General features: G+C 43.8%; 1 protein-coding gene across 1 annotated transcript; it reads right to left on the bottom strand.

Annotated features, from left to right (window-relative positions):
* Window positions 1–65132: 65132 nt before the first annotated feature.
* Window positions 65133–115778, bottom strand: LOC127906867 (transmembrane protein 132C-like). The gene is made up of 2 exons (XM_052460677.1): window positions 115285–115778; window positions 65133–66055 (listed from the first exon to the last, which is right to left on the bottom strand). Exons 1-2 carry the CDS (start codon window positions 115331–115333, stop codon window positions 65133–65135), a joined length of 972 nt encoding a protein of 323 aa, XP_052316637.1. The 5' UTR covers window positions 115334–115778.
* Window positions 115779–144179: the final 28401 nt, after the last annotated feature.

The following is a 144179-nucleotide window of genomic DNA, read 5'->3' as shown; positions in this document are numbered from 1 at the left end:
AATTCTAAAAACCTGTTTTTGCTTCATCGTTATGGGATATTGTCTGTAGATTGATGAGGGGAAAAATGATTTAATCAATTTTAGAATAAGGCTATAACATAACAAAGTGGAAAAAGTCAAGGGGTCTGGATACTTTCCGAATTAACTGTATTTCACAATCCTTTTAAACTATCACCCTTCCATTCCAATGCTTATCTGTGTGAGCGCTAATGCATGGGTGACACTCTACTTACTGATATTAAGAGGGATTTGCAAGGCAGGCGGAGGAGCGTTGCGATCGTTAGAAAGATCCCGGGCATCGATCACGCATTATTTAATTTGCGTGAGTGGCGTATGAATCCTGGTCGCTTCGCGTGGGCTTCGCGTGGTCATGAAATCATAAAGGCCCCATAATGCAGGTGGCCTAAGCCGATGGGATCATCATTTTTTTTTTTACGCTGATTTATTTACGGGGACCTGTCATCAATAATGAAAATTCTCAAAATGGCCGTCCAAAGTGAATGTAATTAAATGTATTTAATCTCCCTCTGTGATTTATACTGCCAGCTCCAACTCAGAATCTCCCCTGCCTCTTCACCCCTCTCTCATATCATATCTAAGACATCACATTAAAGATGTAGGATCTTAATTTGAGCCAGTTTGCTACAGCAGGAAAATAATCATGCAGCAACAGGAAATGTGACTTATTATGTGGATTCTAATTAATGTATAGTTGAAAAGGTACTCCCACTCAAAACCATGAATAGGAATAACCCAAGGAGGCAGAGAAGCAAAGATAATATACTAATATACAAAAGAATACAAAAAGTGAAAGTGCAAGGTACTATGAAAAATGTAACAAAAATGGAGCATACATTTCAGCCTCATGCCTTAATTAAGACATGTACTTAAGGAGACACACCTGCTATGTGTAAAAGGCACAACAGGTGCAAACAGACAGTTGATTAGATACTGGCGAATAGTGAGTCAATGCATGTTAACAGGGAATATGGAGAACATGAGAAATTGTCGATTCTCAAATGTCACATAAAATTGAAAAAGACAATGGTCTAGGCTACATAACAATATCAGAAGCAATAGATATGAATGAAATACTCAAGTAGGCTAAAAAAGGGGGCATGGCGGGGTTTTACTGGTGCGTGTAGACACAATATTAAGAAACATGCAAGGTCCAATTACTCATTAAGCCCTGATTTCAGGTCATTTCTTCTGATGGCAATGCGGTGCTCATTGATGCGTATCTGTAGTTGTCTGCGTGTAATGCCAGTGTATTGCAAGACACATGGACAAGACAGTAGATAGAATACATTGCTACAGCAGATCCACAGGTAATGAATCTATTGATAGTGTATTCCTTATTTGTGACGAAAGATCTGAAGGTATTGCACTTTTGAACACCTGTACAGGCAGGGAAGAAACCACGGGGATCATCCAGACATTCCTTAGGTGATTTCGATGAGTCATAAGTGTCTGCACGCACCAGAATTTCGCTGAGGCTGCGGGACCTGGAGTGAGTGAACAGGGGAAGGTCATGAAACACATCAGAGCACACATTGGGCTGACACAATCAGGAGGTTTTTGCCTAAGAAGGCTTCTTTGGACCTAACTGTCCTCGTCATTTACCTCAAACAGAATGAACTCAGTATTCAGACAGACATTGATGAACAAGAACAGAAACTGAAATCCTCATTAAGAAGATTTAAGGAGGATTTGAAGTCCCTAATGGAGGAATACCTACAAGAAATCAGAAAAAAACTGAACATTCAAGGACACTGTCGACTACAGAGATGGTAAGGTTTATCTCTGGCTCACTAAAACCTCCCTATCTAAACGGCTCCCTTTTGGAGATGACGTTTTCAAACGTTTTCTGGCCTAGCCAGTCTCCAGTGTGTGAAAACCTTGAAGACTTACAGAAAACATTTGACCTCTGTCATTGCCAACAAAAGGTATATAACAAAGTATTGAGATAAACTTTTGTTATTGACCAAATACTTATTTTCCACCATAATTTGCAAATTAATTCATTAAAAATCCAACAATGTGATTTTCTGGATGATTTTTTTTCTCTCATTTTGTCTGCCATAGTTGAAGTGTACCTATGATGAAAATTACAGGCCTCTCTCATCTTTTTAAGTTGGAGAACTTGCACAATTGGTGGCTGACGAAATACTTTTTTGCCCCACTGTATGCTAGTATTTTTTACTGATACAAACGTGTCTTGTGTGACTTAGTCATAAATCTGAGCGTACAGATGTATGAGCTGTTTAGGTGGGACCCTCATGTGTTTACAATCGGCAGGAATTTAGCTATGTGGGAATTGCAGGGAGGAACAGAGAATGGTGGCGATAGCTGATATCTTGATCTGCACAGATGAGCTAAATTACTTTTTACAACTTTGTTCCCCGGCCCTGTTTCCACACACCTGCTAAACTGCCACGTAGACAAGAGGTTGTACTTTCGATAAAAGCTGAAAGCCAACTCTGTTCTTTGGGCTTTTCAACTCTGAACTATTTGAATGATTATTGATTGTTCCATTTTTGCTAATCCTATTATAAAGTTGTTGTTTGAAGAATCTACAGTCTCTCTTCCTATAGAATTTCCACTACAGCAGTTACGCTTACGGCAATAAATTAATCAAACCTAAAGCATACCTTGACTTGGAAGAGTTCCATTGTTGGATAGCCATAGCCAGCTAGTTAATATAGTATTATTTTCTGTTTGAGCCGGGTGATGGAGTAGGCTAAACTAGCTAGCTGCATTCTCTAGCTAAATGAAAGTGAACGTTTAAAAAAAATACAACCAAATATCTGAGTCAGCTACTATTTTATACATTTCAGTGCTAGCTAGCTGTAGCTGATGCTTTCCATACTAGATTCATCCACTGATCTTTTTTTCTCTTTTGTTTCTCCCCAATTGGTAGTTACAGTCTTGTCTCATCGCTGCAACAACTCCAATACAGACTCAGGAGAGGCAAAGGTCAAGAGCCATGAGTCTTCTGAAACACAACCCTGTCAAGCCACACTGCTTCTTGACACACTGCTGGCTTAATCTGGAAGCTAGCCACACCAATGTGTCTAAGGAAACACTATACAACTGGTGACCGAAGTCACCAGGGATCAAACCCAGGTCTGTAGTGACGCCTCAAGCACTACAATGGAGTGCCTTAGACCAATGTGCCACTCAGGAGGCCATTCTCTGATCATTTGATTGGGTGGACAACATGTCAGTTCATGCTGCAAGAGCTCTAAAGAGCTCAGAAGCTAGCTGTCCTCCAGCTACAACATGGTGTGCTGAGGGTACTGTAGACCTTCATTGCAAAACGGTGTGTTTTTATAAATTATTTGGTAACGTGAATATTTTTAGTATAGTTTTATCTAGGATCACTTTTTTTATGTTTAACTATTTCACTGAGGAGAATGATCCCCCCTTCCTCCTCTGAGGAGCCTCCACTGTTGTACACCAACATTCCCCACAACAGGCACATCGATGGGCACTACCTTCGCCCATGATAATACCAACCTTTTTATATGCATCATTGAAGATAAATATATCTATTCTAAAAATAGTTTTTCTTATAATGTTGTGTTCTACAAATGCTGCCGTATATTGATGACATTTTTATAATATGGAAAAGCACCAAAATGAAACTTGGCTCGTTCCATCAATATGACAATGGCTTAGTTGACCCCAAATCACCTCAGTTTGGAATGTGACCCTGCCAAAATACATTTTCTAGACATTTATTCTACACTACCCTCGATGTCAAAAGAATGGACAAAAACATGGCCTTCTGCATGCATCAAGCTACCACCCTGACTCTTTGAAGAGGTGCTTGCAGTACAGCCAATTCTTACTCAGACACATCTGCATTCGAAATGAGAATTTTATCATTGAATTGAATTTCCACAGAGGTTACTCCACAGAAATTTTGGACTTCCGAAAAAGGCCGGGCTATGGACAGATGTGATGCATTACAAGGCAAACGTCACAAAAAATAAATAATTTTCTGTGGTGTACTGTACCGCATACACTCCTTACAGCTCTGACATTAAAACATTATTGGACAACACTGGCATGTATTTGCAAACTGTGGGCTTTGATGCCTTTCATAATCTTCCCCTGTTCACTCACTCCAGGTCCGCAGCCTTAGGGACATGCTGGTGCACGCAGACACTTATGATGCATCGAAATCTCCTAAGGAACGTCTGGATGATGCCCATGGTTTCTTCCCCTGCTGCAATTGTGCGGCCTGTGCAGGTATTGAAAAGTGAAACACCTTCAGAGCTTTCGTCACAAATAAGGAATACACTATCAACAGATGAATTACCTGTGGATCACTATATACATTGTCTTGTCCATGTTGCTTGCAATACACTGGCATTGCAGGTAGCCTAGCGGGCCAGTAACCAAAATGTTGCTGGATTGATTCCCTGAGCGGACAAGGTAAAAATCTGTCATTCTGCATCTGAGCAAGGCAGTTAATCCACTGTTCCATAGGCCCCCGAAAACGTGGATGTCGATTATGGCAGCCCCATGCACCTCTCTGTTTCAGAGGAGTTGGGTTAAATGCGGAAGACACATTTCAGTTGAATGCATTCAGTTGTACAACTGACTAGGTATCCCCCTTTCCCATTACCTTCAGTCAACTACGGTTACCCATCAATGAGCATCACAGTGATGCATCAACGAGCATCAGAAGAAATGACCTGAAATCACCAGGTGCTAGACATTTTCTTATGTGCCATTGACAGGTTTTTTTCTTCCTATTTGCCAGTATCTAAGCAACTATCTGGTTGCACCTGTTACACACAGCAGGTGTGTCTCCTTAATAAATCTTCTCACCTAAAATAATGTACCCAAATCTCACTGCCTGTAGCTCAAACCTGAAGCAAGGACATGCATATTCTTGGTACCATTTGAAAGAAATCACTTTGAAGTTTGTGTAAATGTGAATTGAATGTAGGAGAACATAACAGGATGGATTTGTTGGAAGAAAATACAAAGAAAAAACAAGCAAAACAATTCTACCACCGTCTTTGAAATGCAACAAAAAGGTCCCAGTTCGAGGCATCACTCTGGTTGTTTTTCCGATGGTGTCAACAAGATGGCAGCACTGTATATGCAAAGCTGAATAACTTGAAGTATGAGCGAACTGCATGACATTTAGTGTGATGTCACCCAGGTACATTTGGGCAAATTGTGAAGGAGACATTTGCATTCATATTACATTTTTCTGCAAGAATATCATCAAATCTGTATACTTGGACTTTGATTTAGCTTTTTCAGTATTAGTAGCCATATTATAAGTTAAGCATTTGCAAAACAACCAGTTTTCATAACTTAACTCTGAATATTCTTGTCCAAAAGGAAAAGGCATGCTGTTGTACACGGTTAGTAGCTACATTTTACGACAGACACAGTGTTTCCGGATACTAGCTAGCTTTGTTTGACCCCGATTTGTGCTTATTTGTTCAAGTGGAGACCGCCCGCTTCATCAGCGTGCCATGAAGGCGTCGCTCTCTGAGCAAATATGATGTCCTATAGGATATACTACACCCTTAATGATATATTGAAGTCTGGTTACATTCTAGGATCTCTGAGGAATACATGTGAAAGTGATTTGACTGGTTGAAACAACGTTTCGGGTTAGATCTTCACATATTCTTTTCTTTGCAAATTGATCGATTGGAAATACAAAATCCATCGTGCATGCTATTTGGACCTTTTTAGGACATGAAAAATGATTTTATCTAACAAAATGACGCTTCATGTTAACTCTGGGACCCTTTGGATGATAAATCAGAGCTAGACTTCAGAATGTAAGTACACAATTCACCTTCAGAGGTGAATTTATCAAACCTATCCCAGTGAAAGTGTTTTGTTGTTAGGAGCTTTCCTCAAACAATAGCATGGCTTACTGTAAATTGGATAGTGCAGTGATATTAACAAGAATTTAAGCTTTCAGCCGATATAAGACACTTATTTGTACCGACATTTGTTGTTTTTCTCAAATCTGTGATCATCTGCGCTGCATAATTTACAACTGTCCCATTGACGGGACGCCTATCTGTTTACAACTGTTGCACCTATTACACATTCTCTAGGGTAGGGGACAGCATTGGGAATTTTGGATGAAAAGCGTGCCCAAATTAAACTGCCTGCTACTCAGCCATAGAAGCTAGAATATGCATATAATTTGTAGATTTGGATGGAAAACACTTGTATGGAAAACTGTTTGAACGATGTCTGTGAGTATAACAGAACTCATACGGCAGGCAGAAACCTGAGAAAAAATCCAATCCGGAAGTGGGAAATCTGTGGTTTGTAGTTTTTCAACTCTTGGCCTATTGAACACAGTGTCTATGGGGTCATGTTGCACTTCCTAAGGGTTCCACTAGATGTCAACAGTCATTAGAACCTTGTTTGATGCTTCTACTGTGACGTGGGGGCGAATGAGAGGGGAATAAGTCAGAGGTCTGCCAGAGAGGCACGAGCTGGTGGCAGGCGTTCATGTGTTGTGAGAGTTAGCTTGCATTCCACTGCAATTCTGAAGACAAATGAATTCTCCGGTTGGAACATGATTGATGATTTATGTTAAAAACACCCTAAAGATTGATTCTATACATCATTTGACATGTTTCTACAGACTAACAGAACTTTTTTACTTTTCGTCTGCTCCTAATGATCACACGTCATGAATTTAGAATAGAACAGGGATTCCTGGGAGTGCATTCATGAAGATCATCAAAGGTAAGTGAATATTTATAATATTATTTCTGACTTCTGTTGACTCCAACATAGAAAACACGACTATGCATATAATTGGCAGCTTTGGAAAGAAAACACTCTGATGTTTCCAAAACTGCGAAGATATTGCCTGCGAGTGCCACAGAACTGATGTTACAGAAAAAACCCAGATAAAGATCCAATCAGGAAGTGCTGCATTTTTAGAAACCGACTCATGGCAATGACTCCTTATATGGCTGTGGAGGAGCTAGGAGTCAGCTTACGTTTTCCATGTTTTCCCCAAGGTGTCTGCAGCATTGTGACGTATTTGTAGGCATATCATTGGAAGATTGACCACAAGAGACTACATCTACCAGGTGGTCGCTTGGTGTCCTCCGTCGCAATTATTGCGTAATCTCCAGCTGCAGTATTTTTCTGTTTGCCTCTGATGAGAAACCGACTGCCACGAATGATTTTTCATCGAATAGAATTGTGAAAAACACCTTGAGGATTGATTCTAAACAACATTTTCCATGTTTCTGTCGATATTATGGATCTAATTTGGAAAAAAGTTTGGTGTTGAAGTGACTGCATTTTCGTTTTTTTTTTTTCTTTGCCAAACGCGATGAACAAGACGAAGAAGCTATTTCTCTTACACAAATAATATTTTTGGAAAAAATGAACATTTGCTATCTAACTGAGAGTCTCGTCATTGAAAACATCCAAAGTTCTTCAAAGGTAAATTATTTTATTTCAATGCTTTTCTTGTTCTTGTGAAAATGTTGCCGGCTGAATGCTAGGCTTACTGCTATGCTAGGCTATCAATACTCTTACACAAATGCTTGTGTAGCTTTGGTTGAAAAGCATATTTTGAAAATCTGAGATGACAGTGTTGTTAACAAAAGGCTAAGCTTGTGTTTCAATATATTTATTTCATTTCATTTGCGATTTTCATGAATATGAAACGTTGCGTTATGGTAATGAGCTTGAGGCTATGATTACGCTCCCGGATACGGGTTTGGAGTCGCAAGAAGTTAAGGAGAAGTGGATATAAAATTCCATGCGTAACACTTGTATCTTTTAGCAATGTTTATTATGAGTATTTCTATAAAATGATGTGTCTCTCTGATTTTTGGATATAAATATGAACTTTACCGAACAAAACATACATGTGTTGTGTAACATGAAGTCCTATGAGTGTCATCTGATGAAGATCATCAAAATTTTCATTCATTTTATCTATATTTGTGCTTTTTGTGACTCCTCTCTTTGGCTGGAAAAATGGCTGTGTTTTTCTGTGACTTTGCTCTGACCTAACATAATTGTTTGGTGTGCTTTTGTCGTAAAGCCTTTTTGAAATCGGACACTGTGGCTGGATTTACAACAAGTGTGTCTTTAAAATGGTGTAGAATACATGTATGTTTGAGGAATTTTAATTATGGGATTTCTGTTGTTTTTTAAATTGGCGACCTGCAGTTTCACTGGCAGTTGACGAGTTGGGAAGCTAGCGGTTTTAAGTATGTGTCTTCTTCATTTGTTCGTACAGCACTGATGAAGCCATAAGGCTGAAATGTATACTCCGTTTTAGTTAAATGTTATATTAACTTGCACTTTCACATTTTGTATTCTTTTGAGCATGAATTAAATTAAAACCTGTTGCGACTCTAGGGGCAGTATTTACATTTTTGGAAAAGAAATGTTCCCGTTTTAAACCGGATATTTTGTCAGGACAAGATGCTAGAATATGCATATAATTGACAGCTTTGGATAGAAAACACTCAAACGTTTCCAAAACTGTAAAGATATTTTCTGTGAGTATAACAGAACTGATGTTGCAGGCGAAAGGCTGAGAAAAATCCAATCCGGAAGTGCCCGATATTTTGTAAGCGTTGCGTTCCAATGAGTCCCTGTTGAGCTGTGAATGTGCTATCAACCAGCTTACGCTTTCTACGTATTCCCCAAGGTGTCTACAGCATTGTGACGTAGTTTTACGCATTTATGTTGAAGAATAGCCGTAGGCGGCTACATTGCATAAGTGGTCACCTGATGGCTCCCAGGGTGACTCTCGCGTAAAATACAGAGGTAGCCATTACTCCAATCGGTCCTACTGAAAAAGTGAATTGTCCCGACGGATATATTATTGAATAGATATTTGAAAAACACCTTGACGATTGATTATAAACAACTTTTGCCATGTTTCTGTCGATATTATGAAGCTAATTTGGAATATTTTTTGCCGTTTTCGTAACTGCAATTTCCGGGCGATTTCTCAGCCAAACGTGAAGAACAAACGGAGCGATTTCGCCTACAAAAATAATCTTTTGGGAAAAAAATGAACTTTGGCTATCTACCTGGGAGTCTCGTGAGTGGAAACATCCTAAGATCATCAAAGGTAAACGATTTAATTTGATTGCTTTTTTGATTTTCGTGACAAGGTTGCCTGCTGCTAGCAAGGCATAATGCTATGCTAGTCTATCGATAAACTTACACAAATGCTTGTCTAGCTTTGGCTGTAAAGCATATTTTGAAAATCTGAGATGACAGGGTGATTAACAAAAGGCTAAGGTGTGTTCCAATATATTTCACTTGTGATTTTCATGAATAGGAAGATTTTCTAGGAAGATGTATGTCCGTTGCATTACGCTCCCGGACCCGGGATGGGGAGTCACAAAGTTTTTAAGTATATTTTTTGCATCTTGGCCTCTTTGGCTTATTCCTATTCATGGTTTTGAGTACCTTTTGAAAAACAATTATCCTAGACACCTTCCTTTCTAGCCTGATTGCAAACTGTCATACTGACTTTCTATGATTACGATTAATAGACATTTTCATAGGATCAACACATTTTTTGTAAGGGAAAGTCAATTGACATTTCAAACTGGAAATTACAAACTTCAGAAGCCTTTTTAAACCTTAAATACACCACAAGTTTTATATGTCCTGTATTGCAGGAAAGTTGCCCTGCAACCGAGTGATCAATTTGAGGTCCTACATCTGTAGATCATCTACATGGATAGCATCTCCTCCTTACATCCAGCCTTGACTTGTATCTCTCCCCTATATCTGCATGTTGAAAGGACATGCACTCTAATAGCTATTTGGACTGGCGACCTTGGCAGTGTCCCAAATGGCACCCTATTTCTTACACTCCCCTCCATATGTGTTTGGATAGTGATGCATGTTTTTAATTATTTGGCTTAAAACTCCAGCTCCTATGGGCCCTGGTCAAAAGTAATGCACTATATAGGGAATATGGTGCCATTTTGGACACAGACGGGGAGGGGTTGAAAAAATGGTTCCGGGAGGGGGGGTCCCGCATCCTTGGCAGATTAATGAGGTGGAGAAGCAGAAGTAAGAGTGTAGGTAACCACATGGTCACCCAGGGGTCAGCTGCCTCATTAACTCTGTCCAGACAGTCCAGTTTAATGGACTACACCAACAGGAATGGCATGGGGGGTAGGGGGTACTCAGAGTAAGCAAGTGCAAATAAGCATTTGGAGTGCTGATGCTAATGTTTTTTTGTGACGGTGCATGTAAAAGCAGAGTGAGTTAATGCTGTGTCGTGGACATTCTACACAAGTAGCCTAGTGGTTAGAGCGTTGGGCCAGTAACCGAAAGGATGCTGGATCGAATACCTGAGCTGACAAGGTAAAAATCTGTCATTCTGCCTCTGAGCAAGGTAGTTAACCCACTGTTCTCCGGGCACCCTGGATGTTGATTAAGGCAGCCCCCCGCACCTCTCTGGTTCAGAGGGGTTGGGTTAAATGTGGGAGACACATTTCAGTTGAACGCATTCAGTTGTACAACTGACTAGGTATCCCCTTTTCTTTCTTTCAATCTTAAATGAATGATTCTTTAGTATCAACATGCTGGAGAGGTTCCAACTAACTCAATACACCGAGTACACATGTCGATTCAGGAGCTCTATCAAGGCAGTCCCGTTAGTTCTTATATACAGACAAGTTATTTGCATGATTTAGCTTAGTCATCATTCATAATTAATTCATCATTATCGTTTGCTTCATTCATGTGACAGACCAATACCTCATGAGGCTTCTTCTCTCGAAGCTGAGACCTTGACACTGAGATATCCTTTTCAAAACAAGGGTCCGGGCGTACTGCCAAACCTATCTTCACTGATAGTGAAGATTCGTTCAATCAGTCACTTGTATGAACACAGAAATGGGTTATTAGAAAAGCACACGAAGAGAACGCACAAACAATAAAATGTTCCATCACACTAGAACTTGACTGAGAATGACACAGACTGAGAATGCTATAAAGGATTGGGCTCTCAGTTTTCTATAGACAGTATAGGATTCCCACAGGATGTAAGATGGAAACATTCCGTCTATCAAATACACTACAAACGTAAGGTATTCTAAAGGTTTTCTCCTGTAAAAGAGTTCCACTTCTAACTACAGAGTATGGCTGAAAAGGGTCTGGTAGTCTATCCAAACCCAACACTTTAAATAGGCTGAAAAGACTGCAGTGATGTGCTCTATTTCTTTAAGAGACCTTTTAGGGAACTCACAGAAAATGTAAGAAATGTACACATAGGGATAAAGGATTGGTGAGATTGTGCTCGGTTTCTTTAAGAGAGTATAGGGGCCTATGAGAAATAGAAGAAATGGGGTAGGCACAGGTGATTACATGGCACATTTCCTCTGGTCCCACAAGGTAATGAAACATTTGGAGATGGATCGACTGCGGGAGAGAGAGACAGAAATTCCGAAAATGACAAGGGAAGGAAAAAAGAGAGGCAGAAAGAAAGCCCAAGAGAGAAAAGGACAACAGTAGGATAGAAGTCAAACCTGTCTTTAGACCAGACAAAATCATGTCTAAAGGTGACATTTAAGGTACACGTTATCTGCATTTGTGAGGCCGGTTGGATTTAATGCCAAATTCTCTAAAATGACATTGAAAGCGGCTTAAGGTAGAGAAATTCAATGCTGTTTAAATGATAAGGATATCTCTAACAAATACACTCACAGATATACTATCATTTGCACATCCTGTCAAAATCCCTTTGACATTCTTACACTTACATGTGAGAATCAATTGGTTATGAGAATCAAATAATCCACAAAATATGGGATTTTAGTACGAGAAGGGAGCTGTACTCTTTACTCTATCTATACTGAGTGTACAAAACATTAGGAACACCTTCCTACCATTGAGTTGCATCCACTTTTGCCCTCAGAAGAGCCTCAATTCGTCAGGGCATGGACTTCACATGGCGTCAAAAGCATTCCACATGGATGCTGGCCCATGTTGACTCCAATACTTCCCACAGTTGTGTCAAGTTAGCTGGATGTCCTTTGGGTGGTGGACCATTCTTGATACACATGGGAAACTGTTGAGTGTGGAAAAACCCAGCAGTGTTGCAGCTCTTGACACACTCAAACCAGTACGCACCTACTACCATACCTCGTTCAGAGTCACTTAAATGTTTTTTCATCAAATCAAAGTTCATTTGTCACGTGCACCGAATACAATAGGTGTAGGTAGACCTTACAGTGAAATGCTTACTTACAGGCTCTAACCAATAGTGTAAAAAAGGTATTAGGTGAACAATAGGTAGGTAAAGAAATAAAACAACAGTAAAAATACAAGCTATATACAGTAGCGAGGCTACATACAGACACCAGTTAGTCAGGCGGATTGAGGTAGTAGATATGGTTAAAGTGACTACGCATATATGATGAACAGAGAGTAGCAGTAGCGTAAAAGAGGGGTTGGTGGGTGGTGGGACACAATGCAGATAGCCCGGTTAGCCAATGTGCAGGAGCACTGGTTGGTCGGCCCAATTGAGGTAGTATGTACATGAATGTATAGTTAAAGTGACTATGCATATATGATAAACTGAGAGTAGCAGCAGCATAAAGAAAAGGGGGTTGGGGGGGTTTGGGGGGGCACACAATGCAAATAGTCCAGGTAGCCATTTGATTACCTGTTCAGGAGTCTTATGGCTTGGGGGTAAAAAACTGTTGAGAAGCCTTTTTGTCCTAGACTTGGCAATCCGGTACCGCTTGCCATGTGGTAGTAGAGAGAACAGTCTATGACTGGGGAGGCTGGGGTCTTTGACCATTTTTAGGGCCTTACTCTGACATCGCCTGGTGTAGAGGTCGTGGATGGCAGGCAGTGTTGCCCCAGTGATGTACTGGGCTGTACACACTACCCTCTGTAGTGCCTTGCGGTCAGAGGCCGAGCAATTGCCGTACCAGGCAGTGATGCAACCAACATGCTCTCGATGGTGCAGCTGTAGAACCTTTTGAGGATCTCAGGACCCATGCCAAATCTTTTTAGTTTCCAAAGGGGGAATAGGCTTTGTCGTGCCCTCTTGACGACTGTCTTCGTGTGTTTGGACCATTCTTGTTCTATCTTGTCCATTCACCCTCTGAATGACACAAATACCCAATCCATGTCTAAAAAAAAATATTTATTTAACCAGTCTCCTCCCCGTTATGTACACTGATTGAAGTGGATTTAACAGATGATATCAATAGGGGATCATAGCTTTCACCTGCATTCACCTGGTCAGTTTATGTCATGGAAAAACATGTTCCTAATGTTTTGTACTCTGTGTATTTTCCTGAAATAACAGTATTTTCCTTGGCTGCTCTTTGTGGATTGACTGGTTGTGTGATGAGGGTGTGGGTGGGATGTGTGGTGTAAAGAGGGAGGCCTGTGATTGGTGGAGGATTGTGTGGAGACACAGTAGCTTCCTTCTTTCATTTCACACAGTTTGAGAGTAATAGGAAAAAACACCACAGAGAAGAATGAGATACAGCAGGAGAGAAAGACAGAAAATGGAGAGAGGAAAGGAAGAAAGGGGTGTGACAAACTTATATGAGGAAGGAGAGAGAGGTAGAGCGAGACACAGGTAGAAATAGCAACAAAACAAGAGGGAGAGGGCGCATTTTGGGGACCCCACAGAGACACTGAACAAAAAGCAATTTACAGTAGACTGGAATATTCTGGTCCTTTTTCTCCTGACACATCTCCGCTAACAGAGATGATGATAGTTCCTGGGGGAAATCTTTACAGCACATACATTGGTTAGTCTTCTTTTCATCTGCCTCCTGACATGGTTTAATTTTATGATCTCTTTCATTATGTGTCTGTTATATGTCGATGTTTATCGATCCATAAATATATTCATTATGCTTCAGCTCAGGTTGAACAGACAAATTGAGGATGCGGGGGATTTCTCATGACACTATCTAGTCCTGATCATAAGTGAGAGATGTTTTATACATTCACACTTCCATCAGTATAATAAAGCAGTAAACCTTCAGTACGCTGTCCACGGACCTGAAATGTACATTAGACCTACTCTTTCATCTCTCCCGCTCTCCCTCTCTCACATACACACAGGCACACGTTGGCACAACCTTACTCCTTCTGACCGTAGAACCCAATCACCACCATACTGCCTCTTACACCAACCATGGGAGGAAAAGGAGTACGGTAGCAGAGAAATCTGGTAATCTGCAGTACAAGTTAAAATGTTGGTTTCTTAGGGATCTCAGTGTCAGGTGGGTGAAAATACAGACATTACAGCTGAAACATGGCAACTTTTTAGAGAGGCTGTCTCCTCTCCTGGAAAGCTACAGCACCAAGCAGACCATTAGTACACGGCTACCCATTTAATTGTAGAGGTACAGGACACCTGATGAATTCCAGGGCCTTGGTTTTACCAGTCTGAATTGTATTCTCTTTTCTTCACAGGTTTATTTTGATAGGGAGTCATGATGAGACCAAGGTCTATATTACAGGTTTATTTTGACAGGTAGTCATGCTGAGACCAAGGTCTATTTTACAGGTTTATTTTGATAGGGAGTCATGATGAGACCAAGGTCTGTTTTACAGGTTTATTTTGATAGGGAGTCATGATGAGACCAAGGTCTATATTACAGGTTTATTTTGTTAGGGAGTCATGATGAGACTAAGGTATATTTTACAGGTTTATTTTGACAGGGAGTCATGATGAGACCAAGGTCTATTTTACAGGTTTATTTTGATAGGGAGTCATGCTGAGACCAAGGTCTGTTTTACAGGTTTATTTTGATAGGGAGTCATGCTGAGACCAAGGTATATTTTACAGGTTTATTTTGACAGGGAGTCATGATGAGACCAAGGTATATTTTACAGGTTTATTTTGACAGGGAGTCATGCTGAGACCAAGGTCTATATTACAGGTTTATTTTGACAGGGAGTCATGATGAGACCAAGGTATATTTTACAGGTTTATTTTGACAGGGAGTCATGATGAGACCAAGGTCTGTTTTACAGGTTTATTTTGATAGGGAGTCATGATGAGACCAAGGTCTGTTTTACAGGTTTATTTTGATAGGGAGTCATGATGAGACCAAGGTCTATATTACAGGTTTATTTTGACAGGGAGTCATGCTGAGACCAAGGTCTATTTTACAGGTTTATTTTGATAGGGAGTCATGATGAGACCAAGGTCTATATTACAGGTTTATTTTGACAGGGAGTCATGCTGAGACCAAGGTATATTTTACAGGTTTATTTTGATAGGGAGTCATGATGAGACCAAGGTCTATTTTACAGGTTTATTTTGATAGGGAGTCATGATGAGACCAAGGTCTATTTTACAGGTTTATTTTGATAGGGAGTCATGATGAGACCAAGGTCTATTTTACAGGTTTATTTTGATAGGGAGTCATGATGAGACCAAGGTCTATTTTACAGGTTTATTTTGGTAGGGAGTCATGAGCCCTGTAATTACAAAAATATACCATATCAATGCAAAATAGAAAACAAACACATTCTTCATTAAAAAAAGGATCTCAATCAGCTGTCTGAAATGCAGAGGCACCAATTCATCCAACTTTAGAGAGTTTTGGAGATTAACCCTGGTTTACTTAACTCTGTAGAAACTCTGTAGAAACAAAATGCATTTCTAGAGTTAGCCATCCATGAGACTGGGTATGGTAACTCATATGTCTAAAGGTTATGAATGATGTTAGGTACAGCAAGAGTTTTTTTTTAAGGGATAGTTCTGAATTTATTGGAGGGGGGGGATCATTACAAAAAAATTAATCACCCTCCCAACGTTGAAAAGATTTCTACATGACCCTCCCCTTGTACTGTACAAAAAATGTGCACGCCCTCCCCCTCATAAAAGTACATCTAAAAAGGTATTACCACCACAAATAATAATAACTATAGCAACCCTGTATTTATAAAATGTGGATATCGACTTGACTACTTCCGCATGGTGTTGGGTCATATTTGATGCCACACATGGCTACGGGCCAGAAGTGTGAGGGGTGGGCGACCACCACGAACGAACTCACTCTCCCCTGCCCGTCTCATTACACGGGGATCAGAGGGGTCGGAGACCACCACGGACGAGCTCACTCTCCCTGCCCGTCTCATTACACGGGGATCAGAGGGGTCGGAGACCACCACGGACGAGCTCACTCTCCCCTGCCCGTCTCATTACACGGGGATCAGAGGGGTCGGAGACCACCACGGACGAGCTCACTCTCCCCTGCCCGTCTCATTACACGGGGATCAGAGGGGTCGGAGACCACCACGGACGAGCTCACTCTCCCTGCCCGTCTCATTACACGGGGATCAGAGGGGTCGGAGACCACCACGGACGAGCTCACTCTCCCTGCCCGTCTCATTACACTGGGATCAGAGGGGTCGGCGACCACCACGGACGAGCTCACTCTCCCCTGCCCGTCTCATTACACTGGGATCAGAGGGGTCGGCGACCACCAAGGACGAGCTCACTCTCCCTGCCTGTCTCATTACACTGGGATCAGAGGGGTCGGCGACCACCACGGACGAGCTCACTCTCCCTGCCTGTCTCATTACACTGGCGTCATAGTCGGCTGCAGACAATGATCAACTAGAGGGAAAACTGACTTTCCACATTTTGATGCCATATTCATAATTATATAAAATATATGCAACAATTTCCCTCCAACAACTATCTATGCCAAATGCATTCTGATTACCGACTTCGAGCACTTCATCATGGTTTATGTTTTCAACACCACAATCAAATAGAGTATATTAATCTCGACAAACAGAAAATACATCCCTCTCTACTCAATATCGAAGGCTTGTCTTGACAATCTCGAAATGTCATTAAACGTTTGTGTTTTGTAACAGACTTCTCTTTCCATTCATCGAATGGCCGTTGTGCAGTTTATATGCTGGAATTATATTAGAGTGGAGTGGATGAACGTGCGGACTTAAACTACAGGAGACTTTTGAAGTAGCCTAATCAGATTAAAACATTGTGACTGGTTGTGTTTATGCCACACATAAAAAGTAATACATTTGAACATTTAAATGACAAATATTTTGGCTATATTGAAGAGTTCTAGGTTCTAGGTTGAGGAATAGCCGTTCGGATTGGATGCAGAATGGTGTTAAGCTTTCCTGAATAGCTGGGACTGCTGGGAGCATAGGCCTATGTGGCTACTTGGGAGAATGATGAACAGCAACAGACAGGGCATCAGTATCACAAGTAAAAATACAGTCAGACTGTCCTGTACTATGCCTTTCTAAAACGTATAATCTGACGAGAGTAGATCCACAACCAATCCAAATGGAATGAAACATTCAAATAACAGGACTTTTGCAGCATGATTCAACTTCAACATTTTTACTGCAGTTTACAACCTAGAGTAGATTTGTATTCAATTGCACTCACTTGAAAATATTAATGAAAATATGTATTGCATTGTGGTGTTGTAAACTCATCTAGGTAGGATAATTGTATTGTCCCTAAGGCCATAAACATGTAATTAAATGTATAATGGATAATTGTTTTGGAAAAGTTAATAACATTTATAGACAGTACAAGTCAGACATTTTGACAGACGTACTCATTCAAGGGTTTTCCTTTATTTTACTATTTTCTATATTGTAGAATAATAGTGAAGATATCAAAACATATGGAATCATGCAGTAACCAATAAAGCGTTAAACACATCAAAATATATTTTATATTTGAGATTCTTCCATGTCGCCACCCTTTGCCTTGATGACAGCTTTGCACACTCTTGGCATTCTCTCAACCAGCTTCATGAGCTAGTCAACTGGAATGCATTTCAATTAACAGGTGTGCCATGTTTGAAAGTTAATTTGTGGAATTTCTTTCCTTCTTAATGTGTTTGAGACAATCAATTGTGTTGTGTAGCGGGGGGGTATACAGAAAATAGCCCTATTTGGTAAAAGACCAAGTCCATATTATGGCAAGAACATCTCAAATAAGCAAAGAGAAATGACAGTCCATCATTACTTTAAGACATGAAGGTCAGTCAATCTGGAACATTTCAGGAACTTTGAACATTTCCTCAAGTGCAGTCGCAAAAACCATCAAGTGCTATGATGAAACCGGCTCTCATGAGGTCCAACACAGGAAAGGAAGACCTCTGCTACCTCTGCTTCAGAGGATAAGTTAATAGGGGTGGCAGGGTAGCCTAGTGGTTAGAGCGTTGGACTAGTAACCGGAAGGTTGCAAGTTCAAACCCCCAAGCTGTCAAGGTACAAATCTGTCGTTCTGCCCCTGAACAGGCAGTTAACCCACTGTTCCTAGGCCGTCATTGAAAATAAAGGTAAAAATTAAATTTGAGATACCAGCCTCAAATTGCAGCCCAAATAAATGCTTCACAGAGTTAAATTAACAGACACATCTCAACATCAACTGTTCAGAGGAGACTGTGTTAACCTCTTGAACCTATGGGCCTGTTTTAAGCGCAATATTTTGTCATAAAAAGATGCTCGACTATGCATATAATTGACAGCTTTGGAAAGAAAACACTCTGACGTTTCCAAAACTGCAAAGATATTATCTGTGAGTGCCCCAGAACTGATGCTACAGGCGAAACCAAGATGAAACTTCAAACAGGAAATGAGCAGGATTTTTGAGGCTCTGTTTTCCAATGTTATATGGCTGTGAATGTGCCAGGAATGAGCTTGCCCTTTCTATCGTTTCCCCAAGGTGTCTGCAGCATTGTGACGTATTTGTAGGCATATCATTGGAAGATTGGCCATAAGAGACAACATTTACCAGGTGTCCGCCCAGTGTCCTTTGTTGAAATTGCTGCGTAATCTACAAGCTGCATGCAGTCATTCAGTGATTGAGAGGAGAGAGGAGACTTCCACGAACGATATATCATGAAGAGATATGTGAAAAACACCTTGAGGATTGATTCTAAACAACGTTTACCATGTTCCAGTCAATATTATGGAGTTCATTTGGAAAAAAGTTTAGCGTTTTGATGACTGAATTTTCTGGGTTTTTTGGTAGCCAAACATGACGCAGAAAACGGAGCGATTTCTCCTGCACAAATAATCTTTCAGGAAAAACTGAACATTTGCTATCTAACTGAGTCTCCTCATTGAAAACATTTGAAGTTCTTCAAAGGTAAATTATTTTATTTTAATGCTTTTCTGGTTTTTGTGAAAATGTTGCCTGCTGAATGCTAACGCTAAATGCTACGCTAGCTATCAATAGCTATCAATACTGTTACACAAATGCTTGTTTTGCTATGGTTGAGAAGCATATTTTTGAAAATCTGAGATGACAGTGCTGTTAACAAAAGGCTAAGCTTGAGAGATAGCATATTGATTTCATTTCTGTTGCGATTTTCATGAATAGTTAACGTTGCGTATTGATTTCATTTCATTTGCGATTTTCATGAATAGTTAACGCTGCGTTATGGTAATGGGCTTGAGGCCCATTACCGATCCCGGATCCGGGATGGCTCGACGCAAGAAGTTAATCAGGCTTTCATGGTCAAATTGCTGCAAAAAATTAACTACTAAAGGACACCAGTAAGAAGAAGAGACTTGCTTGGGCCAAGAAACATGAGCAATGGACATTAGACCAGTGGAAATCTGTCTTTTGGGATTTGAGTTATTTGGTTCCATCCACTGTGTCTTTGTGAGCTACAGAGTAGGTGAACGTATGATCTCAGCATGTGTGGTTCACACCGTGAAGCATGGAGGAGGAGGTGTGATGGTGCTTTTCAAGGCACACTTAACCAGCATGGCTACCAAAACATTCTGCAGTGATATGCCATCCCATCTTGTTTGGGCGTAGTGGGACTATCATTTATTTCTCAACAGGACTATGATCCAACACACATCCAGGCTGTATAAGGGCTATTTGACCAAGAAGGAGAATGATAGAGTGCTGCATTAGATCACCTGGCCTACTCAATCACCCGAAACCTCAACCCAATTGAGACGGTTTCAAATCAAATCAAAATGTATTTGTCACGTGCCCTGAATACAACAGGTGTAGTAGACCTTACAGTGAAATGCTTACTTACAGGATCTAACCAATAGTGCAAAAAAATATATTAGGTGAACAATAGGTAGGTAAAGAAATAAAACAGTACAAAGACAGGCTAGAAACAGTAGTGAGGCTATGAAAGTAGCGAGGCTACATACAGACACGGGTTAGTCAGGCTGTGTCACGAATGTGTGTAGAGACGGACCAAGGCGCAGCGGATGTTGAGTTCCACATATTTCATATAAAGTGAAACTTAGCAAGAACAAAACAAATAAATCAATAAACTAACAACAAAATGTGACTACGTGGTGCACATGCACAAAACACAAAATAATATCCGACAAACACAGTTGGGAAAAACAGCTACTTAAATGTGATCCCCAATTAGAGGCAACGATTACCAGCTGCCTCTAGTTGGGAACTAAACCAAAACACCAACATAGACAGTTTAAACTAGAACACCCCCTCGTCACGCCCTGACCTACTACACCATAGAGAAACAAGGGCTCTCTATGGTCAGGGTGTGACAGTATCCCCCCTCAAAGGTGCAGCCTCCGGCTGCAAAACCTGAAACCAAATGAGAGGGTTAGGGGGTGAGACTAGTGTCGGTGGCGGCTCCGGTGTGGGTCGTATCCCAACCTACCCCCAGACCCCAGATCCGCCCATTGCGCCGGGCTGAACGACGTGCCCAGAATGGGCACCGGCGCTGAGGAAGGCTCTGGCCTAGGAGCGGGACTGGACGCCATGTCTGGACTGGACACCGGCGGAGAGGAGGGCTCCTGCCATGGAGCTGGACTGGACACCGTGCTTGGACTGGACACCGGCGCAGAGGAAGGCTCCTGCCCTGCAGCAGGACTGGACGCCCTGCCTGGAAACTGAGGACCGTCGCTGGAGGTTCCGGACCGTTGACCGTCGCTGGAGGTTCCGGACCGTGGACCGACGCTGGAGGTTCCGGACTGGGAACCGTCGCCAGAAGCTCTGGAATGTGAATGCGCACTGGAGGCCTTGTGCGTGGAGCCGGTACAGGTGGCACCAGACTGGTGACACGCACTTCAGGGCGAGTGCGGGGAGCAGGCACAGGACATACCGAACTGGGGAGGCGCACTGGAGGCCTGATGCGTGGGGCCGGCACAGGTGGCACCGGACTGGTGACACACACTTCAGGGCAAGTGCGGGGAGGAGGCACAGGATGTACCGGACTGGGGAGGCGTCTTGGAGGCCTGATGCGTGGGGCCGGTACAGGTGGCACCGGACTGGTGACCCGCACTTCAGGGCGAGTGCGGGGAGGAGGCACAGGACGTACCGGACTGGGGAAGCCCACTGAAGGCCAGAAGCGTGGAGCCGGTACAGGTTGCACCAGCCTGCTAACCGGATCCTCTGGTCGGATGTTGAGCAGAACACACTTGCACAACATCTTTCTCATCTCTTTCTCTCCCAACTTCTACATTGCCTCCTTAACCGTCTCTGGCTCTTCCCGCGGCTCAGCCGCCAGCTCCCCCTCCCCTAAAAAAAAATCTTGGGGTTTCTGTGGCCGTGGTCTGACGACACGCTCCTCCAGATTTTGCCATTCGGGTTCTGGCACTCTCCTCTGCTCGACCGGCCACCCTTTGTGCCCCTACCCCCATAGACCGCAGAGTGAAGGAAAAGTGCTCAGCAAATGTGCGAACTAAAGCATTCGAGGTGAAGCTGGTAGAGAGAATGCCAAGAGTGTGCAAAGATGTATCAAGGCAAAGAGTGGCTACTTTGAAAAATCTAAAATATATTTTGAGATGTTTAACACTTTTTTGGTTACTACAGGATTCCATATGTGTTATGTCATAGCTTTGACGTCTTCACTATTATTCTACAACGTAAAAAAAATAGTTTGACTGGGACTGTACATACAGTTGAAGTCGGAAGTTTAAATACACCTTAGGCAAACACATTTAAACAAATGTTTTCACAATTCCTGACATTAAGTCCTAGTAAAAGTTTATTTTACAAATGTGAAATGTTTTTATTTCTTTCATCACATCCCAGTGGGTCAGAATATTGCATACACGCAATTAGTATTTGGTAGCAGTGGCTTCTTCCTTGCTGAGTGGCCTTTCAGGTTATGTCGATATAGGACTCGTTTTACTGTGGATATGATACTTTTGTAACCGTTTCCTCAAACATCTTCACAAGGTCCTTTGCTGTTGTTCTGGGATTGATTTGCACTTTTCGCACCATAGTACGTTCACCTCTAGGAGACAGAACGCATCTCCTTCCTCAGTGGTATGACGACTGCATGATCCACTGGTGTTTATACTTGCGTACTATTTTTTGTAAAGATGAACGTGGTACCTTCAGGTGTTTGGAAATTGCTCCCAAGGATGAACCAGACTTGTGGAGGTCTACAATTATTCTTCTGAGGTCTTGGCTGATTTCTTTTGATTTTCTAATGATGTCAATTAAAGAGGAACTGAGTTTGAAGCTAGGCCTTGAAATACATCCACAGGTACACCTCCAATTGTCTCAAATTATGTCAATTAGCCTATCAGAAGATTAGTGTATGTAAACTTCTGACCCACTGGAATTGTGATACAGTGAATTACAAGTGAATTAATCTGTCTGTAAACAATTGTTGGAAAAATGACTTGTGTCATGCACAAAGTAGAAGTCCTAAATGACTTGCCAAAACTATAGTTTGTCAACAAGAAATGTGTGGAGTGGTTGAAAAATAAGTTTTAACGACTCCAACCTAAATGTTTGTAAACTTCAGAGTTCAACTGTATATAGCGACATCACCAATAGATTTGAGCCTTTTGGTATTGTAGCGAACGGCGTGAAAGACAAATCCTATGCATTGTGCCAATAGGGATAACCCACTTGCTGGGAATTGTAATGTGGCTCATATAGCAAGGTTTGCTACACTGTCCCCTTTCTACTTGAAGACACGTCCCTGTGCTTCAACTACTCAGCCCACTAGCACGTCCGAGTCATGCGTTCCGATTACTGTACAACGCCTCTCCCCTATTTGACCTTGATAGTTTGTGTGCATGTATTGAAATGTAGCTATGTGCGCCTTTTGTAAAACAAAATATTAAAAAGTATATATTTATTTATGTAGTTCTGTCCTTGAGATGTTGTTTATTAATGTTCTGTGTTATGTAATGTTTAATGTTTTGTGTGGACCCCAAAAGAGTAGCTGCTGCTTTTGCAACAGCTAATGGGGATCCTAATAATATACCAATACCAATTCCACTTGTGACACCAAATTAGCAAATAGCAAGACAAGGATGTGAAACCGGGTAACTGGCGTGAAAGGAAAACACCCTTTGCATCTTGCCATTAGGGTAAACCGACTTGGTAATAATAGCATTATTACATTTTAGTCATTTAGCAGACGCTCTTATCCAGAGCGACTTACAGGAGCAATTAGGGTTAAGTGCCTTGCTCAAAGGCACATCAACAGATATTTCCCCTAGTCGGCATGGGGATTCAAACCATTGACCTTTCAGTTACTGGCCTCCAGACTTTCTGCCGCTCTCATCGTGGCTCATATAGCGAGAAATGTGACAGTATAATGGTTTTGGAATGACAGGCACACTGACCAGTGTTTGAGTCCCAGTCAGGGAATCAAACCCTAATCCACTATATACATTTGAAGTCTGTAGTTTACATACATTTACGTTGGAGTCATTTCAAAAGTATCTATATCCACAGTAAAACAAGTCCTACTTCGACATAACCTGAAAGGCCGCTCAGCAAGGAAGAAGCCACTGCTCCAAAACCACCATAAAAAAGCCAGACTACAGTTTCCAACTGCAAATGGAGACAAAGATCGTACTTTTTGGAGAAATGTCCTCTGGTCTGATGAAACAAAAATAATAATAATAACTATTTGGCCATAATGACCACCGTTATGTTTGGAGGAAAAAGGGGGAGGCTTGCAAGCCAAAGATCACCATCCCAACCATGAAGCACTGGCTGGCAGCATCATGTTGTGGGGGTGCTTTGCTGCAGGAGGGACAGGTGAACTTCACAAAATAGATGGCATCAAATTATGTAGAAATATTGAAGCAAAATCTCAAGACACCAGTCAGTTAAACCTTGGTCACAAATGGGTCTTCCAAATGGACAATGACCCCAAGCATACGTCCAAAGTTGTGGCAACAAAGTCAAGGTATTGGAGTGGCCATCACAAAGCCCTGACCTCAATTCTATAGAACATTTGTGGGCAGAACTGATAAAGCTTGTGTGAACAAGGCCTACAAACCTGATTCAGTTACACCAGCTCTGTCAGGAGGAATGGGCCAAAATTCACCCAACTTATTGTGGGAAGCTTGTGGAAGGCTACCTGAAACGTTTGACCCAAGTTAAACAATTTAAAGCCAATGGTACCAAATACTAATTGAGTGTATGTAAACCTCTGACCCACTGGGAATGTGATGAAAGAAATAAAAGCTGAAGTAAATCACTCTATTATTCTGACATTTCACATTCTTAAAATAAGTGGTGATCCTAACTGACCTAAGACAGGGAATGTTTACTAAGATTTAATGTCGGGAATTGGGAATAACTGAGTTAAAATGTATTTGGCTAAGGTGTATGTAAACTTCCAACTGTAGGTGTCAGGTGTTGGAGAGCGCCATTGAAAGCATGTCTGTCACGCCTTGGTCATAGTGTTTTGTGTTTTCGTCATATATTTGGTCAGGCCAGGGTGTGACATGGGTTTATATGTTGTGTTTTGGTTTTGGGGTTGGGGTTTTGTAGGCATTGGGATTGTATAGGTTTTCACGTTTCGTTTTGTTGTTTTGTATATTTATTAAGTTATTTAATGTATCGCTCTTCTACATTAAAGACATGAGTAACCACCACGCTGCATTTCGGTCCGACTCTCTTTCGACAAATGAACGGCGTTACAGAATCACCCACCACACACGGACCGAGTGGCGTGGTAACAGGCATCGACAGCAGGAGCAGCAAAAGGAGGATGAATTGTTTGGAGAAGGACCCTGGGATCAGCCGGGAGAATATCACCGCCACAAAGAAGAATTGGAGGCGGCAAGAGCTGAGAGACGCTGGTATGAGGAGAAACAACAGCGGCAGCAGGAGCTACAATATCGGGACTATACGACGTGGGAAGAAATAGACAGGTGGGCGGTCGACCCAGAGAAAGTGCCGGAGCCCGCCTGGGATTCGCTGGAGCAGTGCGAAGAGGGTTATAGGAGAATGGAGTTAGAGAGGCAATCACGACGGCGCAGAGGAAAGCCTGTGAGTCAGCCCCAAAAAATGTATTGGGGGAGGGGGGCTCAGAGGGAGAGTGGCAGAGTCAGGAGACAGACCTGTGCCAACTCTCCTTGTTAATCGTGAGGAGCCAAGGAGGAGACCAGAACCAGAGCCGGTGTTAGAGGTGAGTGAAGCAGAGACTGTGAAGGAGTTAATGGGGAAAGTGGAGTGGAGAGTAATGAGGGAGTTGCTAGCTTGGTGCTTTAGGTACAAGATTCGTCCGACGGAGCATGTCGGGGATTTGATGGCACCTGGGTCAGCGCTCCATACTCGTCCTGAGGTGCGTGTTTGTCGGCTGGTGAAAAATGTGCCAGCCTCACGCACTAGGCCTCCTGTGTACCTACCTAGCCTTGCACGTCCTGTGCCAGTCCTGCTCTCAGGCTCTCCAGTACACCTTCACGGTCCAGTCCATCCTGTGCCACCTTCACATACCAGTCCTCCGGTGGCAGCTCCCCGCACTAGGCTTCCTGTGCGTGTCCTAGGCCCAGTACCACCAGTGCCAGCACCACGCATCAGGCCTACAGTGCGCCTCGCCTCTCCTGCGCTACCGGAGTCTCCCGCCTGTTCAGCGCTTCTAGAGCCTTCCTCCTCTACAGCGCTGCCGGAGCCTCCTGCCTGTTCGGAGCAGCCTGAGCTGTCAGTCTGCATGAAGCAGCCAGAGCTGTCAGTCTGCAAGGAGCTGTCAGTCTGCAAGGAGCTGCCAGTCTGCAATAAGCTGCCAGTCTGCAAGGAGCTGTCAGTCTGCAAGGAGCTGTCAGCCTGCATGGAGCAGCCAGAGCTGTCAGTCTGCAAGGAGCTGCCAGTCTGCAAGGTGCTGCCAGTATGCATGGAGCAGCCAGAGCTGTCAGTCTGCATGGAGCAGCCTGAGCTGTCAGTCTGCATGGAGCAGCCTGAGCTGTCAGTCTGCATGGAGCAGCCTGAGCAGTCCGTCTGCATGGAGCAGCCTGTGCTGTCAGTCTGCATGGAGCAGCCTGGGCTGTCAATCTGCATGGAACAGCCAGAGCTGCCAGTCTGCATAGAGCAGCTAGATCCGCCAGTCAGCCATGATCTTATAGATCTGCCAGTCAACCAGATTCTTCCAGATCTGCCAGTCAACCAGAATCTTCCAGATCCGCCAGCCAGCCAGGATCTACCGGAGCCTACTACCTGCCTGAGCTTCATCTCAGTACTGGGCTTCCCCTCAGTACTGGGCTTCCCCTCAGTACTGGGCTTCCCCTCAGTCCCGGGCTTCCACCTCAGTCCCGGACTTCCCCTCAGTCCCGGGCTTCCCCTCAGTCACGAGCTGCCCCTCAGTTCAGTGGGGTTCTGGGTGAGGACTATTAGACCATGGTCGGCGGCGAGGGTGGATTATCCCAGGACGCGAAGGGGAGGAACTATGACATTAATGGAGTGGGGTCCACGTCCCGAGCCGGCGCCGCCACCATGGACAGACGCCCACCCGGACCCTCCCTATGGTTGTGAGGTGCGTCCGGGAGTCCGCACCTTAGGCGGGGGGTTCTGTCACGCCTTGGTCATAGTGTTTTGTGTTTTCGTTATATATTTGGTCAGGCCAGGGTGTGACATGGGTTTATATGTTGTGTTTCGTATTGGGGTTTTGTAGGCATTGGGATTGCGGCTGAGTAGGGGTGTAGCTTCGGTTGGCTGCCTGAGGCAGTTCTCAATCAGAGTCAGGTGATTCTCGTTGTCTCTGATTGGGAACCATATTTAGGTAGCCGGGGTTTCACTGTGTATTTCGTGGGTGATTGTTCCTGTCTCCGTGTTAGTGTTCACCAGACAGGCTGTATAGGTTTTCACGTTTCGTTTTGTTGTTTTGTATATTTATTAAGTTATTTCATGTATCGCTCTTCCCGTTACAATGTCCCAGCTGAGTTTCAGTCACATTACATTTGTGTTAGTTTTTCTGTCAGGTTTCTGTACTACTCATGTGATGGCAGAGTATGCAAAACAAATGTGCACCCGATTGATACAAATCATCATGAGCGTTCTGACTGGTAGGCCTATTTTGCAGTCAACATTTAATTTGGAAGGTTTTTGTGGAAAACCGTTAGCATAACTGATTTTATAGAGCCAATAGGCTACATATCTTGCCTTTAGAAGTGTTAACTTCAGGCTACTAGGATCTATTGAGTCGCAGTGTCCCATACATTAAATGTCCAAATCAATTTAAAGTATATACAAAATGAGTTTTGAAGCGACACAATTCTAAAGGAAGGCTACAGCTACACTCTTTCCTTTTACTGTTTGTGATTCATACATTATTATTGCGATGTACATGATTCGATTCACTGCGATTTAACCGAACACCAACTACTACAATAGCAAAGCACATCATTCACTTCATTAAAAATATTAGTTTCATATGAATTAAATGAATCACAATTTTTTTTTTTTTTACTATTTTGAGAAATCTGAAGAGGGGCACCCATTATATAGTAAATACCATTTTTATGGCCTCAACAAGATCAATGGGGAGCTTTTTCAGCTGCGTGTCTTGACTCTTTCATGCACAATGGCGCACCTATCATCTCTGCTGCCTATCAGCTATTCCTCCATGCTCTTGTAACGGGAGTCATCATCTGAAGAAGAGGAATTGGACCAAAGTGCAGCATGCTAAGTGTTTATGCTTTTTATTGAAACTGACCACTATAACAAAATAACAAAGAGAATAAACAAAACCGAAACAGTTCTGTCAGGTGCAGAAAACACTAAACAGAAAATAACTACCCACAAAGCATAGGTGGGAAAAAGCTACCTAAGTATGGTTGCCAATCAGAGACGATAGTCAGCTGTCCCTGATTGAGAACCATACCCGGCCAACCTAGAAATAACAAAACTAGAAAAAGGAACGTAGAATGCCCACCCAAATCACACCCTGACCAAACCAAAATAGAGACATAAAAATACATTAAAAGCTCTGTAAGGTCAAGGCGTGACCGTTCTTGTGGATTTATATAGAAAGTTGTTTCAGATTTGAATTATTTAATGTGTGGTATGATTGCGAGTTAACCTATTGCAGATATGAACAAATGATCCACCTATCACTATTGTCATTACGGATAGAGGGCAGGATAAAGTTGACTGTATCCCAAAACACTTTGATAGGGGAGGCGCATGCAAGAATATGAGGAAATTTGGCTATATGGAAGAAATTATACAGTAAAATCTGCAAAATAGGGAATTTAAACCACTGAAAAAAGATAGACAACCTCCCCTCTTTTGGACCAGTCACCCCGCCCCAGTAAATTTCAAACTGTCCCTAAAAGAGCTTTATAAACAAAAAGAAAGCAATGCATCGATCTATGAGACTTCAAAGAGGGCCAACATACTTTCTGATACAGAACGCAGTGATGTGGACTGAACCTGTCGCCCGTAATAAAGCGTAGTGCTCTGTGATAAATGTCACCGCTGATTATGTTAGAGGCTTATGGACACAATGTGACCTTTCTGTGTCTTTATATACTCTGAGAGGCAGGGTCATGTGACACACGCACACGTATTACTACATTACTGTGTAATGTGTATACACATTGCTGTGTGTTTGGTTTCAGGTTGGCTGTAATAAACAATAATATCCTCTTGGTGAACTTTGGAAAACCTAATAGCTTTACAAAGTCTCAGAGAGATATGCTTCAGGTCTAAACATTTCTTTACCCATTCGACTGTAACTTAGGAGTAATTGGCAGCGCCCAAACAGAATCACTTATGTTGCTCGACACGAAATGTAACTATGAAAACACAGTAAACACAACAAATATATATCTTCTTTAGACATCTCCCTGTACGACCTGAATTTCAAGGAAGAGAGGGAAAAAGCAATCTAATAACAGTACAGTACTTGAATAGAATTTGTAAAGAGGTCCACAAGCAAGGAGTCAAAATTGGTCTGTTAATGTTTCCTCTCCTCGAGCACAAGAAAGCCTCACCACCATGAATTCTTGACATCTCCGTCCGTAACGCTTCTCCAACTCCCTCGCTACTTTCAGGTTGATGTTTACCAGCTGAAAAGTCAAAATTGGCTATATCGTAGAAATTCATGAAAATATCTTTATTTAAGGCTAGGGTTAGTCATTAGGGTTTGCTGTGTGGTTAAGGTTAGGGTTAAAGCTGCCATCACTTTTTGGGTGACCGATCTAAATCACATAGAAATACGAGTTATAGATCTGTCATTTTCATTGAAAGGAAGTCTAAGAAGCGGTGGATCTGTTCTATGTGCTATTTCTATGCTTCCTGTTTAAATGTTTTTGTGTCTTCTACTTTCGGTTTTGCACACCAGCTTCAAACAGCTGAAAATACAATATTTTTGGTTATTGAAAATATATTTCACAGTGGTTTTATTTATACATAAACTGAAATTAGGCAAACTATTATAATTTTAGAAACCAGGAAATGGTGGAGGGATTTATGCATATTGTGCCTTTAAGGGTTGGGTTTAACATCAGATTTCATGACTTTGTGGCTGCACCAGCTAGTGACCACTCTGCAGAGGTGCCTCCAGTACATGAGTCATCCCAAAAAATGCCAGCCTGCTCACTACTTCCTTATCTCTAAACTGACACGTCATCGCTGAGGAAGTTTCTCACACAGATTTCTATAATTAATGTTTGATAGAAAAAAATCACAAATAAACTGAATTAACATTGGAAAGTGTTGCCGTTGTTTTTAGCCACTAACTGGGGACTGACTCATACTGACTCATACTGACTCATACTGACTCATACTGATAGTATTCATGAGATGAATGTAAGTTATGTAAATGCCACCAGGGGGTAGACCATAGGGACAGAGAGTATGCTAAGGAGCAGTGAATGTGGCTGTCAATCATCACAGCACTAGGCTGACCAGTAATCCCACACCACTGCAGGGGAGAGGGCTGGTAATATGAGACACATAAGGGACAGTTCGAAATTTGGTCATACTCGAGGTGTCATAAAAAAATGTACCCCCCTCTTCAACGTTTAAAATATTTCCACATGACCCTCCCCTTGCAATGTAAAACAAATTGCACAACCTCCCCCCTTAATCATAATGATTACCAACACAAATAACAATAACTGTAGGAAACTTTGTTTATAAACAGGATACTGAGTATGCGCGCAGAAAAGTGTAGTGCATAAAGGAAGTACCAAAGCACCTTAATAGAGGAGGTGCATGCAACCAGATTAGGATATTTGGCTATATGGAAGACATTATATAGTAAAACCTGTAAAATGGGGAAAAGCCATGTGCCCAATAAAATAAAAAAAATCACACAACCCTCCCCAAAGCAAAACAAATTAGTTAGACAACCTTCCCCACTGTATCAATTGAAACAGAGTTCAATGGGAGACAAGTGCACTAAAGTTTAGCTCAGAATTTCAGTTGCTCAGTAGTGAAATTGTTATTATTAATGAGTTGTCTCTTTGGGAGGGGGCTGTTCGGGGTTCTAACAACATTATTGTTATTATTAATGAGTTGTCTCTTTGGGAGGGGGTTGTTCAGGGTTCTAACAACATTATTGTTATTATTAATGAGTTGTCTCTTTGGGAGGGGGTTGTTCGGGGTTCTAACAACATTATTGTTATTATTAATGAGTTGTCTCTTTGGGAGGGGGTTGTTCAGGGTTCTAACAACACTATTGTTATTATTAATGAGTTGTCTCTTTGGGAGGGGGTTGTTCAGGGTTCTAACAACATTATTGTTATTATTAATGAGTTGTCTCTTTGGGAGGGGGCTGTTCGGGGTTCTAACAACATTATTTTTATTATTAATGAGTTGTCTCTTTGGGAGGGGTTGTTCAGGGTTCTAACAACATTATTGTTATTATTAATGAGTTGTCTCTTTGGGACGGGGTTGTTCAGGGTTCTAACAACATTATTGTTATTATTAATGAGTTGTCTCTTTGGGAGGGGGTTGTTCGGGGTTCTAACAACATTATTGTTATTATTAATGAGTTGTCTCTTTGGGAGGGGGTTGTTCAGGGTTCTAACAACACTATTGTTATTATTAATGAGTTGTCTCTTTGGGAGGGGGTTGTTCAGGGTTCTAACAACATTATTGTTATTATTAATGAGTTGTCTCTTTGGGAGGGGGCTGTTCGGGGTTCTAACAACATTATTGTTATTATTAATGAGTTGTCTCTTTGGGAGGGGGTTGTTCAGGGTTCTAACAACATTATTGTTATTATTAATGAGTTGTCTCTTTGGGACGGGGTTGTTCAGGGTTCTAACAACATTATTGTTATTATTAATGAGTTGTCTCTTTGGGAGGGGGTTGTTCAGGGTTCTAACAACACTATTGTTATTATTAATGAGTTGTCTCTTTGGGAGGGGGTTGTTCAGGGTTCAAACAACATTATTGTTATTATTAATGAGTTGTCTCTTTGGGAGGGGGTTGTTCGGGGTTCAAACAACATTATTGTTATTATTAATGAGTTGTCTCTTTGGGAGGGGGTTGTTCGGGGTTCAAAGAACATTATTGTTATTATTAATGAGTTGTCTCTTTGGGACGGGGTTGTTCAGGGTTCTAACAACATTATTGTTATTATTAATGAGTTGTCTCTTTGGGAGGGGGTTGTTCAGGGTTCTAACAACACTATTGTTATTATTAATGAGTTGTCTCTTTGGGAGGGGGTTGTTCAGGGTTCAAACAACATTATTGTTATTATTAATGAGTTGTCTCTTTGGGAGGGGGTTGTTCGGGGTTCAAACAACATTATTGTTATTATTAATGAGTTGTCTCTTTGGGAGGGGGTTGTTCGGGGTTCAAACAACATTATTGTTATTATTAATGAGTTGTCTCTTTGGGAGGGGGTTGTTCGGGGTTCAAACAACATTATTGTTATTATTAATGAGTTGTCTCTTTGGGAGGGGGTTGTTCGGGGTTCAAACAACATTATTGTTATTATTAATGAGTTGTCTCTTTGGGAGGGGGTTGTTCGGGGTTCAAAGAACATTATTGTTATTATTAATGAGTTGTCTCTTTGGGAGGGGGTTGTTCGGGGTTCAAAGAACATTATTGTTATTATTAATGAGTTGTCTCTTTGGGAGGGGGTTGTTCGGGGTTCTAACAACACTATTGTTATTATTAATGAGTTGTCTCTTTGGGACGGGGTTGTTCGGGGTTCTAACAACATTATTGTTATTATTAATGAGTTGTCTCTTTGGGAGGGGGCTGTTCGGGGTTCTAACAACATTATTGTTATTATTAATGAGTTGTCTCTTTGGGACGGGGTTGTTCGGGGTTCTAACAACATTATTGTTATTATTAATGAGTTGTCTCTTTGGGAGGGGGTTGTTCGGGGTTCTAACAACACTATTGTTATTATTAATGAGTTGTCTCTTTGGGACGGGGTTGTTCGGGGTTCTAACAACATTATTGTTATTATTAATGAGTTGTCTCTTTGGGAGGGGGCTGTTCGGGGTTCAAACAACATTATTGTTATTATTAATGAGTTGTCTCTTTGGGAGGGGGTTGTTCGGGGTTCAAAGAACATTATTGTTATTATTAATGAGTTGTCTCTTTGGGAGGGGGTTGTTCGGGGTTCTAACAACACTATTGTTATTATTAATGAGTTGTCTCTTTGGGACGGGGTTGTTCGGGGTTCTAACAACATTATTGTTATTATTAATGAGTTGTCTCTTTGGGAGGGGCTGTTCGGGGTTCTAACAACATTATTGTTATTATTAATGAGTTGTCTCTTTGGGACGGGGTTGTTCGGGGTTCTAACAACATTATTGTTATTATTAATGAGTTGTCTCTTTGGGAGGGGGTTGTTCGGGGTTCTAACAACACTATTGTTATTATTAATGAGTTGTCTCTTTGGGACGGGGTTGTTCGGGGTTCTAACAACATTATTGTTATTATTAATGAGTTGTCTCTTTGGGAGGGGGCTGTTCGGGGTTCAAACAACATTATTGTTATTATTAATGAGTTGTCTCTTTGGGAGGGGGCTGTTCGGGGTTCAAACAACATGATTGTTATTATTAATGAGTTGTCTCTTTGGGAGGGGGTTGTTCGGGGTTCTAACAAAGTTATTGTTATTATTAATGAGTTGTCTCTTTGGGAGTGGGTTGTTCGGGGTTCTAACAACATTATTGTTATTATTAATGAGTTGTCTCTTTGGGAGGGGGTTGTTCGGGGTTCTAACAACATTATTGTTATTATTAATGAGTTGTCTCTTTGGGAGGGGGTTGTTCGGGGTTCAAACAACATTATTGTTATTATTAATGAGTTGTCTCTTTGGGAGGGGGTTGTTCAGGGTTCTAACAACATTATTGTTATTATTAATGAGTTGTCTCTTTGGGAGGGGGTTGTTCAGGGTTCTAACAACATTATTGTTATTATTAATGAGTTGTCTCTTTGGGAGGGGGTTGTTCGGGGTTCTAACAACATTATTGTTATTATTAATGAGTTGTCTCTTTGGGAGGGGGTTGTTCGGGGTTCTAACAACATTATTGTTATTATTAATGAGTTGTCTCTTTGGGAGGGGGTTGTTCGGGGTTCAAACAACATTATTGTTATTATTAATGTGTTGTCTCTTTGGGACGGGGTTGTTCGGGGTTCTAACAACATTATTGTTATTATTAATGAGTTGTCTCTTTGGGAGGGGGCTGTTCGGGGTTCAAACAACATTATTGTTATTATTAATGAGTTGTCTCTTTGGGAGGGGGCTGTTCGGGGTTCAAACAACATGATTGTTATTATTAATGAGTTGTCTCTTTGGGAGGGGGTTGTTCGGGGTTCTAACAAAGTTATTGTTATTATTAATGAGTTGTCTCTTTGGGAGGGGGTTGTTCGGGGTTCTAACAACATTATTGTTATTATTAATGAGTTGTCTCTTTGGGAGGGGGTTGTTCGGGGTTCTAACAACATTATTGTTATTATTAATGAGTTGTCTCTTTGGGAGGGGGTTGTTCGGGGTTCAAACAACATTATTGTTATTATTAATGAGTTGTCTCTTTGGGAGGGGGTTGTTCAGGGTTCTAACAACATTATTGTTATTATTAATGAGTTGTCTCTTTGGGAGGGGGTTGTTCAGGGTTCTAACAACATTATTGTTATTATTAATGAGTTGTCTCTTTGGGAGGGGGTTGTTCGGGGTTCTAAAAACATTATTGTTATTATTAATGAGTTGTCTCTTTGTGAGGGGGTTGTTCGGGGTTCTAACAACATTATTGTTATTATTAATGAGTTGTCTCTTTGGGAGGGGGTTGTTCGGGGTTCTAACAACACTATTGTTATTATTAATGAGTTGTCTCTTTGGGAGGGGGTTGTTCGGGGTTCTAACAACATTATTGTTATTATTAATGAGTTGTCTCTTTGGGAGGGGGTTGTTCAGGGTTCTAACAACATTATTGTTATTATTAATGAGTTGTCTCTTTGGGAGGGGGTTGTTCGGGGTTCAAACAACATTATTGTTATTCATGAACATCGTTGAACTGAGTCTGCTGAGTAAGCAGCACACCATGATAGTTGCTTTAGCCCATAATACATCATTAGGGCCCATTTTCCCATAATCCATCAAATCTGCTATTACAGTGTGTTGAATCGTAATCCACAAGAACCAGGTGCCACTGACCTCTGACCGAAGGTGTTCTCCTTGCGGTGACAGTGAAGGGTGATGACCCTGTGTCCCTCGCTCCTCACATCCTGACTCACTGTCCACAGGACTGGGTCACTGGCCCTCGCCCCCAGGAATGCCACGCCATCCTTCGACTTCACTCTGGAGGAGAGAGAGGGAAGATGTCAGACAACAACATTAAATGGGACTGATTACTATGTCTGCATCCTAAATGGTCCTGGTCAAAAGTAGTGCACTATATAGGAAAAAGGGTGCCATGGCTTCAATGTGATGTCACTGGTCTAGCATACTTGGCTATGTGTATGCACTGTGTTGTACATACAGTAGATTGATTCAGGTCCATTCTGATCCAGATCCAGATTACATACAATGTATATTGAACAGACGTTTCCGCAGTCATACAGAAAGTTCGCAGTTCACCATGGGAGAGTTGGCTATAAAAATAAATGAAAAACAAGCCTCACAGCCTGCTGTTTTCTTGTCTAGGATGAAATTCATGTAATTTTCAGCCTACAAATTCTGGCATAAAGACAACAGATGGCTTGTTGGCTGTTTAAAACAATAAGGATGTTGGATTGACTTTGAATTAACCTTCGAAGAACACATTGTGGAACTATAATTAGGAGGTTCACAACAAGCCAGGAACACTACTTACATCCAAGACAGGTTATAAAACCTATAACGGGAAGTTAACAGCCTGTGTCCATGCTGACTCACTCTACAGCTGGAAACAGGTGATGCAGTCTTCTATTTTATTTCATCCACGCCTGTGGTTTAAAAGAGTATTCAGACAAGAGCTGTACACTCTAATTTGATCTATGCCATTATTCATGGTTACAGCTAGCTGGAGAGAAGCCAGTAACTCTCTAACCTGCTCCTATTCTCCATTCTAACACATGCTAATCTCCATTCTCTGCCTTGTCATAGGATATTGCACTGATGTGCCTAAGTGGCTGTCCCTACCTTTTTCTATCATGAAAAATTGCACTGCTTCAAGCCTGTGACACTAAAGAATCAGTCTTTGAAGAAAACATTTTAAAATAGGAAGGATAGATACAGTAGGAAGAAAGTCAGGCAACAGAAAACAGAACAGTGAAAAATCACTGTTGACTGGGAAGAAACATGGTAGATGGGAGAATCCCCCCCCCCCCGCGCACACAATTTTTTGTTGTTTTTGATTGTCCTCGTTGCACTACTGAAAATGGGGAAGGACTTCTAACGAGCTGAGGAAGTTGTGACATTACGGCAGATGAATACATGACAAACTGTGTTCGGGCCAAAGGGAGAGCGGCGGCACACATCTCCCAACTCAGCCCGGCTTCTCCTTTGATCTTATCAGGGAGCTGCAGCTAGCAGTAATAACTGACCTGTGTTCAGCGTGGAGCTCCTGACCAGCCCAGATAAAGGCCAGCTAGAGCCAACACTGCTGCCTATTCCGGTTCTCACAGACCTGTATTAACTGCACCTGTTTGAACTCATTACCTGTATAAAAGGCACCTGTCCACACACTCAATCAAACATACTCCAACCTCTCCACAATGGCCAAGACCAGAGAGCTGTGTAAGGACATCAGGGATAAAATTGTAGACCTGCACAAGGCTGGGATGGACTACAGGACAATAGGCAAGCAGCTTGGTGAGAAGGCAACAACTGTTGGCGCAATTATTCGAAAATGGAAGAAGTTCAAGATGACGGTCAATCACCCTCGGTCTGGGGCTCCATGCAAGATCTCAACTCGGGGGCATCAATGATCATGAGGAAGGTGAGGGATCAGTCCAGAACTACACAGCATGATCTGGTCAATGACCTGAAGAGAGATGGGCCCACAGAAAGTAAAGAAAACCATTAGTAACGCACTACGGTGTCATGGATTAAAATCCTGCAACGCACGCAAGGTCCCCCTGCTCAAGCCAGCGCATGTCCAGGCCCGTCTGAAGTTTGCCAATGACCATCTGGATGATCCAGAGGAGGAATAGGAGAAGGTCATGTGGTCTGATGAGACAAAAATAGAGCTTTTTGGTCTAAACTCCACTCGCCGTGTTTGGAGGAAGAAGAAGGATGAGTACAACCCCAAGAACATCATCCCAACCGTGAAGCATGGAGGTGGAAAACCCAATAGAAAATCTTTGGAGGGAGCTGAAGGTCCGTATTGCCCAGCGACAGCCCCAAAACCTGAAGGATCTGGAGAAGGTCTGTATGGAGGAGTGGGCCAAAATCCCTGCTGCAGTGTGTGCAAACCTGGTCAAGAACTACAGGAAACGTATGATCTCTGTAATTGCAAACAAAGGTTTCTGTACCAAATATTAAGTTCTGCTTTTCTGATGTATCAAATACTTATGTCATGCAATAATAGGCAAATTAATTACTTAAAAATCATACAACGTGATTTTCTGGATTTTTGTTTCAGATTCCGTCTCTGACAGTTGAAGTGTACCTATGATAAAAAATTACAGACCTACATGCTTTGTAAGTAGGAAAACCTCCAAAATCGGCAGTGTATCAAATACTTGTTCTCCCCACTGTATGTGAAAACGGCGCATTTCTAAAAAATATAAAGTGAAAAATGTATACCGGATGACATCATCAAACTTTACAACCCTTTAAAAACAGTGCTTGTCAAACATTATGAGATTCATGCTGATGTGGGGAGCAAGAAAATACCCTCCCCCTGGTAAGAAACTCATAGATATTACAGAGAAGCATTTGAATAGGAACTTTCTTCTATCTTTTTTACCACAGATCATAGAAACGTGCTGTTTTCACATATGTAGACACTGGTTTGGTGCTGGAGATAAGGAATATCAAGTTGAAAAGTGGCAGTATTGTCCTTTAAACATGAGCACTATGAAAGGGGCAGGGTTAGGACTGGTGAGAGTGATGCACTGCTGTGTATAAATCATTTGGGAAAGCTATGTATATGTTCTACATACATGGATATAGCCTACACTACAAATTAAATACATACACATACACACAGCACACGCATACACGCGCATGCACAGGCACAAACATACAGCTGCATTAACCAGTACCAGCCGCGGGGTCAGATTACCCCAGCTCTCACATAATGGCTTTTAATTGGTGGAAAATACTGAGCTGGGGTATATAGAGTATGAGTTCACAATCATCTACAAAAAAAGGACAATATGAATGGGAGAAAATATCCCTTAAATCTGTCAGACCAGTCTTTTCAGGTGACAATTACACCATGTTTCATTATACTGAAACATTATATTACCATCATAAAAGTCATACAAGGTCTGGCTTCAAATAATACAGTTATACCAAATGAATAGACACTGACACATAAAAATACAGATTTATGCCAGATTTCCAAAAGCACACTTTTGGTTCCCATGGTAATGAGTGGAGAGGAGAGCTGGCTGAGACAAAGACTTAGCAGTTGAGAGGTAAGAGGGCCAGAGAGCACGGTGCAGGTGGTGATTGGCCTAGCTGGGAGTTCAACGAGCTGTATAGGGCCATCAACAAACAAGAAAACGCTCATCCAGAGGCGGCGCTCCTAGTGGCCGGTGATTTTAATGCAGGAAAACTAAAATCTGTTTTACCTCATTTCTATTCGGCATGTCACCTGTGCAACTAGAGGGATAACAACTCTAGATTACATTTAATCCGTACACAGAAACACATACAAAGCTGTCCCCCGCTCTCCATTTGGCCAATCGGACCATAACTTTATCCTCCTGATTCCTGCTTACAAGCAAAAACTCAGGACATACCAGTGACACGCTCAAGATAGAAGTGGACCGAGGAAGCAGGACTGTTTGCCTATCACAGACTGGAATATGTTCTGGGATTCATCTGGATGCAATTGAGGAGTTTACCACATCAGTCACCTGCTTCATTAATAAGACCATACGTACATATCCCAACCAGAACCCATGGATTACAGGCAACATCCGCAATGAGCTAAAGGCGGACACTAATCTGGACACTTATAATAAATCCCTCTACATCCTCCGACAAACCATCAAACATGCAAAGCGGCAATAAAGGACCAAGATCAAATCCTACTACACTGGCTCTGACTCTCGTCAGATGTGGCAGGGCTTGCAAACTATCACGTATTACAAAGGGAAGCCCAGCTGAGAGCTGCCCATTGATGCAACCCTACCAGACAAGCTAAATGCCTTATATGCTCAACTCGAGGCAAGCAACACTGAACCATGTGTGAGAGCACCAGCTTTTCCGGACGACTGTATGATCATGCTCTCCTTAGCCGATGTGAGTAAGACTTTTAAACAGGTTAACATTCAAAAGTCCACAGGGCCAGACGGATTGTGCTGACAAGTGTCTTCACTGACATGTTCAACCTCTCTCTGACCCAGTCTGTAATACCTACATGTTTCAAGCATACCACCATGCTTTGTGTGCCTAAGAACGCCAAGGTAAACTTGAATATGTGGCTACCAACTGTAGCACTCACATCTGTAGCCAGAGACTGGTCATGTCTTACATCAACACCATCATCCCAAAAACCCTGGACCCAATTCATATACCACCCCAACAGATCCACAGATGATGCGATCTCTAATTGCACTCCACACTTCCCTTCCCCATCTGGACAAAAGGACCGCTGACATGAGAATGCTGTTCATTGACTACAGCTCAGTGTTCAACACCAAAATGTTCTACAAACTCATCACTAAGCTAAGGACCCTGGGACTGAACATCTCCCTCTGGATCCTGGACTTCCTGATGGGCCACCCTCAGGTGGATAGGGTAGGCAACAACACATCCGCCACATTGACCCTCAACACAGGGGTGTGTGCTCAGTCCCCTCCTGTGCTCCCTATTCACCCACAACCACGTGGCCACGCATGACTCCAACATCATCATTGAGATTGCCGATGACACAACTGTGGTAGGCCTGATCACTGGCGACGATGATGCAGCATATAGGGAGGAGGTCAGAGACCTGGCAGTGTGTTACCAGGACTACAAAATGTCCTTCAACGTGGGCACGACAAAGGAGGGAAACGGAGGGCTGAACACGCCCCCATTCACATCGGTGGGGCTCAAGAGCTTCAGGTTTCCTCGTTGGCCACATCACTAAGGCCCTACCATGGTCCAAAGACACCAACACAGTCATGAAGAGGACACAATAACACCTTTTCCCCCTCAGTAGGCTGAAAAGATTTGGCATGTGCCCAGATCCTCAAAATGTTCTACAGCTGCACCATGAAGAGAATCTTGATTGGCTACATCACCACTTGGTATGACCGCAAGGTGCTACAGAAGGTAATGCGTACAGCCCAGTACATCACTGGGACCGAACTCCCTGCCATCCAAAACCTCTATACCAGGCTGTGTCAGAGGAAGGCCCTAAAAAGACTCCAACCACCCAAGTCATAGACTGTTCTCTCTGCTACCACACAGTAATCAATACCGGAGTGCCAAGTCTGTGACCAAAAGGCACCTGAACAGCTTCTATCCCCAAGCCATAAGATTACTGAACAGTTTATCAAATGGCTACCCAGACAATTTACATAATTTCTTTATCTTAATTGTTTTGAACTGACTCCCTTGCACTGACTCTATGCACACTCACTAGACGCTACCCACACACTCACACATACTACACTGATACTCCAACATATACACACACACACACTTCATATGCTCACACACACACACACACACACACACACACACACACACACACACACACACACACACACACACACACACACACACACACACACACACACACACACACACACACACACACACACACACACACACACACACACACACACACACTTTCGCTGCTCTGTTAATTATATATATATCCTGATTTCCTAGTCACTTTTACCCCTACCTACATGTACATACTGTATTACCTCAATTACCTCAATTACCTCGTACCGCTGCACATTGACTTGGTACCGGTACTCCTTGTATATCGCCTCATTATTGTTTGAATTGTGTTACGATTTCCTTTTTTATTTAGCAAATATTTGTCTTACTTTTTAACTCTGCACTCTTGGGAGTGGCTCGAAAGTAAGCATTTCACTGTGACGTCTATGGCGCATGTACACAATAACAATTGATTTGATTTGAACCTTGTATAAAGATTTTGGTGGTGAGGGCTGGGCAGGGACGACGGCTTGATATAAAGGCAGTGTGAGTGGAAGAGAAGGTACGGGGGCTGTCTGCACCAGGCTAGTTTTATTGGTGAAGACAGGACCTATCTGTGGTTAGAGTGTTAGTGACTGTGAGGGCCTGGGAGGTCAGAGACAGTTGGCTGGATTTACTGGAGGGCCCCTCTATCCGTACTCCATCACACATCACAACATAGAAATGACATGTGTCATCTAGAACATAGAGTTGAAGTCAGAAGTTTACATACACCTTAGCCAAATACATTTAAACCTAGTTTTTCACAATTCCTCACATTTAGTCCTAGTAAAAATTCCCTGTCTTAGGTCAGTTAGGATCACCACTTAGTAGTAGAGAGAGTTATTTATTTCAGCCTTTATTTCTTTCATCACATTCCCAGAGGGTTAGAAGTTTACATGCACTCAATTAGTATTTGGTAGCATTGCCTTTAAAATGTTTAACTTTGGTCAAACGTTTCGGGTAGCCTTCTACAAGCTTCCCACAATAAGTTTGGTGAATTTTGGCCCATTCCACCTGACAGAGCTGGTGTAACTGAGTCAGGTTTGTAGGCCTCCTTGCTCACACACGCTTTTTCAGTTCTGCCCGCAAATTTCTATAGGATTGAGGTCAGCGCTTTGTGATGGCCACTCCAATACTTTGACTTTGTTGTCCTTAAGCCATTTGGCCACAACTTTGCTATGCTTGGGGTCATTGTCCATTTGGACGACCCATTTGTGACCAAGCTTTAACTTCCTGACTGATGTCTTGAGATGTTTCTGTGTAAGTGTATGTAAACTTCTGACTTCAAATGTAGCTATATGCCATCTATGGAGTTTACTGTATCAAACCATCCCTAAGTGTCTGTGTAACTGAATGACAGGGATTCACAGGCACTGAGGGACTAGCCAGTAGACCACTCATACAACCACAGCTAATCCCTCTTGGCCACAGTGGAGTGGATGAAGTATTGTGGAGATGCCTTGAAACGAAAAAAGAAAGAAGAGAAAACGGACCTTAATAGGACTATAAACTGATCATTGCTCTGGAGAGAAGAATGGTGGCTTTGGGATTGCGGGGGCACTACACACACACGCACATGCGCGGGTGCATACACAGAGACACACACATAGTCACACACTCACACACCCTTGCCTATCTGATAGGGCCAGCATACTGGGGGAATGTGCCCTGGGACACGGCTGACCTTCAGGGAAGATCAATTAAAGTGAGAACCCTAGCTCCTACTGATATCAGTCAGTACAAGGACGCCACGCTTCTTACGTCACACACTATAAAAAAAAGCAAAAGGACTGTCCGAAAGATACATTTGGAACACGGCTGTACCCCTGCCTCCAGAGATCCCCTCCTGTGGAATAACCGCAATGATCAACCCCTGAGATCTTAGCAATGGTGATTCTGATCAACCCCTGAGATCTTAGCAATGGTGATTCTTCAGCCTAACCCTCAAAGGATTCAACTCAACTTACTCCATAGAAGTGGATGATAAATTGATTCAATATTGGATACATGAAATACCACAACCAACAAGCCTCCGGGACCAACATATTCTCTTAATTTATAAAAAAAAAAACTAGATACACTATAAAATTTACACAAAATTTGGAAATTGCATTACACCGGCGAACTTGGGCGCACACCATAATTTCCCAGCACCGAGCAGCTGAAACCCATTACCGGCTAAACATTGTCACCGATTCTCCTCTCCTTCTCCCATTTATAGCTGGAGCAAATTCCCTCCCCTCCTTACCTACTCCATAGCCCTCTGTTCTGCAGCTCTCCACAGCACTGAATAACCTCCATTACCCGTGGGCAAAACTGAATTAGACAATAACCAACGACAGCCGAGCGCAGCCTCCTCTTTTCAGATAAATAAGGTGAAACAGTGTGTGTGCTGACTTCTCCAGAGTTAATGAAATCCTCAGAGCCATAGGCTAGTCACCTAACTAGTAGAGGGAGTGTGGAGGAGTAGACACGGTCAGATGTTAGGTTAAGGGGAGCTAATTTAATTAATGAGTTGGATGCTGTTCTTTTCATTAACAAGCCTAGTTAAACGTACTGGGGCATGACAACACGACAACTGGGAAAGGAGATTAACACAGATTCACAGTCCTCGCCAGACTAAAAAAATCTCCAGCTAAGCGTAATTCTTGCTGTCTCTGTTCTTTCTCTCGCTCTCTCCCACTCTCTCCCAGTGCCAGGCTTCCTTCATTCCAATCTATTTCTATTTTGTCTCTCTCGTTTATGCCTCTTACTCTACCTCTTTCCTTCCTAATGTATTTCTCTTTTTATCTTCCCTCTCACCCTCAACCACTCTCCCTCTCTCTCTCCTCCCTCTTTCTTTCCCCTTTAACTTTTATCTCTGCTAAAACATAGAGCAGTGAGCAGTGCTGATCTGAGAGAGAAAGTGATATGAGATTGCATACAATCCAAACCAACTAGGCCATCCCAGGCCATAGCTGGGCCAGTCAAGCTATACTAAGAGATTTCACAGACAAGGCGTAGCTGGGTATATATTAGTGTGTAGTGTCGTGCTGCATGAATATGACAACTCCTCATTCCACTGATCACCTGATCTACTGCACTAAATATGGTTAGAACTGTATATCTAGGAGATGGAGGGTTGTGAGGGTTAAAAAAAAACATTTTACTACTGCTGAGGGGAGGAGGATCAAGTTGAGTATTACTTAGTATTTTAACTTTGAGTGGATGGTATTGAGTGGTCCTTATTGGAGGAGATGCTGAGTGTCACCAATTCCCCTCAATCCCCCCTACAATCAGCTTGACTTACCCAAGGGACTGCATCGTATTACTGCACAGTACTTTACTGTAAGCCTATGACAAACATAGTCTACCTATCCCTATGCTGGTTATAGATGGCAACATCTTCAAGAGAATTTGGGTAATTGAAAAGCGCTACATAAGTCCTGCGTATTATTATTGTTATTGTTAATAACAACATATCCTGATCTCTTTTTCAAGCAGGTTTGTATTGCACTAAAAGCAGTGGAAACATGTCGATGGCTATACTGATTACATGGGGGTGTAAAAGGCGGGGAGGGGGCAGAAGTGAAGAAGGAGAGAGCAGAGGGAAGAAGTGAGATGAGAGGGGTTTCTGTGATTGCCTGAAGCCCATCTCTCCCTCCATCCAGCCAGAGAAGACAGAGACAGGAGAGATAGCTGCCTCATCTCAATGTTCTCTTATCCAGCCCTCTCTCTCCACTTCTTTCTTTTCATTTCTTCTTTCACCCCTGCCTTTATTCAATTCTAAAGCAGGCTGAAGACTGACAGAGATTGGCAGCAGCACCATAGATGAACACCAGCATAAAAAAAACTCAGAAGAGCGCTGGGGGGCTTCAAATGAGAGGAGAGGAGGCTCAAACTGGGAATGGTCCATGGCCTCACAACCTTACTGCAGATCAAGAGTAGTCGTACAAGCTGGAGCTCAGAGCTTGAAGGCCAATGAAGGAGACAACTGTCTGGACAGTCAATGAAAGACAGACAGGATGGACTGACAAGCTTCACTGAGCTCTACGGTCTGTTATTGGGAAGACTGAATTTTCACCTTGTATGGTGTCGAAGAAATTAACTGTGACTTCGGAGTGGCACATACTGTAGATTAGCCATGTGACTCACTAGCGCCTGCGGAAGCCTGGAGAAAGCAATGTGGTGGAGAAAGCAATGTGTTTTTAGAAGGTCTAAAAAGAAAAAGGTAAAAGAAAGGAAATTATAGTATCTCAATAAGATGAATCACATGGATAGAATAGCATCATGGCATTTCAGGGTAGGATATCAAATGCCACGGTGTCATAAGTGGTGGCAGGTTTAAAAAGCTCAGCGGTGTGGATGATCAAAGACTCGAGCTCAGTGGAGCAAAACATGTGAACAAACCAAGACATTTTGCCTGCTTCAAGGGGAGCTGACAACAATGAAAAGTATATGTCAGCTATTCAATCAAATTGAGTTTTTAAATGTATCACCCATGTGAGGTTCTCAAAGTCAAGAGCAGGTGTCACGACTTCTGCCAAAATTGGTCCCTCTCCTTGCTCGGGCGGTGTTCGGCGGTCGAAGTCACCGACCTTCTATCCATCGCTGATCCTCTTTTCATTTTCCATTGGTTTTGTCTTGTCTTCCATCACACCTGGTTCCAATCCAATCAATTACATGTTGTGTATTTACCCCTCTGTTCCCCCTCATGTCCTTGTAGGTGATTGTTTATTGTAAGTGTATGTGTATGTCTGTACTGGTGTGTATTTAACCCTCTGTTCCCCCTCCTGTCCTTGTTGGTGATTGTTTATTGTAAGTGTATGTGTATGTCTGTACTGGTGTGTATTTAACCCTCTGTTCCCCCTCCTGTCCTTGTCGGTGATTGTTTATTGTAAGTGTATGTGTATGTCTGTACTGGTGTGTATTTAACCCTCTGTTCCCCCATGTCCTGTTCCCCCTCCCCCCCTGTCCTTGTTGGTGATTGTTTATTGTAAGTGTATGTGTATGTCTGTACTGGTGTGTATTTAATGTCCCTCTGTCTTACTGGTGTGTATTTAACCCCTGTTCCCCCCATGTCCTTGTTGGTGATTGTTTATTGTAAGTGTATGTTATGTCTGTACTGGTGTGTATTTAACCCTCTGTTCCCCCTCATGTCCTTGTTGGTGATTGTTTATTGTAAGTGTATGTGTATGTCTGTACTGGTGTGTATTTAACCCTCTGTTCCCCTCATGTCCTTGTTGGTGATTGTTTATTGTAAGTGTATGTGTGTCTGTACTGGTGTGTATTTAACCCTCTGTTCCCCCTCATGTCCTTGTTGGTGATTGTTTATTGTAAGTGTATGTGTACGTCTGTACTGGTGTGTATTTAACCCTCTGTTCCCCCTCATGTCCTTGTCTTACTGGTGATTGTTTATGTCCTTTGTGAAGTGTGTATGTGTACGTCTGTACTGGTGTGTATTTACCCCTCTGTTCCCCCTCATGTCCTTGTTGGTGATTGTTTATTGTAAGTGTATGTGTACGTCTGTACTGGTGTGTATTTAACCCTCTGTTCCCCCTCATGTCCTTGTCGGTGATTGTTTATTGTAAGTGCTTGTACCCATTATTTGTTTTTTCTGTTTTCCAGTGGGTTATTTGTTATTAAACTGAGCCGTTTGGAAACACAGTTTTTGCTCTCCTGCATCTGACTTCTCTGCCGCCAGTATGCACCCCTTACAGCAGGGCTCTTGCTGCGTCCAACTTCAGTGTTGCATCTCACATGACTACACATGCTGCCAGGTTTGGATGGGCTCTTCAAATTAGCTGAAACTGCACTTGTGAAAGTACAATAAACACTGACAAAAATGGAAACTGGCAAGTGATTGGCTATGAGAAAATTGATTCCATAGAAGTGGAGTAAGTAATTAAATGAAGAAGGACAGGGAAGTGAGCATCTGCTCTTGTGAACATGAAAACACGTGGCTAACCTCTATACTCTACATTGTAAGCTTATAAAATGCCATTGTAAAAAATAAGAAAAAAAACAATTTGTGCTGTTTTAACAATTGATTTTCCCATCATCAAGTGTAATGAATCATGTCCTTTTTGTTAGAGCCAACCAACTGTTGCAGAGGACAAAATGTTCTTGAAAACTTTCAGAGAAACTATTTTATCCAAATATGCTAAGTCTCTCAGCCAATTGGACACAAATCATCATCCAAAGACTAATTCAAAAATATATTTCTGTCAGCAGTAATCATTGAGCTACGTACAGTGGGGCAAAAAAGGATTTAGTCAGCCACCAATTGTGCAAGTTCTCCCACTTAAAAAGATGAGAGAGGCTTGTAATTTTAATCATAGGTACACTTCAACTATGACAGACAAAATGAGAGAGAAAGAATCACATTGTAGGATTTTTAATGAATATATTTGCAAATTATGGTGGAAAATAAGTATTTGGTCACCTACAAACAAGCAAGATTTCTGGCTCTCACAGACCTGTAACTTCTTTAAGAGGCTCCTCTGTCCTCCACTCGTTACCTGTATTAATGGCACCTGTTTGAACTTGTTATCAGTATTAAAGACACCTGTCCACAACCTCAAACAGTCACACTCCAAACTCCACTATGGCCAAGACCAAAGAGCAAAATTGTAGACCTGCACCAGGCTGGGAAGACTGAATCTGCAATAGGTAAGCAGCTTGGTTTGAAGAAATCAACTGTGAGAGCAATTATTAGGAAATGGACGACATATAAGACCACTGATATTCTCCCTCGATCTGGGGCTCCACGCAAGATCTCACCCCATGGGGTCAAAATGATCACAAGAACGGTGAGCAAAAATCCCAGAACCACACGGGGGGACCTAGTGAATGACCTGCAGAGAGCTGGGACCAAAGTAACAAAGCCTACCATCAGTAACACACTACGCCGCCAGGGACTCAAATCCTGCAGTGCCAGACGTGTCCCCCTGCTTAAGCCAGTACATGTCCAGGCCCGTCTGAAGTTTGCTAGAGAGCATTTGGATAATCCAGAAGAACATTAGGAGAATGTCATATGGTCAGATGAAACCAAAATATAACCTTTTGGTAAAAACTCAACTCGTCGCGTTTGGAGGACAAAGAATGCTGAGTTGCATCCAAAGAACACCATACCTACTGTGAAGCATGGAGGTGGAAATATCATGCTTTGAGGCTGTTTTTTTGCCCCACTGTATTAATGAACTGGAAACCCATTCTAGGGAGAGAGTTTTTTTAAATGTTACCCGCAATGTTACCTTGATGTTTGATTGTCCAGTTCTCCTTCAGGGGGACATTCTATCTATGTTAGCAAAAACATTCAGGTAACTTTTTTTGCATGTTTTGCTGTTAAAGTTACGAGAACATTCCGTTAATGTCTAGCCAAACTTATCTAGAACGTGGTTAGTGCTTTCACAGTGCTTTCAAACACATTGCTAAGAATGTGAGAGTAGGGTGACTCCCCTAGCAGTGAACCTAGGCCATCTGCACCAATGACAAGAACCCTACCCACTGTCCCAATAAGGGATATCTCTAGGACAAGTGCTTATTGGCTCAGTATAGTTAGATTAAAACACACTGTTTAGCAATGAAGGTCTACAGTACCCTCAACAGCCCTATGTAGGGTAGCACCATGGTGTAGGTGGAGGACAGGTAGCTTCTGTCATCCTATGGGTACATTAACTTCAATACAAAACCTAGGAGGCTCATGGTTTTCACCCCCTTCCATAGACTTACACAGTAATTATGACAACTTCTGGAGGGCGTCCTCCAACCTATCAGAGCTCTTGCAGCACGAACTGACATGTTGTCCAACCAATCAAAGGACCAGAGTATGAATCTAGGACTGAAAGCATAAACTACAGCTAGCTAGTACTGCAGTGCATACAATGTGGTGAGTAGTTGACTCAAAGAGAGAGAAAGACAATAGTTAAACCGTTTTGAAAACGCTGTACTGCATGATTGTAGCGGGTTTCGTAACATGTTAATTCTATTTAGGCTTAGAATTTTTTTTTCCCGCATGGTCACAAACATCTGACGTGTTGTGCATTGAAGTCCACAAACAAAGGGAAAAGGTGAGAGAAGGAGAGCACGTAGGTGTGAGGAGGAATACAATGTGGCTGCTATGAAAGTGAACTGTGTTTACATGTGTTCACGCAAACGGAACGAAACGAAGCTAAATATACCTGAATTTGTCCAATAGAAACTCTCGTTTGCAACTGTTGGACTACTGATTGCACCCTAGATCAGCTAGATGCAGTCAAGAGTGTGCAATTAAGGTGGTGTTGAATGTGTCACTGTCTATCCATGTGTCACTGTCTGTCACCTCAAATGTTTTTACGACCTGTGTGCACCTATTTTGTAAACTTTCATTCATAGGCTAGGATGTAGCAACCTTATGATGGATAAAGGCAAAATTTGAGTAGTATATTATCATATTATCACATCATCCAGTAACATGACATATATTGGATTAATATAAAATTGTAATATCTTCTGCCGTGTGATGGGGAAAAAATGTGGCCTTGAAGAAAATTACTTGAATAATTCAATGGATATTTTTGGCACAAATGTGATAACCAAAGTATCTTTTTAGGAATGTTCTAATTGGACTTCTCTATGGGGCTATCTATGGGAACTGTCTTTTTTGGCTCGACATCAGCTAGACTGCAATACCGAAAGTGTCCTCTGAGCACAGTGGGAAGTGTTCTTCTAAACCGGAACCCTGTGGTATTAATGGTTAACTTTGCATGACGTTCACAGAGAAGGAGAGATTAGAATAACTGGAAACTCTCAACAAAGACATGGGTGAGGAAATCAGACAGGGAGGTGACCGAGAGAATGTATGATTTTGGTAAAAAATAAATATAGTGTGTGCGAGGAAAAGAGGCTGCAAATATGAAATAAAGTCAATAAGATGATGACACTAAGGGTTGGGCCAGTGCAACACAGCTCAGTGACTCTCCACTACAGTATAACCCAACAGGCCCCTTAGCCATGGGATGAGTGCTACTAGCTAAGTCTGTATGTTAGAGGGAAAACAGTCTTGTAACCTGCATGTAACATTCTGATCCCCACTGAAGTTAGAGTTAGGATACATGTACATCAATACACAAACAACACTGATTTTAAAATGTGTGTCAATGTGGTATTTTTTCGCTTAGGATCACCAAACCATATTTGTGCAACTGTATGCCAATGGACTAAAAACTTCCCATGTTCATGCGCTTACAGGGTTTTAAAGCCTATAGGCCAGCAAATCACCCAAATTAAGGACGTCCTATCATATCCTGGCAGCCAGATGCAGGATCCCTATGGTCGCTAGTTGCACATCCCCTTCGTCTTTTAAACCAGAGGATGGGGAAAAACACACCATGCAGACGGCTCTGTTCCCATAAGTCCTCCCTGACCTGACGGTGGGTCCAGGGGGACCAGAATTAGTGATCATATGGAATCTGCTGGGCTAGGACGGATCATCCCAGAGTGATGCGATATTTGGACGGGAGCTGGAGGGGGACTAGTGGGATTATCACAAGATGTGCCCGGCCAGATTAGGGAGAGGACGTAAACCTGATGGAGAACGGGTTACAGATTAACACTGCTGGTCAGTCAGTCTAGACTCAACCGCAACTCCAATAGGCTACAGAGAATAATAACACCTCTACTGTATACAATAGATTAGATACATCATACACTCTCAGATTAGATCCTTCTAACTGTCCTAGTCTCAATAAATACTATAGATGAATAAATTCCACTAACATGAGGATGAGGTTGTATGTTTCTACTAGAGCCACATAAAACAAAGAAGAAATAAATATGCAGTGAAATGAGTTGTTTTACAACAGTCACCATAATGTGAAGGTGATGGATCACTTTGATCTGACTTTGACAAATGTAATATTTGATTTAGACATAACGCTACTGTTGATAATGCTAGACATACAGTACATGACACGTTCACACATGCATGCATGCACTCAAGCACACACAAACACAAACATGCACATTCATTATTGAAACATACCGCATGACATAAACATCTATGTTGGAACATCAGTCATACACTGAATCTGAATGCACTGCTTTATCGATTCTTTACCGAAACATCAGATTTTTCTGCCAGAACTTTAATTGAAAACTTGTGTCAAATGGAAAATGTACAACACTGTCAAGAGCTAAACGAACAGCACACATGTCAACGAGGTAGAACAAAACAATCAGAATTACCATACATATGCAAAACAATAATAATAATAATGTCATTTTTGCAACAATTAATCTTTGGCAATCACTGAAACAGTTAAATCAGAATCATTACAAATGGTTGATTATTCATTATGTCCTGTAATTAGATCATAAATGTTATGGATATACTAGGTGAGGCTTTTGAAGGAGATCACACGCTGGGGACAAATAGAAAAGCCAGCTAAGGACGGATGACGATTAAATATGAGTTTTTTAAATCGCAAAGAAGGGACCAGGGCCTGATGGGGATATGTATTCCTCTGCCAGGTCTCTATAGAGAGAAATTCATCTGATTGATCCATTGTTGCATTTTACACATGTACAAGTGTGTATTAATACGGATATGTGAATTGGAAATGTGTGTTTTGCCCATTAGTTAAATGATTTGTGACGCTGATGTCTTATGTGGGTGTGAGTGAGTGAGAATTCCATGGGCATAACTCCTAATGCTGCTATGATCACAACTTTATCTTAGTTATTTTTTTACCATTTCTGATAGGGCTGAAGATGAAAGTTTAGGAACAAGTAGATGGAGATAACAATGGCAGAACCAGGGAAGTACCGGCTCAACGCACTTCAAAGTTCTCCACTTCTGTCCATATCCACCCACCCCTACTCTTCTCTGTCTGCCTTGGGGGACAGAGTAATGACCAAGCTGACTTGCTGAGGTAGGCTAGTCATGCTGCATGTGTTCATAATTTCTGCTCTGCTCTCCTCACCTCTGTTATTAGTTAATGCCTTAGTGGGACGTCAGGTAAATCAATTGGGGGCTGATCTTTAAAAGCTGACAGGTAAGCGAGCACATTATTCCTATTTGCACTTCATTGCGTGCACCGCTGGGCAGTGTTGGACACTCACAATCAGCAGACAGCACAGGACAGAGTCCCAGTCACAACATACACAGGTTCAGATGTACTGTAGGACAGGGACAAGCGAAAGAGGAGAATGGGGAGAGTAGGGGGAGAGGGAAAGAGGGAGAGAGTGGAGAGTGGAGGAAGACGGAGGGATGATTCAGAGGTTGAATAATTTACTTTGACAAAGGCCCAAAGGAAACCTGCGGGTGAGGTCTGATGGGTAATCTGCTTGACTTTGGAAAAATAGAGACGAGCACAAAATAAATTGCCAAACACATCCTTTTCTGGTTTTTTAAATAATTTCTTCCTACAAAATTGCTCATGGGATTTTGCACCCATGGCACTTATGTTCGTTCCTTAAATTGCTCTGATTAGTTTGTGAAGGGGACCTTTTTTTTATGAAAAAATATGAAATCAGATTGCATTGCGGAGCATGCAATCTACAAAATGTTACAGATGCTCCCTGCTTCCCTGCTGTATATCTCATTCCTTCCATCTATCCCTCTGCTTGTGATTTTTACTCTCTCTCTCGCCACTCTCCCTCCCTCCATCTCTCTCTAGCTCTCTCTCGCCACTCTCCCTCCCTCCATCTCTCTCTAGCTCTCTCTCGCCACTCTCCCTCCATCCCTCTGCTTGCCACTCTCCCTCCATTTTTCCCTCCATCTCTCTCTAGCCTCTCTCGCCCTCTCCCTCCATCTCTCTCTAGCTCTCTCTCGCCACTCTCCCTCCATCCTCCAGCTCTCTCTCTACTCTCCCTCCTCTCTCTAGCCACTCTCCCTCCATCTCTCTCTAGCCACTCTCCCTCCCTCCATCTCTCCTAGCTCTCCCTCCACTCTCCCTCCTCTCTCGCCACTCTCCCTCCCTCCATCCTCTCTCTAGCTCTCTCTCGCCACTCTCCCTCCATCTCTCTCTAGCTCTCTCTCGCCACTCTCCCTCCATCTCTCTCTAGCTCTCTCTCTAGCCACTCTCCCTCCATCTCTCTCTAGCTCTCTCTCGCTCCACTCTCCCTCCCTCCATCTCTCTCTAGCTCTCCCTCCATCTCTCTCAGCTCTCTCCCTCCCTCCATCTCTCTCTAGCTCTCTCTCGCCACTCTCCCTCCATCTCTCTCTAGCTCTCTCTATGCCACTCTCCCTCCATCTCTCTCTAGCTCTCTCTCGCCACTCTTCCTCCCTCCATCTCTCTCTAGCTCCTCCCTCCATCTCAGCTCTCTCGCCACTCTCCCACCATCTCTCTAGCTCTCTTGCCACTCTCCCTCCATCTCTCTCTAGCTCCGCCACTCTCCCTCCCTCCATCTCTCTCTAGCTCTCTCGCCACTCTCCCTCCATCTCTCTCTAGCTCTCTCTCGCCACTCTCCCTCCCTCCATCTCTCTCTAGCTCTCTCTCGCCACTCTCCCTCCATCTCTCTCTAGCTCCCTCTCGCCACTCTCCCTCCATCTCTCTCTAGCTCTCTCTCGCCACTCTCCCTCCATCTCTCTCTAGCTCTCTCGCCACTCTCCCTCCCTCCATCTCTCTCTAGCTCTCTCTCGCCACTCTCCCTCCATCTCTCTCTAGCTCTCTCTCACCACTCTCCCTCCATCTCTCTCTAGCTCTCTCTCGCCACTCTCCCTCCCTCCATCTCTCTCTAGCTCTCTCTCGCCACTCTCCCTCCATCTCTCTCTAGCTCTCTCTCGCCACTTTCCATCCATCTCTCTCTAGCTCTCTCTCGCCACTTTCCATCCATCTCTCTCTCTCTTCCTCTGCTCTCCCTCCAGCTCTCCTCATCCGAGGCCCAATTCTACCACGCAAAACCGAATTTAATGATAACATCCCTAACAGTGAGTTAACTTCATTAATAAGCTTTTGATAAACCCAACACCTTTTACTGTCGGTTGAGTTAATAAACCACCATATCTATTTGATACGTAGCCTACTCTATCAAAAATGTGATGATGTTTAGGAGGTAAATCTGCTTAGAGCAATAACCATCACATTTGACTTGAAGAGGTATGGGTGTGAGTTTGAGTTATTGCTGAAGGTACATTAACAAACACATGCTGTACATGCAAATTGCACACAAATACAAAGGTTAGTTGTGTCATTCCACCTATTGGGTACTTTTTGAGTAGTCCAACTTGGTAAAAGGGGAGGCAAGTAGCCTGGCGGTTAAGAGTGTTGGGCCAATAACTGAAAGGTTGCTGGTTCAAATCCCCGAGCTTACTAGGTGAAAAATAATTCAATGTCCATTGAGCAAGGCACTTAACCCTAATTGTTCCAGTAAAATGTTTTTTAAGTAGTTACACCTAATTTTAACATTCTATCATAATGAGCACATGTTCAACTTAATAAAATAAAAAATGCTTTCCCATGTTAAAAAATACTACATTAAGTGCCAAACAAAGTAACATGGTTGACTGTAACAGGGTTGATGATTCATCTTAAATCAGCCATAGATCCCCTTGTGACAGGGGGAATGGAAGCTTGTTGGGTACAACAGGGAGGGGCAATTGAAAGTCATTTTTAAAACACATTTTTTAATTATTAAACATTTCTGTCTATACATGGGTAACAGGGTTGACGTGTTCTACTTGACCCACTCAGTCTTCCACCACAAAACACCAGAAAATGGCCAAAAAGATTAGAAGTGGCTCAACAGCTTTTACACTAGTTTGACTATAAGATGTTCAATGTTCAATTTGAAAACAAATATTTAAAATGGAAAAGTTTCAGCATAATATGCTATTAGGGTAAAGCGAGAGTTCAGGTCACGCAACAGGGTTGACATTAAAATTAGGGACAAAAATGAATCACTAATTACATTAAATAAATAATCATCCTCAGAAATGACTTTGTCAAAGCAACATAATAACTAGGGCTTTACAATGATGGTGAAAACCTGGAGAAATGTTGGGGTTAAGTGGGTTAATATTTTCCTAGAAGTCACAGAGGGACATGTCAAAATGATGAATTTTGCCATTTTAGCAAGTCTTTATACAAATATACAAAATCTGATTTATTGAATTTTCCATGTGGTCTATATTAAAGAGCACTTCATTTAATATAATATACTTATTGGTGCAATATTGGTGCCCAATTGTACTTAAAATATTATAGGGATGCAAAAGGCACTCATTTTGTGGATCGACCCAGTTCTGTTTACACACACAAACATACACACACACACACACACACACACAGCTCAAGACCCCAGCTCACCCATCCCCATGCAGGTCCTTACCTCTCTACAGTGGATTAGATGGCAGAAATATGGCATCCTGGGGGCGAATGGGCTGAATGTTTTAACGAGGCTGCAGCCCACTTTATTCCCTCCCATGTAGCAGTTATCTATCAGCTACTATGGCCATGCGGCCCTGAGCACAGCTTACACTTCACAGGTTATCCTCCTCTGCCACTAGATATTTACACTGATCCCTACGTTTACATTCCAGGTCCCCTAGGGCCATAATACAGGAGCACTGGGACAGGCCTTGCTATGTCTAATCCCTATGGTCCAGAATCAAACACTCGCCTCACAATGTTTGGACTGAGGGAGTTGGGAGTAAGAGTAGTGAGAACGCACACGCACACACACGCACACAAACACCCACAGACAAGTCCACAATGAATACACACACAGGTACCTTGCATGCGTGTGCGCGCGCACACACACACACACACACACACACACACACACACACACACACACACACACACACACTGTGTCATAAGCCCTGCTCAGTTTGAGGTGTGCTCACAGGAGGGCCTCACAACTACAGAGCTAGGTGTCTGAGTAGAACCCAGGGGAGACACTGTCAGAGAAACAGACAGTGTTCCTACAGTTCCTAGACATGAGAACCACTACAAAGACTCCGTTTTGGCATTTCCCTGTAAAAAGCCCCATGAGCACTAACATATGAAGTTCATAGGAGCACATCAAATTTGGTGTCAAATGAAAGTGTATATTTTTTTTTAATTTAAGGCATTTATAAATGTTTCAACCATTTTCCACCCTAAAAATGCAAAGGCAATGACAGACATAAAAGGGGTCTAAGAAAACATTCAGCATAGAACATCTATAACAGGAATTCAAAGTAATCACAAATCACAGTTGGTTCACATGCTACTGTTCTCCCTTCCACTGGCATGCTGTTATGTTCAGCTCAATGTTCTCTTTCTCTCACGTGGTAGTCAAAGCAAGAGTGTGAAAACACTCTGGACGAGCCCTCTCTCTCCCCATCTCTCTTCTTACTCTTCATTTAGTGTCACCTCTCCCAGCGATTGCTGAAACATACCCATGAGGCCCCTATTTCCATTTCCGGTCCGCACCAACCAAATTTGGTCTTGTTTGGGGCGGAGCTCATTAGAATAATAGCCAAACATGCAAAGGAGGATATCAAATGTTCTATCTTTGTGTGCCTATTCAGCATATATCACCATGAAGAGAATGACATTCATAATTATGCATTTCTCTATAGTACAGATCAGGGACTCATGATGTCATTCTGTTACCATCACTCTGTTACTGGGTGTAAATCCATTTACTCCAGTTCAATAACCAAAAGATATTTTTTTCTACCTAAAGGTGTCATATCATAGCTGATAGCCCATTGTTTTCTACAGATATCTTTGAATCTTAATTCATAGATATTTAACAAGGTTTTTGAAAAATGTGGTCAGGGAGATTTTACCGACATTCTTTTACCAAACTTTACATCTGCACTGTTCATCGAGTAAATGTGTTTTTGTTAATGTTTCTGTGGAAATTGTTCAAAGTAGTCCATGTGCATAGAGTTGTACGGATTGTTTAACTTTGCAATCAATGTATTTTATTTGGCATACTTTTAAAGTGAAAAATATGCATCATTCTGTTACCATGGAATTGCCCAATTATAAAACCTGCCTTCCAGTGTATCCACTCTAGAGAAAGGCCTGGTTATACGCCTGAAAGGCCCAATATGGAGTTGGGTAGTGGGTAGATGGCTGGTGTGTGTTGGGTGTAGATTGTAGTGTGTGTAGCTCATATGTAGTAACTTAGTCCTGGGATGCTCTGTGTAGTTCTAAGCAGCTACTCCTGTGTTAGTTCTGTTTGATGATAAGGTTTCAGAAAGGGAATACTTGATTTTTCTCCCTCACGGGTACCCAACGGGTGACTGTGTGTGTGACCATGCCAAGTTCTTGGCATTATCCCTGGATTGGGGGGCTGGTGTGTGTGATAAAGGAGTTTGAGAGGGCTATATGAGGGCTGCTTTCTGAAGTTTCTGGTCGTGTGTCTTTTTGCGCAATGTGCACGTTTACAATGTGATTGTGTTTGTTCACGTGTGTCTTGTGTGTTATATGCATGTGTGTGTGTGTGTGTGTGTGTGTGTGTGTGTGTGTGTGTGTGTGTGTGTGTGTGTGTGTGTGTGTGTGTGTGTGTGTGTGTGTGTGTGTGTGTGTGTGTGTGTGTGTGTGTGTGTGTGTGTGTGTGTGTTTATGTACAGTGTTGTTGACAAACAGGATCTGTGTTAAGGGATCCTGTGTATAGTGGGTAACACTTCATCATCATCATCATCATCTATTCATGGGCCCAGGGGCAACTCTCAACCCTCTCCTCCTCTACAGTTAGGCCTCTTAGGGCAGGTACTTTTACTGCATATGCTCCCGTCGAAATGCATCTGTGGGACTGGACTTGATCCATGGGCGTATGGTAATGCAGCAGCATCCTGGATGGTAATTCATGTTCTAGTCATTATTTAAACTATGATATACTGTATTTCATACTTGACTCTCATATCATTAAGTAGATGAAATGCGAATGTGATGTTTGCCATCAAATAAAAGACATGCCTTATATTACAGATGGACAGCGGCCCACGGCCCCCCTTTTGTAGGCCCGCATATCAATTTCCAAAACAAAACAAAAATGTATTGTCTATATATTTTTTTTGTGAATGGGGGGTTAGAATAGTATAACTTTAGTTGTGCATCAGCAGTTTTTCTCTTGTTATATCAGTCACTGACAGTCACTCAATTAGCCATGTCAGATTGGAAAATTATTCTAGCTAGCTATCTATGCAAAATATTCTCTCTGCCCCAAAATGTGTAGAATTGCAGAAAACTAGCTTTAAAACTGCAAAAATGTCTCTTCGCCCAATGACAAAATGTGTAGAATTGCAGAAAACTTGCTTTAAAACTGCAAAAATGTCTCTGCGCCCCATGACAAAATGTGTAGAATTGCAGGAAAATAACACATTGGTTATGGAACCTTTTCTGAAAGCAGTTATTCATTGTATTTATGTGTAGTTAGCTGTGTTTTCTGTGCATACATTCAGAATGATCACAAGTTACATGTATAATGTGAACAAGTGCAATGTGAAAGTAGATCAAAAGAAATGTAAACGATTACCTTGTATTCCTCATTTATTGAAGAGGGATATCTGGCCATTTCCTGGTTGGAGGTTTCACAAGCAAACTTTTTTATTTATTCTGTTCTATTACCTTTTCTTTTTTTTACTTGACTGTGATAAGGTCTCGGGAAAAAAGAGCGTCCTGTCTGTTAAATTAAAACAAGGCTTTGCCACTGCACAGCCATAGGCTTCTACAAGCAAGCGCCACTGCTGTGGTTACAGCCTTTTTAAAGATTGTGTTCCACAATATAAAATAACCAGTTGATATTACGGATTAAAAAAATACATCTTAAATGGCACAATTCATTTACTGAATATACAGTATATGAGGCAATTTAGAAGTTATCTGTAATGGTTATGATAAATGAGGCATTGTTGCACACAGTTGGCTTATAGTCCTAGATAAATGTGCACATATTTTTCTGGTCCTTGTGTCCTCAAGTTCAATATAATTTATTGTGGCAGAATCTAAGAAAAATATGTGTTCTATTGATAAATATTGAAATCCCCTGTGAAGAGACTTGCAGCAAATGGAATTGCAGCAAATGGTTTTAAAATCATTTGTAAATGTTTAATCATTTTTTTTAAATGTGCCCCTACTTCCAGACAAAGTCAGGTGCCCACACACACACACACACACACACACACACACACACACACACACACACACACACACACACACACACACACACACACACACACACACATACACACTCCTATGTTTGCTAATCATTAAGACCATACAGATCATTTAAGACTACTGTAAATTCATGATCTGCTTGTCAGGCTAAAGCTTCCCAGTGGAATCGACTCATTGCCTCATTAGCAATCTAGAGTGGCTGCCATTGAAATAGGATTTGCATCCTATTCATAATGCAAATGAAAAACAATTTCCTCGAGAACAAATTAACACCATTTTCAAAAGATAAATAGCCCCAGCTGTTTTATAATTTTTACAAAACAATCATATTCATTTCCACAGGTTCCCCAAGGGACATATATTAATGCATGCTAATGAGCATGCATTAGGTTATCAAAGGTAACTAGGAAATTCTTACACACCGGGGCATCGGATCCAGATAGTGTGTTGTTTTATAGTTAAATATGTATATTTTGCTGGCAAAGAATATTCTATCAGGCAGTTTTCAATTCAACAAGACATGTTATGCTATCCATAACAATTCATATTAGGGGTTAGGCTGATCTTTAACACTGGTCAGAGTAACACGTAATGTGTCTGTACAGTTGGATATAGGCCAGCGGATGGCTGAGAGATCACAGAGGAGAGAAAAGGTTGGAGTAAAGATGTTTTATCCTCCGTGTATTATTGTTAAAGGTCACTAAGATAGGCTTTGCCTCCATTTTTCATACTTATTGTATCTAGGTATTTTTTTTACTCTCCCTCTCCCCCTCTCTCTCCCCTTCTCTCCTTCCCTCCCTCCCTCTTCCCTTTCTGTTGTGCATATCTCCCTCCATGTATTGAAATGAAGCGGAACCATGTGATGGAGGCATTATAGACCCCTAAACCTGATAAGCTGCCATCTCAGTTTACTCCATTCTTCCTCTGGAGCTGATGAATACAAGAGCCTGAAATAACAGTTTATCCACTGTGTGTCACTTCCTGCCTCCCTCTCCTCTTTCGTGAAGACTTCCTGTTTACTCCCACTCCACCACTTCTCTTCTGTGAACACTCCTACTGTGATGTGGTTCAAGGGCATTGTTGAGCCCACACTCCATAGAGGGTCCATCTAGTGTGATAGTGTGATGATGACACAGAGACAAGTGCCTCTTAGGCTACAGTACCAGTCACATGCTAGGGTCAGACTCTTTTCACCAGGCCCTTTAAACTTGTGAATTGCCTTGCAGACTTGGCTTGGAGGCTACTGAGACACAGAGTTGAAGAACCAAGTTTGACGTTCACCAGACTTTGAAACCCTCTGGTCTCAGTGAAGAGTTGGTGTTGAGTGCTGAATTCATATCTGCTTCCTAGATCTGACTTTCTCTAGTGTGTTAGGTTTTGTATTTAATAATGTGTTTTTCTAAGAGACTGGTTGTACGGTAGACTGTTATGCAGTTAACAATAAACAGTCATTATGCACATTTCAGGGTTCAGTCTTCATCGGCACACTGAAAATCCTTGGTTTCTCAAATGATTGCATCGCCTGGTTCACCAACTACTTCTCTGATAGAGTTCAGTGTGTCAAATCGGAGGGCCTGTTGTCCGGGCCTCTGGCAGTCTCTATGGGGGTGCCACAGGGTTCAATTATTGGGCCGACTCTCTTCTCTGTATACATCAATGATGTCGCTCTTGCTGCTGGTGAGTCTCAGATCTACCTCTACGCAGATGACACCATTCTGTATACTTCTGGCCCTTCTTTGGACACTGTGTTAACAACCCTCCAAACGAGCTTCAATGCCATACAACTCTCCTTCCGTGGCCTCCAACTGCTCTTAAATACAAATAAAACTAAATGCATGCTCTTCAACCGATCACTGCCTGCACCTGCCCTCCTGTCCAGCATCACTACTCTGGACGGTTCTGACTTAGAATATGTGGAAAACTACAAATACCTAGGTGTCTGGTTAGACTGTAAACTCTCCTTCCAGACTCACATCAAACATCTCCAATCCAAAGTTCAATCTAGAATTGGCTTCCTATTTCACAACAAAGCATCCTTCACTCATGCTGCCAAACATACCCTCGTAAAAATGACCATCCTACCGATCCTCGACTTCGGCGATGTCATTTACAAAATAGCCTCCAATACCCTACTCAATAAATTGGATGCAGTCTATCACAGTGCATCCGTTTTGTCACCAAAGCCCCATATACTACCCACCACTGCGACCTGTACGCTCTCGTTGGCTGGCCCTCGCTTCATACTCGTTGCCAAACCCACTGGCTCCAGGTCATCTACAAGACCCTCCTAGGTAAAGTCGCCCCTTATCTCAGCTCACTGGTCACCATAGCAGCACCCACATGTAGCACACGCTCCAGCAGGTATATCTCTCTGGTCACCCCCAAAACCAATTCCTCATTTGGCCGCCTTTCCTTCCAGTTCTCTGCTGCCAATGACTGGAACAAACTACAAAAATCTCTGAAACTGGAAACACTTATCTCCCTCACTAGTTTTAAGCACCAGCTGTCAGAGCAGCTCACAGATTACTGCATCTGTACATAGCCCATCTATAATTTAGCCCAAACAACTACCTCTTCCCCTACTGTATTTATTTATTTATTTTTCTCCTTTGCACCCCATTATTTCTATCACTACTTTGCACATTCTTACATTTACATTTACATTTAAGTCATTTAGCAGACGCTCTTATCCAGAGCGACTTACAACTGCAAATCTACCATTCCAGTGTTTTACTTGCTATATTGTATTTACTTCGCCACCATGGCCTTTTTTTGCCTGTACCTCTCATCTCACCTCATTTGCTCACATTGTATATATACTTATTTTTCTACAATATAATAATATAATTCCAACAATATAGTCTGAACCAGAAACCAACAATATAGTCTGAACCAGAAACCAACAATACTGTCTACCAGAAACAACCCGCCAAAGACTCATTGAAAAGGAAACCTCATCCCGTCGCTATCTCCCTTTGAAACACTGAACAGCATGAGTGGAGGTGCACACGGAAGATTGGGAAAATGTTCCGCAACACTTGGAGGACAATGGAAGAGGAGTTTATATGCTAAATGACATATTTTAAAATCAACACTTTTCACTATCCTGGAATAGAAGCACTACAATATTCACTGTATTATTCAGGTAGTTCTCCATCTTTAGCCCTGGCCTGTGTGTCTCTGAGGTCTGAGCTGGTCAGTGTGGTCCGGCCTGATTGGTGGTCAGACATTGATCTGCTATGATAAGCGTATGGTTTGGAGTGAAGCCCTCGTCAGCTTCTGGAGCTGCTGCCCCTGGGTGGCTAAGCCTTGATCTGCCAAGGGGTGTGTGTATGCATATTTGTTCATGTGCATTTGCACATATTAGGTGTGTGTGTGTGCATGTGTGCGGTGTGTATGTGTATGTGTGCCAAACCCATGTGTGTGTGTAAGTTGGGATCCTTGTCGTGTCCAATAATCCCAGAATCCTCTGATAACAGGAGTCCTCCCCTAGCAACCCTTCCCCCTTGCCTGTTCTCTAACCCCATCGCCTGCACATTGATGATTGTGTGGTCCGATCACGCAGCTCATAAACAGTTTAATCCTGTTAGTCTGAATTTGAGGAGCAGATAAGCCCTGGCTGAGAAACACATGTCCAAAGAACCTGCCTAGACAAACCGTACACTGGCTGACACACACACCGTACACTGGCTGACACACACACCGTACACTGGCTGAGAGGAACTCACTGTATAGTAGGCTAAATGGAACACCGACAGCACCAACTGAACTGCTGATTAGTGAGTTTTGGACTTAAGTTCATATCTAGCAAACTCCCTGTCGGAATCATTATTCAAAACATATAACCTTGGAAAATATGAGCAGCATGACTGTAAAAAAGTTGAAGGAAAAACATGATTCACATTCCCTTGCTCTCCCTCACACACAAAGCACACACTGACAAGTCTATTAAAACAGGGATTCTCAAAGTGGGGTACTGAGGGGGCCAGTGGCCAGATCTAAAAATATTTCTATATTTTTTATGAATATTACTAACAACAGATTAAAGAAATTTTGGCAAAGGGATCTGTGGAATAAGTTTAAAGGGTTTATGTAATACAATACAATACAATGTAATATTATTCATCTACAATGTTTGTTCTTAACCCTGGACAGCATGGGCTTGGCATGCTCACAGGGATATTGGTATTTACAGTACTCCAACAATTATCAATTTTTCAACTTTAACTTGTTTTTTTTACATAAGTGCAATGTAATTTATGATACAACTGCAAAGTTTTCTCTCTGCCTCATGGCAAAATTGGTAAAATTGCAGGATATTAGATGGAAAACTGAAACATTTTCTCTCCGATGCTAAGATGCGAGCCTTCCCAGGGCCTGAGACTTGGTTCGTCTGACCATGCACTGCCAAACTCCAGTTGTGTTCTGATTATGAGGGGGTCCCTGATGAATTTGCTATCAGAAAAGGGATCTTTGGCCCCAAAGGGTTTGAGAACCCCTGTATTAAAACACACACAGAGCAGATACTCTGGAAGTTCATTATATGTTGGGTGAGGAAAAGCAATGAGGCTTCTTGGCAGATTTCCTGTTCACCCAGGTTGACAAATTGGTATGGGCCTTTTGTCAGAGCTCCACCTTGAGCTCACTAGCGATTTTTTTCTGCTGTGATTACAATTTCAGGCATGAAAGTACACTATTGGAAATGCATATTTTCTTAAATCTCTATTTGCATGGCCCGTGGGATGTCTTCAGTCGCTTTGTCACTTTCTAATTAACGCTCAAAGCCCAATGAATCAATAACGAGCTTCCCTCTACTGCAGCACACTCAGTTCAAATGAACTATTCCTCAGCGTTGAACTGTTTTGATGTTAGGCACATAAAACATGTCTTAATGAACACAGCAATAAATGGATGTGAATTGTTCAATATGTTTATTTGTGCAATCTAAATCATTTACACTGAGTGTACAAAACATTACAAACACCTGCTTTTCCATGACATAGACTTACCAGCTGAATCCAGGTGAAAGCTATGATCCCTTATCAATGTCACCTGTTAAGTCCAGGGGAGAGACACGTTAAAGAAGGATTTTTACGCCTTGAGACAATTGAGACATGGATTGTGTATGTGTGCCATTCAGAGGGTGAATGGGTGAGACAACAGATTTAACGTCTCTTTGAACAGGGTATGGTAGTAGTGCTAGGCGCACCGGTTTGAGTGTGTCAAGAACCACAATGCTGCTGGGTTTTTCAGGCTCAACAGTTTCCTGTGTGTATTAAGAATGATCCACCACCTTGGAGTCAACATAGGCCAGCATTCCTGTGGAACGCTTTTGACACCTTATAGTTCATACCCGAAAAATGTAGGCTGTTCTGAGGGCAAAAGGGGTTCAATCAGTATTAATGTATTATACACTCAGTGTATATTTTTTGTACAATTCTTAATGTTTAAACATGTTGTAATTATAAGAATGACTAGTATCTAGCTGTATCTATATAAAGCACATACATTTTCAGATGATCAAATTTATTTAAAATACTTGGTATGAGAAGGAGCAATGATTTCAGCAGCTGTGTTGCAGTATGTTCGACTATTTCCAATCACAAAGCAGATTAGTTGGGAGTAAAGAACCTCTGTAAGATTATCAGCCAGTGAATATCTTGCACAAGCATGACATTTAAAAACCAAAGAGTGTGAACTGTGAACATATTTGATGAATCACCATGAAACTCCATGGAGACGACAGACGAGAAAAAGCTCTCTGAGCCTTCTGGTTTCCAAGCAAACCCAAAGTAAGACAGCATATATAATATTGTTCCAATATTGTATATTCTGTATGATGTCCATGTGGACTTGTGTCTGTATTCTGTTTGTATATTGTCTATTGCTAACAGCACCTTCTCACTAAGGCAAATTCTGGGTTTGTGTAAATGTCCTTGGCGAGCAAAAGTCTGATTCTGATAAAATGTCCTTGTAATTGTAATGGAGAAAAGAAATGTTTTTGAATTGAATGGAACAGTACAGTTTATGCCTGATCTCCCTTGTAAAAGAGGTCTTCTGACCTTAAAGGATTGGTGGGTCCCCTGCGGGACGTTTGAGCTAATGTAGGCTAATGCGATTAGCATGAGGTTGTAAGTAACAAGAACATTTCCCAGGACATAGACATATCTGATATTAGCAGAAAGCTTAAATTCTTGTCATTTTAACTGCACTGTCCAATTTACAGTAGCTATTTTACAGTAGCTAATAATATCATGCTATTGTTTGAGGAGAGTGCACAGTTTTGAACATGAAAGTTATTACAAATTAGGCACATTTGGGTTGGTTTTTTCTTTGCATGATCTTTTACCAGATCTAATGTGTTATATTCTCCTACATTCATTTCACATTTCCACAAACTTCAAAGTGTTTCCTTTCAAATGGTACCAAGAAAATGCATATCCTTCCTTCAGGGCCTGAGCTACAGGCAGTTTAGGCAAACATTTTAAAAAGGGGGCCGATCCTTAAGAGGTTTTTAATGGTACTTCCTGGATAAAGGTTAAATCAAAATGCTTCACTGTGACTTAAGGAGGCCCACTCACCTGAGGGTGAAGATCTGTACAGGTGACAGGATGGAGAGAGCCAGGAAGGTGGAGACTATCTCCCTCTGTCTGATTGGTCTAGAGGGCACCATCACCACAAAGTTACTGTCCAGCCTCAGCTCCGGCATGGGCTGGAACAGACGCACGCTCCCAATGCGCTGCATGGGTGTGGGACCCGAGAAGTACCCCATGGGCCCCTGGTGCTCTGTGTGCATGGAACTGCCTTTCCTTGAGTCCTCTGAGCTGCACTCCCCAGTCTCCGTGGACTGTACCATGTAGTAGAGCTCCACGGGGGTGCCCTGGGGCTGCTCCGGAGATCTCTGCCTCCCTGGCCTCACGGTGGGGGGACTGAACCAGCTAGCCAGGGGCTCCAGTTCTGCCACACACATTCCCAGCTCCCCCTTCAGACGACACGTGCCCCGCACCTCCTGGGTCTCGTGGAAGGCAAACATCCTGACACAGGGCAGCCTGTGGATGGTGGTATAGTCATCCCAGTCCCTGCCTCCCACATAGAACAACACTTGCACCTTTGGCCAACTGGGGTGAATCCTCTCACTGATGATGAAGGTATGGACCTTCCAGTTGTAGGTGAAAAGGGATGGAGAAGAGGAGGAGGAGGATGACAGGGAGGTAAAAGAGGGTCCGTTGAAGGGTCCGGGGCTCTGTAGGAGCTCCAGGGGGATGGGTTGCTGGGCAGACATGGGTCCGTAGCTGGCGTTGATGAAGGGCATCTGGCGGGCCTCCTGGATGAAGAAGGGCTCAGTCCTGGCCTGCAGGCTGGAGTTCCTCATTAGGTCCTGGTTGGCCTCCTTTAGGAAGAAGGCTGCCTTAGCATTGAGTACCTGGTAGCTGACAGGCAGGTAGCCGGGCATGGGGCCGTACCTCTGTAGACCATCAAGAATCACCCTGCTGTCTGCCACTGAAGGAGAGAGGAGAGGAAAGGGGAGAGGTTAGCTATCTACCTGTTAACCTCTATAACAAAGGGCAAAGCAGAGAGACGGGAAAGTGATTGAAAAGGGGGATTTTTTATGGGAGTAGCAATTCAGGACCATGGACAGCGTACTAAACACTGAACATTGTGAACATACAGTCTCTTTATCGCTATGCTTTTCTAGTCATACACATTGCTATTCCAATGTCTTAATAACAAATGATTTGCTACAACATGTTCATATGACATCTCCTTCATGCATTATTGCGCTCATTTTATGGAGGCGCATGTAAAATAACTTGCAGTTAAACAAAGAGACTAAAAGACCATGGATTAGGAATCAAATCTGATCTACATTGATAGACTGTTTCTACTGATAGACACGGTTCCTTGTTGAATCCTACTTACTCACTCACTTAGTCAGTCAACTCAGTCGCTCAGTCATTCAGTCAGTCACTCACTCTCCTCTTCTCTATCTGAACAGCTTGGTTCACATTCTCCACACACTACTCCTGTCTGGAGTTTGAACCAGACCCTGTTATCAACCCCGACACACCCAGCAGGGCCTCAACCCCCCCACCACCCCAACTCCTCCACCTCATCTACACCTTCCCACTTCTGTCTCTCCCACTGATGTATGAAGAGCTGGAGACTGCTGAGACTGAAAACCGTTGTTTTCAAGGTAATCTGCTCACGTTCACATATGCCGATTCATGGACCGTCTATATCCGGGTCACATCCTGTTTACACAGACCAACATCACATGCACAATAGCACTCAGTGTGCACAGGGAGCAGCGCTAGCGGCGACTACTTTCTCACGTCATCCAAAAGACTGGATGAATATAAAATTGGGTCTGAGCGATAATTATTTGAATAATTCAATGTTTTGTGCATAAAGTTAATGACTAAAGTGTCTTATTAGGAATTCTCTAATCTGACTTCTCTTTGTGGCCGTCTATGGAAATTGTCTTTCTGGGCCGGGCATTAATAAACTGCAGTACCGAAGCAAGACTGTAGGAGCAGTCGAAAATTGGCTTCCAGACCGGAACCCTGGCCCCCAGACTGGAACCCTGGCCCCTTGGTCTCTCCCTTCACCATCAAGCTCCAGATATTTGGTCTGATGGAAGATTCTGAGAGAGGCCATTGATTTCCCGTTGTAGCCGAGCCGTGCGGCGGGAGCTGGGAGACACGGCAGTGATTTGTGACAGCCCATGGCAGCCTGGCAAAGTCCAGCCTGGAGGACCGGGCACCACAAGCTGTGGTCGGAATACTGAGGGCCATAAAGCACTGTCTGTCTGTCTGTCTGTCTGTCTGTCTGTCTGTCTGTCTGTCTGTCTGTCTGTCTGTCTGTCAGTCAGAGTGGAACAGAGAGACTACAGGGATATGAATGATGGTTGATACTCGTGTTTCAGTACATAAAAGTAGGCTACGACTACTGTGTGATGTTACACAAAGGCTGAGTATAGAGGGAGAGCAGGCAGATGCTTAGCCATGATGTAGTATGCCTCACAGAGAGATAGAGAGGTGTATCTGTCTCTCTCAGGGAGAGTTGGCTTACTGTTCTAGTTTTCACATACAGTTGTCCCGTGATAGAGACAGAGAATCTACTTTACAATCAAAGTGCTGTAATCATTTCCTAAATGTCAGCATGTTTTTCTTCATCTTCCAACGCTGACGTCCATAAATGCAATAAGTAAAAGCTCCCCATTCACCTTGGGTTGGCACATACGTACATTTCCAGATTTTTTAATACAGTTTCTTCTAATGAAAACAGAGATGATTTGTGCAGACACTTGACCTTCTTGCCAAATCCTGCCTACTGTAAACAGCCCAGTGATCCGTGAATACAAGTTAATCCCAGAGGAAAGGGACTGAAGAGTCTTTTTACATATTAAACAGGGAACTCTGCTTCACCAGCACTGGACATATGGGAAATGTTATCCATGCATGATTTAGGAGCCAAAACCCACAAGACTCAGTGACTCATGAATAATGAGTCCATACTGTACATATGCCATGGGATTCTCACTGACTGTTGGTATATACATTAGGCTTCAAACAGCAATTTATCAATCACCATAATCTCACTACTATAGAAAACATACAGTATTATGCATGATTATCATGGTTGTTCAACGCTGCATCATACATACATATCATTACAGGTAATACCACACAAAAGTAGAAACAGTTAAATGTGTCTTCCGACATAGCGAAAAGCTACCACACAAAAGTAGAAACAGTTAAATGTGTCTTCCGACATAGCGAAAAGCTGCCACAACACTGCAAAATGTCAGTGGGTTAGGTTAAATGTGAGTGTGTTATATAGGCTAATTCCGTCTAAGTGCCCTAGCATGCCCAAGTATGATTCAGTGTAGTCTGACTGAGCAGGAGGCCTACATTTTACCGTAGGTTGAGTAAAGGCACCGAATGTGGATATCGTGTTTGTCTGACGATTGTTCATCGTACTGGGTTTTAGGGACCGCCCAGTACTGGGTTTTAGGGACCGCCTGCTGTAGACATCTGACTGATGACATTTTTCACGCGATTCTACATGTAAAAAGGGCGCGCGCTCAGTTCGCAAATTACATTGAGATGCTAAGTACCCTGGGCCAGCGAATGCTATTGGTGTGTCTGAGCTCTACAGGACCGTAAAGGAGAGTAATCCTTGCTCCCTGTGTGGCTAATCTAGCTGTGCCTCTGCTGCGCCTCCACAGTCAAAGAGAGATGCCACAGCAGGATGGGGTGGAAAAGAGTGAGGAGAAAGGTGGAGCATGGATGAGAGGGAGAAAGACCATAATGCATTGCAATCTGTAGACAGGGAAAGACTGTGAAATAACATCCTCAGCTCCCTCAGGGTCAGTAAATGAAAGTACATGGACTAGTTTATATAGTCACCAATAATCAATTACACAGGAATAGCCAAACCCATGGCCGTAATCGTATGATCAGTAGACCCCAACCCCAGCATCTGTTGTATTTGTTTTATATATGGCCTGACCTTACAAATAATTCATCAAACAAAATCCTCCTCGAAGTTGGGGAGGGGGGAGGGGTTATGAAGTTGGTGGGGTCTCTTCCTATGAGCTTCGGAAAGCCCAGCAGGGGGTGTGTTTTTCTCAAGCCTGCTTTACAAGCTGTATACCAGAAACACACCCACTGAATACAAAGTGAATATGAGACTATGCAGGGAAATATACACCAACAAAAATACGTATTATTCTGAGTCAAAGTAGAGGAATAGCATTATCGTACATACTTTACTGTCTGAGGGTGAATAACAAGCACTTTCAACATCAAATCAAACCACATTTTATTGGTCACATGCACATATTTAGCAGATGTAATTGCGGGTGTAGCGAAATGCTTGATAAAGGGTTGCTTTTTTAACACTAAATTCATTCAGTCTAAACAAGAATATTCAATATGCAGCTCCTAGATGCTTCATGTGTGTTTGAAATTACTCATTAGGAAAATTACAGCCATTTAGTCATTTTTGACCATTTACCCAAAATATGTTTCCCCAGAAAAACATTTGTATTCAACCTCTGACACTTCCAGTTGAAAATGGTACATGAAGCACTTTGCAATCACTTGATGTGAGACTGGTCCACAAAGAACACATAAGTGCCCTGGAACACTTTAAAGGCATGTTAACACTAAGCCCCCAATCAAAACAAACAGAGACAGACAGCTAGGAGGTCTCAAAGGTACATTTACCCAGAATGCTACCTGACATTTCTCCCTCCATCCTGAAATTGTAGTCTGTTGTGCTATTGATAACCTGCTGTAATCCAAAATTAAATCAAGATGTTCCGTATATCAACTTCCCACTGGGCACAAACTGGTTGAATCAATCTTATTTCAACATAATTTGTCGATGTATTGTGACGTGGAATCTATGTGGAAAATACATTGTATTTGAAAAAACAATGTAAACTCTTCAACCACAGGATTTTACCATCATGGTAACCAAACATAGACAAACCTTGTATAAAATGCTTACCTTTGAAACAATGTCAAATCTTCAATGTTTCCACTATCAGAAAAAAGAACAATAGGCTTGGCAGCACTTCCTACTGGTGAATGAATCTGTCTACAGATACCCTTTGGTCTCCCATCCAGGGTTTTAACCAAGCCCCGTCCATCTTAGCCTTCATATGTGTCACTGACTACTCCCAATGTGATATCATGAGTTGGTGTATAAATAAAAAATATCTGACAATGTATGTACTTTGTTGTACTTTAAAATGTTGGAAAGTGCAGTAATAACACATTTAGATGACAACTCAACCTAAAATGTGGAATTTGGGGGGGGTTCGAAAACAACAGGTCAGGGTTCATAGCCACAGGCAGAACAGCAGAAACTGGATCAGCAGCAGATATTTGAGGGTATCTAAACCCATCGAGCATGTCAAGTGACTCAGCTTTTTTTTAAAGACTAAAGATAATACTAGTTGTTACCAGACCACAGAGTTTCTGACCACCCATACGTAGAATGTATGACATGACAGCTTTGGATAAAAGCGTCTGCTAAATGGCATATATTATTATTATTATATATACCAGACCACAGACAGACACAGCAATAGCTGACCACGAACTTGGACCGTCTACAGAGTAACTTTCTACACGTGCGAGACGCTACCTATGGTCATTTAGTCAGCACAAACAATCATCTTCCGTAAATGCTGACACAGACAGACACAGACCAGTGAAGGTGACAAAGCCACTGATGACTATAAGAGATGCACCTGGGGAGAGTGGATCCTGTAGCTGAGTCTCCAGCCCTCAGGGGTAGCCAGCCAGCCAGTCAGAATGCAGTTTGGGCTACAGTAATTAGAGTACCTTTAGGCTAGCTCACAATTATCTACTTGGCTAGAGCTGGTGTAGAGCTAGGTTAGAGCTGGGCTAGAGCTTGGCTAGAGCTGGTGAAGAGCTGGTGAAGAGCTAGGTTAGAGCTGGGCTAGAGCTGGAGTAGAGCCAGTGTAGAGCTGGAGTAGAGCTGGAGTAGAGCTAGGCAAGAGCTGGAGTAGAACTGGGATAGAGCTGGGGTAGAGCTGGGCTAGAGCTGGAGTAGAGCCAGTGTAGAGCTGGAGTAGAGCTGGAGTAGAGCTAGGCTAGAGCTTGGCTAGAGCTGGTGAAGAGCTAGGTTAGAGTTGGGCTAGAGCTGGAGTAGAGCCAGTGTAGAGCTGGAGTAGAGCTGGAGTAGAGCTAGGCAAGAGCTGGAGTAGAACTGGGATAGAGCTGGGGTAGAGCTGGGCTAGAGCTGGAGTAGAGCCAGTGTAGAGCTGGAGTAGAGCTGGAGTAGAGCTAGGCTAGAGCTTGGCTAGAGCTGGTGAAGAGCTGGTGAAGAGCTAGGTTAGAGCTGGGCTAGAGCTGGAGTAGAGCCAGTGTAGAGCTGGAGTAGAGCTGGAGTAGAGCTAGGCTAGAGCTGGGCTAGAGCTGGTGAAGAGCTGGTGAAGAGCTAGGTTAGAGCTGGGCTAGAGATGGTGTAGAGCCAGTGTAGAGCTGGAGTAGAGCTGGAGTAGAGCTAGGCTAGAGCTTGGCTAGAGCTGGTGAAGAGCTGGTGAAGAGCTAGGTTAGAGCTGGGCTAGAGCTGGTGAAGAGCCAGTGTAGAGCTGGAGTAGAGCTGGAGTAGAGCTAGGCAAGAGCTGGAGTAGAGCTAGGTTAGAGCTGGGCTAGAGCTGGTGAAGAGCTGGTGAAGAGCTGGTGAAGAGCTAGGTTAGAGCTGGGCAGGAGCTGGGCTAGAGCTGGTGAAGAGCTGGTGAAGAGCTGGTGAAGAGCTGGTGAAGAGCTAGGTTAGAGCTGGGCTAGAGCTGGTGAAGAGGTGGTGAAGAGCTGGTGAAGAGCTAGGTTAGAGCTGGGCTAGAGCTGGTGAAGAGCTGGTGAAGAGCTAGGTTAGAGCTGGGCTAGAGCTGGGCTAGAGCTGGTGAAGAGCTGGTGAAGAGCTAGGTTAGAGCTGGGCTAGAGCTGGTGAAGAGCTGGTGAAGAGCTAGGTTAGAGCTGGGCTAGAGCTGGGCTAGAGCTGGTGAAGAGCTGGTGAAGAGCTAGGTTAGAGCTGGGCTAGAGCTGGGCTAGAGCTGGTGAAGAGCTGGTGAAGAGCTAGGTTAGAGCTGGGCTAGAGCTGGGCTAGAGCTGGTGAAGAGCTAGGTTAGAGCTGGGCTAGAGCTGGAGTAGAGCCAGTGTAGAGCTGGAGTAGAGCTGGAGTAGAGCTAGGCAAGAGCTGGAGTAGAACTGGGATAGAGCTGGGGTAGAACTGAGATAGATCTGGGGTAGAGCTGAGGTAGAGCCAGGCTAGAGCTGGGGTAGAGCCGGGCTAGATCCGGGGTAGAGCTGGGGTAGAGCTGGGGTAGAGCCGGGGTAGAGCTGGGCTAAAGCTGGGGTAGATCTGGGATAGAGCTGGGGTAGAGCTGGGATAGAGCTGGGATAGATCCGGGGAAGACCTGAGGTAGAGCCGGGCTAGAGCTGGGGTAGAGCCGGGGTAGAGCTGGGATAGAGCTGGGCTAATGCTGGGGTAGAGCTGGGCTAGAGCTGGGGTAGAGCAGGGGTAGATCTGGGGTAGAGCTGGGGTAAAGCTGGGATAGAGCTGGAGTACAGCTGGGGTAAAGCCGGGCTAGAGTTGGGGTACAGCTGGGGTAAAGCCAGTCTAGAGCTGGGGTGAAGCCAGGCTAGAGCTGGGGAAAAGCTGGGGTAAAGCTGGGATAGAGCTGCGGTAAAGCCAGGCTACAGCCGGGGTAGAGTTGGGTTAAAGCTGGACTAGAGCTGAGCTAGAGCTGGTGTAGAGCTAGGGTAGAGCTGGGCTAGAGCTAGGGTAGAGCTAGGCTAGAGCTGGGCTAGAGCTGGAGCAGAGATAGGGTAGAGCTGGGCTAGAGCTGGTGTAGAGCTAGGCTAGAGCTGGGGTAGAGCTGGGATAGAGCTGAGCTAGAGCTGGGCTAATGCTGGGGTAGAGCTGGGGTAGAGCTGGGATATAGCCGTGCTAGAGCCGGGCTAGATCCGGTGTAGAGCTGGGGTAAAGCTGGGCTAGATCCGGGGTAGAGCTGGGTTAGAGCTGAGCTAGAGCTGGGCTAATGCTGGGGTAGAGCTGGGGTAGAGCTGGGATATAGCCGTGCTAGAGCCGGGCTAGATCCGGTGTAGAGCTGGGGTAAAGCTGGGCTAGAGCCATGCTAAAGCTGGGCTAGAGCTGGGGTACAGCTGGGTTAAAGCCAGTCTAGAGCTGGGGTGAAGCCGGGCTAGAGCTGGGGAACAGCTGGGGTAAAGCTGGGGTAGAGCTGCGGTAAACCCAGGCTACAGCCGGGGTAGAGTTGGGGTAAAGCTGGACTAGAGCTGGGCTAGAGCTGGAGTAAAGCTAGGGTAGAGCTGGGTTAGAGCTGGTGTAGAGCTATGGTAGAGCTGGGCTAGAGCCTGGTGTAGAGCTAGAGTAGAGCTAGGCTAGAGCTGGGGTAGAGCTGGACTAGATCCGGGGTAGAGCTGGGGTAGAGCTGGGGTAAGTAATCCTCCCCCAAAAAAAAGATTTAGATGCAAGTGGCTGTTCCACTGGATGTCATAAGGTGTATGCACCAATTTGTAAGTCGCTCTGGATAAGAGCGTCTGCTAAATGTCTTAAATGTAAATGTAAATGTAGAGCTAGGGTAGAGCTGGGCTAAAGCTGGTGTAGAGCTAGGGTAGAGCTGGGCTAGAGCTGGAGTAAAGCTAGGGTAGAGCTGGGCTAGATCCAGCGTAGAGCTGGGGTAGAGCTGGGCTAGATCTGGGGTAGAGCTGGGGTAGAGCCGGGGAAGAGCTGGGATAGAGCTTGGGAGGTGCTCGGCTAGATCCGGGGTAGAGCTGGGGTAGAGCCAGGCTAGAGTTGGGTTAGAGCCGGGCTAGATCCGGTGTAGAATTGGGCTAGAGCTGGTGTAAAGCTGGCTAGAGCTGGGTAGAGCTGGGGTAAGGCTGGGATAGAGCTGGGGTAAAGCAGGGATAGAGCTGGAGTGCAGCTGGGGTAGAGCTGAGGTAAAGCTAGGGTAAAGCTGGGGTAGAGCTGGGGTAAAGCTGGAGTTGAGCTGGGGTAAAGCTGGACTAGAGCTGGGATAGAGCTGGGGTAGAGCAGAGGGACATTCTGAAGTCTGGGGGTTTAATCGGATCACTTGTAGAGCCGGGCTGCACTTCATCTTTCATCGCCTTGCAACACATTAATAACCTATTGATACGTTAAATGATATTTCCCCCCTATTCTGTGAAAAATTTTGCAAAATAAGGCATAGTGACTGGGCCAAGATGGATGAAGTAAGCCATATATAATATATATGTACAAAAGTACATTGACACCCATTTTTATTTGTCACGTGTCGAATACAACAGCTGTAGTAGACCTTACTGTGAAATGCTTACTTACAAGCCCTTAACCAACAACGCAGTTCAATAAATAGATTTGGGCAAATATTTACGAAATAAACTAAAGTAAAACTAAATAAAATAAAGTAACACAAGAAAATGACATAACAATAACAAGGCTATATACAGGGGGTACCGGCACCGAGTCAATGTGTGGGGGTACAGGTTAGTCTAAATCATTTGTAAAGTGTGTGTGTGGGGGGGGGTTCAATGTAAATAGTCTGGGTGGCCACTTGACTAATTGTTCAGCACTAATTGTTCAGCCACCGCACACAAGCCTAAGATCACCATGTGCAATGCCAAGCATCGGCTGGAGTAGTGTAAAGCTTGCCGCCATTGGACTCTGGAGCAGTGGAAACGCGTTCTCTGGTGTGATGAATCACGTTTCCCCATCTTGCAATCCAATGGACGAATCTGAGTTTGGTGGATGGCAAGAAAAAAAAGCTACATGCTCCAATTCATATTGCCAAATGTAAAGTTTGGTGGAGGAGGAATAATGGTCCGGGACTGTTTTTCATGGTTCAGGCTAGGCCCCTTAGTTCCAGTGAATGGAAATATTAACGCTACAACATACAATGACATTATAGATGATACTGTGCTTCCAACTTAGTGGCAACAGTTTGGGGAAGGCCCTTTCCTCTTTCAGCATAAAAACACTCCCATCCACAAAGCGAGGTCCATACAGAAATGGTTTGTCGAGATCAGTGTGGAAGAACTTGACTGGCCTGCACAGAGCCCTGACCTCAACCCCTTCAAACACATTTGGGATGAATTGGAATGCCAACTGCGAGACAGGCCTAATCGCCCAACATCAGTGCCTGACCTCACTTATGCTCTATGTTCCAACGTCTAGTGGAAAGCCTTCCCAGAAGAGTGGATGCTGTTATAGCAGCAAAGGGAGACCAACTCCATATTAATGCCCATGATTTTGGAATGAGATGTTCACATACTTTTGGTCATGTAGTGTATATTTTATAGACATCAGCAATACATCTTCCCTTATGCTTCCCCCCATTTTTGAATAGCTATAAAAAGGCAACATACTCTCTCAGCCTCATTGCAAAATGTGTAGAATTGCAGGATATTAGCTTTAAAGCAGGAACATTTTCTAAGCCTCATGGCAAAATGTGTAGCATAGCATGAGATTAGCTATAAAACTGCAAATCATTTTTCTCTTTGCCCCATGGCAAAATGGCAGGAAGTTTGTTTTTTTCTTCCCAAAAAAGCATTCCTAAAAATATCATTTAAAACGGTGGTACGCCACTGGCCAGACGGTGTCTATCTGAGCATGTGCACTCTGGTCCTGATGAGTCTGTGAGGCATGAGGGAGAGGAGACGTGTGAGGAATCATAAACCTTCAGTCAGAGGAACAGCTAGCCACAGACAGTCACCTCTCTCAGATGAATGAGCCTCCATTACATCGTAACACAACACATTCCTTACTGCCATACTGATCGTCATTATCTAGGATAGGTGATGAGGAATTTACAACAGAGACGTATCAAGGCCATTACTAAAAGTATTTAGATGCAACAATTCTAGTTCTAGTCATCAAATCTGTCTGTAGAATGTTTGTCAAATATATTTCAGAAGTCATATAATGTACATGAACAGGGCATAGTTAAGTTAGAAAAGCAGAAAAATGAATTTAGAATGATTTAGAAAATATATTTAGTATCAAGGACATTACTTAATGAAGTATTCACCTTAAATTCTTCACCTTCATCAAATTTGTGTAGAATTGAGAAAAAGCCTTTAGTCTAGGCCTACATGAAATGGAGTTGAATCAAGTTGTTTGTTGTTTTCTCCACAGTAAATTCACCACACCACAAGCAGCCCCAATTAGAGCACAGAGGTAATTGCTCTAAAGCAGGATGCTTCAATTTCTGCTTCCCTGGTTGGACATTATGCTTTTCAATGCAATAGAAATCTTTAAGAAACGCTAATGGAAAAAAAATACCAAGTTGGGCATTAGTCACGCATGGCTGGGGAAAACTCTTCCAGCATCTGCCTAGCTTCTCTTTATCTACGAGGAAGCAATTTTCTGCACTAAAGTTTGCAGGGAGACATCTCTCCCGGGTGGGGTTACTGAGCAATGAACAGTGCTCTGGCAGTCGTGGCAGAGGAAAAAACAGAAGCTGTCCGCTTTAAGACACATTGGGGACCTGAATGGACTTTTTATGACACTTCAAACCTGTCCATTGCCTGTAAACCTGATGCTGTGCATTGTATCGAGGGATCCAGGGAAGAGAATTGCAGTGGAGGCATCGACACTGCCTGTAGTCAGCCACCGTTTAGCCGAGATGAACTAGGGAGGACTGACTCAAAGTGAAGTGGGACAAATATTCTGAGCTGAGCAATGCAGCAGTTTCCCTTCCTATAAGGGCAACAGAACAGCAATCCAAAGAGTTCAACTTTAACTGGATGGTTCGGATTGTATCGTTTGGGGCCACAGATTGTGGAGAGAGCCAGGGAGCCAGTCTTCTTCCTATTTCCCATGTCAATGTGAAATTATCATCAGATTTCGCTGTTCTCTTGTAGCAAGCTGCCAGCATTCAAAGTGAGCGAAATAAATGTGGTGATGACAATGACAGATTACATGGTGCTTTGCTCAGACACGAGCCAGGCCCTGTGTCATAAATAACAGTGTATGTTGACACATGGTAATCACATCCAAGTAAATCCATTTCAGGTGTAGACCCCGGCATGATGTTTCTTGGCAAAACTGGGAAATAAGATGCAGTGAATAAGGCTGGAATAATGCAATGGGTTGCAGGTGAGGAGGGTGAATAATATACCTGCATTTACAGGAAGGTTACGTTGAATGAGAGTCAATTGTACTTGAGAACAAAGTAGGGATTCCATGATTTCGAAGGATGCAACAACAGTATATGGCCTGACCAAGATTCCACCAGGTCCATTATAACTGGAGCCAGGCAGAATGTACACAAGTGGAATATAAATAATACATACCTTTTGTAATGCATTCAAATCAAACTACAGACTGTTGGACCTCTGAAAAGCATTGTCACAACAACCTTGCAGATTCCATCTTACCCACATCATAACAAACAAAAGGTCCTTCAGAGGAGCGTATTGTCAAATTCTCCCAGGAAGTGGAAGTCTAATGTCAAAGGCAGGAGGTTATGGTAACAGGAAGCTATTTATTTGATAGCTATTTCTATCAAAATACAATTAAAGACAACTAATTGTCAAAAGCAAGGTCTCTTGATGGATTTTGTGATATTACAAATGGTTTATTTCCCTGTATTCAGAAGGATACTGCACTTCTGAGAAGTCTTCTCTGTACTTCTCTGAACTCTGGGGTGTTGAAAGGATACCCATGCTGTTCAGAAAGATGCTGGGCTGCTGGGTGTACAGTATGAACTGAATATATTTCAATACCAATTAAACCAAAGCCTCCCCCCAATTTTCACTCAGCATAGGGGGAGCTGCTTTGTCTAACAGCAACAGTATGAGCCGAATTGCTCTGGAGATTTTACATTCATCATAAATGGGGAGGAAATTAGTTGAAAGGGAGTGATTTTGGGAATTGAAAGCTGAGTGACTTTGAGTAAAATTAACATACAGTTTGTTTTGAGGTTAGACTATTGGATAAACTTTAGTATTCTAGTAATCTCGTTGCCAGACTCTTCCTCCCAAATGTGTGAAGAGTCTGGTGGAGCAATACATCAAACTTGGCCTTCCTTAACAAATACAGAGTGCCGGGAGAATCTCCTGGTGCCAATATAATTGGCTTAATCGGCTTAACCTACCAACCAAACATCTAACCCTCCCTATAAACTAGCACACAACGAGCACAATTTGATCCGTAAAAAATGTATGGTAACAAATACTTTACTCAGTAGTTCACTCCCATAGAATTCTATGGTCACTTCCAGTAAGGCCAACTTTGAGTGGTTGATATCCCAGGCTTACATGCGCTGTGAGCAATAGCCTGGGGACAAGGTTATTATTTTAGTGACTGCTGCTGTTGAAGAGGGGGAAGATGAAGCAGAAGAGGAAATGTATATTGTGTGTGAGTGTGCGTGAGCGTGAGCGTTTTCACTGTGCAGCCCCAGAAACTCTCTGTAAACAGAAATGTATATTGAGCCAACTCGCTCCATCGTATGGATGATCAAAGATTTTGCCTCTAAAGGTCCAAGGGGCTTCTAAAACAGCTTCTACCCCCAAGCCATAAGAATCCTGAACATCTAATCAAATGGCTACCAAGGCTACCCCCCCCACCCCACTCCACACACGCACACCCTCCTCTTTTAGGCTGCTGCTACTCTCTGTTATTATCTATGCATAGTCACTTTAATAACTCTACCTACATGTACATATTACCTCAATTACCTTGACTAACTGGTGCCCCAGCACATTGACTCTGTACCGTTACCCCCTGTATATAGCCTCCACATTGACTCTGTACCGGTACGCTCTGTATATAGCCTCCACATTGACTATGTACCAGTACCCTCTGTATATAGCCTCCACATTGACTCTGTACTGGTACCCCCTGTATATAGCCTCCACATTGACTCTGTACCGGTGCCCTCTGTATATAGCCTCCACATTGACTCTGTACCAGTACCCTCTGTATATAGCCTCCACATTGACTCTGTACCGGTACCCCCTGTATATAGCCTCCACATTGACTCTGTACCGATACCCCCTGTATATAGCCTCCACATTGACTCTGTACCAGTACCCCCTGTATATAGCCTCCACATTGACTCTGTACCAGTACCCCCTGTATATAGCCTCCACATTATAGCCTCCACCAAAAGCACTCACAAACTTCTACAGATGCACAATCGAGAGCATCCTGGCGGGCTGTATCACCGCCTGGTACGGCAACTGCTCCGCCCTCAACCGTAAGGCTCTCCAGAGGGTAGTGAGGACTGCACAACGCATCACCGGGGGCAAACTACCTGCCCTCCAGGACACCTACACCACCCGTTGTTACAGGAAGGCCATAAAGATCATCAAGGACATCAACCACCCGAACCACTGCCTGTTCACCCCGCTATCATCCAGAAGGCGAGGTCAGTACAGGTGCATCAAAGCTGGGACCGAGAGACTGAAAACAGCTTCTATCTCAAGGCCATCAGACTGTTAAACAGCCACCACTAACATTGAGTGGCTGCTGCCAACACACTGTCATTGACACTGACCCAACTCCAGCCATTTTAATAATGGGAATTGATGGGAAATTATGTAAATATATCACTAGCCACTTTAAACAATGCTACCTTATATAATGTTACTTACCCTACATTATTCATCTCATATGCATATGTATATACTGTACTCTACATCATCGACTGCATCCTTATGTAACACATGTATCACTAGCCACTTTAACTATGCCACTTTGTTTACTTTGTCTACACACTCATCTCATATGTATATACTGTACTCGATACCATCTACTGTATGCTGCTCTGTACCATCACTCATTCATATATCCTTATGTACATGTTCCTTATCCCCTTACACTGTGTATAAGACAGTAGTTTTGGAATTGTTAGTTAGATTACTTGTTGGTTATCACTGCATTGTCGGAACTAGAAGCACAAGCATTTCGCTACACTCGCATTTAACATCTGCTAACCATGTGTATGTGACAAATAAAATTTGATTTGATTTGATTTGATTTGACATTGACTCTGTACCAGTACCCCCTGTATATAGCCTCCACATTGACTCTGTACCTTTACCCCCTGTATATAGCCTCCACATTGACTCTGTACCTTTACCCCCTGTATATAGCCTCACTATTGTTATTTTACTGCTGCCCTTTAATTATTTGTTACTCTTATTTATTTCCTTTTTTAGGTATTTAAAAAAAACTGCATTGTTGGTTAAGGGCTTGTAAGTAAGCATTTCACTGTAAGGTCTACATTGTGTTCGGCGCATGTGACGAATAACATTTGATTTGATTTGATAAAGCCTGAACTCTAATATCTGTGAGAATTGTCCAGATCCGTTTACAGTCTGGGTGTAAGTAGTAAGCAGCCGCTGGCAGAGAGACATGGTTCTGTTCATCAGGAGTATAGTGGAGGTGGGGAAATCTGCTTCTGACAGCAGCGTAGTGATAAACAGCACAGGGGATCAGAGCCTGGGCTAGGATGGCCCTGAGGAATTCAACATGCGCAACCAGGAGGAATGAAAAGCACTGTTTCAGTACAGCTCTGAAACTCTGAAATGAAATGAACTCGGGGTCCCCTGCATTCAAAGCTCACACGCTCACGCGATATCCTCTCCCAGAGTGCCACAAGGAATTTGAGTCTCACTTTGTTTCGGGGGGGTAGAAAACGCCTCACTGTCATTTTCACTCAACTCCGAGGCATGGCCCTATCTTTCAGGCCTTCCTCCCCCAGTCAACTGATATTGTGACTAACAGCAAGAAAAAAGTTTGGTCAGATAATTACCACTAGCTGCCTCAGGTTTTGCTGAGAAAAAGCTTTTCAGAGAGTTTCCCTTTTTTTTACGGCTAGTCACAAAATAAGGAGACGCATCATAAAATGGCTCAATACTGTACCACCACGGCACTCTTTAAAAAGCTGTCTCTTCATGGAACATCACTTTTGGGTGAACTATGGAGCAGCAGTGTCCAAGGTGACATGGTCCATAGGCAGAGAGTAAATCCTATACCTGGTTGATTAGGAATTAGCCATGTCCTCATTTTTTACAAACACAAGCTCTCTTTGTGGTGCATTAATGAGCTCACTGAACTGAGATGTGCCATTTCAAATCAAATTTTATTTGTCACTGTCACGCCCTGATCTGTTTCATCTGTTCCTGTGATTGTCTCCACACCCTCCAGGTGTCGCTTATTTCCCCCAGTGTATTTATCCCTGTGTTTCCTGTTTCTCTGTGCCAGTTCATCTTGTATGTTTAGTCAAGTCAACCAGCGTGTTTTTCCCGTACTCATTACATTTTACATTTACATTTAAGTCATTTAGCAGACGCTCTTATCCAGAGCGACTTACAAATTGGTGCATACACCTTATGACAACCAGTGGAACAGCCACTTGCATCTAAATCTTGTTGGGGGAGAAGGGGGAGAAGGTACCCTATCCTAGGTATTCTTGAAGAGGTGGGGTTTCAGGTGTCTCCGGAAGGTGGTGATTGACTCCGCTGTCCTGGCGTCGTGAGGGAGTTTGTTCCACCATTGGGGGCCCAGCGAACAGTTTTGACTGGGCTGGACTGTACTTCCTCAGTGGTAGGGAGGCGAGCAGGCCAGAGGTGGATCAGTGCCCTTGTTTGGGTGTAGGGCCTGATCAGAGCCTGGAGGTACTGAGGTGCCGTTCCCCTCACAGCTCCGTGGCGAGCACCATGGTCTTGTAGCGGATGCGAGCTTCAACTGGAAGCCAGTGGAGAGAGCGGAGGATGACGTGAGAACTTGGGAAGGTTGAACACCAGAGTTCTGGATGAGTTGTAGGGGTTTAATGGCACAGGCAGGAGCCCAGCCAACAGCTGCAGTAATCCGGGAGATGACAAGTGCCATTAGGACCTCTTCCTGTGTGAGGCAGCGTACTCTGCGGATGTTGTAGAGCATGAACCTACAGGAACGGGACACCGCCTTGATGTTATAAACAGGGTGTTGTCAGGATCACGCCAAGTTCTTAGCGCTCTGGGAGGAGGACACAATGGAGTTGCCGTGATGGCGAGATCATGGAACGGGCAGTCCTTCCCCGGGAGGAAGAGGAGCTCCGTCTTGCTGAGGTTCAGTGAGGTGGTGATCCGTCATCCACACTGATATGTCTGCCAGACATGCAGAGATGCGATTCGCCACCTGGTCATCAGAAGGGGGAAAGGAGAAGATTAATTGTGTGTCGTCTGCATAGCAATGATAGGAGAGACCATGTGAGGTGACAGAGCCAAGTGACTTGGTGTAGCGAGAATAAGAGAGGGCCTAGAACAGAGCCCTGGGGGACACCAGTGGTGAGAGCGCGTGGTGAGGAGACAGATTCTCGCCACGCCACCTGGTAGGAGCGACCTGTCAGGTAACGCAATAGAGCGCCGGAGATGCCCAACTCGGGAGAGGGTGGAGAGGAGGATCTGAAAATCGAAGGCAGCCGATAGGTCTAGAAGGGAGCAGAGGAGAGAGAGTTAGCTTTAGCAGTGCGGAGCGCCTCCGTGATACAAAAGAGCAGTCTCAGTTGAATGACTAGTCTTGAAACCTGACTGATTTGGATCAAGAAGGTCATTCTGAGAGAGATAGCGGTAGAGCTGGCCAAGGACGGCACGCTCAAGAGTTTTGGAGAGAAAAGAGAGAAGGGATACTGGTCTGTAGTTGTTGACATCGGAGGGATCGAGTGTAGGTTTTTTCAGAAGGGGTGCAACTCTCGCTCTCTTGAAGACGGGAGGGACGTAGCCAGCGGTCAGGGATGAGTTGATGAAGGTGAAGAAATGGTCTGGAGAAGAGAGGAGGGGATAGGGTCAAGCGGGCAGGTTGTTGGGAGCCGGCCGTCACAAGACGTGAGATTTCATCTGGAGAGAGAGGGGAGAAAGAGGTCAGAGCATAGGGTAGGGCAGTGTGAGCAGAACCAGCGGTGTCGTTTGACTTAGCAAACGAGGATCGGATGTCATCGACCTTCTTTTCAAAATGGTTGACGAAGTCATCTGCAGAGAGGGAGGAGGGAGGGGGGGGGGGGAGGATTCAGGAGGGAGGAGAAGGTACTCCTTTTCTAGTCTCTTTTCATATTCCTATCGGTTCTGACCCCTGCCTGACTCTGGACTACTTTCCGGCCGGATCATCCTGCCTGCCCTGACCTTGATTCTGCCTGCCCTTCGGTACCTTTTGGACTGATCTGGTTTTGAGCTTTTTGCCTGTCCACGACCATTCTCTAGCCTTCCCCTTTGGATTAATAAACATCGTAAGACGCCAACCATCTGCCTTGATTGAGGTAGTATGTACATGTAGGTATGGTTAAAGTGACTATGCATATATGATAAACAGAGAGTAGCAGTAGCGTAAAAGAGGGGGTGGTGGGTAACAGAGTAGCAGTAGTGTAAAAGAGGGGGTGGTGGGTAACAGAGTAGCAGTAGTGTAAAAGAGGGGGTGGTGGGTAACAGAGTAGCAGTAGTGTAAAAGAGGGTGGTGGGTAACAGAGTAGCAGTAGTGTAAAAGAGGGTGGTGGGTAACAGAGTAGCAGTAGTGTAAAAGAGGGTGGTGGGTAACAGAGTAGCAGTAGTGTAAAAGAGGGTGGTGGGTAACAGAGTAGCAGTAGTGTAAAAGAGGGGGTGGTGGGTAACAGAGTAGCAGTAGCGTAAAAGAGGGGGTGGTGGGTAACAGAGTAGCAGTAGCGTAAAAGAGGGTGGTGGGTAACAGAGTAGCAGTAGCGTAAAAGAGGGTGGTGGGTAACAGAGTAGCAGTAGTGTAAAAGAGGGGGTGGTGGGTAACAGAGTAGCAGTAGTGTAAAAGAGGGGGTGGTGGGTAACAGAGTAACAGTAGTGTAAAAGAGGGGGTGGTGGGTAACAGAGTAGCAGTAGTGTAAAAGAGGGGGTGGTGGGTAACAGAGTAGCAGTAGTGTAAAAGAGGGGGTGGTGGGTAACAGAGTAGCAGTAGCGTAAAAGAGGGGGTGGTGGGTAACAGAGTAGCAGTAGTGTAAAAGAGGGGGTGGTGGGTAACAGAGTAGCAGTAGTGTAAAAGAGGGGGTGGTGGGTAACAGAGTAGCAGTAGCGTAAAAGAGGGGTGGTGGGTAACAGAGTAGCAGTAGTGTAAAAGAGGGGGTGGTGGGTAACAGAGTAGCAGTAGTGTAAAAGAGGGGGTGCTGGGTAACAGCGTGTAGCAGTAGCGTAAAAGAGGGGGTGGTGGGTAACAGAGTAGCAGTAGTGTAAAAGAGGGGGTGGTGGGTAACAGAGTAGCAGTAGCGTAAAAGAGGGTGGTGGGTAACAGAGTAGCAGTAGTGTAAAAGAGGGGGTGGTGGGTAAGAGTAGCAGTAGTGTAAAAGAGGGGTGGTGGGTAACAGAGTAGCAGTAGCGTAAAAGAGGGGGTGGTGGGTAACAGAGTAGCAGTAGTGTAAAAGAGGGGGTGGTGGGTAACAGAGTAGCAGTAGTGTAAAAGAGGGGGTGCTGGGTAACAGAGTAACAGTAGTGTAAAAGAGGGGTGGTGGGTAACAGAGTAGCAGTAGTGTAAAAGAGGGGGTGGTGGGTAACAGAGTAGCAGTAGTGTAAAAGAGGGGGTGGTGGGTAACAGAGTAGCAGTAGCGTAAAAGAGGGTGGTGGGTAACAGAGTAGCAGTAGTGTAAAAGAGGGGGTGGTGGGTAACAGAGTAGCAGTAGTGTAAAAGAGGGGGTGGTGGGTAACAGAGTAGCAGTAGTGTAAAAGAGGGGGGTGGTGGGTAACAGAGTAGCAGTAGTGTAAAAGAGGGGGTGCTGGGTAACAGAGTAACAGTAGTGTAAAAGGGGTGGTGGGTAACAGAGTAGCAGTAGTGTAAAAGAGGGGGTGGTGGGTAACAGAGTAGCAGTAGTGTAAAAGAGGGGTGGTGGGTAACAGAGTAGCAGTAGCGTAAAAGAGGGTGGTGGGTAACAGAGTAGCAGTAGTGTAAAAGAGGGGGTGGTGGGTAACAGAGTAGCAGTAGTGTAAAAGAGGGGGTGGTGGGTAACAGAGTAGCAGTAGCGTAAAAGAGGGGGTGGTGGGTAACAGAGTAGCAGTAGCGTAAAAGAGGGGGTGGTGGGTAACAGAGTAGCAGTAGCGTAAAAGAGGGGGTGGTGGGTGGCGGAACACAATGCAGATAGTCTGGGTAGACAATGTGCGGGGGCACCACTTAGTCAGGCTAATTGAGGTAGTATGTACATGAATGTATAGTTAAAGTGACTATGTACAGTGGGGAGAACAAGTATTTGATACACTGCAGATTTTGCAGGTTTTTCTACTTAAAAAGCATGTAGAGATCTGCAATTTGTATCATAGGTACACTTCAACTGTGAGAGACGAATCTAAAACAAAAATCCAGAAACTCACATTGTATGATTTTTAAGCAATTAATTTGCATTTTATTGCATGACATAAGTATTTGATACATCAGAAAAGCAGAACTTAATATTTGGTACAGAAGCCTTTGTTTGCAATTAGAGATCATACATTTCCTGTAGTTCTTGACCAGGTTTGCACACACTGCAGCAGGGATTTTGGCCCACTCCTCCATACAGACCTTCTCCAGATCCTTCAGGTTTCGGGGCTGTCGCTGGGCAATACGGACTTTCAGCTCCCTCCAAAGATTTTCTATTGGGTTCAGGTCTGGAGACTGGCTAGACCACTCCAGGACCTTGAGATGCTTCTTACGGAGCCCTCCTTAGTTGCCCTGGCTGTGTGTTTCGGGTCGTTGTCATGCTGGAAGACCTAGCCACGACCCATCTTCAATGCTTTTACTGAGGGAAGGAGGTTGTTGGCCAAGATCTCGCGATACATGGCCCCATCCATCCTCCCCTCAATACGGTGCAGTCGTCCTGTCCCCTTTGCAGAAAAGCATCCCCAAAGAATGATGTTTCCACCTCCATGCTTCACGGTTGGGATGGTGTTCTTGGTTGTACTCATCCTTCTTCCTCCAAACACGGCGAGTGGAGTTTAGACCAAAAAGCTCTATTTTTGTCTCAGACCACATGACCTTCTCCCATTCCTCCTCTGGATCATCCAGATGGTCATTGGCAAACTTCAGACGGGCCTGGACATGCACTGGCTTGAGCAGTGTGCTGCAGGATTTTAATCCATGATGGCGTAGTGTGTTACTAATGGTTTTCTTTGAGACTGTGGTCCCAGCTCTCTTCAGGTCATTGACTAGGTCCTGCTGTGTAGTTCTGGGCTGATCCCTTACCTTCCTCATGATCATTGATGCCCCACAAGGTGAGATCTTGCATGGAGCCCCAGACCGAGGGTGATTGACCGTCATCTTGAACTTCTTCCATTTTCTAATAATTGCGCCAACAGTTGTTGCCTTCTCACCAAGTTGCTTGCCTATTGTCCTGTAGCCCATCCCAGCCTTGTGCAGGTCTACACTTTTATCCCTGATGTCCTTACACAGCGCTCTGCTCTTGGCCATTGTGGAGAGGTTGGTGTCTGATTGAGTGTGTGGACAGGTGTCTTTTATACAGGTAACGAGTTCAAACAGGTGCAGTTAATACAGGTAACGAGTGGAGAACAGGAGGGATTCTTAAAGAAAAACTAACAGGTCTGTGAGAGCCAGAATTCTTACTGGTTGGTAGGTGATCAAATACTTATGTATTGCAATAAAATGCAAATTAATTGCTTAAAAATCATACAATGTGATTTTCTGGATTTTTGTTTTAGATTCTGTCTCTCACAGTTGAAGTGTACCTATGATAAAAATGACAGACCACTACATGCTTTGTAAGTAGGAAAACCTGCAAAATCGACAGTGTATCAAATACTTGTTCTCCCCACTGTATATATGCTAAACAGAGAGTAGCAGCAGCAAGGACTACTGTCCATGTTGACATAATGGGCTCTTAATTAAGCTTGCATTGATATAGCACCTCAATGGGTAAGCGGCTATTGTGAGTTGTAGATACACTCTAGGACAGTGGTCACCACCAGCCTTTTCTGGGATAGAAAACGAACACCCCCTGGAGAGGTGAATCTCCCACACTGTGCTACTTATTAGTCTCAAAGCATAGTGGGCCCAAATAAATACCATATATTACTTTTAAAACCGTCAGCGTTCGCCTCTCCAATGCAGCCAGACAGCCAACATGGTTGACTAATGTAGACTTCAAGATCCCACACCGACCAGGGTCACATGACTGTTCAGCTGTAGGATACTCAAAGATCAAACTTCCCCTATACAGAGGTCTCACACAAGGGCCCTGGTATCATCTCAGAGAGAGAGTACCACACCAAATGCAATAAACATCAAGTAGATTACATTGCAGCTGACGACAACACAACCGATGTGTCAAATACATTCAGAAAATCAACTAACAAATAAACACATATCTAGATAATGTAGAAACCTACACATTTTTTGTTACAAAAAGTATTTTTATAGGAAGGAAGTAATAGGAAGTAATAGGTTCCATCATGTGTGCATATAAAACGTCTTCTTATGACACCCTCACAACACCGGAAGACAGCGTGGTGACATGGAAAAGAAGAGGCGGAGTGGGTGTATAAGTGGCACTATAAAAGCATCTTCAGAGCACTGTAAATGACTTCAAAATAACTATGAAATGACAGCTCCTTCAAGTAATAACTCAGTCTACAATACAATATGTTGTTGTTTCCTTTCTCTCAGGGCAAGACAAGGATCCCCACAGGACAGACACACTCTCCTGCTCTTACTGTGCCATAGCAACATGGTAGCAACAGATGGGAGACGTCTGTATATCAGTTTGTACAACAGCAACAGTAGCTATGAATGCAGAGCAATAGCTTGTGATAAATTCACTTAACAATTCGCTTTGAAATTGAGTGAGAATTTCCCTTTTGTTTACAGTAATGTGTGAACGGACATTAGAAGGTGGTATGGGGGGACGTTAACGCCAGGGTGGATAGTGGACATTGGAGCAGCAATGATAGCTATAAGCCTATAGACCTGGTGACATAGCATCTTGTCGGCAACTCATTCCGACTGCCCTTGTATCTGCCTTGACTGTGCTTGCGGAGATCTGAGGCAGTCCTCTGATGAGACCAGATCAATACTTAAGCACCCTATTATAATTTCAAACCAAACAAGGGCCCCAAAATTAATCTCTCCATTCCAAGTTAACGACTTCTCCTGACTAACACCATGGGAAAGGCTCTTTGTTTGTGTTTGTTCATATTGATCTGACACCAAGTGGATGGCCCGGACAAATCCATTTGATTCATGTTGGGCCTGTCAATACAAACTATTTCCTTGACTTTGATTTGTCGTTTCTGTCCGAAAAAAAGAGACATTGCGTATTCAGTCAAAGAAGCACAACAGTTCCTTTTAAAACGAAACAAAACAAATACAGAGATTTCTTTATTTCCCAGTTAAACATTGTGGCTTGGCTTGTAGACCCTGTGCTCATTGGTGCCAATTTGCCAAATGGTAAATCAAATCAAATTTTATTTGTCACATACACATGGTTAGCAGATGTTAATGCGAGTGTAGCGAAATGCTTGTGCTTCTAGTTCCGACAATGCAGTGATAACCAACAAGTAATCTAACTAACAATTCCAAAACTACTGTCTGATACACAGTGTAAGGGGATAAAGAATATGTACATAAGGATATATGAATGAGTGATTGTACAGAGCAGCATACAGTAGATGGTATCGAGTACAGTATATACATATGAGATGAGTGTGTAGACAAAGTAAACAAAGTGGCATAGTTAAAGTGGCTAGTGATACATGTATTACATAAGGATGCAGTCGATGATATAGAGTACAGTATATACGTATGCATATGAGATGAATAATGTAGGGTAAGTAACATTATATAAGGTAGCATTGTTTAAAGTGGCTAGTGATATATTTACATAATTTCCCATCAATTCCCATTATTAAAGTGGCTGGAGTTGGGTCAGTGTCAATGTCAGTGTGTTGGCAGCAGCCACTCATGTTAGTGGTGGCTGTTTAACAGTCTGATGGCCTTGAGATAGAAGCTGTTTTTCAGTCTCTCGGTCCCAGCTTTGATGCACCTGTACTGACCTCACCTTCTGGATGATAGCGGGGTGAACAGGCAGTGGCTCGGGTGGTTGATGTCCTTGATGATCTTTATGGCCTTCCTGTAACATCGGGTGGTGTAGGTGTCCTGGAGGGCAGGTAGTTTGCCCCCGGTGATGCGTTGTGCAGACCTCACTACCCTCTGAGAGCCTTACGGTTGAGGGCGGAGCAGTTGCCGTACCAGGCGGTGATACAGCCCGCCAGGATGCTCTCGATTGTGCATCTGTAGAAGTTTGTGAGTGCTTTTGGTGACAAGCCGAATTTCTTCAGCCTCCTGAGGTTGAAGAGGCGCTGCTGCGCCTTCTTCACGACGCTGTCAGTGTGAGTGGACCAATTCAGTTTGTCTGTGATGTGTATGCCGAGGAACTTAAAACTTGCTACCCTCTCCACTACTGTTCCATCGATGTGGATAGGGGGGTGTTCCCTCTGCTGTTTCCTGAAGTCCACAATCATCTCCTTAGTTTTGTTGACATTGAGTGTGAGGTTATTTTCCTGACACCACACTCCGACGGCCCTCACCTGTAGGCCGTCTCGTCGTTGTTGGTAATCAACCCTACCACTGTTGTGTCGTCCGCAAACTTGATGATTGAGTTGGAGGCGTGTGTGGCCACGCAGTCGTGGGTGAACAGGGAGTACAGGAGAGGGCTCAGAACGCACCCTTGTGGGGCCCCCGTGTTGAGGATCAGCGGGGAGGAGATGTTGTTACCTACCCTCACCACCTGGGGGCGGCCCGTCAGGAAGTCCAGTACCCAGTTGCACAGGGCGGGGTCGAGACCCAGGGTCTCGAGCTTGATGACGAGCTTGGAGGGTACTATGGTGTTGAATGCCGAGCTGTAGTCGATGAACAGCATTCTCACATAGGTATTCCTCTTGTCCAGGTGGGTTAGGGCAGTGTGCAGTGTGGTTGAGATTGCATCGTCTGTGGACCTATTTGGGCGGTAAGCAAATTGGAGTGGGTCATGATGACGGAAGTGAGTGCTACGGGGCGGTAGTCGTTTAGCTCAGTTACCTTAGCTTTCTTGGGAACAGGAACAATGGTGGCCCTCTTGAAGCATGTGGGAACAGCAGACTGGTATAGGGATTGATTGAATATGTCCGTAAACACACCGGCCAGCTGGTCTGCGCATGCTCTGAGGGTGCGGCTGGGGATGCCGTCTGGGCCTGCAGCCTTGCGAGGGTTAACACGTTTAAATGTCTTACTCACCTCGGCTGCAGTGAAGGAGAGACCGCATGTTTTCGTTGCAGGCCGTGTCAGTGGCACTGTATTGTCCTCAAAGCGGGCAAAAAAGTTATTTAGTCTGCCTGGGAGCAAGACATCCTGGTCTGTGACTGGGCTGGGTTTCTTCTTGTAGTCCGTGATTGACTGTAGACCCTGCCACATGCCTCTTATGTCTGAGCCGTTGAATTGAGATTCTACTTTGTCTCTGTACTGACGCTTAGCTTGTTTAATAGCCTTGCGGAGGGAATAGCTGCACTGTTTGTATTCGGTCATGTTACCAGACACCTTGCCCTGATTAAAAGCAGTGGTTCGCGCTTTCAGTTTCACGCGAATGCTGCCATCAATCCATGGTTTCTGGTTAGGGAATGTTTTTATCGTTGCTATGGGCACGACATCTTCAACGCACGTTCTAATGAACTCGCACACCGAATCAGCGTATACGTCAATATTTTTATCTGACGCAATACGAAACATGTCCCAGTCCATGTGATGGAAGCAGTCTTTGAGTGTGGAGTCAGCTTGGTCGGACCAGCGTTGGACAGACCTCAGCGTGGGAGCCTCTTGTTTAAGTTTCTGTCTGTAGGCAGGGATCAACAAAATGGAGTCTTGGTCAGCTTTTCCGAAAGGGGGGCGGGGCAGGGCCTTATATGCGTCGCGGAAGTTAGAGTAACAATGATCCAAGGTTTTACCAACCCTGGTTGCGCAATCGATATGCTGATGAAATTTAGGGAGTCTTGTTTTCAGATTAGCTTTGTTAAAATCCCCAGCTACAATGAATGCAGCCTCCGGATAAATGGTTTCCAGTTTGCAAACAGTTAAATAAAGTTCGTTCAGAGCCATCGATGTGTCTGCTTGGGGGGGGATATATACGGCTGTGATTATAATCGAAGAGAATTCTCTTGGTAGATAATGCGGTCTACATTTGATTGTGAGGAATTCTAAATCAGGTGAACAGAAGGATTTGAGTTCCTGTATGTTTCTTTCATCACACCATGTCTCGTTAGTCATGAGGCATACGCCCCCGCCACTCTTCTTACCAGAAAGAGGTTTGTTTCTGTCAGCGCGATGCGTGGAGAAACCCGTTGGCTGCACCGCCCCGGATTGCGTCTCTCCAGTGAGCCATGTTTCCGTGAAGCAGAGAACGTTACAGTCTCTGATGTCCCTCTGGAATGCTACCCTTGCTCGGATTTCATCAACCTTGTTTTCAAGAGACTGGACATTGGCAAGAAGAATGCTAGGGAGTGGTGCACGATGTGCCCGTGTCCGGAGTCTGACCAGAAGACCGCTACGTTTCCCTCTTTTACGAAGTCGTTTTTTGGGGTCGCTGCATGGAATCAATTCCGTTGACCTGTTTGTAAGGCAGAACACAGGATCCGCGTCGCGGAAAACATATTCTTGGTCGTACTGATGGTGAGTTGACGCTGATCTTATATTCAGTAGTTCTTCTCGACTGTATGTAATGAAACCTAAGATGACCTGGGGTACTAATGTAAGAAATGACACGTCAAAAAACTGCATAGTTTCCTAGGAACGCGAAGCGAGGCGGCCATCTCTGTCGGCGCCGGTGCCCAGCCTGGCACAGACCACCACGACCTACCAATCCAGGGTTTTGCAGGATTTTCTAACTAAACTCCACAATGTTGTCAAAACAACCCGGTGCTTAATTTGTAAACCGGCGGAACAAAAAAGTGAGTACGAGAGGGGGGTGATCTGTGGAGCTCTGAGGTACCGGAATACATGAGAACAAAATATCACGGGGGGGTAGTAGAGTCCAATTCATAACATTTTACATGACATTTGAATAGCTTCTGTAGCTAATATTAGTTTCCCCCCTTTACGGCAGAATGACCGATTTTTATCTTGTCAGCTCTGGGATTCAATCTTGCAACCTTCCAGTTACTAGTCCAACGCTCTAACCACTAGGCTACCTGCCGCTCAGTGGCTAGCTAAAATTGTCTCCTTCCTGCATTAGCCATGGATGGAGATAGGGATTTGGACGTGTGGTCTTACTTAATTCTCTGTACTGGCCAATGGTATAACGGTGATTCTGATCCAACCATAAATTCATACATTGTTGTGCCCCTGGCCTGATAGGATGGAAGTTCAATAGGTACAGTAGCTAGATGTAGAAGGCTAATGTTAACTAGCTAACATTTCCGATGAATGGAATGGGGGGGGGGGTGTAAGAGTCCAAATCATGACATTTTACATGACATTTGAATAGTTTCTGTAGCTAATATTAGTTTCCCCCCTTTACAGCAGGTGTTAGTCTTGACAAATCACAGGCAACAGAGGCAGGAATACTACAGACTGTAACGTCGGGATAGTGATGGGTGTGGAGTCAGATGCAGAGAGCAGGAGGTAGATGGGGAAAAAACGCCTTAATGTCCTCAAGCACAGTAACAGGGACAAACATGGGTGAAGCCCAAAACACAGGTGCAACAAAACCCAAACCCACTGTTACCAAAACACAGGTGCAACAAAACCCAAACCCACTGTTACCAAAACACAGGTGCAACAAAACCCAAACCCACTGTTACCAAAACACAGGTGCAACAAAACCCAAACCCACTGTTACCAAAACACAGGTGCAACAAAACCCAAACCCACTGTTACCAAAACACAGGTGCAACAAAACCCAAACCCACTGTTACCAAAACACAGGTGCAACAAAACCCAAACCCACTGTTACCAAAACACAGGTGCAATAAAACCCAAACCCACTGTTCCCAAGATACCAGACAGCGAAAACCCAAACCCACTGTTACCAAGATCCTGGACAGCGAAAACCCAAACCCACTGATACCAGACAGCGAAAACCCAAACCCACTGTTACCAAGATACCAGACAGCGAAAACCCAAACCCACTGTTACCAAGATACCAGACAGCGAAAACCCAAACCCACTGTTACCAAGATACCAGACAGCGAAAACCCAAACCCACTGTTACCAAGATACCGGACAGCGAAAACCCAAACCCACTGTTACCAAAACACAGGTGCAGAAGAATTGTGAAGAATCAACAACAAGTGGGACACAATCATGAAGTGGAACGACATGTATTGGATATTTCAAACTTTTTTAACAAATCAAAAACTGAAAAATTGGGCGTGCAAAATTATTCAGCCCCCTTAAGTTAATACTTTGTAGCGTCACTGTTTGCTGCGATTACAGCTGTAAGTCGCTTGGGGTATGTCTCTATCAGTTTTGCACATCGAGAGACTGAAATTTTTTCCCATTCCTCCTTGCAAAACAGCTTGAGCTCAGTGAGGTTGGATGGAGAGCATTTGTGAACAGCAGTTTTCAGTTCTTTCCACAGATTCTCGATTGGATTCAGGTCTGGACTTTGGCTTGGCCATTCTAACACCTGGATATGTTTATTTTTTAACCATTCCATTGTAGATTTTGCTTTATGCTTTGGATCATTGTCTTGTTGGAAGACAAATCTCCGTCCCAGTCTCAGGTCTTTTGCAGTCTCCATCAGGTTTTCTTCCAGAATGGTCCTGTATTTGGCTCCATCCATCTTCCCATCAATTTTAACCATCTTCCCTGTCCCTGCTGAAGAAAAGCATGCCCAAACGATGATGCTGCCACCACCATGTTTGACAGTGGGGATGGTGAGTTCAGGGTGATGAGCTGTGTTGCTTTTACGCCAAACATAACGTTTTGCATTGTTGCCAAAAAGTTCAATTTTGGTTTCATCTGACCAGAGCACCTTCTTCCACATGTTTGGTGTGTCTCCCAGGTGGCTTGTGGCAAACTTTAAACGATACTTTTTATGGATATCTTGAAGAAATGGCTTTCTTCTTGCCACTCTTCCATAAAGGCCAGATTTGTGCAATATACGACTGATTGTTGTCCTATGGACAGAGTCTCCCACCTCAGCTGTAGATCTCTGCAGTTCATCCAGAGTGATCATGGGCCTCTTGGCTGCATCTCTGATCAGTCTTCTCCTTGTATGAGCTGAAAGTTTAGAGGGACGGCCAGGTCTTGGTAGATTTGCCGTGGTCTGATACTCCTTCCATTTCAATATTATCGCTTGCACAGTGCTCCTTGGGATGTTTAAAGCTTGGGAAATCTTTTTGTATCCAAATCCGGCTTTAAACTTCTTCACAACAGTATCTCGGACCTGCCTGGTGTGTTCCTTGTTCTTTATGATGCTCTCTGCGCTTTTAACGGACCTCTGAGACTATCACAGTGCAGGTGCATTTATACGGAGACTTGAAACACACAGGTGGATTGTATCTATCATCATTAGTCATTTAGGTCAACATTGGATCATTCAGAGATCCTCACTGAACTTCTGGAGAGAGTTTGCTGCACTGAAAGTAAAGGGGCTGAATAATTTTGCACGCCCAATTTTTCAGTTTTTGATTTGTTAAAAAAGTTTGAAATATCCAATTAATGTCATTCCACTTCATGATTGTGTCCCACTTGTTGATTCTTCACAAAAAAATACAGTTTTATATCTTTATGTTTGAAGCCTGAAATGTGGCAAAAGGTCGCAAAGTTCAAGGGGGCCGAATACTTTCGCAAGGCACTGTATGTACCTTACCGCAAACGGGGCCAGTGGGAGGGCCAACGAGGAAGATGATGAAAGAGTTCCTAAGAAGTTAAAAGTATCAAAGCCTCTTCTGACAGTGCCTTTTATTTGGTTTATTGTATATATCATCAGGTCCTGTACCTGTCTGTTACATGCTATATGCTTTGTGGACTTCACTGGACAGAGGTTGCTATACGGTATTGTGATAAAACAAAGGTGTGGTTGAATTTATTCTACCACTGTGTCTTCTTATTGTCTCGGCCTTCAGGCCTATATATTACGGTCACAGACTTTGGCAGTATAGTTTTTAATACTGCACATATGATCGAAATGACAGGCTATTGACACCGACAAACTGAGAATCTGAGATCAATAAAAACGACCTTGTGTTGAATCAATCAATAGCATAGGCATAGGTGTGTGGAGACAAATATTGTAGACTACAATATGAGAAGTAATTTTTGTCCTAAAATTGCCTTCCAGGTTCACTGACTCACCCAATAATGGGCAGCTCACTCGCCGATGATGGCCAATGCGTTCATGCCAAAAGCCTATCTCTCTCTCGTTTTACTTTGTACAATATTTGGAAGTTGATCAAGTATTTTGGTAGCCCACAGTAGACAGATTAGAGTCTTCTCTTTTCAGCAGGAGCCATTTGCTTTCCAACCTGTGTTTTCCCACAACTGTATTTGATATATTGTGAAAGGCCTGTTTTGTCTGCATGCTGTTCACTGACAGATTTGCTGCACATTCTCAACTGTAGGCAATGAAACCACCCACAAGTCCACAGCACCACACCTCAGCACTCCAACCCAGAGCTCCACAGCCACTCAGCCCATTGTTTTTCTTTCTCCCAAGGGCTCTCTTTCCCAATGCAGAGTGTGTGCAAACCCATTTCCGTGCCTCCCAGGTCATCCCCCTCGTTCAGCCAAAGTTGAGATGGCTTTCGGGTCACACTGTGCTCTCGCCAGGGTCGCATGTTAAGAAAAGTGTGTCGCATGAATCCAGATCTATGAACAGAACCCATACTGTGAGCTGTGGGATTGTACAAGAGACTCCCCCTCTCCACTAGCACCACTCTTTCTGTTGTAGCTGTTATACTGTACAGTAGCTGCTGCTGCTGCTAGAGAGCTGACAGTTCTCACTGTTCACTGGTCTGGATATGAGAATAGTATAGGACATATTCTGGGTGGTCTTTCAACACCACACACAGACATGCACACTCACACACACACACACACACACACACACACACACACACACACACACACACACACACACACACACACACACACACACACACACACACACACACACACACACACACACACACACACACACACACACACACACACACACACACACACACACACACACACACACACACACACACACACAGGCATCACACTATGATAACACAGAGTGTTCAAGCTGAGTGAGGGAGTGTGTGTTTATTTTATGTGCACAGACATACATATATACAGACAGTAGTACATGTATGATTGCCTGTACTGTATTGTGACTCTCTATAGACTCTATAGACAATTCTTTGTGATTGTGAGCCCCACGCCTATTCAGTCATGTCATCTGATGCCGCTCTATTCATTACTAGTTATTTGTAGCACAGCCTTAATACCACATTTACTGTGGAGAGGGATAGATAGAGAGTGATAGAATAGAAGAGGGATTATAAAAAGCAGTCCAGATTCTATGGAAAAGCTAGGGAGAGAAGTGTGCAGGGCTGATGGACAGGCAATAGGGGTTCCATTTTTACTTGCTGTTACTGAAAGCATTGGTTGACTTGACTATGGACTTTATTTCACAGAACTATAGACTTGGAACTCTCTCTTGTCCATCTCCCTCACTATTCCTGCCCACCCCCACCACCTCTCTCTCCTCCCCCCCCCTCTCTCTCCTCTCTCCTCCCCACCCCCCACCCCCCTCACTCCTCCCAACCCCCACCCCCTCTCTCTCCTCTCTCCTCCCCACCCCCCACCCCTCACTCCTCCCAACCCCCACCCCCTCTCTCTCCTCCCCACCCCCACCCCCTCTCTCCTCCCCTCCCTCCACCCCCTCGCTCCTCCCCACACCCACCCCTCTCTCCTCCTCCCCACCCCCACCCACTCTCGCTCCTCCCCACCACACACCCCCTCTCTCTCTCCTACCCACCCCTCTCTCTCCTCCCCACCCCTCACTCACCCCCTTTCTCTCCTCCCCAACCCCCACCCCCTCTCTCTCCTCCCCACCACCCACCCCTCTCTCTCCTCCCCACCCCCACCCCTCTTGCTCCTCCCCACCCCCACCCCTCTCTCTCCTCCCCAGCCCCACCCCTCTCTCTCCTCCCCACCGCCCACCCCCTCTTCTCCTCCCCACCACCCACCCCTCTCTTTTCTATCCTCCTCCCCCCCCACCCCCTCTCTCCTCCCAACCCCCACCCCCCTCTCTCCTCCCCACCACCCACCCCCTCTCTCTCCTCCCCACCCCCCACCCCTCTCTCTCCTCCCCCCCCCCACCCCTCTCTCTCCTCCCCACCACCCACCCCCTCTCTCCTCCCCACCACCCACCCCCTCTCTCTCCTCCCCACCCCCACCCCTCTCGCTCCTCCCCACCCCCACCCCCCTCTCTCTCCTCCCCACCCCCACCAACTCTCGCTCCTCCCCACCACCCACCCCTCTCTCTCCTCCCCACCACCCACCCCCTCTCTCTCCTCCCCACCCCCACCCCTCTCGCTCCTCCCCACCCCCACCCCTCTCTCTCCTCCCCACCCCCACCCCTCTCTCTCCTCCCCACCACCCACCCCCTCTCTCTCCTCCCCACCCCCACCCCTCTCTCTCCTCCCCACCCCCACCCCTCTTGCTCCTCTCCACCCCCACCCCTCTCTCTCCTCCCCACCCCCACCCCTCTTGCTCCTCTCCACCGCCCACCCCCTCTCTCTCCTCCCCAGCCCCACCCCTCTCTCTCCTCCCCACCGCCCACCCCCCTCTCTCCTCCCCACCACCCACCCCCTCTCTTTTCTATCCTTACCTCATTCCCACACACAAAACACATTATCTGTATAATGAGTACTGGGTCTCAGAGGGAGATGGGGAGGAGATGATGGGGGAAGAGGGGGTACCAGTGTCACAGAAGGACCCCCTTCCACCTGCATTCTGAAGGAGTAACCCGTGGCCCCTCCTCCCTCCCTCTGCCCCCTGGCCACGCCCCAGAGAAATGGGCCCGCTTGTCCCCCAGTTCCCCATCAGTGCTGCATCACAGACACACACCTCAGACATGGCTCCTATCACCTAGTCTGGCAGTTGGTGATTCACAGATCACACTCACTCTCACACGTACAGGCATGAATTGATGAAACACACACATATGCAGGAACGCACACACACACACACACACATAGACACACTCTCTCTCACAGTCTCATGCCAGTGCACACACCAATAGAACCAAGGAAAGGCAAGGTCCAGTTTTTTAGATTGTGTTCTCAGTGTTCGGCAGCTGTCACAGCTCCTGTCACACACACACGCATACACATATGCACACATGCACGTTTCTTGCTCCTCTCCGCCAAATCTGCCATAGTCAATATTTACAGCACGCCAGTGGAGTGAGAAAGCGAGTGAGCCCTACAGCCAAAACCAACCATTTGCGTGCGCCCACTGCCTCACTAATTGGGCACATTTGTCTTTCATTTAGCACTGGATTGAAGTGCAGGAATAGCTCCAAAAGCACACAGCTTTCATCTTAGCACAAGTTTACTGAGTGCCGTCCAAAATAATAGAAAAAGTTCTACAGCTGGCTCTGCCGCTCAAGATATGGAGTGAAGGTCTCCCGGGTGGTACAGTGGTTAAGAGCGCTGTACTGCAGCGCCAGCTGTGCCATCAGAGTCCCTGGGTTCGTGCCCAGGCTCTGTCGTAACCGGCTGCGACCGGGAGGTCCGTGGGGTGACGCACAATTGGCCTAGCGTCGCCCGGGTTAGGGAGGGCTTGGTCGGTAGGGGTGTCCTTGTCTCATCGCGCACCAGCGACTCCTGTGGCGGGCTGGGCGCAGTGTGCGCTAGCCAAGGTGGCCAGGTGCACGGTGTTTCCTCCGGCGCATTGGTGCGGCTGGCTTCCGGGTTGGATGCACACTGTGTTAAGAAGCAGTGCGGCTTGGTTGGGTTGTGTATCAGAGGACGCATGACTTTCATCCTTCGTCTCTCCCGAGCCCGTATGGGAGTTGTAGCGATGAGACAAGATAGTAGCTACTACAACAATTGGATACCACGAAATTGGGGAGAAAAAGGGGTACAATTTAAAGAAAGAAAAAAAGATATGGAGTGAAAGGGACTTTTCTTGTGTACTTCTTGTTGGTCACTCTAAGAATATTGGAGGAAAAGAGGCAGATCTGGAGGAAGTGAGATGATTGATTGAAGAGTGAGTCATTGAGGAGAGAAAGATGGGCTGAATGATTGGTCTCCCTCAATATGGCCAAAAACCAGCACTTTACTGTGCTTGCCATGGGTACATCATCGCCAGCAGTGTTGGGTGGCTGATATCTTAAGTGGACAGGTCTGTTGAGTGGCCAGGAATGGTCTGATGGAGGTACTAGCCAGGATTCAGTTAGACTGAATGGGAGCTGAGTGCACATTCTATTGGATGAGTGGACGGATGCCAATATCATGGTGCTTTTGTACATTGCCAGTCTCATATAGTGTTTCAAACCTGTGTGCACAACATACACTTTACTACATGCCCCCAACCCATATTCATTTTGTAGCATAACATAATGTATTTCCACTTTAAATATACAGTTCCACGAATACGTTATCTAGAATGACCAATATTAGACATTTAAAGCACTCGGTATGCCTTAGGACCAATTGGCCCCTATCAAAATGACCTTTTAAATTCAATAATTTCATATTGACTATCACAGGTATAGAATCTGACATTAAGGTATATCAATTAAAAACCTCATTATTCAATTAGCATGTGTCGGTAATGGAGCAATAGGAGAGGCGGTAAATTGCTCAGACCAATTAAAGCTGTGAAATTGCATGTCTAAACAGCAGTGGACGTCGAGATCACACTGGGAACATGATTTAAAATAATTGCTTCTTATTATCGGGGAAATAATTCCGGGCCTCAAGGGGATTTTGTGCACTGAGCGGAGGAGAGGGGAAGAGGAAGTGCGGCGCAATACGCAGTGGAATGGAAAAACAACAAATTCAATCATTTTCCTAAGTATTTTTCAGTGTGCCCCATAACCATAATATAATATTCTGTTGTATTCTGTGCTGACTGGACAGAGACTTGTTAACACTGTGAGAGAGGCTGAAGTATATCTTAATAAAAAACATCCAAATCATATAGGACTATACCCTCACAGTGATACACACAAGGCAGGAAGAATGTTGCCCTGGAGGCAACTCTGCAGAGTGGTCACTAGCTAGCCAAGCCAAAAAGCAATACAATCTGATTTTAAACCTAACCCTAATGGCTAACCATAACCTTAAAGTATGACCAAAAAGCTCCTTTTTTTTCATGAATTTAAACAATATGACCAATTTTGACTTTGCAGCTGGCCCATCTAGCAGATATCCCTCAGTTCTACCTCCAGGGCAATAGACGTCAATCTGTCTAAATATCACTCCCACCCCCTTCTCTTCTATCTCAGTTTAGGCTGTCTACAGGGGGTCATGTGAGGACATGTGGTGCTCTTATGTGCTGGGGTCATGCTGGGGCTGTTTCAGACGCAATCTACCAGTGGGCCACATTCCATCAGTCGATCACTGCTCCTCGAGTTGATATCACAGGGGAGCCAGAAATATTTATTAAAGGAAGGAGGAAGAAACATATTTCTTTGTGTGCGTATGCAGGAAGCTGAAATTGGCGTGCTTACAAACCTGGATGGACTCTGCATAGTTCATTAAGATGAAACTATTCAATTCTGGTGAGATTGAGCAGCGATTGGACACATGCTGCACGGGGAGACCGCTCTGATTAGCAGTCGAGGCAGCGCGTTCCAATACATTTTGATGCGAGACAATATTCCACTTTTTCAATTACACACCCCAACAGCCCCCTAACTACCAAAACCAACTCATTTGCATAATTTAAATATAATTATAGTGTGCTGAAAACATAGTTCTGTTGTGTTTGCTATTACAATTGTTTTCATTTTGCCTCCAGTTTTTTCTATGGTCGAGATGGGTTATTTTTTTTCTCCTGAAATGAATATTTCTGAAATCAATCTTTGAGGATACGCCTCAAGGTCAGGGAACGTGTCAAGATAACTTTGGGTCAGATGAAAATAGTTAATCTGGTCAGAATCATTTCAAACAAGGTAGTGAGGCTCAAACATTTACAATTGCTGTCTTATTTGACAGACCTGTCACAATATTATCAAACAACTGAATGCTCCGACCATGTTTCGAACTTCTTTATAGGCTGGTCCCTCTTCTCTCCTGCTTTTAAGGATTAGCCTGGACACATGGCATACTTCTGTATGATAGTCAGTAGACAGAGGAGATTGTTACTACATTGTCTTATCGATATATGGCTCATTCAACAGCAGCTTAACATTTTGCACTCAGCATCACGCTGGTCATTTCCATGCTAAACACTAGTTCACTGAAACAGATGTGAAGGCGACCTGTTCACCTGGTTCCCAGATGGTATTTACCCATCTCTAGGTGTAAAATTACCCACAGCTGGGTCCACCACCCGCCACTAAACCACACTCTGCAAGTCAAACATGTGTGTTTGTGTGTGTGCTTCTGCGTGTGTGTTTTTGCAGTGTATTTACATCTGGTTGTGATGAATAGGGACACACTCAATCAATTCACATGCATGCACAAACACATTCAAACAAACATTAATCATTGCCTGCTTAGAGCGGCCAGCTTCTGCCCATAGACATGGTGTGATGAAGGAAACATACAGGAACTCAAAACCTTCTGTTCACCTGATTTAGAATTCCTCACAATCAAATGTAGACCGCATTATCTTCCAAGAGAATTCTCTTCGATTATAATCACAGCCGTATATATCCCCCCCCCAAGCAGACACATCGATGGCTCTGAACGAACTTTATTTAACTCTTTGCAAACTGGAAACCATTTATCCGGAGGCTGCATTCATTGTAGCTGGGGATTTTAACAAAGCTAATCTGAAAACAAGACTCCCTAAATTTTATCAGCATATCGATTGCGCAACCAGGGGTGGTAAAACCTTGGATCATTGTTACTCTAACTTCCGCGACGCATATAAGGCCCTGCCCCGCCCCCCTTTCGGAAAAGCTGACCACGACTCCATTTTGCTGATCCCTGCCTACAGGCAGAAACTAAAACAAGAGGCTCCCACGCTGAGGTCCGTCCAACGCTGGTCAGACCAAGCTGACTCCACACTCCAAGACTGCTTCCATCACGTGGACTGGGACATGTTTCGTATTGCGTCAGATAAAAATATTGACGAATACGCTGATTCGGTGTGCGAGTTCATTAGAACGTGCCTCGAAGATGTCGTTCCCATAGCAACGGTAAAAACATTCCCTAACCGGAACCGGGGATTGATGGCAGCATTCGCGTGAAACTGAAAGCGCGAACCACTGCTTTTAATCAGGGCAAGGTGTCTGGTAACATGTCCGAATATAAACAATGCAGCTATTCCCTCCGCAAGGCTATTAAACAAGCTAAGCGTCAGTACAGAGACAAAGTGGAATCTCAATTCAATGGCTCCGACACAAGAGGCATGTGGCAGGGTCTACAGTCAATCACGGACTACAAGAAGAAACCCAGCCCAGTCACGGACCAGGATGTCTTGCTCCCAGGCAGACTAAATAACTTTTTTGCCCGCTTTTAGGACAATACAGTGCCACTGACACGGCCTGCAACGAAAACATGCGGTTTCTCCTTCACTGCAGCCGAGGTGAGTAAGACATTTAAACGTGTTAACCCTCGCAAGGCTGCAGGCCCAGACTGCATCCCCAGCCGCGCCCTCAGAGCATGCGCAGACCAGCTGGCCGGTGTGTTTACGGACATATTCAATCAATCCCTATACCAGTCTGCTGTTCCCACATGCTTCAAGAGGGCCACCATTGTTCCTGTTCCCAAGAAAGCTAAGGTAACTCAGCTGAACGGCTACCGCCCCGTAGCACTCACTTCTGTCATCATGTAGTGCTTTGAGAGACCTGTCAAGGACCATATCACCTCCACCCTACCTGACACCCTAGACCCACTCCAATTTGCTTACCGCCCAAATAGGTCCACAGACGATGCAATCTCAACCACACTGCACACTGCCCTAACCCACCTGGACAAGAGAAATACCTATGTGAGAATGCTGTTCATCGACTACAGCTCGGCATTCAACACCATAGTACCCTCCAAGCTCGTCATCAAGCTCGAGACCCTGGGTCTCGACCCCGCCCTGTGCAACTGGGTACTGGACTTCCTGACGGGCCACCCCCAGGTGGTGAGGGTAGGCAACAACATCTCCTCCCCGCTGATCCTCAACACGGGGGCCCCACAAGGGTGCGTTCTGAGCCCTCTCCTGTACTCCCTGTTCACCCACGACTGCGTGGCCACGCACGCCTCCAACTCAATCATCAAGTTTGCGGACGACACAACAGTGGTAGGCTTGATTACCAACAATGACGAGACGGCCTACAGGGAGGAGGTGAGGGCCCTCGGAGTGTGGTGTCAGGAAAATAACCTCACACTCAACGTCAACAAAACTAAGGAGATGATTGTGGACTTCAGGAAACAGCAGAGGAACACCCCCTATCCACATCGATGGAACAGTAGTGGAGAGGGTAGCAAGTTTTAAGTTCCTCGGCATACACATCACAGACAAACTGAATTGGTCCACTCACACTGACAGCGTCGTGAAGAAGGCGCAGCAGCGCCTCTTCAACCTCAGGAGGCTGAAGAAATTCGGATTGTCACCAAAAGCACTCACAAACTTCTACAGATGCACAATCGAGAGCATCCTGGCGGGCTGTATCACCGCCTGGTACGGCAACTGCTCCGCCCTCAACCATAAGGCTCTCCAGAGGGTAGTGAGGTCTGCACAACGCATCACCGGGGGCAAACTACCTGCCCTCCAGGACACCTACATGTTACAGGAAGGCCATAAAGATCATCAAGGACATCAACCACTCGAACCACTGCCTGTTCACCCCGCTATCATCCAGAAGGCGAGGTCAGTACAGGTGCATCAAAGCTGGGACCGAGAGACTGAAAAACAGCTTCTATCTCAAGGCCATCAGACTGTTAAACAGCCACCACTAACATTGAGTGGCTGCTGCCAACACACTGTCATTGACACTGACCCAACTCCAGCCACTTTAATAATGGGAATTGATGGGAAATGATGTAAATATATCACTAGCCACTTTAAACAATGCTACCTTATATAATGTTACTTACCCTACATTATTCATCTCATATGCATACGTATATACTGTACTCTACATCATCGACTGCATCCTTCTGTAATACATGTATCACTAGCCACTTTAACTATGCCACTTTGTTTACTTTGTCTACATACTCATCTGATATGTATATACTGTACTCGATACCATCTACTGTATGCTGCTCTGTACCATCACTCATTCATATATCATTATGTACATATTCTTTATCCCCTTACACTGTGTATAAGACAGTAGTTTTGGAATTGTTAGTTAGATTACTTGTTGGTTATCACTGCATTGTCGGAACTAGAAGCACAAGCATTTCGCTACACTCGCATTAACATCTGCTAACCATGTGTATGTGACAAATACAATTTGATTTGATTTGATTTGATTTTGACTTACTTCCTCTTGAAGAGCAATCTCAACCTGCCTCAACATTACTTCATCAGAAAGCTGCGATGCCAGGAGCAAGACCTGCACTCAATAAAATGTTCCATTCATTTCATCAAACTAATAATAGCATGCTTGCAATCATCTTGTTGAGCCAGGGAAGCAGTACAATGAGTTGTTGCTGGCCTAAATGATCATATAAAGAGGAATTAAGAAATGTATCGCACGCCGTTCTCCAACTTTGTTTCCCACGTAACACAGCTGCATCAAAGCAGAAATCAATTTATTTTTGACTGTGCGTTATTGAGTCACTGCATGCAGCCCTAGTTTATGAAGATGCACATTATAATTAGTCTACAAAGACTCATTGAATATTCAGCGTTCAGCACTCCAGATACATCACATGATTCCTGGGACATTGTCCTGGGACAATGAAAATAGATGAGAAAATAATTGTAGTTTTTGTTGCTGGATGATCAGCAAAGTACAAGGCCCTGTTCACATTCACCCGACATCTGACTGTAATTCATCTTGCTACATTAAATAAATTACAGTGACAATGATAGATAATGAACTAAATGAATTGTAATTCCACATTTATCCGTATCTAAGTTTTAGCCACAGTGAACGTCTCTCCAGTGTAGCTGCATTTGAGTCTCTTTTTAAAGGTGTTATTCGTTCTCTTTTGTCCTGTTATCTGTTATTTAGTGGACTCTAATGAAAAGCAGGCTTTGTCTGACTGAGCTACAAAGGCTTTCTCCCTGCTTAAACCCAGCAAAATGTCACAGCAGCACAAAGCAGAAAATACAGTCAGATCCCGTGTCAGTGTTCGGCCTGTCAGTATCATACCACAAGCCATGCAGACCATCTCCCTGTGACAGCCCCGAACCCCGAGCCCCGAGCCCCGAACCCCGAGCCCCGAACCCCAAGCCCCGTACCTCAAGCCCCGAATCCCGAGCCCCGAACCCCAAGCCCCGAACCCCGAGCCCCGAACCCCGAGCCCCGAACCCCGAGCCCCGAACCCCGAGCCCCGAACCCCGAGCCCCAAACCCCGAGTCCCTAGCCCCGAGCCCTGAACCCCGAGCCCCGAACCCCAAGCCCCGAACCCCAAGCCCCAAGCCCCAAGCCGTAGGAAAGTACTGCTCGGATTATCTCTAGAATACATTGTGCAGAGCAAGTGTCTACTTTAGAACACGTCTGAGTACTACAGAGCACCACGCAATACTAGACCTGGAGGGCTGAATAAACAAGCCTTCAGTCTCCTCCTATTCCACTAGCCGTTTAGTAGTGGAGCTGTGCTTTCCAGACCTATAGCAGTCCTAGTCCTACAGTCAAACACAGCTGGTGAACGAGAATACCCTTTTACTAATGTATTCCCCAGCAAGTCGATCACTGATTTCTTCAAGTAGCCCAGTTCTACCACCGGGCTCCCATAGTCCCTTAGCTAAACAACATGGCAGAAGTCCCTTCAACATTCTACCACAAACACATCCTACATCCATCCACCATACAGGACAAAACCACAACCAGTGGAGCGTTCTAGAGCAGGCTCAGTCTTTGACCCACCCCTTCCACCCCACAAAATTACACAGCACCCCTCCATCCACCATCTGATGTTGAATAACAAATTGAGACATAATTTTAGTTGAGCCACAGGGAGCCATTTTCTAGCTTTGATTGGCAGCAGTGTCAGGGAGCTATGTTGTGGTGGTGAGAGCTGTATGTTGTGGTGGTGAGAGCTGTATGTTGTGGTGGTGAGAGCTGTATGTTGTGGTGGTGAGAGCTGTATGTTGTGGTGGTGAGAGCTGTATGTTGTGGTGGTGAGAGCTGTATGTTGTGGTGGTGGGAGCTGTATGTTGTGGTGGTGAGAGCTGTATGTTGTGGTGGTGAGAGCTGTATGTTGTGGTGGTGAGAGCTGTATGTTGTGGTGGTGAGAGCTGTATGTTGTGGTGGTGGGAGCTGTATGTTGTGGTGGTGAGAGCTGTATGTTGTGGTGGTGGGAGCTGTATGTTGTGGTGGTGAGAGCTGTATGTTGTGGTGGTGAGCTGTATGTTGTGGTGGTGAGAGCTGTATGTTGTGGTGGTGAGAGCTGTATGTTGTGGTGGTGAGAGCTGTATGTTGTGGTGGTGGGAGCTGTATGTTGTGGTGGTGAGAGCTGTATGTTGTGGTGGTGAGAGCTGTATGTTGTGGTGGTGAGAGCTGTATGTTGTGGTGGTGGGAGCTGTATGTTGTGGTGGTGGGAGCTGTATGTTGTGGTGGTGAGAGCTGTATGTTGTGGTGGTGGGAGCTGTATGTTGTGGTGGTGAGAGCTGTATGTTGTGGTGGTGAGAGCTGTATGTTGTGGTGGTGAGAGCTGTATGTTGTGGTGGTGGGAGCTGTATGTTGTGGTGGTGGGAGCTGTATGTTGTGGTGGTGGGAGCTGTATGTTGTGGTGGTGGGAGCTGTATGTTGTGGTGGTGAGAGCTGTGTGTTGTGGTGGTGAGAGCTGTATGTTGTGGTGGTGAGAGCTGTATGTTGTGGTGGTGAGAGCTGTATGTTGTGGTGGTGGGAGCTGTGTGTTGTGGTGGTGGGAGCTGTGTGTTGTGGTGGTGAGAGCTGTATGTTGTGGTGGTGAGAGCTGTATGTTGTGGTGGTGAGAGCTGTATGTTGTGGTGGTGAGAGCTGTATGTTGTGGTGGTGAGAGCTGTATGTTGTGGTGGTGAGAGCTGTATGTTGTGGTGGTGAGAGCTGTATGTTGTGGTGGTGAGAGCTGTATGTTGTGGTGGTGGGAGCTGTATGTTGTGGTGGTGAGAGCTGTATGTTGTGGTGGTGAGAGCTGTATGTTGTGGTGGTGGGAGCTGTATGTTGTGGTGGTGAGAGCTGTATGTTGTGGTGGTGAGAGCTGTATGTTGTGGTGGTGAGAGCTGTATGTTGTGGTGGTGGGAGCTGTATGTTGTGGTGGTGGGAGCTGTATGTTGTGGTGGTGAGAGCTGTATGTTGTGGTGGTGGGAGCTGTATGTTGTGGTGGTGAGAGCTGTATGTTGTGGTGGTGGGAGCTGTATGTTGTGGTGGTGGGAGCTGTATGTTGTGGTGGTGAGAGCTGTATGTTGTGGTGGTGGGAGCTGTATGTTGTGGTGGTGTATGTTGTGGTGGTGGAGCTGTATGTTGTGGTGGTGAGCTGTATGTTGTGGTGGTGAGAGCTGTATGTTGTGGTGGTGAGAGCTGTATGTTGTGGTGGTGAGAGCTGTATGTTGTGGTGGTGGGAGCTGTATGTTGTGGTGGTGAGAGCTGTATGTTGTGGTGGTGAGAGCTGTATGTTGTGGTGGTGAGAGCTGTATGTTGTGGTGGTGAGAGCTGTATGTTGTGGTGGTGAGAGCTGTATGTTGTGGTGGTGAGAGCTGTATGTTGTGGTGGTGGGAGCTGTGTGTTGTGGTGGTTGGAGCTGAGCCAGGAAATGTCAGCTCATCAGATTCCTCACTCCCTGCTCCGCACACACTCAAATTGAGGGAGCGCAAAACATCAGCTCTAAATGTAATTCCAAACTGATGAGCTCACCACAGAGTAAATTAATCAGATTTACATATGAAAGAAGTTACAGTTGTTCGACAACAGAATGAAAATAGTGCTAATTAGCCGTACAGGGGTGATAGAGTTTCTCAGCGTGCACTAATACATACCTCGGTGAAGGCAAGGTGTGGATTTAAGTTAAACAAAGCAGTGTTTACCAGCGCACCCTGGGAAACCTAATTACAAACTGGATGAAAAGAGCACAGGAGATAGTGTGTGAAATAACATTGGGAGTAATCTCATGAAGGGCTGGGAGTAAACATGTTGGAGTAAAAATATGGGGTCTTTAGAGTTCGTTGTGTGGTGTATATCATGGCATGTCATCAATACGGTCTCTCTGTGTTCATCTAAACATTATTTCAAATGTGCACGGCAAAATACTTTTCCAGTGTGTGTTCTCTGTGTGATGGGTTTGTTTGATGCCTATCTGTGTTTCTTTCTATAGCAGGACGCTGTGCTGCGTTCTTTCACATACTGCCTTGCCTTCCTTCCAAAGCCAGGTCATATAGAAAGCTGTGCCTGGACAGAGATTGGCCCTGCTATTGTAGCCTGATCTGGACACACAGACACACAGAGCCTTGGTAATACATCTACAAAGAAACACTTAAAGCCAAATGCAGCCGTTTTTACTTCAAAATCAAATCATTTCAGGGTAACATTTAAGTATCTAAAGAAAATATGCTTTTTAGCAAAAAAAATATTTCTCAATCAAGAATTTTGCTGGGATTGTCTGGAAGCAGTCTGAGTGGAGAGGAGATGGCCATCAATGCGCTGGAGGGGCCTAATGGGAGAGAGGTTATTGACAAAGAGGTTTGGAACTCTTTGTCATTAGTCTATTACAACTTAAACCGATATCACATTGACAATAGCAAAGGGACATTTTTGAGAGGTTCTCGAGAGACAATACTGTTGTGTAAACTTGCGAAATGATCACGTCTCGAGCACTACTTCCAGAGGTCGCGCACGACACTCATCCGACAGTTGTCCCCTTCTGACCGTGGCAGTGTGAACAGAATTGTGTCGTTGAGCTCAACACTGTTAAAGTATAAATAGTAATAGCAGATCAATGTTTTTGAAACAGCTGGGATGTGTAGAAAATGTTCTTTATATTTGAGAATTGTTTATTGAGTTTTTACAAAAAATTGGAGTAACGGCTTGTTACATTCTGATATTGTCGCAGTAGCTGCCACCTGCTGGCTGCACTGAGCCACGTAAAACTATGAAAGCCCATTAACGCCACCATTTAAAAACAAATAATTGCCAATAGGCCTACTATCTCAAAATGTTGAGATACGCTCTGCAAACTACGTAAGTTAATATTTTTAGATAGTATATCACAATAATAGAATCAGTTGTTTCATTTGTAAGAGTGTGTGCTGAGGTGGCACTACAGGTCCCAGACTGGTGGTGGGAAACTGTTTTCCTGGGGCCCAGAGTTTTTCCTGATCTGGTAGGCTAACCTCACTAGGTAAAACTCTGGGTACATCTCAACTCGCTGGGGAATTATACCCATGTTTTCAGTCTCAATATTATTTTTAAATCCACAGGCTTTGGCTGCATCTCAGCTCCCCCTATGTGGGCCTTTGAAGAGCTGATTTATCCTCCATTACTAAGCTCTGGGCTGGTCCAGGCAGGACTGGCTCCGGGGAGGGTTGGCACACTCAAAAATTGAATTTAAATCTACACATGTTGTATGGTGAAGTATGGTGTGTGGTCAAGTCACAGTGGTTCGACAGCCAGTATGGAGCAAACGAAGAAGAGACAAGGGAGCAGCTGGAAGAGGAAATTGTTGGGTCGGTGCTCAGCGAGACGAGAACTGCCTCCCTCACTTTGTCCTTCGCGTCAGTGGAGTCAGCCTGGGAAGGAGAGGATTGCCTATTCCTTTTCGATTTCCATTCGTTCTGCTGGAGCTCCACTCTGGACAGGGGAGGGGAGGGGCCAGGGAGTGAAGAAGTGGAGGGCAGGTGAGGAGAAAGGGTGCGGGGGGTTGCTATAAAACCTTATCAGGGATCACAGACTTCGTCTGCAGAAAAGAATCATGTAAATGATGCATGTGTCAGCAGGGTTTTCCACTTGCCACTCTCTACCCACAGAGCAGCCAACTACAGCTTCAGTAGTTGTAGTAGTACAACAAGTACTTCAGAAGATAAGGAGAATGGAAGAAGTTGAGATGAGTGGTAGGTTGAAAGTAAGGACCTGGAGGTGAAGCTCTTCATTCCAGTGTTAGATTATGTGCTGAACTAAGGCCCAATTTCCTTTGCTCAACACACAGTGTCACATTGAAGAGGTAAAAGTCTTGCTAAAACTGTTGACTTCCTCCCTGTTCAAATTAATCGGCACAAAAACGAATACACTCACGTGCGCACACACACAGACACACACACACATTCCCATAATAATATTGTCAAAGCCTGAAAACATTTCTCATTCCCTGATGAAACCTATTTCACTGCAGATTGCAATTTTCTGACGAAATAGGGAGTAGCGACTGGCCTCCAACACATACAATGCTAACTAGAAATAGACCAATATGAGTTTTCCAAGAGAGGTACACATTTTCCTGAGCCCAGACTGGCCTTTAGCATGCACATCGATCAGCATCCATCTCTCATGCTCATATCCAATGTACTCTGCTGAGCAGTAAACACAGTACACACAAACAACATAGGCTAGACCAAACTAAAAAGGCCTAGCTCAAAACTAACCTTAATGGGTATGGTATTATTGCCAGGAGTTATAGGTTTCAACATAAGTCAATTGAAGAAAGAGCTGTATTTATGACCGGTCACATGGCACACCCTAATATATATTCATTAAAGGGAAAGGTTTGTCAGATGGTCAGAGAGTATGTTATTCAGCAAATAAATGCTTCAAGCATTCCAATTCATTTACCCATATATATGGTTCAGTTGGTTAACACATAGGAATGTAGGTTTATGGAGTAATTCCTATTTCTAATATTGTTTGTATTGGTGGAGCTTTCAGCAATGTTTACTGCATCTATTGAGGCAGTGTTGCTGAAAATGTGGTTAGGGAATTGATTCTTGGTTTGGAAATGACATTATTTTGAATTGTGGAATAACCTCCCTTGGGTCTCCGGTTCAATTCCTGAGCCTCTGTTAAGTTTGAAATTCAAATTCACCTGTCTACATTTTCCTCCTGGGTATAAGAATGTGTGTTCAGTTTTGTTGTGTTAGGTTGAACTTTTCAAGGTGTTTTTCGATTTTTTTGTTCCCTTACATTTGATGAACCAGTTGGGAAATTGATCAATGGGAAATAGCTCGGAGTTACCCCATTCCGGGAACAAGACAATCAGAAAGAAAGAGTATCTCATCACTGGTGTTCCAGAGGAACAGACCATAATTTCATGCCAGCTATCAAAACCATTCAAGCCATTATCAATAACAAGGTCATGTTGTTTAACGCCAGAAGCCCAATAACACCCTGCTCTGTGAGGATGGATAGCATTGAAAAACAGCAATGCCTAGTTGTTATGGAACGGCTGACATACCAGCTCACTACAGGATCTGTGTACGTACAATCCTGGTTGATTGTACTACTTCTACTTGGAAAATAACAGAAAGCTGTCTCCTTCTAAATAAAAACTTATGCTGATGTGTTCCTCTAAAACCCATACATTTCACATAAAGTCAAAGTGTTAGTCCAACTCAACAGGGAATTAAAACACGGAAAGACAGAAGATGGAAAAGATTGGCCCCCTCAGGGATTAGAGCTGCCAGGGGAGGAGAGATTGGCTAATGTCTCCCTGTCTATGACTCCTGATTGGGTAGATGTGTGGGGATGTGTGGTAAGTCTTTTAACTAATGCTCTGTTAACTATGTTAATGTCTCCAGACCTCCTGTGATGCGTTCTCCCGCTTGGCAGGCTCTGATGTTGTTTTCCCACTGAGATGAGTGCGTGGAGAGCAGCGTGGAGCTTCCGAGCTCCCAGCCCCATCCGGGGAAGGCGTGTACCATATTCCCAATGCTCCCCCCTCCTTCCCCAACTCCCAGATGTCACACAGAAATCAACAAATGCTCTATTTCATCTTACTGCCTACATTCATCTAACCCCTCTCCATTCCCACATACAGTGGGGTCTGACATTATTGACACCTTTTATAAAGATGAGCAGAAATGACTGTATAAAATAAAGAATTAAAATAGTGAGGCACCGTTTGTACTAATACAGTTGCTTTTAACAAGTAACATTTTTTGTTCAAAAAGGTAGGGGCCAAAATGACAGTATTGACACCACTGTTTTCAATATGTTCAATACCTCATCTTGCAAGAATAAAACAGCACTCAGACTTTTCTAAAGTGTTGTATGAGCTGGGAACCACATTGGGAAGGATGTTCGACCATTCCTCAAAAGAGAATCCTTCCATATCCTTGATATTCTTTGTCTGCACTTATCAACTGCCCTCTTCAATTCAAACCACGTTCTCAATGTGTTTCACGTCTGTAGACTGAGATGGCCAATACGAAATGTTGATTTTGTGGCCAATTAGCCCTTTCTTTGTGGATTTTGATGTGTGCTTGCGGTTACTGTCTTACTGGAATATCCACTTGCGGCCAAGTTTCAACCTCCTGTTAGAGGCAACCATGTTTTAGGCTAAAATATCCTGGTACTGGGTAAAGTTCATGTGGAAGTGATGAACTTCCAGTGGAAGTAAAATAGCCCCATAACATCAAAGATCCACCGCCATATTTTACAGTAGGTATGGGATTATTTTCTGCTCATGCATTCTAATTTCGACGCCAAACCCACCACTGGTGTGCATGGTCAAAGAGCTCTATTTGCATGTCATCCAACATTAGTAAACACCTGGAGTTGGGGTTCTGGCACTTGGATTGGAACCTGTGCTTTGTTCAGATGTACCTCTGATCCCATTCATGAGAAACAATGAGGACTTTTTTTCTCCTCTGTTTATTCATAGGTGTTTCTAGTAAAGTGAATGACACAGTTTACACAAATAACGACACACAGCTATACACAAAGTCAATCCCAAACTGTAGCTAGGCCCTTGGTCATGTAATTTTACCGTAGTACATATTACTGTAGTGAAGGCAGGGTTTTACATTTTTGGCAATGGCCTTTATTCGATGAATCTACTCATGATGTGTCCAAATAAACAGCACTCTGTGTTGCTGTTACTAACATTGAGCAGTAAACACGATGTTGTCAGAAGACCCACATTATGAAATAGGTGATAGCAGCCCTCTTCACTCTAACCAGGTCACTCAGACACAAACAGACATCCCTAAAAATCACTTGTAATTGTGTGTGTGTGTGTGTGTGTGTGTGTGTGTGTGTGTGTGTGTGTGTGTGTGTGTGTGTGTGTGTGTGTGTGTGTGTGTGTGTGTGTGTGTGTGTGTGTGTGTGTGTGTGTGTGTGTGTGTGTGTGTGTGTGTGTGTGTGTGTGTGTGTGTGTGTGTGTGTGTGTGTAATGATGCTGGCATCTCTTTGTCTCACTTTCCATTATTTCTCTGGACTCCCTCTCCTCCTCGTTATCTCTACCTCCCCAACAGGTGACTGCTATATCTAAAAGGTCCATCGCATTCAAATAAAAATCAATTGTCCTTTCGAATCTGATGTCATTTTTACGGTTTACAGTAATCAGCAGAACCAAATAATTACAAACAGCAGCAGAAAAAACAGGCTGTGGAATCAGCATTGATTTGAAGAGGAAAAATCTGATTAATGTACTCAACCCTCCTCAAGATGACCTGTGTTTCCATGTTACGATTCTTATAGACTGCTCTAGAGCATACTGTTCCTATATACAGTATGCTGTTGAAGTGAATACCCCAGCTTTGCCAACTACTGCACTCTTCCTGATGTTTTTATACACCATTCCTCCCTACTGCAGCTCTTTACACTGCTGCTCCTTAACCATGGAGTCCTATAACATATATCGCTTGTTTTACTCTACTGCTCAGCCAGGCTTATAGTGCCGACCTCTGGTCTTCTGCAGTGAAATGGTGTGTGTGTGTGTGTGTGTCTCCCTCAAGGGAGAGCCGTCTGTGGGACTGAACTAGGCCACGACATCCCCTGAGGCTCCACACACCAGGAGGCAGACAACGAGCAGGACATAATCCATTCAGCCTTTTACGTTTAAGTTAACAGTCCAATGATGTTTTGTTCCTTGACCTCTCCCACCTGCACACATATGCAACACACACACACAAACAAACAGGTACAACCACAAGACAAGAGTACATGCTGAGAAGATCCCTAAAACACAACATTCTCTTTCCCCACACACAAATGCTGTGTACTCGCACACACACTTGCTTGCCAATGGCAGGCTTTGGCAAGCAGCCATGCTGAGTACATTACCAGACTCCCTCTCTCAGCCCAGCATCAGGTTTATAGAACATGACTGAGGTTCAAAACCTTGGTGGGACACACCTGCAACTATGCTAAAACTATATCTAGTTCTATTCACAATGCCAATCATCCAAACCAACCTGTCCTTGACCCATAGGCTAGAATATTACACATAGCGTTTAGTCACTACCATAACAAATTATTCTTCACTCTATATCCCTGCCTTGAATATAGTAATTCACATTTATTTTATAACATCTCACCACTCCTAGTGGTATTTCATATTACAATTTAGTCCTCCACTTTCCAGGAGAAAGAGCCAGAGATTCTCACATTTCTGTTAACCCATGCCTATTATTTGCCTTGTTCATGATGATGACTAACATTAAGATGATAAATTAGAAAAGGATGTCAAATGAAATCAAATCACATTTTCTTTTCTTTTGAGAGATCATTCAGAGAGATAATTGAGAGAAAGTTGATATGATTGCTACTGAATAGCAATTTAAATCGTGTCTATTAAATAACAATTAAATTGTGGCTATGCTGGATATGATTGGATACTCATCACAGAACACATTGGAGATTCCCAGAAATATCCTGATTTAAATATGATGTGAATTGTGTGTGCAGAGGGCATCACATCTCAATGAAAGAAAATGATAGTGTATGACGAGCACAGGCTAAAATTGCAGTATAGCCTGTTATTCATATTAACAAATGTGGGATTTGGAGAATTTCTCACCTCCGCAAAGAACGACCACCGCAAACCCCACTGTGCAAAGTAGAGTCATCTTTCCTTCCGGTGATTCAGAAACTTCCACACGTACAAAAAAATGAATAAAGGCGGGACGACTCTGGTCCCTAACGACGCTCCGGAGGGAAGGTGCCAGAACTTTGCGCACAACTTTTCTCTTGTCTCTTTCAAAAATTAACAGGATACGCGTTTTCCATGAATGACACAATTGATGAATCTCCTCAGTACAAGCGCTGAAAGCTGACGAAAGTCCGACAGTCAACAGCCGTCCCTGGCACGACAGGTACCCAAACAGTGCGAAATGTCTTGGTGCTGAGGAGGGAACTGAGCAACTCCAGGGGAATAACGGTCCGTGCCAGTATCCAACCCTTATGCAATAAACTAGAATGTATCCTTAATTTAACTGTTTATTTAATTAATTTAATATTTTAATGGCCCGGTTTAGAGAGTTACCGAGTGTAAATTGTATTGACCGTTGTTCACGTTTGTGTCCATTGCGCAGACTATGATTCCGACATCACCAGTTGAACCTCTTGACGCAGGTCTTTGACATAACACGAGAAACTGTGCGCCCAATTTTTTACCGGAGGGTGCATCAGTGGTCTCCACATCAGACCATAAGCGCGCTGCACCACGTTATATTTATTGGCCACCTTTATTGTAAAAACACCTCGTGAAAACTATCTTCAATTTAGAATTACTCAAATATAATTTTCGTTTTTTAACCATTTCCTCAGTAGACCTAGTTGTCTGCTGGATATCACATGGTCCATTGTTCTTTTGCGCGTGTTAGACTGCTGTCTATAGAATACGGCGAGGGTCACAAACAATGCACATAATTTTTCCAAAATAATTATTTCCTCCACGTTTTCATCAGATGTTCAGCGGGAAAATGCTCTTGTCACAGTATAGGCTAAGATGTTTTATCCGGCTATTGTGTCCAGCTACATTCTGATAGAGAAATTCGTTTATTTCGCTCTCTGAGATTAATCAAAAAAAGATTGGGCTATCATAAGATTCCATCATTCTTTTAATAGTTATACTTTTTGTGTGTAAAATAATTTAAGAAAGAGTTTAATTAATATCGTGCTCCTCTCACCACTCTGCAGCAATGGCAGTGAGTGAGTCATGATCAGCGCGCGCAGAGAAACCGAATGGGATGGATTGGCAACTTCTTAGTGAGGCATCACGTGCAGGCAAATTTCACCGACACCTACCATATGTAGGCTAATTGCCAACATCCTTGAAATGATTGTGTTCACATGAATTAGTAGGCTGTAAAATGTTATAGGGTTATGATGATAAGCTTCCAGCAGAAACACCTGCATGTCATTTGCTAAGGTCCTGCAATAGGAAAAGGCATGTGTTTCACACCCAGAATGATAATCTTTCAATGGTTCCCTTCACCTCAACTCTCTGGTCATTTTGAATAATTATAAATCGTCATGACAACCCTCTATTTTTCCTCCTACATTATTTAGAGGCTATTCTCTCATCAATTCAATGCAGAGCAGCTATGACATGCATACACAACAGAAGTCCTTGTACAGTTGCATACAACCTGTTGGGTTGGTCTCACAGTTTACAGTATGGGACCTTTATAAGAATCAACAGTGCCCCCTATAGGATATATCATTGTACAGGCACTGACATCAACCACTGGGAGCTGTCTTTTCACTTCGATCAGTAACAGAAATCTTATTTTTTTGTAATAGAGCTTATGTGGCAACAGTGGCATATGATTGAAGAGCATAGTTGAATCATGACTGCTAAAGAGACTGGAATGAAAGAGTCAAAACAAACTAGCACATATTGTATTACAATTCCATTCCATACAAGATAAAATCAAGATTGTCTGGTCAATTTGATGAACAAACCCCATGACAATTCCAACCAGTGGTTTAGCAAAGGGCCTACATCACATAGTATATCTCTTAGTAGGCTAACTGGAGTGCAATTGGTTTTACTAAGCATGAAACAGATGTGAGGTCTCTGTGACCTTGGAAGAGGGGCTCTCGCCATGTTCACACACTCCCCATGTTCCAAAGCCACAGTGAATGATGCATAATGGAATGGCTAACTGTTGACACAAAGGGAAGGGAGGCAGAGGAGCAGCAATTCACAGCTGAAGCCTCTCCAGTCCCAACGCTAACTGGCATATTACTGACCGTCACAGGAGGAATGACGTGTGTGAATTTGAGGAGGGAACTTTTATTTTCTTTCCTCTGCTCTCCCTCCCCTCTCATCCCTTCCATCTGCCCAGGGGCATTTACGTAAGTAAACTTGAAATGGTGGGAGAAAAAAATCTGGGGCTTTCATTCATTGTTTGCACGAACAACTGAGTGGTTACCTTCCATTGTTTGGTGTCCTCTGTCATAGCGCTTTGAGAGATGCACGCCGTCCATAACTGTAATGGTCACCTCGCATCAAGAGAACTCTTGATCTGAAAAACATAAATGGTTTTGTAGTGGAAAATGGTTGTTGACTGTGAAATCACATCCCAAAATAGGATGAAGAGAACAAATCCACAACTCCTCAGCATTAGTCCTAATCCTCATCATGTTTTATTTTACATAGTGCTCCTCAGTACATACCTCCCAGATGTCTCTTTGCAGGTAAGATAACTGACTGAATAAAGAGGACAGACATCTTGATTCTGTTGGCTGAGTTTAATTGTCTGTCTGACTCGGAGGATTGACTGACTCACTGCAGCGTCAGAGTGGCTCTTTGAGTATCTGGGACCTGGGGAGCAAGTACATCCCCACCTACTGAGAACACTTGGATGTGTTTAGTAGCCCTGCTACCCACAGGTTCACAGATTCAGTGTTCACACAGAGACAAAATCACTAAATAATTGATGAGTTGCATAAGACGGGTGCTGATCTGAATCCATGTGAGACTGTTAGCCCATCTGTATCAATTACTAAATGGATGGGGGTAATGGAGGGTATGCAGGAACTCAACAACCATGCCCATGTCTTTGGATGACTGGACAGGAAGACATTGGATGAGAAAACTTCAGGGCATGAGGTCCTCATGGCATCTTATAACTCTACAATCACCGTGACCAGACCAGGTGTTGACTGGGTACGTGGGTTGTCTGCACACACCAAGTTGGCCCATTGAGCTAAAGCCTAGGTATTACCTTAGGAAGCTAACTCAATTCTCAGTGATGAAAAAATTACCCAATTGTCATACTTGAGTAAAAGTAAAGATACCTTAATAGAAAATGACTCAAGTAAAAGTGAAAGTCATCCAGTAAAATAATACTTGAGCAAAAGTTTTAAAGTATTTGGTTTTAAATATACTTAAGAATCAAAAGTAAATGTAATTTCTCAAATATACTTAAGTATCAAAAGCAAACCAGATTTTCTTGTTTTTTAAATTTACAGATAGCCAGGAGCACACTCCAACACTCAAGACATAATTTACAAATTAAGCATTTGTGTTTAGTGAGTCTGCCAGATCAGAGGCAGTAGGGATGACCAGGGATGTTCTCTTGATAAGTGTGTGAATTTAACCATTTTCCTGTACTGCTCAGCATTCAAAATGTAACGAGTACTTTTGGGATTCAGAGAAAATGTATGGAGTAAACATTTGATTATTTTCATTAGGAATGTAAAAATAGAAATAGTAAAGTACAAATACCCCCCAAAACTACTTAAATAGTATTTTAAAGTATTTGTACTTAAGTACTTTACACCACAGACAAATCTTTACATGTAAGGCAAGGTTACTCATCTTGCAAGCATAGTCAAAAAAATATTAAATACAGAGAGAGAGAGAGAGAGAGAGAGAGAGAGAGAGAGAGAGAGAGAGAGAGAGAGAGAGAGAGAGAGAGAGAGAGAGACACAGAGAGAGAGAGAGAGAGAGAGAGAGAGAGAGAGAGAGAGAGAGAGAGAGAGAGAGAGAGAGAGAGAGAGAGAGAGAGAGAGAGAGAGAGAGAGATAGAGACAGAGAGAGAGTGAGAGATAGAGAGAGAGAGAGAGAGAGAGAGAGAGAGACAGAGAGAGGGGGGGGGGGGAGGGAGAGAGGGAGGGAAAACACACAATAATTCCCTTAGAGGCCAATGCACTCTGCTGCCTGCGTGTCTGTACTCTGGCCTCTGCCTGCTAATGTCAGGTCCAGTAATTAACATTTATCAGTCTCTGAGTAAGACCTTTCCCCGCGAGGGGAGAGTGATGTCTTACCTGCACTTCTCTTTTCCCTCCACCGCTCTATGTTCTCACACTATGGTCATTATAATGGCAGGCAGTCAGAGGGAGAGCTCAGATCAAGACTAAACTGCCACCTGCAGTAATTATCTACTGTAAGACAGGTAACAATGACTATATGGTGTAAACCCCACATCCATTACATCTAATGTGTGGGTGTGAACATGAAAATAATACAAATAAAAAGTAGGACCGGGTGAGATCCCCCTCCTCATCAATGTGATTTTATTCCTGCATCTGGGTCTGGAAAACGCTGAGTGGTAAGGCAATGGGTAAATATGTTTAATTTAAGTTGACAGACATCTTATTACGTCATTGATGTAACACCTTGAGACTCCCATACAGCCTCCCATTGAAGGGCATTAGCTTTGGCAGAGGGATGCAGGGATCATAAGCACATTGATAGGCTTCCCGTAGAGTGGCCAACTACTGTGGGTTAAAGAGTAGTACTGATGAGTTGATAAGTCACAAGGACACATTATGCCATCAGAGGCTGAAAGAACCAAAGCTGATATTACTGATATGGTAGTGTTCCTGCATTATGAATATAAATCACTTCATTTTGTTCATGCCAAAAAGCTCTTTACCAGGAAAAGGAACAGCATGCCAGGATGGGCAGACAGCTTTTTGAACCGGTAGAATATATCTGAATTAGAGGCACAATCTAAGACTAGAGACAATGCAAACGTTCATTAGTTTGAGCCATATCAACGTTTATACCCAAAGACGCAACTTAACCGTGACATAGCATAATCATGCAAATGATCATCCGTGTGGAATCAGGAAGGACAGTAATAATGTCCATTTGTTGTTTTGCCCATTTCACCATCATCCCAGGGTATCAGGTTTCAGGTATGACCCAGATGCAGACAGTGTTGAAGAAACAAAAGTGTATTTCTAGTACAGGGGCAGGCAAACGACAGGTCAAAGGCAGGCAGAGGTCAGTTATCCAGGGAGGGTGCAAAATGTCCAGAATGGCAGGCAGGTTCAGGGTCAGGGCAGGCAGAAAGGTCAAAACTGGGAAGGACTAGAAAACAGGAGCAAGAACAGACAGGAGCAAGGGAACAAAAGCTGGTAGGTTTCACGAAAAAATACGAACTGGCAACAAACAGACAGAGTACACTGGTAAAAATACAAGGGATAATAGGGAAGATGGGCGACACCTGGAGGGGGGTGGAGACAAGATCAATCACGATCGAGACAGATCAGGGTGTGAAAGACCCCCCTCCCCCAGGGGCGCATACCTGGTTGACCAGGGTGGCAGCGTTGGAAATCTACAGTGAGGCCTGGGTTCAGTATGTCCCTAGCGGGGACCCAGCACCTCTCTTCCGAGACAAAACCCTCCCAGTCAACCAGGTACTGGAACCCCCTGCCCGAGGTCGAAACCTTCCTGGAAACAGGAGACAAAGGACTGTGAGACATGGGTTTAACTCTGGACACATGAAAGGTGGGATGTATACGGAGTGTACGGGACAACAAAAGACGAACAGCAGAGGGGCTAATGACCGTGGAGATGGGAAAAGGGCCGATAAACCAGGGAGAGAGTTTGTGGGACCCGGAGAGGGGCAGATCCCGGGTGGACAGCCATACCTTCTGCCCGAGACAATACCAGGGAACCGGGGTCCGGTGGAAATACGCTTGTCGTCTATACCTGGAGGTGGTCTTGAGGAGGGCCGACCGGGCTCTCCTCCATGTACGACGACAGCGGCGGACAAACATCTGGGCCGAAGGTATGCTGACCTCATCTTCTTGCTCAGGGAAGAGCGGGGGCTGATACCCCAGGGAACACTCAAAGGGTGATAGGCCCGTGGCAGGGAAGGGTGTTGCGGGCACATTCGGCACACACATGCTGCTGGCTCCAGGTGGTGGGGTTGGCGGTGCAGAGTAGTCTCTAGGTCTTGGTTGGCTTGCTCCGACTGGCTATTGTACTGGGGGTGGAACCCGGAGGACAGGCTGTCCGACCCGTGACAAAGTCCAGGGAGATGTGAGATCAGGGACGATGAGGGACAGGCAGAGGTTGGAGGAGACCAGCTGGAGCTTGCCGAGGAGTCTTGATCTGTGCTCAGACCGTGCAAGCAACAATGAATGTGGAGATGTCAGGAGCCATGGTAGGCCACCAAAAGAGTTGTTGCACAAAAGCCAGGGTCTGATGGGAGCCCATGTGGCTGGGAACGCTGCACCTCACGAACATGCTTCCCTATACCCCAGCTAAGTGTGCTGTCGCCAGACACGAGGGGAGTAGGATGGTCTCAGGTTCTGGGGTAGTAACCGTGGGGCTATAGCGGCGTGACATCGCATCCAGCTTGACATTCTTGGATCGAGAAACTCACGATTCCGATTGAGGCAGTGGGAGAATAAAGCGCTGGGATGCAACTTGAGTTCCAGGGGAGACCACTGGGACAGGACAGCCCCCACTCCGACATCCGAAGCATATGCCTCCATCACGACCTGGCGGGACGGGTCAGGATGAAGCTAAATGGGAGGTCTGCTGAAGCGGTGTTTGAGATCCCAGATCGCACGGTCAGCAGCTGAGGACCACATAAACAGAACTTTTGAGTGCAGACAGGGGGAGCCCAGAGTGCTGTAGCCCTGGATAAAGCAGCGATAAACATTGGCGAACTTAGGAAACATTGCAGTTGTATTCTGGACATAGGCTGGGGCCAATCCACCACTATTCTCATCTTCCCAGGATCCATCTTGACACGCCCTGCAGCGATGATAACCAGAAAGGAGATGGTGGAGCGATGGAATTCGCACTTCACTGCTTTTACAAAAAGTTGGTTCTCCAGGAGGCGTTGGAGAACCTGTCAGACGTGAAGCACGTGTTCTTGGGTGGAGCGGGAGAAAACTAGGATGTCATCAAGGTAGACGAAGATGAACTGGTACAACATGTCGCAGAGAACATCATTAACCAAAGCCTGGAACACGTCAGGGTCGTTGGTAAGGCCAAATGGCACTAGTCACCGCTGGCCGTGTTGAAGGCAATCTTCCACTCGTCCCCTTCCATTATCCACACCAGGTGGTAGGAATTCCATAGATCCAGCTTGGAGAACACGGTAGCCCCTGGGGCGGCTTGAAGGTCGAGGAGATGAGAGGTAGCGGGTAGCAGTTCTTCACCATAATGTCGTTGAGACCTCGGTGGCCGATGCACGGGCGCAGGGTTTTGTCCTTCTTCTCCACAAGGAAGAACCCTGCGCCGGCAGGGAATGCAGAAGGACGGATTAACCCTGCAGTCCTCAATGTAGGTCTCCATAGCCTTGGACTCCGGACCCGACACAGAGTACAGTCATCCCCGGGGCGGAGTGGTGTCTGGGAGAAGGTCAATCCCGCAGTCATAGTCTGCTCACTTCTGTTGCTGGACACACACGTAGAGGGCTAACCTAATTGAGGCCAGCAGGACTCTAAGCATAGGAATATGTTTATTTTATTTGCCGTCATGTAAAAATAACTAACCTTAGTGGCATAAGCTAATCAATAGGGTGCCTCTGCATCCAGAGTTTAATGTGTGTCTGACCTGTAGGGCCTCTGGCTTTGTCTCTCAAAATGAGAGAAGGTGGGTCCATTAGCAACACTTATAAAGGTGTGTTTTAGTGGAGAGAAAATACTAATCACCACTGTCATTTAAGCCTCAATATTAACATTGATGAATCATGTGGCCAGACTTGTTCCCTAGAGGCTGAGACGTTGCCAGACAGTTTCAATTAAAAATGGCCGATGAATCATTGTCATGAAGTCAATCTCTGAGTCATTAAAGGAAGCCCTGCCATTAGTAGTTTTATGGCATAAAGGATCACCAGCCATTCATCTGAGAGTCATTATCATGCCCATCACATCACACACACAGTTACAAAGCCTCTCCAATGGTGAGGGGTGGACAGCTACCTGTCATATGAATTGATAACCCTTACAAATGCCATAACTGTCAGTCCATTTAATACCCCTGACACATTTGAAAATGTTTCCTTTTCGGCTGGATTGGCTATAACAACCACAATGACGCCCATTTTTACTCTTGTAAAACTGCAAAGAGGTGCTGGGAATGCCAATGGTCCAGAGGATATCCGCAAGGTCACCTACCTGAACTTGCATGACATGACACGTCCTTGTGCTCTCTCCCAGCTTGGATAGAAAGTTGTGAGTAAAACCAGTCGATCAATGCCAAATAATACAGTCCGTCCAACACTAGCTGACTAAGATTTGTTTCATTATGTAGTGTACTAGCTATATAGCTATAGCTATAGCTATATAGCTATATACCGTATTAAGCTGCTATTTTTTAAATGTTTAAATCCCTACGGTGAAGCATGGTGGTGGCAGCATCATGCTGTGGGGATATTTTTCAACGGCAGGGACTGGGAGACTATTATGGAACAAGGGAAAGATGAGCAAAGTACAGAAAGATCCTTGAAGGAAACCTGCTCCAGAGTGCTCAGGACGTCAGGTTCACCTTCCAACAGGACAATGACCCTAAGCACACAGCCAGGACAATGCTGGAGTGGCTTTGGAACAAGTCTCTGAATGTCCTTAAGTAGCCCAGCCAGAGCCCGGACATGAACCTGATTGAACATCTCTGGAGAGACTTAAAATTAGCTGTGCAGCAACGATCCCCATCCAACCTGACAGAGCTTGAGAGGATCTGCAGAGAAGAATGGGAGAAACTCCCCAAATACAGGTGTGCCAAGCTTGTAGCGTCATACCCAAGAAGACTCAAGGCTGTAATCGCTGCCAAAGGTGCAATAATAAAGCACTGAGTAAATGGACTGAATATTTATGTAAATGTAAGATTTCAGTTTTTTTATGATTTACACATTTGCTAAAAATTCATAAAACCTGTTTTTGCATTGTCATTATGGGTATTGTGTGTAGATTGTTGTGGGGAAAAACTATTGAATTAATTTAAAATAAGGCTGTAACGTAACAAAATGTGGAAAAAGTCAAGGGGTCTGAATACTTTTACGAATGCACTGTATCAATGAATTGGAGACACGAGTACAGTATGCAGCACCAAGCACTACTGGATGCAGAAATCAAATGTCTAATGTTTTCAGATGATCTGGTGCTTCTGTCCCCAACCAAGGAGGGCCTAGAGCAGCACCTACAGTTAAGTCGGAAGTTTACATACATTTAGGTTGGAGTCATTAAAACTCGTTTTTCAACCACTCCACAAATTTCTTGTTAACAAACTATAGTTTTGGCAAGTCGGATAGGACATCTACTTTGTGCATGACACAAGTAATTATTTCCAACAATTGTTTACAGACAGATTATTTCACTTATAATTCACTGCATCACAATTCCAGTGGTTCAGAAGATTACATACACAAAGCTGACTGTGCCTTTAAACAGCTTGGAAATTTCCAGAAAATTATGTCATGGTTTTAGAAGCTTCTGATAGGCTAATTTACATTATTTGAGTCAATTGGTGGTGTACCTGTGGATGTATTTCAAGGCCTACCTTCAAACTCCATGCCTTTTTGCTTGACATCACGGGAAAATCAAAGGAAATCAGCCAAGACATCAGAAAATAAACTGTAGACCTCCACAAGTCTGGTTCATCCTTGGGAGCAATTTCCAAACACCTGAAGGTACTACAAACAATAGTACGCAAGTATAAACATCATGGGACCAGGCAGCCGCCATACCGCTCAGGAAGGAGATGCGTTCTGTCTCCTAGAGATTATCATACTTTGGTGTGAAAAGTGCAAATCAATCCCAGAACAACAGCAAAGGACCTTGTGAAGACACTGGAGGAAACAGGTACAAAAGTATCTATATCCACAGTAAAACAAGTCCTATATCGACATATCCTGAAAGGTCTCTCAGCAAGGAAGAAGCCACTGCTCCAAAACCGCCATAATAAAGCCAGACAACGGTTTCCAACTGCACATGGGGACAAAGGTCATACTTTTTGGAGAAATGTCCCCTGGTCTGATGAAACAAAAATTATCATCATTTTGAAATGGAACTGTTTGGCCATAATGACCATCGTTATGTTTGGAGGAAAAAGGGGGAGGCTTGCAAGCCGAAGAACACCATCCCAACCTTGAAGCACAGGGGTGGCAGCGTCATGTTGTGGGAGTGCTTTGCTGCAGGAGGGACTGGTGAACTTCACAAAATAGATGACATCACGAGGAAGAAAATGATGTGGCTATATTGAAGCAACATCTCAAGACATCAGTCGGGAAGTTAAAGCTTGGTCGCAAATGGGTCTTCCAAACGGACAATGACCCCAAGCATACTTCCAAAGTTGCGGCAAAATGGCTTAAGGACAACAAAGTCAAGGTATTGGGGTGGCCATCACAAAGCCCTGACCTCGATCCTATAGAAAATTTGTGGGCAGAACTGGAAAAAACGTGTGCGAGCAAGGAGGCCTACAAACCTGACTCAGTTACACCAGCTCTGTCAGGAGGATTGGGCCAAAATTCACCCAAATGATTGTGGGAAGCTTTAAGAAGGCTACCCGAAACATTTGACCCAAGTTAAACAATTTATAGGCAATGCTACCAAATACTAATTGAGTGTATGTAAACTTCTGACCCACTGGGAATGTGATGAAATAAATAAAAGCTGAAATAAATCGTTCTCTCTACTATTATTCAGACATTTCACATTCTTAAAATAAAGTGGTGATCCTAACTGACCTAAGACAGGGAATTTTTACTAGGATTACATGTCAGGAATTGTGAAAAACTGAGTTTAAATATATTTGGCTAAGGTGTATGTAAACTTCCAACTTCAACTGTAGATCTTCTGCAAGAATTCTCTCAGACTTGGGCCCTGACAGTGAATCTCAGTAAGGCAAAGATAATGGTGTTCCAAAAAAAGTCCAGTAGCCAGGACAATAAATACAAATTATATCTAGACACCATTGCCTTAGAGCACAAAAGTAATTATACCTACCTCGGCCTAAACCTCAACACCACAGGTAACATCCACAAGGATGTGAATGATCTAAGAGACAAGGCAAGAAGGGCCTCCTATTCCATCAAAAGGAACATAAAACTCAACATCCAATTAGCATCTGTCTAAAAAATATACTTTGTGTATAATGCAAAATCTCAAACATTGCATGCAGTGCAGGATTAGGACTATACCTGCTAGTTATCAAAATCCAGAAAAGAGCTGTTAAATTCTACAATCACCTAAAAGAAAGCGATGCCCACACATTCCACCACAAAGCCCTGACCTGTTACAGAGAGATTAACCTAGAGACGAGACCTCTCAACCAGTGGGTTCCAGGAGACCAACACAATTAGACCCAATCAAATTATGAGAAAGCAAAAAGATAACTATGACACAATGGAAAGAATCAACCAAATAAAACTGAGCAAATTGGAATGCTATCTGGCCCTAAACAGAGTACACAGTTTCAGAATACTTGATTGGCCACTGTGACTGACCCACGTATTTCCCACAGATCACACAGACCCACAAAGAATTTGAAAACAAATCAAACATTGATAAACTCCCATATCTCTTAGCTGAAATCATGTGCAATCATAGCAGCAAGATGTGTGGCCTGTAGCCATGAGAAATGGGCAACAAGTGGTGCACAAACAACATTGTAAATACCACCAATATTGATCTGTTTATGTATCCTACCCCACTATTCATACTATAACTAATTGCACATTTCTAAAACACTGTAGATAGCTGATAATAACACTTGAAATGTGTATAATTTTCATTGTGTTCATTTCTAAAGGTGTTTTAATTTATATCGTTTTTGTTTCTTCACACTTTTGTTTAATTTCACTTGCTTTCGCCATGTAAACATATGTTTCCCATGACAATAAAGCCCTTTTGAATTGAGAGAGGGAGAGAGAAAGAGAGAGAAAGAGAACGAGAGAGAGATAGAGAGAGAACTGGATGTATTGTTCATCATACTTAAGAGAGTAACATCTCCTACAGAGCTGAGAAGTGTTTTGATATACAGTGTCTTCAGAAAGTATTCATACCCCTTGATTTATTCCACATTTCGTTGCGTTACAGCCTGAATTAAAAATTGATTACATTTTTAAAAATCTTACCCATCTACACACAATACTCCATATTAAAAATGAAAACATGTTTAGAAATGTTTGCTAATTTATTGAAAATCAAAATGAAATACATAAATATCTCATAAGTATTCACACTCCTGAGTCAATACATGTTACAATTACCTTTGGCAGTGATTACATCTGTGAGTCTTTCTGGGTAAATCTCTAAGAACTTTGCACACCTGGATTGTACAATGTTTACCCATTATTATTTTCAAAATTCTTCAAGCTCTGTCAAATAGTTTGTTGATCATTGCTAGACAACCATTTTCAAGTCTTGTCATAGATTTTAAAGCAAATTTAAGTCAAAACTGTAACTCGGCCACTTGCTCTTTAGATTATTATCCTGCTGAAAGGTGAATTCATCTCCCAGTGTCTGGTGGAAAGCAGACTGGACCAGGTTTTCCCATAGGATTTTGCCTGTGCTTAGCTCCATTCCGTTTCTTTATTACCCTGGAAAACTCCCCTGTCCTTGGCGATTACAAGCATACCCATAACATGATGCAGCCACTACAATGCTTGAAAATATTTGCCCCAAATATAACACTTTGGATTCAGGAGAAAAAGTGTATTACTTTGCCACATGTTTTTGCAGTTTTACTTTAGTGCCCTGTTGCAAGCAGGATGCATGTTTTGGAATATTTGTATTATCTACAGGCTTCATTCTTTTCACTCTGTCAATTAAAGTAGCATTGTGGAGTAACTACATTGTTGACTTTACAGATAATCATATGTATGGGGTACAGAGATAAGGTAGTGATTGAAAAATGATGTTAAACATTATTACCTCACACAGAGTGAGTCCGTGCAACTCATTATGTGACTTGATAAGCAAATTCTTACTCCTGAACTTATTTAGGCTTGCCATAACAAAGTGGTTGAATACTTATTGAGTCAATACATTTCTGATTTTCATTTTGTGGGTCATTGTGTGTAGGCCGGTGACCAAAAAAAAATAATTTTAGCAATTTTTAGTTCTGGCTGTACCACAACAAAATGTGAAAAAAGTAAAGGGGGTAGAATACATTCTGAAGGCACTGTATAATCAAAGAGAAACCACTATTAAAAAAATAATAGAAAGTGAGAATATAGTTAACCTAATATGAAAAAGAAACATAAACTCTTACACAACCTTGTCAGCCATGTCTTTTTATGGGGTCAATTTGCTCTCTTTCAGTTTGATCTCACCTCACCCCAACGGAGATATCAAACCAATATGGTCAGACCTTTTAGGTGCAGAGGCCCAGAGTGCAGCCGTGAGTCCGGCTGAAGTGTTTACCCACTAGTGGCTGTATCTGTCAGGGTGACATATGAAGGCGCTTATCCCCCGTAGCTAGGAGAGCAGGGGGAAGCAGGGGGAGGAGGGGGATGCACAGGGAGGAGAGTGAGGCAGGGGGAGAAGGGGATACACAGGAGAGCAGAGTGGTGTCGAACTGCAGGCACAGCATGTTTATAATGAGGGGAACACCACACTACAGCAGTATATAAAGAAAAAGAGACTATCGCACATTAAGGTCTGAATGTTTTACCACAGGTAATAAAGACCCTCCTGGCAAATCAAATTCACAGAGAAAACACCATCCCTCCAGCAGTGACCACGACCAGTAAGAGAGTTGTTTTCCTCTAAAGCAGATTATCTTTTCTCCTTATGAGGGGCGATTATCACAACCACAGCACCCGTTATCTGAAAGTGTGTCTCTCGTCATGGTTTAAATATGAGTGTAATTGAGTTTTGGAGGTAGGCCTGCTTGATCTGCTAAAATGTGAATACATCTGCCCTTGATGTAGTAAGGGTAGTTCTCAGATGTTAAGGGGTGGGGGGATAGGGATTAGCTTTGGGTGTCTGAGTGGTATTTGGAGCATTAAAACAGGTCATATTATTGATCACGTCAAAGTCATCCCACTGTGCACAAACTGGTTGAATCAATGTTGTTTCAAGGTCATTTGTCAACGTATTGTGATGTGATGTCTACGTGGAAAATACATTGGATTTGAAAAAAACGTAAACTGTTGTTTGAGGTGTGACATTTCACCATGTTGAAATGGTAACCAAATTCCAACATAAACAAACTGTCACGTCCTGACCTTAGTTCCTTTTTTATGTCTCTATTTTAGTTTGGTCAGGGCGTGAGTTGGTGTGGGCATTCTATGTTTTTGTTCTATGTTTTGTATTTCTGGTTTTGGCCTGGTATGGTTCCCAATCAGAGGCAGCTGTCAATCGTTGTCTCTGATTGAGAACCATACTTAGGCAGACTGTTTTCCCACTATGGGTTGTGGGTAGTTGTTTTCTGTCTTTGTATTAGTTACCAGACGGAACTGTTTCGGTTGTTCTTTTTGTTTACTTTGTATTGTAGTGTTCTGTTCTGTTTAATAAAATGACGAACACTTACCACGCTGCATATTGGTCCGATCCTTCCTACTCCTCCTCAGAAGAGGAGGAAAACCGTTACACAAACCTTGTATAAAATACAGTGCATTTGGAAAGTATTCAGACCCCTTGACTTTTTCCACATTTTGTTTTGTTACAGCCGTATTCTAAAATGTATTAAATTGTTTTTTTACCTCATCAATCTACACACAATACTGAAATATCACATTTACAAGTATTCAGACCCTTTACTCAGTACCTTGTTGAAGCACCTTTGGCAGCAATTGCAGCCGTGAGTCTTCTTGGGTATGACGTTACAAACTTGGCACACGTGTATTTGGGGAGTTTTTCCCTGCAGATCCTCTCAAGCTCTGTTCAGTTGAACATTGCTGCACAGCTATTTTTGGTCTCAGAGACTTCAGAGATTCCGAGACTTGTCCCAAAGCCACTCTTGCATTGTCTTGGCTGTGTGCTTAAGTTCGTTAGCCTGTTGAAAAGTTAAACTTCACCCCAGTCTGAGGACCTGAGTGCTCTGGAGCAGGTTTTCATCAGGGATCTCTTTATACTTTGCTCGATCCTGACTAGTCTCCCAGTCCCGGCCGCTGAAAAACATCCCCACAGCATGATTCTGCCACCACCATGCTTCACCGTAGGGATGGTGCAAGGTTTCCTATACATGTGATGGTTGGCATTCATGCCAAAGAGTTCAATCTTGGTTTCATCAGACCAGAGAATGTTGTTTCTCTTGGTCTGAGTTCTTTTGGCAAACTCCAATCATGCTGTCATGTGCCTTTTACTGAGTAGTGTCTTCCGTCAGGCCACTCTACCATCAAGGCCATATTGGTGGAGTTGTGTAGAGATGGTTGTCCTTTTGGAAGGCCCTCCTATCTCCACAGAGAAACTCTGGAGCTCTGTCAGAGGTACCATCTGGTTCTTGTTCACCTACCTGACCAAAGCCCTTCTCTGCCAGTTGCTCAGTTTGGCCAGGAGGCCAGCCCTAGGAAGAGTCTTGGTGTTTCCAACTTCTTCCATTTAAGAATGATGGAGGCCACTGTGTTCTTGGGGACCTTCAATGCTGCAGAAATGTTTTGGTACCTTTCACCAGATCTGTGCAGTCATAGAATAATGAGCCAATTTTCAGACTTGAGTAAGAATAAAGATAATCTTAATAGAAAATTACTCAAATCAAAGTGAAAGTCATCAAGTAAAATATTACTTGAGTAAACGTCTAAAAGTATTTGGTTTTAAATATACTTAAGTATCAAAAGTTAAAGTAAAGTAGAAATCATTTGACATTAGTTATATTAAGCAAAGCAGACGGCACAATATTTATTTGTATTTTAAATTGACGGACATCCAGGGACATACTCTAACACCCAGACATCCACCAGATCAGAGGCGGTAGGGATGACCAGGAATCTTCTCTTGATAAGTGTGTGAATTGGACCATTTTCATTTCCGGCTAAGCATTTGAAATGTAACTAGTACTTTTGGGTGTCAGGGAAATTGTATGGAGTAAAAAGTATATTATTTTCTTTAGGAACGTAGTGGAGTAAAAGTAGAAGTTGGCAAACATATATATAGTAAAGTATAGCACATATACCTCCAACAACTACTTAAGTATTACATTAAAGTATGTTAACTTAAGTACTTTACACCACTGCAGGTTACCAAATGATGTTGCCAACTCAACCAAAAATCTAAGTTATCAACCAAAAATAAAAGTTAAAGAATGGGATTAAGTCAGTGGCTCAGATGGAACTATCCAAGTAGTAGTTACATCTCTTTTAAATTATGATTTGGTTGTGTTGTCAACCAAACTGTCACTCCCTGATCTGTTTCATTTGTCTTTGTGATTGTCTCCACTCCCCTCCAGGTGTCACCCATCTTCCCCATTATCCCCTGTGTATTTATGCCTGTGTTCTCTGTTTGCCTGTTGCCAGTTTGTCTTGTTTGTTCCAGTCAACCAGCGTTTTTGTCTCAGTTCCTGCTTGCTCTCTTTTCTCACCCTCGTGGTTTTGACCCTTGCCTGTCCTGACTCCGAGCCCACCTGGCTGCCCCTGAGCCTGCCTGCCGACCTGTACCTTTTCCCCCTTCTGGATTACCGACCTCTGCCTTACCCTGACCCTGCCTGCCGCCCGTTACCGTTGCCCCTCCTCTGGTTTACTGACCCCTGCCTGTCTTGACCTGTCTATTGCCTGCCCCTGTTGGAATGTTAAACTATTGTTTATTCAACGTGGTCTGCATTTGGGTCTTTCCTTCATACCTGATGCAAACACAATTCAATATTACTTTCGAAATACAGTAAAGAGCCTAAAGTTAAAGCTATTTTACAAACTAATGTAACATTTAACCTTAAAATGAGTAACACATCCATGACCACATCTTGAGTTTACTGTACCTATGCATTTCTTCTTATGTAATCATATAGCGCGTGCATGTTCAAGATAGCATGCATAGGTTGTAGCAGGTCTGCGGAGATCTTCACCTGTGCTGTAATCTGCGCAGAATCACAAACAGCATTGAACACTTGCACCATGTACTATTAATGTAATTTTAGCTGCAATGTAAGTAATTTGGTTCCGCTATAAGAGAAAGGACAGTGAGAACACATTAATCTGTTGTATAAATAAACAAAATATTTGACATTGTTTTCCCATTTGAACTTTATTGTGCTTTTAAGTGGTTGAAAGCGCAGCAATAGACATTTGGGTGACATCTAAACCAAAAATCAGACAGTTTTTACATTGGAATTTGGTTGTGCTTTTAGATGGTTGAAAGTGATAAAATTGGAAATTCAACTAACTGGCAGTCTTTTTGAGTAGGCGAATATACGTTGCATTCATTGATGAACATCTCAACCAAATATTATCCACGTTGAAATGACGTGGTGTGCAGAGTGAGATATACTGTAGCTTTTGTATTAACATGTCATTAAAACATTTCCATTGTTGTCTATAATACCAGCCTATCCCTGAGGAGCTTATTGTAATGCTCATCTGAAATCCAGCCTGGCCTATAACACTGAAGTGTGGCTGTAGTGTTGTGTTTACAGAGACCACTTCTCTCACACTATGAGCTCATCCTTTGCATGTTTACATGCACCCACAGCCTTATCACCATGACAAATACGAGGTGCAATCCACCACTTAGTTCAACCGCCCTGTCGGTAACACCTAATGACACCATTGCGTGTGATTAATTTAGCTCTGGAGGATTCAGGTCATTAAGAGTTGAATTCATTATGAGGTGCGTCCCTCTGAATGACAAGTGGAGGCCCTTAGGGAGCAGAATAAAATGGACTCCTTAAAAATTGAGCAAACATGGCCATAATCAGGTACTTTAATCTCTGCTCCAATCCTGTTGGACGTTATGGTAAATGTAATTTTTGTTTACCCTTTGATGCATGTAAAATTGGGGGAGGACGGATTCAATAAATTAATAAATACATAAAATCACAGCCTAAAGACCATCTGCTCAAAAACAATCTACAAATAGCCCTATCCATAGTCATTCAATATCAATACCACTGACTTTGGTCTCTCAAACCATTTCTCATGATAGGTATATGTTGAAATGGAAGGACGTACTGTACGCATCCTGCATATGAACATATGGCAGAAATGTATAGCCAAACATTTTTCAAGAAAGACACTCTTGGGTGTGAATGTAAGAGCTGTTCAATCAAAGGGTTTGTGTTTCTATGTCAGAGAGAAGGTTTCTGGCATTTCTTGGTGACTCCTTGCTGAGAGGGGTCATGGAAGACAGACTGGTCCGCTCTGCCGTGCTGCTGAAATTAATTGATGTCATCTCCTATGATTTTTTGTGGGGTGCCTAGCGTCTCCAGTCAGGAATATTTCATGGACAAGACCCCATTTCCATTATCCCCACCTGCTGAGTGGAATTCTGGGTAAGCAGCAGAGTGAGTGTTATGTATGATGCATTTTCTATGTACTTTCCAATGAGCTGAATAGCGGGTCTGGGATGAACAGATTGGTAGAAAGCTTTGAGGTCATGAAGAGCTCAGGAGTTGAAAAGTTGACAGCTGAAGTTGTTCAGAGTTAAAAACATAGTGTTATAGTTGATCGGAATCAATAAAACTGCTGTAGACAAAATCCCTGAGCCATTAATAGCATATTTTCAATTTTGCAGTGTATACATTTCAAGTTTTGTTTTTCTAATTCTCATGCAAGACAAATGAAAAACGACCACTGAATAAATCAATAATGATTGTCTACGACATGCGATTTAAAAATAATTTATTGTTTTCTACCAAGGTACTGAGACAGACCCTGACAAACACCACCAAACGTAAAATGAACAAATATGCCTGTGAGTAAAATGAACCAGATGAATCAGTTAGGACAACAACAAAAAAAACAACGTTGTATCCCTTGACAAAATGTTATGTTCTGAGCTTCATTATGTTTTGAGGTTGAGCTTGAATAACCCTCTCTGTGAGAATAAAAATATCCTACTGTATGTCGTTGCTCAAGAATGTGCAAATAAATTGAACAGAATGAATGAAAGCACCTGAATGCATGCTGCTAACCATGGATGGCTCTTGTTTAATGAAATACAATTGGCTCTGCATTCTGCTTTAAGCACTCCCTCCATTGTCAGAGCTGTGCGTCTGAAATGGCACCATATACCCTATTTAGTGCATGACTTTCCCCAGAGCCCTACAGGAATAGGTTGCCATTTGGGACACAGACTCTCTGTTCATTTCTACTGGAGAAGGTTTGAGGGTGATATTAAGGAGAGTCTGGGAGTGAGAGACGGGACTGGAGTGATAGGAGAAGTCAGTGATGCTGATAACAGAAAGCCATCCCAACAAACCTTAATTCCACATGTCTATCCTGTCTTTCAAAGAGCTGTGAGGGGGAAAGTCTCAAGAACTGGGATTGGGCCGAAAAGAGGCTGGATCAGCGTAAACTGGCTCATAGTCACTGTTGGAGTGGAGCCATCTGCACATCCTATCCTTAGACTGAGAGAAAGGAAAAACGAACATGGGCCAAAAAGTGAATAGATCAAGCCACAGCTTATATCAGACTAAATAGATTGTTTCTCTGTTTTTCAGAAGCCCCCAAACTTGGAGTAAACCCACCACAATAGCCCATTCTCCTACAACTGCAAACACAGAGGCACCAACAATAATACTGCCAAGCTATCTCCCACAACTGTTGGATGCCTTCTCTACCATCTCTGGACCATCATCACCCATCCCAACTCACTCCTCATTCCCTCCTCCACATCCCCCTGCCTTGGTCTGGACAGCCAGGTGCATCATGCACCCCAAAATTATTCCTGCAATCTAGAGCCATAATCATTATGCATAGTAAGCATACCTCTTGAGTTGTCTCTATCCTCCTGACTGAGGGATCATTTTTTAAAGAAACGAAATATTCTTCTCTGCATCTCTGCTCAAATCTGGGTAAAAGATTGAAAGACATGTGAGTCTTATTCAGTACATTTGGTAATTGTTTTATTTTCTAGTCTATCAACCTTGCCAGCAGGCATGCCAGCTAAGATAGTTAGACAAGCTTGCTACACTAATTTAATTGAGAGCCTGAAATGACTTCTTAATAGCTAGTTATGAGGTAGCTAGTTATACATTTCATACATTGCTAGGTGTCTAGCAGTATTACAGAGAAACAACAACAAAATGTTTTACCATTTATTGATTTTTTTGTTTTTATAAAACAGGATAAATCTGAGGGGGCAAGTACCCCTGTAATCCCTGTGGGCATGACGCCTCTGTTGACATCTGCCATGGCTGGGCTGGAGCCATGTGATCCATCATCCCACTCCATCCCCGCTGCTCCTGCTTTCTTAAAAAAAAAAATGTTTACCCCGTTTTCTCTCCAATTTCGTGGTATCCAATTGTTTTAGTAGCTACTATCTTGTTTCATCGCTACAACTCCCGTACGGGCTCGGGAGAGACGAAGGTTGAAAGTCATGCCTCCTCCGATACACAACCCAACCAAGCCGCACTGCTTCTTAACACAGCGCGCATCCAACCCGACAAGGATATCAAGGATATCCCTACCAGCCAACCCCTCCCTAACCCGGACGACGCTAGGCCATTTGTGTGTCGCCCCACGGACCTCCCGGTCGAGGCTGGTTTTGACAGAGCCTGGGTGTGAGTCTCTGGTGGCACAGCTGGTGCTGCAGTACAGCGCCCTTAACCACTGCGCCGCTAATAATAAATCCACACTGTCACCTCCGTCTCACCGGCCCAACCAGCACAGCCAGAGGCAACCCTCTACAGATTGCCTTCTCCGATTAGGACCCCATTAGAGAGGATTTTTACCCACACTCTCCCACAGGGACTGTCACACTTTGTTTGCCTATCAAAAGACCCTGTGGAGTCCATAGTGACCTTTTGGTCAAGTTGGAAATTAATGTTATTTATGTATCAGTTAAATTGTCTAACAAGCCTCCAGAGTGGCGCAGCGGTCTTAGGCACTGCACCGCAGCGCTAGAGGCATCCATACAGACCCAGGTTTGATCCCAGGGAGATGCATGAGCTGGCACAATTGTCCCAGTTTCCGGGTTAGGGGAGGGTTTGGCCGGCTGGGATGTCCTTGTCCCATCGCGCTCTAGTGATTCCTGTAGCGGGCTGGGCGCATCTATGCTGACTTTGGTCACCAGTTGTACAGTGTTTCCTCCTAAACATTGGTGCAGCTGTCAGGTTAAGTGGGCAGTGCAGCTTGCGCAGGGTTGTGTTTCGGAGGACACGTGGCTCTTGACCTTTACCTTTCCCGAGTCTGTACGGGTGTTGCAGCGATGGGACAAGACTGTAACTACCAATTCGATATCCTGAAAAAGTGGTACAAAAAAATGTATAATAATAATTGTTTGACAAAATGTTTTCATTAGCAGATGAGATGAATTTTTTTAATAGCACATTGGGTGATTCTACATCACACAACTTTTGTTTCTCTGTGCAATCAACTTTTTACTATTTATGAATGCTTAAGCATCATGCATGTGTAGACCCCTCTACAGTTACACACACTGAAAGGTTAAGCAAGGATACAGGCCACTCATCTCCTTTTGCCTCCATCCCTATTGTATTCTAGACCACATTTCACTAAGCTGTGGTGGACACTGTTTAAGGTTTTATTAGTAGTATGTTTATTTTTTATTTATTTCACCTTTATTTAAACAGGTAGGCTAGTTGAGAACAAGTTCTCATTTACAACTGCGACCTGGCCAAGATAAAGCATAGCAGTGTGAACAGACAGCAACACAGAGTTACACATTGAGTAAACAATAAACAAGTCAATAACACAGTAGAATAATAATAATAATAACAATAATTTAAAAAAATAGTCTATATACTTTGTGTGCAAAAGGCATGAGGAGGTAGGCGAATAATTACAATTTAGCAGATTAACACTGGAGTGATAAATGATCAGATGGTCATGTGCAGGTAGAGATACTGGTGTGCAAAAGAGCAGAAAAGTAAATAAATAAAAACAGTATGGGGATGAGGTAGGTAAATTGGGTAGGCTATTTACCAATGGACTATGTACAGCTGCAGCGATCGGTTAGCTGCTCAGATAGCAGATGTTTAAAGTTGGTGAGGGAGATAAAAGTCTCCAACTTCAACGATTTTTGCAATTCGTTCCAGTCACAGGCAGCAGAGAACTGTAACGAAAGGCGGCCAAATGAGGTGTTGGCTTTAGGGATGATCAGTGAGATACACCTGCTGGAGCGTGTGCTACGGGTGGGTGTTGCCATCGTGACCAGTGTACTGAGATAAGGCGGAGCTTTACCTAGCATGGACTTGTAGATGACCTGGAGCCAGTGGGTCTGGCGACGAATATATAGCGAGGGCCAGCCGACTAGAGCACACAGGTCGCAGTGGTGGGTGGTATAAAGTGCTTTAGTAACAAAGCGAATGGCACTGTGATAAACTGCATCCAGTTTGCTGAGTAGAGGATTGGAAGCCATTTTGTAGATGACATCGCCGAAGTCGAGGATCGGTAGGATAGTCAGTTTTACTAGGGTAAGTTTGGCAGTGTGAGTGAAGGAGGCTTTGTTGCGAAATAGAAAGCCGATTCTAGATTTGATTTTGGGATTGGAGATGTTTGATATGAGTCTGGAGGGAGAGTTTACAGTCTAGCCAGACACCTAGGTACTTATAGTTGTCCACATATTCTAGGTCGGAACCATCCAGGGTGGTGATGCTAGTCGGGCATGTGGGTGCAGGCAGCGAACGGTTGAAAAGCATGCATTTGGTTGGTTTTACTAGCGTTTAAGAGCAGTTGGAGGCCACGGGAGGAGTGTTGTATAGCATTGCTCGTTTGGAGGTTAGATAGCACAGTGTCCAAGGAAGGACCAGAAGTATACAGAATGGTGTCGTCTGCGTAGAGTTGGATCAGGGAATCTCCCGCAGCAAGAGCAACATCATTGATATATACAGAGGAAAGAGTCGGCCCGAGAATTGAACCCTGTGGCACCCCCATAGAGACTGCCAGAGGACCGGACAACATGCCTTCCGATTTGACACACTGAACTCTGCAAAGTAGTTGGAGAACCAGGCAAGGCAGTCATTAGAAAATCCGAGGCTACTGAGTCTGCCGATAAGAATATGGTGATTGATAGGATCGAAAGCCTTGGCCAGGTCGATGAAGACGGCTGCACAGTACTGTCTTTTATCGATGGCGGTTATGATATAGTGGGATTCGAGATGGTCAGTGATCTGTTTGTTAACTTGGCTTTCGAAGACCTTAGATAGGCAGGGCAAGATGGATATAGGTCTGTAACAGTTTGGGTCCAGGGTGTCTCCCCCTTTGAAGAGGGGGATGACCGCGCTAGCTTTCCAGTCCTTGGGGATCTCAGACGATATGAAAGTGAGGTTAAACAGGCTAGTAATAGGGGTTGCGACAATGGCGGCGGATAGTTTCAGAAATAGAGGGTACAGATTGTCAAGCCCAGGTAATTTGTACGGGTCCAAGTGTTGCAGCTCTTTCAGAACATCTGCTATCTGAATTTGGGTAAAGGAGAAGCTGAGGAGGCTTGGGCGAGTAGCTGCGGGGGGGGGTGGAGCTGTTGGCCGAGGTTGGAGTAGCCAGGAGGAAGGCATGGCCAGCCGTTGAGAAATGCTTGTTGAAGTTTTCGATTATCATGAATTTAACGGTGGTGACCTAGCCTCAGTGCAGTGGGCAGCTGGGAGGAGGTGCTCTTGTTCTCCATGGATTTTACAGTGTTCCAGAACTTTTTGGAGTTATAGCTACAGGATGCAAATTTCTGACTGACTGACTGCGTGTATTGGTTCCTGACTTCCCTGAACAGTTGCATATCGCGGGGACTATTCGATGATATTGCAGTCTGTCACAGAATGTCTTTGTACTGGTCGTGGGCAGTCAGGTCTGGAGTGAACCAGGGGCTAAATCTGTTCTTAGTTCTCCATTTTTTGAACGGAGCATGCTTATCTAGGATGGTGAGGAAGTTACTTTTAAAGAATGACCAGGCATCCTCAACTGACAGGATGAGGTCAATATCCTTCCAGGATACCCGTGCCAGGTCAATTAGAAAGGCCTGCTCGCAGAAGTGTTTTAGGGAGCGTTTGACAGTGATTAGGGGTTGCTGTTTGACTGCGGACCCGTAGCGGATACAGGCAATGAGGCAGTGATCACTGAGATCCTGATTGAAGACAGCAGAGGTGTATTTGGAGGGCCAGTTGGTCAGGATAACGTCTATGAGGGTGCCCTTGTTTACAGATTTAGGGTTGTACCTGGTGGGTTCCTTGATGATTTGTGTGAGATTGAGGGCATCTAGCTTAGATTGTAGGACTGCCCGGGTGTTAAGCATATCCCAGTTTAGGTCACCTAACAGAACAATCTCTGAAGCTAGATGGGGGGCGATCAATTCACAAATGGTGTCCAGGGCACAGCTGGGAGCTGAGGGGGGTCGGTAGTAGGCGGCAACAGTGAGAGACTTATTTCTGGAGAGATTAATTATTAAAATTAGAAGTTCAAACTGTTTGGGTATGGACCTGGAAAGTATGACATTACTTTGCAGGCTATCTCTGCAGTAGACTGCAACTCCTCCCCCTTTGGCAGTTCTATCTTGATGTAAAATGTTATAGTTGGGTATGGAAATCTCAGAATTTTTGGTGTCCTTCCTAAACCAGGATTCAGACACAGCAAAGACATCAGGGTTGGCAGAGTGTGATAAAGCAGTGAGTAAAACAAACTTAGGGGGGAGGCTTCTGATGATGACATGCATGAAACCAAGGCTTTTTCGATCACAGAAGTAAACAAATGAGGGTGCCTGGGGACATGCAGGGCCTGGGTTTACCTCCACATCACCTGCGGAACAGAGGAGGAGTAGAATGAGGGTGCGGCTAAAGGCTATCAAAACTGGTCGCCTAGAGCGTTGGGGGACAAAGAATAAAAGGAGCAGATTTCTGGACGTGGTAGAATATATTCAGGGCATAATGCGCAGACAGGGGTATGGTGGGATGCGGGTACAGTGGAGGTAAGCCCAGGCACTGGGTGATGATAAGAGAGGTTGTATCTCTGGACATGCTGGTTGTAATGGGTGAGGTCACCGCATGTGCTAGCTTCGTGGCAGTGGCATTAGCCACTATATCCAATCGGTAGCAGCGGTGATCCGGTGCCAAGGTCCAGAGTTTACAGCAAGGATCCGGTGGAGTTTTGGGCTCTAGCCGTGTATGAGTGGGGCTCGAGTGAACAGCTGAGTAGGCCGGGAGGTGGGCCTCAGGGAATATCTTCGGTACTAGGTGCCACGGTGAGTGAAAGCTAGCTGTGAAGATTAGAAGTAGTGATCCAGGGATTACGGCAGGAATCCGGCATTGTTGTGGAGAGACAGTCCGATATTGGTAGACAGGCGAGTATTGTCCAGGCTAAAAACAGGGCTGGTATCTGTGCAGAAGGTAAAAGCCGCTAGCAGTGGCTAACAATGACTAAATAGTTTGTAGCTAATTAGCTGGTTAGCTTCTGGAGATTCTTGAATGTGTTCTAAAATTGAAAATAATAGCGATTCCGTATCACATTGGGTGAGGCAGTTTACCGGAAGGTATAATCGAATAAAAAATAGAGAAGAGATTGAAAATAAATTGAAATATATAAACAAAAAATACAAAAGTACACGAGAGGACAAAACAAACACGTCTTCACTGCTACGCCATCTTGGATTTACGGGATAGACATAGTATACAGCATCCAACAAAAAGCTTACTTCCAGGTTCCTGCTTGACAATGCAACAACAATAATAAATAATAAAATAGAATAATACGAACATAAATGGTTCAGTAGAATATAATACATTTTTTAGCATAAGTATAATACAGGAAGGCACAATTTATAGTCCAATATTTACATGTATTTGGGGGAAGGGGGGATTGGGGGGACAAGTATTTTAAATTGTGCAGTATTTGGCAATCACAATAAGAGTCTGGTAGCAGCAGTTGTGATGTGTGTGTGTGTGTGTGTGTGTGTGTGTGTGTGTGTGTGTGTGTGTGTGTGTGTGTGTGTGTGTGTGTGTGTGTGTGTGTGTGTGTGTGTGTGTGTGTGTGTGTGTGTGTGTGTGTGTGTGTGTGTGTGTGTGTGTGTGCTTGTGAGTGCATGTGTGCTAAGGTGCAGAGAATCAGTGCAGGTGGTCAGTCCAGCTCAAGTGTTCTGCAGTCTGATGGCTTGTAGATAGAAACTGTCTCTGAGCCTGTTGGTATCAGACCTCATGCTCCAATACCATCTGCCCGACGGTAAGGGAGTGAACAGCTCGTGGCTGGGGTGTGTGGGGTCCTTGATGATGCTGCGTGCCTTCCTCAGGCACTGTTTAGAGTAGATGTCCTAGATGGCTGAGAGCACCAAGGGCCTTGCGGGCGTGGACGGAGAAATTCCTTTACTGGACAGTAATGCTTCCTGTACTGGACAGTAATACTCAGTTTGTGGGTGATTGGAGCAGAGGGACGCCCTGCCCCTTTGTGCTCCTCTGTAGCCTCTAGCCTGTTTCTATGCCCTGGCGATGGGCAAAGGCCCCGTAAATCACTGACCCTGGCACAGTTAAAACAATTATTAGAGACAGAAGACATACAATCTTGTCTATCCCTGCCCTACGCCCTGCCATTAGAGCTCTGGTATCAATCACCCGCTTCTCAAGAGGAAGAACAGAAAATAACAAAGATCTTATTTTTCCTCAACATAAGAGGAGGCAATTCACTGAGTTTCCCCAAGGGTAATCACTTCTAATCTATGTGACTTGGAATTAAACTTTGTGGAACATGTTTAACCAAGGATTTATAACACATGCAGAACAGTATGGATGTCATGCATTGTTGCCAAATATAGAGTTTACTGAAAAGGGACGCTAGGGGCAAGGCAAGTACTACTAATGTAATTTCATAATAGAGATGGGAAAAAGCGTTATATACGATAAATACTAATGCTCTACCATGATAATGTAACCTCCACTGCCATACATAACCAACTTGGCACCCTAAATTGTTTCCCATTTTCAATGCCAATCTGCCCTTACTGTGTAGGGAGAGAGAAACTACTGGAGTGAATCTCAGTCCATTATCAGGCAGGCTTCTCTCCAGGTAATTTTTCTGGCAACCAAGTAATCCCAATAGACAGAATGGAAAAGAAAAATGTCATATTTCCTCTTCACTTTTAAATTCATGAGTCCTCTCCCTTATCAGCTCACGGGAGTCTTGACCTGTTTAACTTCCTGCAGGCATTCACAATGTGTGTGGGAGTTAACCCCCCCCACTGACGTTTTACCAAGTTCCCCTCTGCCCCCTAGGGGACTGATAACACGTCACACATGCAGAGATGCAGTAAGGGGATAGGGGACAGGGCTTCCTAAATTGCTTTCCTAAACTTGATTAGCATTTCACCACCTCCACTCATCTCTGAGTATTATGGGGGCAGGCCACAGCCTCGTTGTTCTCTGCTGCGTTCTACGTACAGTATGTCTGGATCGTTTTATGCTGGGGTGGGATAAGATGGGTACTTGAATTTGCACCGATACGGGTTAAATGCCAACACACTTGCAATCTATACTATGAGTGTGATCACTGCATCTACATACATTTGTCAAATACATTCTCATTTCCATCGCTCTGTAATAGATGTAAAATCAAATAAGACACAGTCTCTGATTAGATGTGAATGGACTAATCAAATGGCAGTGGGTTAATTGCGCTGTTATTGAATGTAATGCAATCAAAGCAGAGTAGTTAAAACATAATTAAGATGAGGATTGGATTGTAGATGGACTTTTGGTCGGAACCATTACTCAGGGAATTGATCATTTGAGATGTGTGGAAGCAAGCTCCCAGGCAACGATGCCAATGAATGATAGATCGTTGATCAGAGGGATCTGGTCACTGTTGTACTGTACATGTATGCACATCTGGGATCAAGACTTGTCAAAAACTTTTTGAGATATATAATAGTCTACTGACACACCGGTGTGTCAATTGAATTGGTAGAAATAAAAAGATCCCCATCTAAATCTGAGCTCCCGAAGTATTGGGACAGTGACACATTTATTTATTTATTTTTCACTCTGTACTCCAGCAAAGGATTTGAAATGATACATTGACTATGAGGTTAAAGTGCAAACTGCTGTTCCTTAGGCTATGGCCTAAAATAAATAAATTAATATGGTCAGAATATTATACTTTGTAGCATAGGCTTCTGTTTTTATGAAAATATTACATCTGGTGAAAGGCAAACGACATTTGGTCCTTTCAAGACTGTTACATGACATTAGAAATGTGATTTCAGAGACACAAGGTAACAATAGTTTATGATTAAAGGGACCAGAGTCCGTCTGTTACCATCATCATTATCATGATTTACATAATTCAAAAGCACCATATAATGTATTTAGAAGCCCACTAAGCTACTAACTTGTTGTCATTAAATGTCCTGGATAATAGAAAGGAAATACCTTTAGGTGTTCCTACAACAGCCTAGGCTATCCTACACAGTCACGCAAAGTAGCCGACCTCGGTGTCTAATCCCATGCACAGAAACATATGAAAACATTAACTCATTGCATTGATGCCTTCTCTGTTAAATCTTTAAGACCCTGGTGGTTTCTCTGTTAAATATTTAATACCCTGGTGGTTTCTCTGTTAAATATTTAAGACCCTGGTGGTTTCTCTGTTAAATCTTTAAGACCCTGGTGGTTTCTCTGTTAAATCTTTAAGACGCTGGTGGTTTCTCTGTTAAATCTTTAAGACCCTGGTGGTTTCTCTGTTAAATCTT

Source organism: Oncorhynchus keta, chromosome 13, assembly GCF_023373465.1.
Source record: "Oncorhynchus keta strain PuntledgeMale-10-30-2019 chromosome 13, Oket_V2, whole genome shotgun sequence".
In the NCBI taxonomy this organism is placed as follows: Eukaryota; Metazoa; Chordata; class Actinopteri; order Salmoniformes; family Salmonidae; genus Oncorhynchus; species Oncorhynchus keta.
The sequence above is the reverse complement of the archived record's forward strand: the minus strand, read 5'-3'. Positions and strand labels throughout refer to the sequence as shown.

What these genes read in the sequence shown, in the direction of transcription:
- LOC127906867 (XM_052460677.1), bottom strand. Translation starts at nt 115,333, where the DNA reads ATGACTCTACTTTGCACAGTGGGGTTTGCGGTGGTCGTTCTTTGCGGA. An exon ending in GGTGGTCGTTCTTTGCGGAG is followed by an intron (nt 66,056 to 115,284) that starts GTGAGAAATTCT and finishes TCTCTCCTTCAG; the next exon opens with TGGCAGACAGCAGGGTGATT.